Source organism: Buteo buteo, chromosome 2, assembly GCF_964188355.1.
Source record: "Buteo buteo chromosome 2, bButBut1.hap1.1, whole genome shotgun sequence".
Lineage (NCBI taxonomy): Eukaryota > Metazoa > Chordata > Aves > Accipitriformes > Accipitridae > Buteo > Buteo buteo.
In genome coordinates, this window is record NC_134172.1 from 63,760,265 (window position 1) to 63,867,505 (window position 107,241).

At 48.4% G+C, this 107,241-nt stretch overlaps 6 protein-coding genes and 1 long non-coding RNA gene across 8 annotated transcripts; 5 read left to right on the forward strand and 2 right to left on the reverse strand.

Annotated features, from left to right (window-relative positions):
* Nucleotides 1–7,273: 7,273 nt before the first annotated feature.
* Nucleotides 7,274–12,068, forward strand: LOC142045196 (uncharacterized). Of its 2 annotated transcripts, none has more exons than XM_075058432.1 (3): nt 7,274–7,797; nt 8,614–8,793; nt 9,537–12,068. In XM_075058432.1, the coding sequence occupies exons 1-3, from the start codon at nt 7,675–7,677 to the stop codon at nt 12,051–12,053; spliced, it is 2,820 nt and encodes a 939-aa protein (XP_074914533.1). In that variant the 5' UTR covers nt 7,274–7,674; the 3' UTR covers nt 12,054–12,068. The 2 variants fall into 2 exon arrangements, with proteins under 2 accessions (XP_074914533.1, XP_074914540.1); XM_075058439.1 differs by having other exon boundaries at nt 9,540–12,068.
* Nucleotides 12,069–24,841: 12,773 nt separating this feature from the next.
* LOC142037650 (uncharacterized) lies at nt 24,842–46,357 on the forward strand. The gene is made up of 20 exons (XM_075042126.1): nt 24,842–24,857; nt 25,464–25,575; nt 27,465–27,867; nt 28,539–28,595; nt 29,319–29,335; nt 29,974–30,139; nt 30,898–31,004; nt 32,055–32,282; nt 33,355–33,499; nt 33,784–33,930; nt 34,118–34,264; nt 35,943–36,136; nt 38,383–38,510; nt 38,716–38,885; nt 39,392–39,467; nt 39,658–39,881; nt 40,624–43,038; nt 43,805–43,960; nt 44,358–44,501; nt 46,166–46,357. Exons 1-20 carry the CDS (start codon nt 24,842–24,844, stop codon nt 46,355–46,357), a joined length of 5,244 nt encoding a protein of 1,747 aa, XP_074898227.1.
* A 917-nt stretch (nt 46,358–47,274) lies between these two features.
* LOC142045259 (endoplasmic reticulum-Golgi intermediate compartment protein 3-like) lies at nt 47,275–53,669 on the forward strand. The gene is given in 6 exon segments (XM_075058563.1): nt 47,275–47,479; nt 47,482–47,527; nt 47,896–47,966; nt 48,586–48,673; nt 49,987–50,106; nt 53,207–53,669. Coding segments are annotated over 6 exon segments (495 nt in total). The 5' UTR covers nt 47,275–47,434; the 3' UTR covers nt 53,332–53,669.
* A 9,399-nt stretch (nt 53,670–63,068) lies between these two features.
* LOC142045268 (uncharacterized) lies at nt 63,069–68,203 on the forward strand. Its single transcript, XR_012654551.1, has 3 exons — nt 63,069–63,196; nt 65,823–65,959; nt 67,531–68,203. It is a non-coding gene; the product is annotated as an uncharacterized LOC142045268 (long non-coding RNA).
* A 316-nt stretch (nt 68,204–68,519) lies between these two features.
* On the reverse strand, nt 68,520–70,502 carry LOC142045254 (uncharacterized). The gene is made up of 3 exons (XM_075058550.1): nt 70,253–70,502; nt 69,233–69,436; nt 68,520–69,065 (listed from the first exon to the last, which is right to left on the reverse strand). The coding sequence occupies exons 1-3, from the start codon at nt 70,373–70,375 to the stop codon at nt 68,703–68,705; spliced, it is 690 nt and encodes a 229-aa protein (XP_074914651.1). The 5' UTR covers nt 70,376–70,502; the 3' UTR covers nt 68,520–68,702.
* Nucleotides 70,503–70,557: 55 nt separating this feature from the next.
* On the reverse strand, nt 70,558–79,323 carry LOC142037656 (uncharacterized). Its single transcript, XM_075042137.1, has 9 exons — nt 79,313–79,323; nt 79,000–79,165; nt 78,135–78,241; nt 76,857–77,084; nt 75,640–75,784; nt 75,209–75,355; nt 74,791–75,021; nt 73,006–73,199; nt 70,558–70,755 (listed from the first exon to the last, which is right to left on the reverse strand). The coding sequence occupies exons 1-9, from the start codon at nt 79,321–79,323 to the stop codon at nt 70,584–70,586; spliced, it is 1,401 nt and encodes a 466-aa protein (XP_074898238.1). The 3' UTR covers nt 70,558–70,583.
* A 2,344-nt stretch (nt 79,324–81,667) lies between these two features.
* Nucleotides 81,668–91,199, forward strand: GDF5 (growth differentiation factor 5). The gene is made up of 2 exons (XM_075058537.1): nt 81,668–87,970; nt 89,545–91,199. The coding sequence occupies exons 1-2, from the start codon at nt 87,337–87,339 to the stop codon at nt 90,411–90,413; spliced, it is 1,503 nt and encodes a 500-aa protein (XP_074914638.1). The 5' UTR covers nt 81,668–87,336; the 3' UTR covers nt 90,414–91,199.
* The last annotated feature ends 16,042 nt before the right edge of the window (nt 91,200–107,241 follow it).

A 107,241-nucleotide genomic window follows, 5' to 3' on the forward strand; every position in this document is an offset into this window, starting at 1 on the left:
CATGTTTCTAAGTTTCACACCATCAACTCTAACAAAGCAATCCCTGTTATGTTACAATGGGCCTTACACAACCAATTCTAACAGCACATTATTTAATTAGTTTAAAGAATTATTGCTTAGTCAACATATTAGTACCTTAACCATTACAATCCCCCTCCCTTTTTCTATACCACTAATTTACTTATCAATACCCTATTACCACCCTTCTGGCCGCTTCCAGGATGAAGTTTATATAATGAACAAACCCCAGGTTTTATTACAGTCCCCTTTTAGAGAGTGGTCAAAATTTGCCTTAAATCTCACTGGCTTTCCTTTCCCACTGCTCGTGATGGAAAGATCATTCATGAATATGTATATATTTATTTTTTCCTTCTCATTTCCAGCTTACGTTTATCGTGGTCAGTTTGCATCCGCTTATTCCTGTACCAACACTGTTGAGAGAAAGAATAGCTTCCCTACCCTGCTATTACATTTCTCCAGTTGATTTTGCTTAGTTTGATCCCTCCCTGTTATGATTGTTTTCTTGTTCTTGGGCTCTCTGAGGTTGCTTTCTCACAGGTGCCTTCTGTGCAGAGAAGAAGAGCGTAGCCTAACAGTAAATTCTTCTGGTGTCAGCATGCAGTTTCAAACTCTGGGTTACCGTCAGCCATTTACCTGATTTGGTGATAAGCTTTCCTTAATGCGTAGAGTATGCCTAACCCGCTAGTTAATTCTCGAAGCCTTCTGGCTGTTCCATACATTTCCTCTTCTCTCTGGGGAGAAAATAGATTCATTCCTCAACCGTCAAATAGACCCATTGCCCAAGGGTCAAGATGTGTCCTGATCCCAAAGTGTCAGATGAATGATTCGTCCCCAGCGAAGATGTCGTCTTTCCTGCCGGCTTTTACTGTTGCGCAATTACGTGCTTCGGAAGCGAGTCGGCTGAGAAAGGTGGTGGTGTGAACATTACCTCTTTCTTGATTCTTTTTCAGAGATTTGTCAGAGCTGAAGGCAGAGCAATTGAGGCTTTCTGGATCTCTACTTGTAAACTGCTCCCGCCTAAACTGTGGCGTACGGCCCTGGGAACCCGTTACACTGGGTAGACCTGTCCTCAAGGATCAGGCACAGCAGCAAGCGGAAGAGGAAATAAGCCAGAAGACTTGGGAAGCGATGCACTTACAAGTCGAAGGGGACCCAGAGAAGAAGGAGCTTCAGGACAGGTGAATGTGTTTTCAACTTTGCTGTTAGCAGCGTTATCTTCTGTGGGTGCTTGTTGGATTCATAGGATGGGCTGTGTTCACGTTTAAAACGCACCTATTCTGCACAGCCTTGTTCCTGTCCCTAGTCAAACTATTGCCTTCAACAGAACAGATAGAAAAAACCATCTGACAGACAGAAGCTCTTGTGAGTAAGGCAGGACTGGAAAAGAGATGGCGTATTACAATGTTTTTGCTGTTAACTGATTCTTGGTGAGAAATGGAGACCAGCGTAAAGAGAGCCGTGTCTCTTGTACAGCCCTTTTGCTACCCAGGGCTGTGCTAAAGGAGTTGGGAGGAATTTGCCCAGGACCATCATATGCAATGTAGCCCCTCCGTACTGCCGTTTGCACGCTAGACTGAGCGCAGAAGGCCTTTGGGGCAAGGAGTGCCATTTTGCAACATCACACATACTAACCTGAATCATCCTGTGATCCTGTGACTATTAGTTTGGGAAATTCGTACACATCTCCCCAGATAGATTGCCAGCTCTTTGATCGGTTCACTGCTGAAGGCAAAAGTAATTGTGGGACTCTTAAGGTGGACTTTAAAAGTCTGTCTTACCCAAAGAAGAACTTTGGAAAGTCTCGTGTCCAACGTATGAAAGAGGAGAGGGAGAACTCCCAGGCGGGAAGCTGTTAGCTACCTGAAAGGCGGTTGTAGCGAGGTGGGTGTGGGTCTCTTTTCCCTAGTAACAAGTGATAGGACGAGAGGAAACGGCCTCAAGTTGTGCCAGGGGAGGCTTAGATTGGATCTTAGGAAAAATTTCTTCACCGAAAGGGTTGTCAAGCATTGGGACAGGCTGCCCAGGGAAGTGGTTGAGCCACCATCCCTGGAGGTATTTTGAAGACCTGTAGAGTGTGGTGCTTAGGGAACGCGGTTTAGTGGTGGACTTGGCAGCGTTAGGTTTACAGTTGGACTCGATGATCTCAAAGGTCTTTTCCAGCCTAAACGATTCTATGATTCTATCCTCGTGGTTTTGGAAATGAGAATGTTTTTTACGTTAAAAACTTGTTTGTCTTTCCCCTTCTCCTAGACTGAAGGACTTAGCTGCGCTTGAAGGAGAACACTCATTATTACAGAGCGAGTTGGTAGTCGCAAGAGAGATGCTGGAGGAATCGCACCTTCAGAGGGATCTGCTGAAGCAAGAGAAACACGAGCTTACCGTGGCACTGGAAAAGGTATGGTCACCTTATTCCGAGGCAGCACTTGTGGGAGAGGCAGTTGTGCTAGCAAGACCACCGCAGATGCTGTTTCTGGCAGTAGAAGACAGGGACAATGTTGTTGTCCTTCTTGGAAAATGGTGATCAGACCACAGAGGCTCTCCGGTGTAGTTAGTGCCCACGTGCTTGTTGGGAACGCTGAACTGGGAGTGTGCCAGAGACACAAGAGGGGATCTGGAGTTGCTGCTTGAGGTCGGGGATTTTCCTGTCTTTGTTGTCATGTTGTTCTTTTGTCTCTTCAGGCAGAGCAGTCAGTAGCAGAGTTGACAGGGGCTCAGAATAAGCTGACTGCTGAAATAGCCGATCTACATGTTGCAGCAGCGAACATGAGCAGCATCAATGAAGCTCTTGCGTTGGATAAGGTGCAGCTGAACAAACTTGTGTTGCAGGTGAGCAGAGTTGTCAAAGATCTTGCCAGGCGTTTGTCTCCAGCTGCTGCTGCTTCTCAGACTTCTCGCCTTCGGACAGTGTGACTGTCTGAATATGGAAACGTTGCTCTTTTCTCTGTCCAAGCCAAAGCTCCTCCAGAGTAAATCTTACAGTTATTTTATTTCCTCCGTGCTTCTGTGATTGTAGCTGGAGCAAGAGCATGACGTTCTGTCAGGCAAAGTGGATGAGCTGGAGAGAGCAAAGATCTCTGGCCAGGAGAAGCTGAGCTTGTGTGAAAGAACAAATGAGGCGCTGAGCGCAGAGAAAGCCCACCTGGAGCAGCTGCTGAAGAAAGCAGAGGAGCAACAGGAGGGGCTACAGGCAGAGCTGAGGATGCTGGCAGAGGAGAAGGCAGAAACCCAAGAGAAACTCAATGAGGTGAGACCACAAACCTGGTGCTTTCTGGGTGGGCTTTTGGCTGCTTGGCTCAGTGAAGCTGTATCTGTTGGATTCTGCAGTGTTTTTTGTCAAGGAGACACTTGGTAGCGCTGGGGGTCAGGCGGCGTTGTTTACTTCCTTCTGGAAATGTGTTGATGGCTTGCAGAGCTGTTGTGCAATTCTCTGGGTCGTCCTCTGCTTCTACAGATTCCTTTAATCCACCTGTCTGTGTTGGCCTCTTTTTTGGCTTTTGATAAGCTGCAGAGAGGTGATTTGCCTTGCCCACGAATCTGCGTGAGGCTACTACTCTCCACATGCGTCGAAAGAAGCAAACAGGGTAGCTCTTCACCCATTTTCTGAGGCCAAAACCCCCCGGGGCTGCATGTTTCTATTTATGCTTTTTGTTGTGAAGTCTGCAACTTTCCAAGCTCGGCTTGTTGGGGCCTAGAGGGCGGGACAAAGCGGCAAGTCAGTGTCTGCTGTCTTGTACTGCTAAGAACGGGAATGACATCCTGAAATGGTTGAAACTGTATTTTACCACCTACAGGCTGCTTTGAATTGCTAGATCCTCGTTAGGCTTTGAGGGAGAAGCTGAGAAAGAGGTGATCCCAGAAGACTGTTTACTCTGGACTAACTGGTTTTGGTAGAGTGGAAAAAGAGCTTGGGAGAATTGCATCGCTGGAGGAGACTAGGGAGTTTGCCATCATTTCAGTGTCGGCTTCCTAATGTACAGTCTTAGGTCTTATGGGGTAACTTTGAGAGGAGACTTGGTTGTTTCTGATGGTCTGTTCTCTGTTAGGCAGTCTTAGTTTTGGAGTACGTGGTCTGTTTGGCAAATACCCATCAGAGGTGTATTGGCATCACTGCAGAAGAAAGCTGAAAAATCACGGTTAGTCTTCAGGCTTGAATGCCAGCAAGGTCTATTGGACAACTTGTTTGTGTAAGACAAGTAAACAGTATTGTTGACATGAACTACTGTCCAAGTAGAGTCTACCATCTCTTTGGCCACACCAGCCGGACTTCCGTAAATCACTAAATGACACTGCTCACCACAAGGGCTGTTTCCCTGCCAAGGATCACCTCATTGCATCCAGCTGCTGTACACACTGAAGTAGGTGCGTGGTGGTGTTTTGTGACAAGGTGACGCTTTGATGTTGGTTTTTCTTCTTCTAGAAGGAGAAACCATGTGTATTTCCGCTTTGTTCGGCGAGCAAAGTTGCTCTTGCTCAATGGTTCCTGAAAATTTCCAGCACTGGCATAGATTCTGATAGAATTTTAGTTTGCAAGGTGGCAGTTGTGGAAGATGTGGTATTTTTGCGTGAAAAGATGTAGTCTGGGGTGTGTATGTTTGTCCTGAGGGGGCCGTCTGGTCCCAGGCAACCCAGTAGGGCCTTACACATTGCTTTCAGGTTAACAGCCCTCGTGCCTTTTGGCAGCCCAGGGTGTTAGGGCAGCATGAAGCAGATGCTCTTAAACTTTCAGGCCAGAGTGCCGGAGCTCTTTCTCCTCTAGCTGATTCAGAAGTGGCACTGGCTGGCTCTGCACAGAACTCCAGAGAAAGGACTCTAACTGTATTTTGTCCCGCTTTCAGGTTCACCGCCAGCAAGAGTCAGCTAGCAGTGGTCTGGAGCAGTTGCGGCAGGAGTCCTCTCGCCAAGGGCAGGCACTGGCCAACGTCTCCAAAGAGAAGGAATTGCTGGTGCACGAGAAGGCTGCCCTAGAGGTGCAACTGGCAGCCACGGAGCAGGACAGACGAGGCCTTGCAGAGCAGCTGGCAGAGGCCAGGTAAAGGCAGGGGGGAGACCCTAGGCAGGAGATTATTTAATGTCTGTAATTATAGAGGTGATAATCATTACACGAGGATTCATTGCATCCTGTATGCTTTTCAGCTGTTTTCACCTTCCATGGACAGAAAATGGAAGAATCTCGAGAAAAAAAAAAAAAACCAAACAAAACCCCAAACCAGTACAGCATGGTTGGAATGTTATTTTTCTGACAGCTAAAGCTAACAAAGCTCTCCTGAGCCTGGGGCTCATGTTTATGCCCCCTCGCACGTTCCTGTGTGAAGTCCAAAGCAAGCCAGCGTTAATTCCTCAGTATCTGGTACCTTGGCTCTGCATTGAGTAGTAATTAAACCATGCAGATGTTTACTGAAACCCAAAGCTTCTCTCTGGTTTTGGTTTCTCGTTCTGCGCGTTTGAACTTGGATCTTTCCTTATCAAGTAGTTTGACAGGGGATCTTCAGAATTCAAGGCTATTACGTAGGGACATTGCGAGTAGGACACTGCCATTTAGGGTGAAGCTAGAGGCTCGTGCTGAAAATCTTGAGGGCCTACTGTTTCTAGTCTAACTCTTGTTACCTGTGGTGCAGGACCTAGAGTTGGTTACACCAGCAGCAGGGAAACCTCTTTTGAATGCTCGCCAGTCTGCGGGAATTGTTGCCCATCATTGCTGTGTGGGTCCGGTACTCCCTACCACGTGCTGTTTTGAGATAGACATCATGGAGGAGTTTATGCAGGGAAGGAACAAGATCTTGTCCTTCTGCTGGGTCAGGTTTCTAAGATCACGTGTGTCAAGTTCTGCTTTTAAAAAGAAACAACCCCAAACTACCCAACGTATCGAGATGTTTGTCCTCCTCTCAGGTCTTTTTTAGAAGACTCCTGGCCTTGCAGAGCTGTACAAATGCGAGATTGTTTGTCATGCTTCTTGACTTTTACGCCTTACCACTCCAGAGTATGTTGTCAGCAAGGCTGATAAACACCATTTTGACTCAGTCTGTTTCTTGAGAGCTGCTGCTGCTGCTTCTGAGCTCCAGCTCCTCTTACTTGATCCAGCTGAATTATGTTCTGTCAATTATTGGGCTGCAGCAACTATTCTTGCCAGATGTTGTTCTCAAGAGCCTGTTGTTGTCGTCACAACAGTTTGGACTCTTATCTTCTCTGTTCTGTTTTAGAGACTGACTTTGGTTTATCCTTAAAATGGAGCATACTTACTTTGGACTGCCAGAGATTGGCGTAGTCAGAAATATGTGCTTGTTCTCCTTCTTGAAGATACATCCTCCATCGTCCATCAAAGCAGTGAAATCCTACTGTTGCGGGTCTTATTGTTGTACCACTCGGGTGCCCCTTTACCCTGAAGGATGTTCTCCTGGTTGCACGCCTGTTCTAGTTAGGCAGTGCTGTGTATGGTAGGAACCTGGCCCACAGGACGCCGTGTTAGATCAGGGAGGCAACTTCAGCTCCTGGTTGCAGAGTCCTGTGTGTCGTACGCAGCAGTCGGTTGAAGTCTATGGATGCAACAGTTTGCCTCCGCAGTACTACAACTTCCATTTTAAAGAGCGGCAAGTCATTGGGGCTACTGCCTGCTTAGTTAGCAAGGCTTAGAGAAAAGTAGCAAGTTTTTCTGGTGAACTTCCAAGAGTTTAAACTGAAGGCTACCTGTCTCTCCTTTCAGGTAGTCCTTGTTCAGGTAAAATCTGGTTCAGATTTCTTACAAATGCTGCTTACAAGCATGAGATTTTACTCTATCATCTGATGTATTGCTTTAGTCCCTTTGAAATATAGGGAGTCTGGAAGATCACCTCCCTGTACGTACACTAGGAACAGCATCAAAAAGTCACGAGTCAGCCAGGGAGATACTCTTACTCTGTGCCCCTGCCGAGCAACCTGGAAGTGACGATGAGCAAAGGGCTGTGAGCAGAGGCTGGGCTTTGCTTGCTGGCACAGACTCTGTGAGCACAGCTACCCGTGCGTCATAGATCAGACAATAGCAATTTCAGATTTGGCTATGGAGATCAAATTCGGCTGGGCTTTCTGTGTTACGCTAGGTCATAAGTAAAGCCTGGGCATTCCCTCGGAGGGGCCTGCATTACTTTTTTAAATGGCAGAAATATGCCTTCTGTATACCAGTTTCCATGCAACCCATTTTCCGTACTGCAGGGTAGGGATCTTGAAGCAGTTCCTACTGGACTAACTCCCTGTGGGCGTCAGGAGCAAGAAACTCATTTCTCTCCGTATTGGCGTCTTGTAGGTCCGGGAGGGAGACCCTGGAATGCAGCCTGCTTGAGGCTCAGCAGCGCTTATGTCAGCTGGAGATCGCCAGGAGTCAGCTTGAACTCCAACTTCAGACAGTCAGGCAGGCCAAGGAGGTGATACAAGGTGAGAGCCTCATGTGCTTTGTTTCTGGTGATCCCCCTGCCTAGGGAGGATGGTATAAAAACAGCTCTCTGTCTGCAGTGCTTCTAAGGAGTGAAGGAGCTGGGGACAGATCCCTCCTACACTGAAATTCAGATGGCTTAAGGTTAGTGAAGCCAGAACCGCTGTTTGTGTAGGCCCTGAATCTTGCCATTTGTCACGTTTGCAGGGGAAGTGAAGTGCCTTCAATGTGAGCTGGAAGCAGAGAGATCTCTCATGAAGCAGGAACGGGAAAACATGGCGCAGCAGCTCTTGCGGACAGAAGAGCAGTATAACGATACCCTCAAGCTTCGGGAAACGGATCACGAAGTGGAAATAAACAAGCTCCTGCAAGAGCTGGTAGGAAACAATATGCTTCTGAAGTCTTGAGGCAAGCTTTGTGGGCTAGCTTTAGAAGAATAATAGCCCGAGCGTGTGAAATGGCAGCAAGCGTCTGTCATAGGCCACACGTTGCCAGGCCAGGCAGCAGAGCCAACGGCTCGCACTTGAAAGCACGTGAAGACCCACGGGACTATGCTGGGACAGTAAATGCAAGCCACGGATTCCGTGTGGGCCTAAGACGAGTTGAGCAGAAGGTTGGGTGGTCCCCACCCAAGGCATGGCAGTACAGGGGTAGGATCTTACCAGACTCCTGTCTACCGTGAAGTAGACTCCTAACTTTCCTGCCAACTGCAGTCGTGGGAACTTTGTTCCTTTCTTTCTGTCCTTTCCCGGTTGACAGAGGTGTTATCTTTGGGCTCAAAGCATACAGAACAGATGGAACAGCCCCTTGTTCCTGGTACTTGAGCTCGTGGCCCGTCTTGTGACTAGGGCATCGGGGTGCTGGCCCCTTTCTCACCCTGCAGTCCATCTGCATCTTTTCCTTGATGAGAATGGAGTTGAGCTTTGAAAATAGCGGCTCTGAGACTAGAGAGAAATCCCGTAGGCGAGAGGTGCTAGGAAACAGGCAGCCGCCAGAGAGGGGAAGGTAACATCTCCTCTTCTTCCACCAGCTGACCCTCCTTTTAAGTTCCTTGATAGGACATGATTTATGGAGGGCACAAAGCCACTACTGTGCACTGTGGAGGTGGGGGTTTGTGGGAGGGATGAAGCTTCCCATTTTTTTGAGAAGCTTGGCTGGGACTCCATCCTGAAGTCTTCTTCTCCCCTCATCAGGCAAGCGAGCGGGAAGGGCACCATTCAGAGCTACAGGAGATGCTGGAGCAGTGGGAAAAGGAGAAGGCAGAGGCAGAAAGGGAGCACGAGAAGAAGCTGTTTGATATGAAGCAGAAAGTTGCTGCCATGCAAGCTCAACAAGAGGAGGAACGGACGAGAGTGGAAAGTGCCAAGCAAGAGGTAGAGACTGTGAAAGGAGAATTAGTGTGTTTTTTTTTTACTCTTCTGGGCTCCTTATTGGCAGTGCTTCTCTGGACACTGTCCGTCTGGGTAGAAGCGTCTCTTAGACACCCCTTTGTAAAGAGGCGCGATGCCTTGGCAGCCATGAGACCTTTGTGCCGTGAGGGACAGGGCCTGTAATGCGAGAGGCTACCAGAGTGTAGGTTTAAGAAAGGCAGGAAGCGCGTTGCAGCCTGAAGAGAACATGAACACCGTAACTGTGTCTGTGATCTGACCACTACTCCTTCAAGAGGGCACAGTGGGGTTCTAGAGGATGGTACCATGAAAACTCTACACGGTAGAGGTCCAAAAAAAACCCCAACCCCAACAACGGGAAATCCCATGTTGGGGTTGTTCTGTCTTCCCTTCTTCCCTCCCTATCAGAGAGAACATTGTCATGCCACTGCCTAAATCATGGTTAGTCTGCACTTTAAATCCTGGCTGCAGTTCTGGCAGCTCCTCCCCAAAAGAACACGCTAGAGCTAGAAGAGGTTCGGAGAAGGGCAAAAAGGAAGACGGGACTGGCCGAGTAAGCTGGGAAAGACGCAACCGAAAGGGTGGCACAGGAAAGGTCTTACAACATCCCGAGAGGCAGGGAGGGAGGGGGCAGCCCCTGACTGCCACTGAAGCAGGAGTTCAAATCTAGTACGAAAAGCAAACATACATGGGTGGAATTATTGAACCTCTTTGTCACTGCTTTGCAGCAGGAACGGGACAGGCTGCGAGCAGTTAAAGAAGAACTGGTACGGGAGATGAAACTTCTTCAGGAATCGGTCACAGCCTCCGAAACCCGAGCAAATGCAGCAACAGATAGGAATCGCTGCCTTGAACAAGAACTTCAGACTACATTGTCTACCTTAAAAATCAAAACCGAGGAAGTGGAAACGCAGCGGGAGAAAATCCAGATGCTCCAAAAAGAGGCAGCACAGAGAAAAGCTTTGCAGGAGAGTCTCACTCATATGACTGCCATCCTGTCAGAGAGGGAGGGAGAAATGAAGTTGTACCAGGAACAGATGAGAATGCTGGAGAACCAGAAAGAAATGCATGAAGCTACTCTCAGTGAGGTTATCAAGGACATAACAGAGAAAACACAGAAGGTTGAATCCCAGCAAGAACAGATACAGGAGCTGGAGAAGCAGCAAGAAATGCTGAGGACTGCTGTCAGCAAGATGAGCAAAGAGCTGGAGGAGAGAGACCGGGAGATCCAATTCCAGGAGGAGAAAATAATGATTCTAGAACGAGATGGTGCATCACAAGTGAGAAATCTGCAGGTGGATCTTGATCATATGAAAGGAAACTTGAAGGAGAAGAATTTGGAGCTTCTGTCTCTGACCCAGCAGATCCAAGCGCTGGAAATGGAGAGAGAACAGGTGAAATCTCTGCACGCGAGCCTTGGACACCTGAGGGCAGTTCTTAAGGACAGAGAGAGCGAGTGTGATTCTCAAAGGGATCAGTTAAGACTCTTGCAGCAGTACAAGGACCAGCAAGAGGGCTACCTGCAAGAGCTTCGTGGTACACTAGAAAAGATGACCCTTTCTTTATCTGAAAAGGATCAAGAGCTTGAGTCGCAACAAAAGCAAATCCGGGAAGCTGAAGAAGTCATGGAAATGCAGTTAAGGACTGTCCGTGACCAACTGGAGCAGACCTTAGGAACCTTAAAAGAAAAGGACAGACTCCTAGACATCCAAAAGCAACAGGCAAGGAGCTATGCGGAAAAAACAGAAGAACAGATGAATGTCTTGCACAGAGACTTAGAATACGCTACAGCAGTACTGAAAGAAAAGGATTTAATGATTGAATCTCAGAAGGAACTGATTGAGACCTTCCAAAAACAAGAGCAAGACTCTGGACAGCAGAAGGAAATTCTGCAGCAGCTTCAAGTGGCACTGAAGGAAAAAGAACAAGAAATGTTATCCCTTAGAAAGCAATGTGAGGCGTGGAAGGAAAAGGAGGAAAAGCGTGAAGCTGAGCAAACAAATCTCCAAGCAACAAAGCTGACTCTGAAAGAAAGAGAGGAAAAGATAGAGGTTCTGGAGGAAGCTCTCTCTAAGCTTCAACAGCAAAAGGAGGAGGCAGCGATGCAGACCAAAGCCATACAGCAAAAACTAGAATACGCTGCATCTTCTCTGGAAGCGAGAGATCAAGAGATAGTGTCTTTGCAAGAGCACGTCCAGGAGCTTCGAGAGCAGAAGGAGTTAGAAGGCAAGCAGGCCAAGAGTCTAGAGCAGGATCTAGACAAAATGAGCCAAATCTTGAAGGAGAACCATTTGGAATTCCTCAGGCAGACAGAGCAAATGAACATGTTCCGGCTTCGTGAAGAAAGCACGAAAGCAGCACTAACGTCATGCCAGCAGCAAGTGGATCTGCTTGAGCAAGCGGTGAGGAAGAGAGATGAAGACAATGAAACTCTCATGCAAAAAGTCCAGCGCCAAGAAGAAGAACTGAAGACCTTGCAGAATCTCCAGCTGCAGCTAACCAAGAAGAATGAAGAGGTTAGGCATGGCAGAGAGCCAGAGAAGCTCCTGGAAGAAGCCTTGCATGAGAAGGAGCAAGAGACCAAGGCTGAAGGTGAACTCAAAGAGTTAGAAGAGGAAGTAAGAGCTCTTCGGGAAGATCTCCAGCCTGTTCAGCCAACTCTGACAAAGAAGGATGAAGAGATCAAGAACCACAGAGACAGAGTCGGGTACTTAGAGAAGACTCTGAGAGAGAGAGAACAAGAGCTTAGGAGGCAGAGTGAGCTCTTGAAACAATTAACATCAGCTTTGCGATGGAAGGCTGGCGGGGAGACCCTGCAGAAACAAATCCAGAAACTCCAGAAATGGGAGGAAGAGGAAGCAGAGAAGAGGCGAGTTCTCCAGGAGAGAGACCGTTCCTTGCAAAGACAGAAGGAGCTAACGCAACAACTGGAGGATGAGCGGAAAGCCAAGGGGGAAGAGTTGGAGCGCACGATTGCTATTTTGAAGCAGACCGAGAGCAGAGAAGTCAAATGGAAAGAGAAGGCACAAGCACTGACTCTTGCCCTCACCAAGAGTGAAATGGCCAATGGGACTCTGAGGGAAGACATAGCCATCCTGCAGAGCATGGTTTCGGAGAGGGACACGGACCGGTTTCATCATCAGGTAGGCAGTGTGACTGATCGTCAGTCAACTAAAATGTCTAGAAAGGATTCTAATGATGATGCCCATAAAGATACGGGAATATATAGTCCCATAAATACATGACCTGCTTGGCCACAGAAACTGCGGTTGTAGCCAGCAGGCTTGCCTGTCTGCGTAGCTCAAGGCGTTCACCTGCTGAAATGTTTTCTGTCAGCCCCCAAACTACTGAAAGAACTACAGAGCTTGCTGTTAGAATTACCCCAAGCCCAAACGTTGGGGATGGGTAACTGGTTCTGTCCTGTGTAGGCAAGCTTAGCCGACGTGTCGTGGTTGGGGTTTGGCATGGAAAGGAAGGGGCACAGTTGACCAAACTAAGGGACTGACCTTAGCAGAATTTTGTAACGATGGTTGCACAGCAGCTACGCTGATGGTGCTTAGAGGATGCTTTCAGAGATGTCGATTTCGGAGGTACAGCTTTTCCAGTGTCTTAAAAATAACGGCATTCGTACCGTTGCCCGATCAGTCGAAGGGCTTCATTGCGCATTCAGAATGTACTTGTGCTGCGGTCCAAAAGGCCGGAAGGCAAATCTGTGTGGATTTCCCCACGGCGATGGGGAGGAGGGCCCCTAGGAAGAGAGTGTGTTGTTTTGGCCCGTCAAGCAGGAGGAGCAGAAGGGACTTGTCACTGTCCGTTCCCGAGCCCGGTCACTCTCCCTGACTTGTCGATTCTGTCCCTCCTAACCTTTATGGGGCACCAGCTCACATAAACTCCTCTCTGTATACCCAGCAGGCTATTGCAGAAGGGGAGCAGCTATCATGGCTCTCGGAGAAGAGGCTCCTGTCACAGCAGCTGGAATGTCTGCAGCGAGCAGTTGCAAGGCTGGAACTGGAGAAGGCGGAGCTGAAGCAACTCAATGCTGAGCTCAGGAGGACTCTCGAGCAGGTAAAACAGGCTTTCGCTGCCTCTGCAAAGCCTCACGGTCCTCTGGATCACACCCCATTTCCACAGACAGCACTTTGGAGTCCTCTGCTTGTTTCCTTCCCTCTCCCACTTCCCCCTGTGGACGCACGCTTTTGTATTTTCTCTCTCTTCTGGCCCCCCGTTGCCTTCACAAATGCGCATTTGCTCCGGTCCCACCCTTCTTGCCCCAGTGTCCCCATACACGCACGTTTGACGCTCTTGTGTCAGGAGCTGTTTCCTCTTGCTCTTTCTGTTCCATAGCCTACTTGGAGTGCTTTTTGCCCGCAGCATTCTCTGGGGCAATTAGCAGCCTCTGAGCAGAGCAGAAATCTCCTTGCCATGATGTCCAGAGCTCCTTTTGCTCCTTGTTTGGTGGCAGGTTTCTGTGACCCTTTCTCCTATCACCAACGTGCAGGTGGAACGTGAGCGGAGGAGACTGAAGAGATACCACAGTGGTCGGATGCTGCCGGATGCCTGCGGATTTTCGCTTGCTGACCAGCACAAGATGGCTGCTTCTAGACAGGTGAGAACAGAATCTTCCTTGGTGGGAGGAGGGTCTGGCCATACAGAGGAACAGTGGCAAATCCCAGTGGCAGCATCCCCCCAGTATAGACCCAAGAGAAGTGGAACGTAGACCATGGCCCTGGCCAAACTGGAGACCAAAAGGAAATCCTTGCATTTTCTTCACAGGAGGAGTCTCACGCTGGCTGCAGTCGTCGATTAGCTGAGTTGCAGAACCAGGTGAGGAGTAGGAAAGCTCTCGTCAAAAGCTGCCGTGGCTGTACTGAGGGGCACAGCTTTGCACGATGCTACAGCCCGAGTTTTGTTTGGCTGTCGGGAAGTGAGTACACCAGGCAGTGGAAATACCCAGTCAGTCAGACACATCTGTTGGCCATGGCCAAACAACATCATGCACCTAGGTCTAAGTCTCTGGCTTGCCTAGAGGTCAGGCGTGGTGGGAGAGGGATTGGAGGAAGTGCAGAGAACTGGCACTCGCCTCAATATAGAGAAGATTCTAAGGATGTTCCCCTTGAGTCTTACTCATCTTGTTGACAGCTTCCATTTTCCCTTGACTCCGTTAACGGTAGAGCTTGCACTCTATCAGAGCTCCAGGGATCTGAGGCAGCGCCAGAGCTTACAGCCTTCGGGCAACCGTTAGTCTCCTATTGCTATGCTGTGCTAATCACGATCCCAGTATCGGACCGAGTCGGAGGCCTAAGCACAGCGTGGACGCTTGTTTTATCAGTGTAAGAACGTACATCCCAGCTCCTGAACCCTATCGCATCCCTTGACAGCGGTACTGGCAGTAGCAGCAGTCACCAGGCTCCTCTTCCACGTGCTTTTAAGGGTCTGGTACGCCCTGGTCTCCCTGAGGAGGTGAATCTCTGCAGGTGTTCAGGGCAAACTGCCTGTAAGATGTGTGCGAGTAAAGTACACGGTGCTCAGCTCTGGCAAGTGAGCCGAGCATACCGCTGAAACCATCAAGTTATACCTTAAAAGGGTGTTTTCACCAGGAAGCCTCAGCGCCTGAAGTTCTGTTGCTACAGATAACGGGTTGAACCCCCTTCCCCCTGTGACGGTTGTGTCTGCCTGCACTGTGGACCTACCCGCTGTTGCCAGGAAATAATAAGAGTTTGAGGATTTTGAAGGCCTCAGCAGTCCTTTAAGGCTCCTTTGCCCCCTGGGCTGTGTTCATCAGATTATGCTCTGCTCATTCGTGAAATGCTCTGAAGTTAGGAAGAGTGAGAGTTTTCTCCCGTTTCATGTGCTAGCTGTCAGGTCCCTAAAGTAGATCGTAACCGAACGGTTCTTCACTACCTTGTGTAAGCAGCAGTCCTCCTGCTGAGGAGAAAGCATGTGGAACTAAGGTGGCAGTAGCCCAAATCTCTCCTTTGAAAAAAAAGGGTTGGGTTACGAAATCCTGTAGAAACCTCTCTCTTTAATATGCATGTCATGTCTCGGTGTTGTGCCTTGTGAATGGTATGCCAGAAAGAAACTCGGAATTGTCGGTAATCTGAGCTCAGTTCAGGGTGGCTCTGGCAACCTGTTAGTTCCCATTCCCCAAGGACAACGTGTTTGTCAGGGCTGGAGTTGGAGGGTGCGTCTTTCCTGACGGCCGCATCTGTGGAGCTGCGGATGGTCCTAAGAGCGTGGGCTTGTCTGAGCTCGGCCTTTTGCCTCTTTCAGGTGTCCCTTCTGCAGACGCAGCTGGCAGAAGAACGAAAATACAAGCAGGACTATATCGAGTGCTGTGCCAAGACCAGCCAGGAGCTGTCAGACCTTCACCAAGAGCTGTCTCGCTCCTTAGCAGCTGTGGTCAGGGAGCCCAAAGCTGCTGTTCTGGAAGCAGAGGCTCGGAAGCTGGGTCAGCCTCTCTGAACCTTCTTTTCCTGTAGAAGAGCAGCTGCAGCATCCCGGCGTTCCAGCCTGGTGCCCTTCCCGGAAACGTGTTATGTTTTGCTGTGGGAAAGGGGGGTACATCTGTTCTGTTTGCGTTGGGAAGCATTTCCTAGCGACACGGATTTTAAAAATTATTTTTTTTAATAAAAGAGATTTTGCAGGACTGCCCTTTTCCAACGGGGGTGTATTGGTTCTGTTTACGTTCGCAAGCATTGCCTAGTGCCAGCGATGTTTAAAATTTTGTTTTAATCAAAGAGATTTTGCAGGACTGCACTTTTTTAGTGGGAAGAAGCAAGGGCTAGGCAAGCCTGGGGCTTAGGCAAAGCTTGTACTCTCTTTTTCACTTGCACAAGTAAGCTGTTCCGAGCTGCTGTACGATGTAACCTCTTGAGTTCGGAAGGGCTCTTCCCTGGGCCGAGAGAGGGAAACCCGGAGGTGGGAGCAAGAGGAAGGGGTGAAGGGCGCAGGCCAGGGATGGGAGGTGGGGCGAGAGCGCGGCGTTTTTTCCCTCCCTTTCCTCCCTTTTTCCGTCTTTTCCTTCCTTTTTCCTTCCGTGCTTCGGCAGAAGGAGCGCCGGTCCTCTCCCGAGGTGATTTGCTTTCAGCTTTGTTGCTGCGACAGCCAGCCTGAGGGACAGCTCGGTTGTTCTCCGAAGGGAGGGCGGGGGTCACAAACGCCAGCCCTTGCCAAGCTGGAGGCAGGGGATGGGATGGGATGGGATGGGACTGAGGCGGGACTGAGGCGGGACTGAGGCGGGACTGAGGCGGGACTGAGGCGGGCTGAGGCGGGACTGAGGCGGGGCTGAGGCGGGCTGAGGCGGGACTGAGGCGGGCCTGAGGCGAGGCGGGCCTGAGGCGGGCCTGAGGCGGGCCTGAGGCGGGCCTGAGGCGGGCCTGAGGCGGGCCTGAGGCGGGCCTGAGGCGGGCCTGAGGCGGGCCTGAGGCGGGCCTGAGGCGGGCCTGAGGCGGGCCTGAGGCGGGCCTGAGGCGGGCCTGAGGCGAGGCGGGCTGAGGCGGGACTGAGGCCGACTGAGGCGGGACTGAGGCGGGCTGAGGCGGGACTGAGGCGGGACTGAGGCGAGGCGAGGCGGGCTGAGGCGGGGCTGAGGCGAGGCGGGCTGAGGCGGGACCGGCGGGTCTGACGGCGGTTCGCGTCTCCCCGGCAGTGACGGTTGTCAGCGGGCTCATCATGGTGCTGCTTTTCTTCTCGGAGCTGCAGTACTACCTCACCAAGGAGGTGAGTGAGTGGCGGCGGCGGCGGCGGAGGCCCGGCCCGGCCCGGCCCCGCGGTGCTGCTTCTGGCCGGGGCGGCCCTGCGGCCCGGGGCGGCCTGCCGTGCCCCCGCACCCCCGCCGAGCCGCCGCCTCCTCCGCCGCCTCCTCCGCCGCCTCCTGCGGGCTGCCCACGCGGCAGCTTCACCCGCCGCAGATCTGCGTGGGGTTTTTTTCTTTCTCCGAGCTGGTGGCCTTGAGGCCGGGAGCGGGCTGCCCTCCCCCGAAAGCCGCTTGGCGCCAAGGGTGGCTTGTGGCTTCCTGTACCGCGGTGGCAGGAGAGCGTCTCAAAGGCTCTTCTCGCTGCCTCTGCCGCCTACGAGCAGGCCATGCAAAGGAAAGCAAGGAAGCGCGGGAGCCCCCGTCCCCACCCCAGGTTCTAAGATTCCCAAGTTACTACCTTTCTTAAAAGAAAGCGTTAGAAATGGCAAGCGCTTGGCTGCGGTGGGAGGCAGCAGCTCAGGTGTCTCTTGAATCCCACCTCTTAAAAATCAGCTGGTGAGCCAGAGCAGTCGCGGGAAAGAAAGAGGCCTTTTGATGGGCTTCCGAGTGAAACAGGACTCTCCGTTTTTCCCTTGTTCCTAGGTTCATCCGGAACTGCGCCTTGACAAATCAAGGGGAGCTAAACCGAAGACCAGTCTCGATGTTCTTCTTCCGCACGTGCCTTGTGCTTGTGAGTCAGCCGTCTGAACGTTGGGGATAATTTGCATACTTGCCGAGGGCCCGACAGGCTCGGTGTGCCCGGTGCTTCCGAGTGCTGCGCTGCTGCCTGGGCCACGGGCAGGGAGGAATTGGTGATCCCTGGTGGTTACGCAGCGGTTCCAGCCAGGCCCGCTGGGCGCTTAAACCGGCGCTTCCAGGCAGGCTGTATTACCTTTTGAGATGATACGTGAGGCTCAGGTATAAACCCGCTTACGTTTCTGTTCGGTGTGGTGCTTTGTCAGAGAGCTCGGTCGTACTGAAAACGCTGGCACAGCGTTCGGTGTTCGCTTGGGACTCGAGATTGGACTGTACTGTTGTTGAAACGCTTTAGAGTCTCCTTGGGAAGTTACTTGGCGAGGCGCAACTTTTCCGTGGTTTTTGTACTTCAGTTCTGACTGTTAACGCCAACGCCACGTGATAACCTTTGCCCCGAGTTTTTAAAACCGGAGTGAGCCTTGATAGTCGGGTTACCTTTTAACTAAATTCAAAACAAAGCTGCAGGGTGAGGCGACGGAAAATTTTGCAAGTCTTCCTGCGTACCGCTGCTGTGCACGTTATCCGACTGTGCGCTAATCTTCCCTGCCTCTTGTTCTGTTGCGGTAATTCCTTTGGGTAGTGCGTTGGGCTCTAATTGTAGTGAGTCTGACTTCCTCGTGACCCCCCGAGATATTGTTGGTCTTTGCCTTCCTCACGTTTAAAAGGGCGCGGGAAGGCCAGAGAGTTTGGAAGCCCCTGCTGTTTTGTGCAGAGAAGCTGTCAGTCTTCTAAGAGAGCGTGTAGCCGGCAAGCGCATCACGGTGCTTCGATACCAGGCCGAGACGCCAGACCTTCTCCGTCTTCTTTGTGAAAAGGGGTCACGAGGAAATGTGCTGATGGGGAAGGGGGAAGGGTGAGGGGGTAGAGGTAGGAGGCAGCTTTCAACCAATTTGAAGCTTAACTCCTGTGCTCCTGGGAATGGTTATGGGCTTTGAGGGGTTTGGTTTTGGTTTCTTTTGCCTTAAGCGTATTACCTCTCAGGGTAACGCTTTGTGGGCAGCTGGAAACCGTCCTTCTGGTGCACCAAACCCAACCCCGTATTTGGAAGGGTCGTTCAGGGTGCCGCAACGTGCGTTTTATTCCCTGTACGTCACTTGTCCCCAGCCATACGCCCTCTTCCGCTTTGGCGCGTTCTTACCGCCCTCGCTGAAAGAGTCTGTATTTTCACTGGCTGAATGCTTCCTCAGCCTGCCGCAGGCCGTAACAAACGTGTGTTTATAGACCGCTTTCCTTGCTCACTGATTTCAGATTTGAGCATCGATGCCAGGGACGTAGCAGGAGAGCAGCGGCTGGATGTAGAGCACAATCCGTTTAAACAACGTTTGGATAAAGCTGGCAATCGTGTGAGTCCGGAGGCCGAGAGCCACGGTAAGGTGCTATTCTGCCTTTCTTGGGTGGACGCTCTTGTCGTCTTTCCATCACCGTATGCCTGCTTTGAGATTCACGGGAACAAGTGACAGCTGAAGAGCATTTAAAGACCACAAACTTTTGAAGAGTTTATAGCACGCAGATCTATTAAACTGGCCGATCAGGCGAACTCCTGTTATACTGGCAGCTTTTGCGAGGCAGATCTCTGCCTAGTCCCTCTGAAATGGCGACGAGGACTCACGGATGCATTTCAGGAATAAAGCTGCTGCGTGAATGGTCTTTTACGACTAGGAATCAAGCAGCTGTTCTGGCAAAACTTGGCTTTGGTTGTACCTTTAAATCGCAGCGGGCTGGCAAACGGGACGACCTGGTTAGAGGAAAGAGCCTCTCTCCAGTCCAGGGAAGGCTCCAGTGACTCGACCCTTAAGCCCAAGCTTGCACCTTACTGCATTCACTTTGTGTGTGTTAATGCCTACCTAGATAAATATATTTTAGTTGGTTTATCGGTTACAGGTTGTAGTAAGTGGTCCTTGGCTACATAAACCTCTCCTTTCCATTCGTTTTGTGTTATGACTCATCGTTGGGCTTCGATACAAACCAGAAACGATTCTGGCAAAGTGTTGCAATCTAACAGTAATACTGTCCCGACTTTTCCTTTCCAAAGCACGAGCTCCTTACTACTTTTTCTGGGAGATGGTGTAGTTCTACGTGTCGGCAGGAGCTGAATTTGTTGATTTGTATCGCTCGGATTGAACTTTTCTGTTCTTGAAGTTGCAAGGCTAAACTAAGCCAAGAGCTGAGTGATTGGTAGGTACGGGAGTTTCTCCTGCTGCCACGGGAATGTGGTGATAGTGCTGTTACTGCCGTGTTCGCTTAGCAGCCTTTCTGTATTCAGAGGTTGTGGCGTGACAACTGTAACGCCCGGGGACAAAACCAGCTGTTCTGTATCTAATTCTCTGTTAACGCATGTAGGCCTCCTGCCTTACTTGTATTGCCAGTCTCCGTTGGCATTACTCCGTTGGAAGCGGTTGCTCTGGCTCCTTGTGTGATCGATGGAGAGGAGGAGAAACTCGTAAGGAGCAAACGGTCTCGCCTGGAAGAGGCATTTCAAAAGAGATCAGATGCATTGCAGGCAACAAGCAATTTCTTCTGCTGTCTGGAGAAAGCACGCGGCTAGTTTGGTTTCCATCACCCGTGTTGCAGGTTAGGTCAGAAGCATCCACCCGTCTTCATTCAACTCTACGATTATCAGTTTCCGTTAGTAACGCTGACCTTCAGTCAGTTACGTAAAGGGCAGCTGTAGCAGTATTGACCTTAAATTTAGTAAAGCATACCCAAATTTTACGGAGTAGCATCTGGAGGCTTTTCCTGATCGTAGTTACATTAAAATAGTTAATAGCTGAATGATTTCTGTGGTAGGTTGCATTCTGTGCTTGGGATGTCGTCTTACTCCTTTCCATTGAATGACAAGAAATGATTGAATTCTTTATTGGCGGCTCTTATCGTTTCCTTCCTTTTACCGTGGACAGAGTTTTCCAATTTCACGCATCGTATCTGCGTGCAAGTTGAGGACCGTGTTAACGGCAAGAAACCCTGCGTGTAGAGTTCTAGGCACTGCAGTTTCTTTGTAGTATCCAGACTACATGTGTGCATTCCCTCTGGATGCTGTCTCTGCGACAGCTCAACAGGCAGCTAGTGATTCCATTTAAAAAGCTGCTACTGGTTGCTGTGTCTTGAAAGAGTCCGGGTATCGTACAGGTGTTCTCGTTGAAGTGGTGGGAATCATGGCTTTGACAAAGCGTCGCGATTATTTAGCTGTATTCTTCCCGACGCTGTCTTTGAGTGTAATGACGAGATTAAAAGCCGTACCGCTTTTTGAACAATGAATTCTTAAGTGCGCTTTCAGCTGCTTTGAATGTTGGGAGCTTGAGAAGGAAAGTCTCGCACGGTTGTTTACTAATGGGGATATTTTCCTAAAAGCTCTTATTTGCTTGAGCGTCACTGCCGTAGAGTATGTGATTAAAGAAATAAGGGTCATGACTGATTTTGATGCCCATTTCATGGTTTCCAGTTAAAATCTCTTTTTTTTCTGTGGCTCGTACGAAATACAGACATGTTTAATACTCGCTTCCGTCCGCCTGTTAGACCCCCCGGTCTCCACAGACAGGGCCCTGATATCGTTTTATCCCCTCAGCAGTGTCTGACTATGTACCTTGTCCCCTTCCCCAGCGTTAGTGATCCAAGGAGCCACCTTTTCAAGGCTTATAGAGGGTAGTGCAGCCGTGCCTGGATAGTGAGCCTTAGAGGGCTTTTGTTAGGCAAGAGACTTGGTCCTGTCCTTCAGGGTTTGTGCGTTGAAACGGCCTGCTTTTAAGGGGGCCTCTTATAATAAGAGCCAATGTTTTTGTCCCTCTTCAGCCTTCTGCACGTAAGACCATGAATTTCCATGAGTTCGTGCCCCAGCCGTACTGCGGCTGCGCGTTCAGCACGCACATGGCACAGACATTGTCAGAATCGTTAAGTCACGAAGCAGGTCGAAATTCCTTGGAGACTTCTAGTGAGCAGGGGTTAACGTGTGTGCCTTGTCAGCATTGTCGTCCTGGAGGACTGGGTGCCAGTTTTCCATTCGGGAGACTCTCGCTCTGATCTCGTTTCACGACAAGGTATAACCGTGTTCCCTACCCGTCTTGGGACAGGATTCTGCGTTGTGCACTGTTGACTGCCGTTGACTGCTATTTAAAATTTTGTTTGTGTAACAGGTCCTGTTATGCGCGACATTGTCTGAAGTAGACAATGTTTTAACAAAGCCTTTAGGCAAGTAACGTCTGATCAGCGCTCCAGCGAGGCTTACAGGTAGCCGGTTCTTGCTCTGGAGGGTGCGTTTGAGATGACAAATGCCACTCTGCTTCTTGGTCTTACTTCGCACCTCAACAGGCTCTGCGCGTACCGTTTCAGGTGGGCTTTGGGTGCAGGACGCGCAGCTTCCGACACAGAATCGTTGCGTTCGTGTGTGGAACAGTTGTTGCGCGCAGAACGGAACAAGAGTCCGAGATAGCGTTTCTAGTCACGCCTCGTCGCTTTGCATCCTCTTTTGTCTTAGAGCTGGGGAAAGAAGAAGAAAAAGTGTTTGATCCCAGTTCTTTGGCTGCGGATCGCTGCGAGAGCTGTTACGGGGCAGAGTCGGAGGACGTGCGGGAACCTTTACACCTTTTTGTATCTTCTTAGCGCTTGAATGAATACAGTTGTGTTGCACGCGTGTTTTTTTCCAAAGCGTCTGTGAAGGTCTGTGCAATGAAATCCTCCTGGGCCCGTGTTCAGAGAATGATGAGGACCGTTGTGGTTTTGGTCTGCCTTTGGAAGCTGCGCTCACGATTGTTCAGACCGTGCAGAGTTAGGTTGTCTATAGTTTGTGCACGTGCCTGTTTAAGGGCAGCGCAAATTGCGCTACCTTTGCAGCAGCACCAAGGCTGTATCTCATCAAACGGAATCTTTTCTGGGGTTATTTGGTGTCCAGAGGGGAGCTGTGTAAATTATTTCACCGTTCCGTGAGCCGTCTTGGAATGAAACCTGGTTATGGCTTTGCCTTCTCACTTCTGCTGCAGGCTTTGCATCCTTACGGGAGCAAAGACCAGGCATTTATCGCTCACACAAACAACGGGTGTCATTTGGTGTTTCTCGTTCCTCCTACCTGCAAAGAATTCTTCTGTAAGAAGGGATCCGTGGTAGCCCATAGGTTCTGGACTATCCCTCGCTATTATTGTCTCTGTAGTGACTTGGTCTGTCCCATCTGTCAAGTTGCGTCCTTCCGCAGAGGTGTTTCCATCTTGAGAGATTCATGATTCCAGGCTTCGGCTTTTTCTTTGGTCCAGAAAAAACCCAGAGAAGCAAAGAAAGAAAACTCAGTCTCCATCAGTGGAGGACACCGTTTCAGTGTGGAGGAGATCCAAATCCTGTGGCGGATGGCCTGTACAGTATTCCTTCCACAAAGGGTGTTTTGTGTGAGCTCGTTCTTAACTTCTGTCCCAAAGTAGTCACTGGGCTGTAATCCGTCAGAGCTCAAGTCATACCAGTTGCTGGCAATGCCTAACGTTTGTCAAGCAGCCACCTGGAGGCTCTCCGTACCTTCCATAGCTTCTCCATACCACGAAACATGCTGTTGTAGAAGCCCCGCCAGGGCTGTAGCGTGTGGCAAAGTGGATCGAAACTGCTGCGTGAAGGATTCAGAGGCCCATCTGTGAGGAGGTGTAAGTATGTGACAGTTGTTGGTTAGTCATGCAGAGTGGTGAATATGCATGAACGGTCTTCCGAAACAAACAAAAAAGGAGGTTACTTAACCTCCTTTGAGGTATGTTGTCCAAATGTACGTTTCTCCTGCCCTCTCCCACCCCCCTATCCTTCCAGGTATTCGCCTTTGTTGGGATCTTGCAGCAGAAGGAACAAAACAGCCTCGTGGTACGCTGCCTTCTCTGTGCATCAGGTGTGAGAAAAGAAGCGCAGGACCGATTAAGAACAAAAACTTGTTACCCAGCTTTGAATGTCAACATGTTGTGAATGTAAACCTCGAGTGCACTTCTGGATAGCTTTGGTTGCTCCTAAAATGACCTTTCTGTTCCCTTAAGAAGTGGGAAAGAGTCTAACTCTAACCAGCATTGTTACCTGGCATGCTGCTTTAGAGCTCGCTTAACATATATGGGCATGCCACTGTGTTTTTCCTTTTAGTGGTTAGTTCCTGCCTTTTTGTTTCTCTGTTGCGCTTTAAATGATTGCTTGTCCATATCTTAGCCCTTTGGCTAGCTAGGGAGTCATTTTATATGGCCTAGAAAGCACACTGGCAAAGCTGTTGCTCTTCCCCTTTTTGGTACGAGTTTTAAGTGCTGCTCTGTCCGAATCTGTGTGTCTTTTCATTGTAAGGATCGGAGTATTTCTCTCTTCTCTCCTGCTCTGCTCGTTTTTGCAGTGCACGCTGTTGAGAGTCAGTGTTGCCGTCTCCTTCCCCCCCGGCCCGCCCCCAAGCCGTTTTAACTAGAGGGCTAACTAATTTCTGTTACTTGCTGTGCCCATCAACCTCCTTTGGGAGGAGCTGTTGATCTAGGCTGGGAGCTGAGAAGAGTTCCTGAAAGCTGAAAGGAGAGCCGTGCCAGGTGACTCTTCTGCGGTAAAGGAGGTCACCAGGTGGAAAAGGTTGAGAATCTTTGTCTTAAACGATTTTAACGTATCAGTGTTGGAGGTAATGCGTTGGGGGATTATTAGTTGCTCTGTGCAGAAAATGTAGTTGCGGAGGACGTGGTGACGTGTTGGAGCGACTTCTGCCTGTTGAAGTCGTCGGATGGGGTGATGATCTCACTTAATCTCATCAGCCTTACAGAAGTCCAGATAGACGACGTTTGTAGCTCTTCCCTCGTCCACTCGTCCCATGCTAGAAGGCCGCTGGGTTGGCCAGGCAGGACTTGCCCTTGGTGAAGCCCTGCTGGCTGCCTCGAATCACCTCCCTGTCCAACACGTGCCTTAGCATGGCTTCTAGGAGGATCTGTTCCATGACCTTCCCAGGCACAGAGGTGAGGCTGTCCAGTCGGTAGTTCTCAGGGTCCTCCTTTCTACCTTTTTAAAAAATGGGTGTCATGCTTCCCTTCTTCCAGTCAGCAGGGACTTCAGCCGACTGCCGTGACTTTCCAAATATCATGGAGAGCGGCTTGGCAACTCCATCGGCCAGTTCCCTCAGGACTCTGGGATGCATCTCGTCAGGTCCCATGGACGCATGTATGTTCAGGTTCCTCAGGTGGTCACGAACCTGATCTTTGCTGGAGGAGGGCCTTTGCTGCCCTAGTCTCCGTCTTGCGGTCCACCCACTGGAGAGGTGTGGGAAGAGAGGCTGCCGGTGAAGACTGAGGCAAAAAAGTTGTTGAGTACCTCAGCCTTCTCCTTGTCCCTTGTAACCAGTTTGCCAGTCTTGCTCATCGGGGGGGTGCGCTTTCTTTGACCTTCCTTTTCGGGCTGACATACCTGTAGAAGGCCTTCTTGTTATTCTTTGCGTCCCTTGCCAGGTTCAGTTCCAGCCACGCCTTGGCCTTCCTGGTCAGATAGCTTATTAGGGATACTAATGGCATTTTAGGGATACTAATGGCATTTTAGGGATACTAATGGCATTTTAGGGATACTAATGTCATTTTAGGGATAATGTCAATAGGGGAAGGTAATGTCATTTTACAGAAACGCAGTTGATTTGCTGTAAGAGTAGGACTGGTATGGGCAATGGTTAGAAGAATGGCAGGGTGCAGGAGCATGCTGCAGGGTGATCTTCGTTTATATAAAGATGGGCAATCTGTGTCCTTCTGCAGCCCTGGCACTCTCCTGCCTTTATGTATTACTTCCGTTTTTCTCGCTCTTGCATATAGATGTGGCTTTCTCCTACCGGTGCTGTCTCCTGAAGCATGCTTGGGTGGACTACATTTTGGTGGAAGATGAGGTGGACTTGGGGTTGAGGTCGAGAGGAACAGCTTGTGCCGTTACTTGCCAGCAGAGACCAAAACAGCCCGGCCCGGGGACTGATGCATCACTCATTCTTGGGGCTAGCTGGGGCTTTAACTGATAGCCTGCAGGAAAAAGAGACTCGATCCTGATGGTGCTTTTTTTAGGACCCTTTGTAAGCACTGTCAGGCCCCCCACAAGTGAGTGGGCAGGGCTACACTGATACGGTTCACTGAACTCCTGGTTTAGTAGCCTTTCCTGTTCCTCGCTAATGAAAGGACGTTTGCTGTGTTTGTTTCCTGCTAGGTGGTAAGGACTAACCCGTTTTCAGTTAGACGACATGAGAAGATAGCCACCGAGCTACTGGGAGACCAGGGTCTGCCTGGTGTATTTGCGCTATATGAACTTTTGCCCATGGTGGTGAAGCTGACAGAGGAACACAGGTAAGAGACATTTCAATCTATATCATCACCCTCCATTGATTTTTGCTGTTTTGCATAGCTTAAGACTCCAACCTCGCTTAGACGCGACAGTGCAAATGCCTGAAAGCCATCCAAGCCCCTTTCCAGTCGGTGGAGGGGAAGAGGCACTCCCAGATGCCCTCCTTCTCCATGTGAACATCTGAAAGGGACTGGGGTTTTTCTGGTACTACCTGAAGCGTTTTAATCCAACTAGCCATTTGAGGACGATTCTTTGAGCAGAGCACCTTCGTTTTCCTGCCGAACTGCTGGAGTAGGTCCACAGTGCAGGCAGACACAACCGTCACAGGGGGAAGGGGGTTCAATCCGTTATCTGTAGCAACAGAACTTCAGGCGCTGAGGCTTCCTGGTGAAAACACCCTTAAGGTATAACTTGGTGGCTTCAGCGGTATGCTCGGCTCACTTGCCAGAGCTGAGCACCGTGTACTTTACTCGTATAAATCTTACAGGCATTTTGCCCTGAACACCTGCAAAGATTCACCTCCTCAGGGAGACCAGGGCGTACCAGACCCTTAAAAGCACGTGGAAGAGGAGCCTGGCGACTGCTGCTACTGCCGGTACCGCTGTCAAGGGATGCGATAGGGTTCAGGAGCTGGGATGTACGTTCTTACACTGATAAAACAAGCGTCCAGGCTGTGCTTAGGTCTCCGACTCGGTCCGATACTGGGATCGTGATTAGCCCAGCATAGCAATAGGAGACTAACGGTTGCCCGAAGGCCGTAAGCTCTGGCGCTGCCTCAGATCCCTGGAGGCGAGGCAAGAGGAGTAACGGTACCTCCACTCGCCGAAGCAGCGGGTTCGCTAGATGTTTGACTACACCAAGGGGTGGAGTGTGACTGTTCACTCAACTCCTGCTGAGATTTTGGCTAGCCCAGCTCACGCTAAGGCCTGATGTATGCTGGGAGCAGTGCCTTTGGGTTGAAGGGGGAGCACCAGGTAGGCAGCACAGGTGGCCAGAAAGAGCTAAAGGGCCATGATGCAGCCATTAGCACCTGCAGCTGGCTGTCTCCTGCAGCCACCATCTTTGCCTGGCAGTATTGTCAGAATCTGCTGCCTTTTGGAAATGGTATAGACCAGACTTCCAAGCTGGAAGGTATAAACCAGCAGCTTAGCCAAAAAGCCTTTGAAGGAGATTGCACAGCAGCTGGACTGCTGGGGCTTTTGTGCTTCACAGCGTGATACAGGGGACGCCCGCGCGGTGACGGAGGAGGAAGGATGAGCACTCTCACTAGGGAAAAACAAAGTCTTTTTCTGGTGGGTTTTTTATTTTTGTTCTCCCCCCCCCGCCCCCCCCACCATAAGCCCACGACTTTAAGTGTTGCGGGTTGTAAGTTACGAAACCTCGTGGCTTGAGTAGTGCCTCAGTGAATTCACGTAAGAGAGGAGCCCGGGCAAAGGGGCCCGAGCCCTGGTTGTCGTGTGCGTTTGTTGTATTTCTTCACGGGCTCGTGAAATAAAGCTTAATTCAGAGAGTTGGTTGTCCTGTAACTTTGCACTTTTCTCTGCCATGCCGGTGTTTCTCCCCCTGCTTGCAGTCTGTCCCGTTCCTGCCGCACAACAGGGAGCGAAAGCTTCAGTCATTCCACCTCTGTATGCTTGGGTCTCGTACTAGACGGGAACTCCGGCTCCAGGGGCTGAAGTTGGAGCTTTTCGTAGCGAGTTCCAGCTCTTCAGCTGGCTTCCCTGGGCGATGGACCTTTTCCACGGTCCCTGCGGTCCCACCCTTCTTGCCCCAGTGGCCCCAGACCCCGCCACCCGACCCTCGGGGCTTTCCTCGCGCTCCTTCTCTCCCAGCCTGCACCGGGGGCGCTTTTTGCCCCCAGCGTTCCGCGGGGCCCTTAACGGTCTCTGAGCGGAACGCGCTGGAGCGAGCGGCTGCCGGGGCGGCCTCTCCCCCGCGGCAGCACCGCAGCCCAAGGCCGCACCCTCAGCGAGGAGCGAGAAGCGAGGAGCGAGAAGCGAGAAGCGAAGCGCTGCCACAGAGCGGCCCCGAGCGAGCCCGGCTCTCCCGCCCGGCGCCCGGTCGCGCCCGGCCGGCAGGGTGAGCCGCTGCGCCCGCCGCGGCAGGCGCCTGAGCGCGGTCCGCCGGGGCAGGCCGCGGAGCAGCCCCCGCCGCGGGGCCCGTCAGGCGGCGGAGCCCGGCTGGAGAGCGGGGGCATGGCGGCGCGGAGCCAGGCCTCCCTGCGGCGCCGGCTGCAGAGCTCGGAGGAGGCGCAGCACCGGCAAGCGGTGCTGGTGCGGAAGCTGCAGGCGAAGGTGAGGAGCGGGGGCGCCGGCCCGGCGGGGAGCTGCCCGGGGCCGGGCCGCGGTGGCGGGGCCGGGGTGCCCGGGCCGCCCGCGCAGCGCTGAGAGGGGCCTCGGCGGCGGCGATGTCGGGGGGCGAAGGCGCGGCCCCAGCGGGGCCCTCCCCGGGGCGTTCCCCGGCGCTGCCGCGGGCGGGACGGCGCCGAGCCCGCAGCTCGGGGGAGGCCCCGGGAGCCGCCCTCCTCCGCCCGGCCCGGCCCGGCCCGGCCCGGCCCGGCCCGCTGGGCGCCCGGCCCTGCCGCTGTCACCCTGGCGAGCCTCTCGTGAGGGCTTGTCCGTACGGAAAGAAAGATGCCCGGCTCGCAGGCGCCTTTGTTAGCAGGGGGCTGTCCCAGAGGCAGGAGCCGAGCCGGCGGGGGGGGTTTGGGGCGGCCCCGGGCCGAGGCAGGCAGCTCTTAGGATGAGCAGGTAGCAGTACGTGTAAAAGAAGCCCCGTCTCCGTTTCTTCCGTACGAGATAAAGTGAAGCTTCCCTGTATCGTAACGACTTGTAGTTGGCGGCATCGGCAGCGCTGTGAAACGCACTGTGCTTGGGCTGGAAAGACTTGGAGAAGAGCTAACGCGGGAGGAGCCGAGCCTGTGACAAGCTGCATTCGCTCATCTTCATTCTATGTCTCCGTCCAGGTCCTGCAGTACCGGACTCGGTGTCGAGAGTTGGAGCAGCAGCTGGCAGCAGGAGGGGTGAGTGTGCAGGTTGCCAACTAAAGACCGTGTCGGTAGGTAGCGTTTGTTACCGCGGGCCGAGGCAAGCTCCCCAAAGCAATGGCGGAGGGAAGCAAGATTTTGCTGCCTGAGGGTTTAAAGAAGCGCTGTAAGTTTGCCTGCGAGTGCTTTGTCCAGTTGCCGTTCTTGGAGGAGCCAGCGGTCCCAGAAATGCGGGTGCAGGAAACCCTGTGAAGGGGGATTTTAGTTTTGAGAAAGAGTGCTTTATTGCTGGCGTAACGTTTTGTCCTAGGGCTCAGGAGAGGGCTACACTGCCTGTTAGGTTCTGTGGCCGCCTCTGAAAAAGAACGGGTTGAAACGTGGCATTTTGCAAGGCAAGAATGCTGGCGTTCAGCATACGGCTGTGTGCTTTTCTTTCTGCTTCACGGCTAAAGTAAACCTAGGAAGAACAAAGGGTGGGAGAGTAGGAGAGCATTCCCAGGCTTCAAGTCAAAGTGAGCACTCACGGTTGTGAGCTAAGGAGACCTAGCTGCGAGAGTGCCACAGTGGGGGACTGAGGAGAGCTCAGTGGCATTGAGCGCCACCCTTCCCCTCCCTTGCTCTCCATAGTCACGACACTGTTAGGCCTGGAAGAAGCCACGAGCTCCTGAGCCACCCAAGCGAATGGAGCGGAAAGCGGTGGATGCTAACAGCAGTGAAGGCAAGACAAGAATTTGACTAAACTTTTCCTTTCTTCTGAAGGGACCCCTTCCAGGCAGGTGGGAAGCCACGGAAGAGCAGAGCCTGGAGAAAGCACTGCTTCGGGTGGAAGAGGAGCAGCAAAGGTACAAGGAAGAAGCGTTCCCTCATACCTGGTATCTTGGATGCTCGTGGAAGTGAGGGAAAACCTGTCAGTGCTCCCTGGTCTCCCCAAGGGGAGCAGTTGGGCAAGCTGCTTTGAAAGGAGAAAGGTCCGCAGTCTGTTTTCTGTGGTGCAGTAATAGTGTTGTGTGCTGAATGGCTCTGTTTGGAGCGGGGGGTTATTCCGGGTGACTTCCAAAGGTCCCTTTCCAGCCTAAATTATCCTGTGGTTCAGTAGGTGAGCGGGTCAGGAGAGTGCTAGAGAAAGGCGATGCCTCCAGTGATCAGACAGCACGAAGGGGAGGCGAGACGTGAACTGTGGGCATCATCAAAGTAGAAGGGGAAAGGGAAATTGTAGGGGGAAGTAGAAGGCTTAAAGCAAGGAGAAGCGAATGAGTATGCCATCACAGCGAGATCTTAGTTAATCCTAGAAAGCACTTTTACTGCCTCTCAGTTTGACAACAAAGTCAGTGTTGAGGGAGTTGGGAAATCACGGAGACGCTGCTTGTGGATAGCAGTTGTTCAGTGACCTCATTGCTGTTTCTCCCTTTCCAAGGTGTGAGAATCTGGCAGAAGTGAACACTCTCCTGCAGGAGCGCCTCGATGAAGCGAATGAGGTTAATTCCGCCCTTAAAGAAGATGTTAGAAAACTGACGGTGGATTGGATGAGGGCCCGGGAGGAGCTGGAATTGAAGGAGAGCGAGTGGCGCGGTGAACGTGAGGTAAGGATGGGCGACGGGAATGTCAGACGCGATGCCGGGGTGGAATGAGAATGGGTTTTATTTCTGGCCTGGAGAACTTGCTGTGTGAAAGTCGTGGCACCGTTGAGGATGTATTGGTGTTGATGAGCAGAAGCCAGGGGTGTGAGATGGAGGAGTGTCAGCAGATTGTGGTGATGGAAGATGCCCGCGTGCTGTGACCGTACTGCTCGTTCTCAAAGGCAAATGCTTGCTGTTGCTGGGCACTGTAGGGCAGTGACCCGTGAACGCTCGTCTGTTTTTTAATAGTTCCTAAATCTCTGCCTGCAGCAGTGGAGACCCAAGAGAGGTCTGTGTGTTTTCGGATTCAGGGTAGCCAACAGAAGAACAGGACAGGCCTCCCTTACCAATAGGCTGCTGTAAGCAAATCTGACACTGGTCTCGGAGGGGCTTGTTTTTGTCTTCCTCCACCGAGCCTGTTAGACACCTCTGCAAGGCGAGATGATGAATCGCGATCCGTTTGCTTTGTTGATACCTGCGCCTGCAGGGGAGGTGTGGATGTTCCCTTCTTTGCAGTCAGGTGGCAGGTCTACTGAGGATGCCTCTGTGGTGGCTCTTCAGTCCTTGATGTGTCGTCATTCCCTGCCCCCCTCCGCCCCCCCCCGTTGGAATAGTTCTTAAAGGAGACCCGGTGATGACGGTTGTACCCTCTCCTCTCTGAAAGGCTTGTACAGTGGCAGCGAAGGCTGAATTGGCATTTCTTTTTGTCTTTGCCTGTTTAGCTTTATGACAGCTACCTAAGGGGTGAACGCAGCCGTCTACTCAGCCTGTGGCGTCAGGTGGTAACCTTCCGCTGTCATTTCCTGGAAATGAAGACTGCCACTGACCGGTGAGTCGAAGTGAAGGCTAGATCTCGTTGCAGAAGAAACACAGCTTCCCTTCACAGCTGCTTTTTGAGCCTTGATGTTACGCTAGCTGCGGCTAAAGATACAATTTCTCCTTTGGTAGTCTGAAGCGATGGCCTTAAGCATGCCTTAGGCTATATTCAGAATCATTTTGTTTGATGCTGGTTTTCAGATACAGCTGAGGGGCTCAGGTTATAAGCAATGCAGAGGCCCTGAACAGGTGAACTTGGCTGTGGTGATGTTTGGGCATGTTAACACAGACACAGGCATATGTGGACGAGTTGGGAGAGACTCACCAAAGCTATGCATGCAGCATGTGGAGCGGTCCCCTTTTAGAGAGTGGTCAAAATTTGCCTTAAATCTCACTGGCTTTCCTTTCCCACTGCTCGTGATGGAAAGATCATTCATGAATATGTATATATTTATTTTTTCCTTCTCATTTCCAGCTTACGTTTATCGTGGTCAGTTTGCATCCGCTTATTCCTGTACCAACACTGTTGAGAGAAAGAATAGCTTCCCTACCCTGCTATTACATTTCTCCAGTTGATTTTGCTTAGTTTGATCCCTCCCTGTTATGATTGTTTTCTTGTTCTTGGGCTCTCTGAGGTTGCTTTCTCACAGGTGCCTTCTGTGCAGAGAAGAAGAGCGTAGCCTAACAGTAAATTCTTCTGGTGTCAGCATGCAGTTTCAAACTCTGGGTTACCGTCAGCCATTTACCTGATTTGGTGATAAGCTTTCCTTAATGCGTAGAGTATGCCTAACCCGCTAGTTAATTCTCGAAGCCTTCTGGCTGTTCCATACATTTCCTCTTCTCTCTGGGGAGAAAATAGATTCATTCCTCAACCGTCAAATAGACCCATTGCCCAAGGGTCAAGATGTGTCCTGATCCCAAAGTGTCAGATGAATGATTCGTCCCCAGCGAAGATGTCGTCTTTCCTGCCGGCTTTTACTGTTGCGCAATTACGTGCTTCGGAAGCGAGTCGGCTGAGAAAGGTGGTGGTGTGAACATTACCTCTTTCTTGATTCTTTTTCAGAGATTTGTCAGAGCTGAAGGCAGAGCAATTGAGGCTTTCTGGATCTCTACTTGTAAACTGCTCCCGCCTAAACTGTGGCGTACGGCCCTGGGAACCCGTTACGCTGGGTAGACCTGTCCTCAAGGATCAGGCACAGCAGCAAGCGGAAGAGGAAATAAGCCAGAAGACTTGGGAAGCGATGCACTTACAAGTCGAAGGGGACCCGGAGAAGAAGGAGCTTCAGGACAGGTGAATGTGTTTTCAACTTTGCTGTTAGCAGCGTTATCTTCTGTGGGTGCTTGTTGGATTCATAGGATGGGCTGTGTTCACGTTTAAAACGCACCTATTCTGCACAGCCTTGTTCCTGTCCCTAGTCAAACGATTGCCTTCAACAGAACAGATAGAAAAAACCATCTGACAGACAGAAGCTCTTGTGAGTAAGGCAGGACTGGAAAAGAGATGGCGTATTACAATGTTTTTGCTGTTAACTGATTCTTGGTGAGAAATGGAGACCAGCGTAAAGAGAGCCGTGTCTCTTGTACAGCCCTTTTGCTACCCAGGGCTGTGCTAAAGGAGTTGGGAGGAATTTGCCCAGGACCATCATATGCAATGTAGCCCCTCCGTACTGCCGTTTGCACGCTAGACTGAGCGCAGAAGGCCTTTGGGGCAAGGAGTGCCATTTTGCAACATCACACATACTAACCTGAATCATCCTGTGATCCTGTGACTATTAGTTTGGGAAATTCGTACACATCTCCCCAGATAGATTGCCAGCTCTTTGATCGGTTCACTGCTGAAGGCAAAAGTAATTGTGGGACTCTTAAGGTGGACTTTAAAAGTCTGTCTTACCCAAAGAAGAACTTTGGAAAGTCTCGTGTCCAACGTATGAAAGAGGAGAGGGAGAACTCCCAGGCGGGAAGCTGTTAGCTACCTGAAAGGCGGTTGTAGCGAGGTGGGTGTGGGTCTCTTTTCCCGAGTAACAAGTGATAGGACGAGAGGAAACGGCCTCAAGTTGTGCCAGGGGAGGCTTAGATTGGATCTTAGGAAAAATTTCTTCACCGAAAGGGTTGTCAAGCATTGGGACAGGCTGCCCAGGGAAGTGGTTGAGCCACCATCCCTGGAGGTATTTTGAAGACCTGTAGAGTGTGGTGCTTAGGGAACGCGGTTTAGTGGTGGACTTGGCAGCGTTAGGTTTACAGTTGGACTCGATGATCTCAAAGGTCTTTTCCAGCCTAAACGATTCTATGATTCTATCCTCGTGGTTTTGGAAATGAGAATGTTTTTTACGTTAAAAACTTGTTTGTCTTTCCCCTTCTCCTAGACTGAAGGACTTAGCTGCGCTTGAAGGAGAACACTCATTATTACAGAGCGAGTTGGTAGTCGCAAGAGAGATGCTGGAGGAATCGCACCTTCAGAGGGATCTGCTGAAGCAAGAGAAACACGAGCTTACCGTGGCACTGGAAAAGGTATGGTCACCTTATTCCGAGGCAGCACTTGTGGGAGAGGCAGTTGTGCTAGCAAGACCACCGCAGATGCTGTTTCTGGCAGTAGAAGACAGGGACAATGTTGTTGTCCTTCTTGGAAAATGGTGATCAGACCACAGAGGCTCTCCGGTGTAGTTAGTGCCCACGTGCTTGTTGGGAACGCTGAACTGGGAGTGTGCCAGAGACACAAGAGGGGATCTGGAGTTGCTGCTTGAGGTCGGGGATTTTCCTGTCTTTGTTGTCATGTTGTTCTTTTGTCTCTTCAGGCAGAGCAGTCAGTAGCAGAGTTGACAGGGGCTCAGAATAAGCTGACTGCTGAAATAGCCGATCTACACGTTGCAGCAGCGAACATGAGCAGCATCAATGAAGCTCTTGTGTTGGATAAGGTGCAGCTGAACAAACTTGTGTTGCAGGTGAGCAGAGTTGTCAAAGATCTTGCCAGGCATTTGTCTCCAGCTGCTGCTGCTTCTCAGACTTCTCGCCTTCGGACAGTATGACTGTCTGAATGTGGAAACGTTGCTCTTTTCTCTGTCCAAGCCAAAGCTCCTCCAGAGTAAATCTTACAGTTATTTTATTTCCTCTGTGCTTCTGTGATTGTAGCTGGAGCAAGAGCATGACGTTCTGTCAGGCAAAGTGGATGAGCTGGAGAGAGCAAAGATCTCTGGCCAGGAGAAGCTGAGCTTGTGTGAAAGAACAAATGAGGCGCTGAGCGCAGAGAAAGCCCACCTGGAGCAGCTGCTGAAGAAAGCAGAGGAGCAACAGGAGGGGCTGCAGGCAGAGCTGAGGATGCTGGCAGAGGAGAAGGCAGAAACCCAAGAGAAACTCAATGAGGTGAGGCCACAAACCTGGTGCTTTCTGGGTGGGCTTTTGGCTGCTTGGCTCAGTGAAGCTGTATCTGTTGGATTCTGCAGTGTTTTTTGTCAAGGAGACACTTGGTAGCACTGGGGGTCAGGCGGCATTGTTTACTTCCTTCTGGAAATGTGTTGATGGCTTGCAGAGCTGTTGTGCAATTCTCTGGGTCGTCCTCTGCTTCTACAGTAGATTCCTTTAATCCACCTGTCTGTGTTGGCCTCTTTTTTGGCTTTTGATAAGCTGCAGAGAGGTGATTTGCCTTGCCCACGAATCTGCGTGAGGCTACTACTCTCCACATGCGTCGAAAGAAGCAAACAGGGTAGCTCTTCACCCATTTCCTGAGGCCAAAACCCCCCGGGGCTGCATGTTTCTATTTATGCTTTTTGTTGTGAAGTCTGCAACTTTCCAAGCTCGGCTTGTTGGGGCCTAGAGGGCGGGACGAAGCGGCAAGTCAGTGTCTGCTGTCTTGTACTGCTAAGAACGGGAATGACATCCTGAAATGGTTGAAACTGTATTTTACGACCTACAGGCCGCTTTGAATTGCTAGATCCTCGTTAGGCTTTGAGGGAGAAGCTGAGAAAGAGGTGATCCCAGAAGACTGTTTACTCTGGACTAACTGGTTTTGGTAGAGTGGAAAAAGAGCTTGGGAGAATTGCATCGCTGGAGGAGACTAGGGAGTTTGCCATCATTTCAGTGTCGGCTTCCTAATGTACAGTCTTAGGTCTTATGGGGTAACTTTGAGAGGAGACTTGGTTGTTTCTGATGGTCTGTTCTCTGTTAGGCAGTCTTAGTTTTGGAGTACGTGGTCTGTTTGGCAAATACCCATCAGAGGTGTATTGGCATCACTGCAGAAGAAAGCTGAAAAATCACGGTTAGTCTTCAGGCTTGAATGCCAGCAAGGTCTATTGGACAACTTGTTTGTGTAAGACAAGTAAACAGTATTGTTGACATGAACTACTGTCCAAGTAGAGTCTACCATCTCTTTGGCCACACCAGCCGGACTTCCGTAAATCACTAAATGACACTGCTCACCACAAGGGCTGTTTCCCTGCCAAGGATCACCTCATTGCATCCAGCTGCTGTACACACTGAAGTAGGTGCGTGGTGGTGTTTTGTGACAAGGTGACGCTTTGATGTTGGTTTTTCTTCTTCTAGAAGGAGAAACCATGTGTATTTCCGCTTTGTTTGGCGAGCAAAGTTGCTCTTGCTCAATGGTTCCTGAAAATTTCCAGCACTGGCATAGATTCTGATAGAATTTTAGTTTGCAAGGTGGCAGTTGTGGAAGATGTGGTATTTTTGCGTGAAAAGATGTAGTCTGGGGTGTGTATGTTTGTCCTGAGGGGGCCGTCTGGTCCCAGGCAACCCAGTAGGGCCTTACACATCGCTTTCAGGTTAACAGCCCTAGTGCCTTTTGGCAGCCCAGGGTGTTAGGGCGGCATGAAGCAGATGCTCTTAAACTTTCAGGCCAGAGTGCCGGAGCTCTTTCTCCTCTAGCTGATTCAGAAGTGGCACTGGCTGGCTCTGCACAGAACTCCAGAGAAAGGACTCTAACTGTATTTTGTCCCGCTTTCAGGTTCACCGCCAGCAAGAGTCAGCTAGCAGTGGTCTGGAGCAGTTGCGGCAGGAGTCCTCTCGCCAAGGGCAGGCACTGGCCAACGTCTCCAAAGAGAAGGAATTGCTGGTGCACGAGAAGGCTGCCCTAGAGGTGCAACTGGCAGCCACGGAGCAGGACAGACGAGGCCTTGCAGAGCAGCTGGCAGAGGCCAGGTAAAGGCAGGGGGGAGACCCTAGGCAGGAGATTATTTAATGTCTGTAATTATAGAGGTGATAATCATTACACGAGGATTCATTGCATCCTGTATGCTTTTCAGCTGTTTTCACCTTCCATGGACAGAAAATGGAAGAATCTCGAGAAAAAAAAAACCAAAACAAACAAAACCCCAAACCAGTACAGCATGGTTGGAATGTTATTTTTCTGACAGCTAAAGCTAACAAAGCTCTCCTGAGCCTGGGGCTCATGTTTATGCCCCCTCGCACGTTCCTGTGTGAAGTCCAAAGCAAGCCAGCGTTAATTCCTCAGTATCTGGTACCTTGGCTCTGCATTGAGTAGTAATTAAACCATGCAGATGTTTACTGAAACCCAAAGCTTCTCTCTGGTTTTGGTTTCTCGTTCTGCGCGTTTGAACTTGGATCTTTCCTTATCAAGTAGTTTGACAGGGGATCTTCAGAATTCAAGGCTATTACGTAGGGACATTGCGAGTAGGACACTGCCATTTAGGGTGAAGCTAGAGGCTCGTGCTGAAAATCTTGAGGGCCTACTGTTTCTAGTCTAACTCTTGTTACCTGTGGTGCAGGACCTAGAGTTGGTTACACCAGCAGCAGGGAAGCCTCTTTTGAATGCTCGCCAGTCTGCGGGAATTGTTGCCCATCATTGCTGTGTGGGTCCGGTACTCCCTACCACGTGCTGTTTTGAGATAGACATCATGGAGGAGTTTATGCAGGGAAGGAACAAGATCTTGTCCTTCTGCTGGGTCAGGTTTCTAAGATCACGTGTGACAAGTTCTGCTTTTAAAAAGAAACAACCCCAAACTACCCAACGTATCGAGATGTTTGTCCTCCTCTCAGGTCTTTTTTAGAAGACTCCTGGCCTTGCAGAGCTGTACCAATGCGAGATTGTTTGTCATGCTTCTTGACTTTTACGCCTTACCACTCCAGAGTATGTTGTCAGCAAGGCTGATAAACACCATTTTGACTCAGTCTGTTTCTTGAGAGCTGCTGCTGCTGCTTCTGAGCTCCAGCTCCTCTTACTTGATCCAGCTGAATTATGTTCTGTCAATTATTGGGCTGCAGCAACTATTCTTGCCAGATGTTGTTCTCAAGAGCCTGTTGTTGTCGTCACAACAGTTTGGACTCTTATCTTCTCTGTTCTGTTTTAGAGACTGACTTTGGTTTATCCTTAAAATGGAGCATACTTACTTTGGACTGCCAGAGATTGGCGTAGTCAGAAATATGTGCTTGTTCTCCTTCTTGAAGATGCATCCTCCATCGTCCATCAAAGCAGTGAAATCCTACTGTTGCGGGTCTTATTGTTGTACCACTCGGGTGCCCCTTTACCCTGAAGGATGTTCTCCTGGTTGCACGCCTGTTCTAGTGAGGCAGTGCTGTGTATGGTAGGAACCTGGCCCACAGGACGCCGTGTTAGATCAGGGAGGCAACTTCAGCTCCTGGTTGCAGAGTCCTGTGTGTCGTACGCAGCAGTCGGTTGAAGTCTATGGATGTAACAGTTTGCCTCCGCAGTACTACAACTTCCATTTTAAAGAGCGGCAAGTCATTGGGGCTACTGCCTGCTTAGTTAGCAAGGCTTAGAGAAAAGTAGCAAGTTTTTCTGGTGAACTTCCAAGAGTTTAAACTGAAGGCTACCTGTCTCTCCTTTCAGGTAGTCCTTGTTTAGGTAAAATCTGGTTCAGATTTCTTACAAATGCTGCTTACAAGCATGAGATTTTACTCTGTCATCTGATGTATTGCTTTAGTCCCTTTGAAATATAGGGAGTCTGGAAGATCACCTCCCTGTACGTACACTACGAACAGCATCAAAAAGTCACGAGTCAGCCAGGGAGATACTCTTACTCTGTGCCCCTGCCGAGCAACCTGGAAGTGACGATGAGCAAAGGGCTGTGAGCAGAGGCTGGGCTTTTGCTTGCTGGCACAGACTCTGTGAGCACAGCTACCCGTGCGTCATAGATCAGACAATAGCAATTTCAGATTTGGCTATGGAGATCAAATTCGGCTGGGCTTTCTGTGTTACGCTAGGTCATAAGTAAAGCCTGGGCATTCCCTCGGAGGGGCCTGCATTACTTTTTTAAATGGCAGAAATATGCCTTCTGTATACCAGTTTCCATGCAACCCATTTTCCGTACTGCAGGGTAGGGATCTTGAAGCAGTTCCTACTGGACTAACTCCCTGTGGGCGTCAGGAGCAAGAAACTCATTTCTCTCCGTATTGGCGTCTTGTAGGTCCGGGAGGGAGACCCTGGAATGCAGCCTGCTTGAGGCTCAGCAGCGCTTATGTCAGCTGGAGATCGCCAGGAGTCAGCTTGAACTCCAACTTCAGACAGTCAGGCAGGCCAAGGAGGTGATACAAGGTGAGAGCCTCATGTGCTTTGTTTCTGGTGATCCCCCTGCCTAGGGAGGATGGTATAAAAACAGCTCTCTGTCTGCAGTGCTTCTAAGGAGTGAAGGAGCTGGGGACAGATCCCTCCTACACTGAAATTCAGATGGCTTAAGGTTAGTGAAGCCAGAACCGCTGTTTGTGTAGGCCCTGAATCTTGCCATTTGTCACGTTTGCAGGGGAAGTGAAGTGCCTTCAATGTGAGCTGGAAGCAGAGAGATCTCTCATGAAGCAGGAACGGGAAAACATGGCGCAGCAGCTCTTGCGGACAGAAGAGCAGTATAACGATACCCTCAAGCTTCGGGAAACGGATCACGAAGTGGAAATAAACAAGCTCCTGCAAGAGCTGGTAGGAAACAATATGCTTCTGAAGTCTTGAGGCAAGCTTTGTGGGCTAGCTTTAGAAGAATAATAGCCCGAGCGTGTGAAATGGCAGCAAGCGTCTGTCATAGGCCACACGTTGCCAGGCCAGGCAGCAGAGCCAACGGCTCGCACTTGAAAGCACGTGAAGACCCACGGGACTATGCCGGGACAGTAAATGCAAGCCACGGATTCCGTGTGGGCCTAAGACGAGTTGAGCAGAAGGTTGGGTGGTCCCCACCCAAGGCATGGCAGTACAGCGGTAGGATCTTACCAGACTCCTGTCTACCGTGAAGTAGACTCCTAACTTTCCTGCCAACTGCAGTCGTGGGAACTTTGTTCCTTTCTTTCTGTCCTTTCCCGGTTGACAGAGGTGTTATCTTTGGGCTCAAAGCATACAGAACAGATGGAACAGCCCCTTGTTCCTGGTACTTGAGCTCGTGGCCCGTCTTGTGACTAGGGCATCGGGGTGCTGGCCCCTTTCTCACCCTGCAGTCCATCTGCATCTTTTCCTTGATGAGAATGGAGTTGAGCTTTGAAAATAGCGGCTCTGAGACTAGAGAGAAATCCCGTAGGCGAGAGGTGCTAGGAAACAGGCAGCCGCCAGAGAGGGGAAGGTAACATCTCCTCTTCTTCCACCAGCTGACCGTCCTTTTAAGTTCCTTGATAGGACATGATTTATGGAGGGCACAAAGCCACTACTGTGCGCTGTGGAGGTGGGGGTTTGTGGGAGGGATGAAGCTTCCCATTTTTTTGAGAAGCTTGGCTGGGACTCCATCCTGAAGTCTTCTTCTCCCCTCATCAGGCAAGCGAGCGGGAAGGGCACCATTCAGAGCTACAGGAGATGCTGGAGCAGTGGGAAAAGGAGAAGGCAGAGGCAGAAAGGGAGCACGAGAAGAAGCTGTTTGATATGAAGCAGAAAGTTGCTGCCATGCAAGCTCAACAAGAGGAGGAACGGACGAGAGTGGAAAGTGCCAAGCAAGAGGTAGAGACTGTGAAAGGAGAATTAGTGTGTTTTTTTTTACTCTTCTGGGCTCCTTATTGGCAGTGCTTCTCTGGACACTGTCCGTCTGGGTAGAAGCGTCTCTTAGACACCCCTTTGTAAAGAGGCGCGATGCCTTGGCAGCCATGAGACCTTTGTGCCGTGAGGGACAGGGCCTGTAATGCGAGAGGCTACCAGAGTGTAGGTTTAAGAAAGGCAGGAAGCGCGTTGCAGCCTGAAGAGAACATGAACACCGTAACTGTGTCTGTGATCTGACCACTACTCCTTCAAGAGGGCACAGTGGGGTTCTAGAGGATGGTACCATGAAAACTCTACACGGTAGAGGTCCAAAAAAAACCCCAACCCCAACAACGGGAAATCCCATGTTGGGGTTGTTCTGTCTTCCCTTCTTCCCTCCCTATCAGAGAGAACATTGTCATGCCACTGCCTAAATCATGGTTAGTCTGCACTTTAAATCCTGGCTGCAGTTCTGGCAGCTCCTCCCCAAAAGAACACGCTAGAGCTAGAAGAGGTTCGGAGAAGGGCAAAAAGGAAGACGGGACTGGCCGAGTAAGCTGGGAAAGACGCAACCGAAAGGGTGGCACAGGAAAGGTCTTACAACATCCCGAGAGGCAGGGAGGGAGGGGGCAGCCCCTGACTGCCACTGAAGCAGGAGTTCAAATCTAGTACGAAAAGCAAACATACATGGGTGGAATTATTGAACCTCTTTGTCACTGCTTTGCAGCAGGAACGGGACAGGCTGCGAGCAGTTAAAGAAGAACTGGTATGGGAGATGAAACTTCTTCAGGAATCGGTCACAGCCTCCGAAACCCGAGCAAATGCAGCAACAGATAGGAATCGCTGCCTTGAACAAGAACTTCAGACTACATTGTCTACCTTAAAAATCAAAACCGAGGAAGTGGAAACGCAGCGGGAGAAAATCCAGATGCTCCAAAAAGAGGCAGCACAGAGAAAAGCTTTGCAGGAGAGTCTCACTCATATGACTGCCATCCTGTCAGAGAGGGAGGGAGAAATGAAGTTGTACCAGGAACAGATGAGAATGCTGGAGAACCAGAAAGAAATGCATGAAGCTACTCTCAGTGAGGTTATCAAGGACATAACAGAGAAAACACAGAAGGTTGAATCCCAGCAAGAACAGATACAGGAGCTGGAGAAGCAGCAAGAAATGCTGAGGACTGCTGTCAGCAAGATGAGCAAAGAGCTGGAGGAGAGAGACCGGGAGATCCAATTCCAGGAGGAGAAAATAATGATTCTAGAACGAGATGGTGCATCACAAGTGAGAAATCTGCAGGTGGATCTTGATCATATGAAAGGAAACTTGAAGGAGAAGAATTTGGAGCTTCTGTCTCTGACCCAGCAGATCCAAGCGCTGGAAATGGAGAGAGAACAGGTGAAATCTCTGCACGCGAGCCTTGGACACCTGAGGGCAGTTCTTAAGGACAGAGAGAGCGAGTGTGATTCTCAAAGGGATCAGTTAAGACTCTTGCAGCAGTACAAGGACCAGCAAGAGGGCTACCTGCAAGAGCTTCGTGGTACACTAGAAAAGATGACCCTTTCTTTATCTGAAAAGGATCAAGAGCTTGAGTCGCAACAAAAGCAAATCCGGGAAGCTGAAGAAGTCATGGAAATGCAGTTAAGGACTGTCCGTGACCAACTGGAGCAGACCTTAGGAACCTTAAAAGAAAAGGACAGACTCCTAGACATCCAAAAGCAACAGGCAAGGAGCTATGCGGAAAAAACAGAAGAACAGATGAATGTCTTGCACAGAGACTTAGAATACGCTACAGCAGTACTGAAAGAAAAGGATTTAATGATTGAATCTCAGAAGGAACTGATTGAGACCTTCCAAAAACAAGAGCAAGACTCTGGACAGCAGAAGGAAATTCTGCAGCAGCTTCAAGTGGCACTGAAGGAAAAAGAACAAGAAATGTTATCCCTTAGAAAGCAATGTGAGGCGTGGAAGGAAAAGGAGGAAAAGCGTGAAGCTGAGCAAACAAATCTCCAAGCAACAAAGCTGACTCTGAAAGAAAGAGAGGAAAAGATAGAGGTTCTGGAGGAAGCTCTCTCTAAGCTTCAACAGCAAAAGGAGGAGGCAGCGATGCAGACCAAAGCCATACAGCAAAAACTAGAATACGCTGCATCTTCTCTGGAAGCGAGAGATCAAGAGATAGTGTCTTTGCAAGAGCACGTCCAGGAGCTTCGAGAGCAGAAGGAGTTAGAAGGCAAGCAGGCCAAGAGTCTAGAGCAGGATCTAGACAAAATGAGCCAAATCTTGAAGGAGAACCATTTGGAATTCCTCAGGCAGACAGAGCAAATGAACATGTTCCGGCTTCGTGAAGAAAGCACGAAAGCAGCACTAACGTCATGCCAGCAGCAAGTGGATCTGCTTGAGCAAGCGGTGAGGAAGAGAGATGAAGACAATGAAACTCTCATGCAAAAAGTCCAGCGCCAAGAAGAAGAACTGAAGACCTTGCAGAATCTCCAGCTGCAGCTAACCAAGAAGAATGAAGAGGTTAGGCATGGCAGAGAGCCAGAGAAGCTCCTGGAAGAAGCCTTGCATGAGAAGGAGCAAGAGACCAAGGCTGAAGGTGAACTCAAAGAGTTAGAAGAGGAAGTAAGAGCTCTTCGGGAAGATCTCCAGCCTGTTCAGCCGACTCTGACAAAGAAGGATGAAGAGATCAAGAACCACAGAGACAGAGTCGGGTACTTAGAGAAGACTCTGAGAGAGAGAGAACAAGAGCTTAGGAGGCAGAGTGAGCTCTTGAAACAATTAACATCAGCTTTGCGATGGAAGGCTGGCGGGGAGACCCTGCAGAAACAAATCCAGAAACTCCAGAAATGGGAGGAAGAGGAAGCAGAGAAGAGGCGAGTTCTCCAGGAGAGAGACCGTTCCTTGCAAAGACAGAAGGAGCTAACGCAACAACTGGAGGATGAGCGGAAAGCCAAGGGGGAAGAGTTGGAGCGCACGATTGCTATTTTGAAGCAGACCGAGAGCAGAGAAGTCAAATGGAAAGAGAAGGCACAAGCACTGACTCTTGCCCTCACCAAGAGTGAAATGGCCAATGGGACTCTGAGGGAAGACATAGCCATCCTGCAGAGCATGGTTTCGGAGAGGGACACGGACCAGTTTCATCATCAGGTAGGCAGTGTGACTGATCGTCAGTCAACTAAAATGTCTAGAAAGGATTCTAATGATGATGCCCATAAAGATACGGGAATATATAGTCCCATAAATACATGACCTGCTTGGCCACAGAAACTGCGGTTGTAGCCAGCAGGCTTGCCTGTCTGCGTAGCTCAAGGCGTTCACCTGCTGAAATGTTTTCTGTCAGCCCCCGAACTACTGAAAGAACTACGGAGCTTGCTGTTAGAATTACCCCAAGCCCAAACGTTGGGGATGGGTAACTGGTTCTGTCCTGTGTAGGCAAGCTTAGCCGACGTGTCGTGGTTGGGGTTTGGCATGGAAAGGAAGGGGCACAGTTGACCAAACTAAGGGACTGACCTTAGCAGAATTTTGTAACGATGGTTGCACAGCAGCTACGCTGACGGTGCTTAGAGGATGCTTTCAGAGATGTCGATTTCGGAGGTACAGCTTTTCCAGTGTCTTAAAAATAACGGCATTCGTACCGTTGCCCGATCAGTCGAAGGGCTTTATTGCGCATTCAGGATGTACTTGTGCTGCGGTCCAAAAGGCCGGAAGGCAAATCTGTGTGGATTTCCCCACGGCGATGGGGAGGAGGGCCCCTAGGAAGAGAGTGAGTTGTTTTGGCCCGTCAAGCAGGAGGAGCAGAAGGGACTTGGCACTGTCCGTTCCCGAGCCCGGTCACTCTCCCCGACTTGTCGATTCTGTCCCTCCTAACCTTTATGGGGCACCAGCTCACATAAACTCCTCTCTGTATACCCAGCAGGCTATTGCAGAAGGGGAGCAGCTATCATGGCTCTCGGAGAAGAGGCTCCTGTCACAGCAGCTGGAATGTCTGCAGCGAGCAGTTGCAAGGCTGGAACTGGAGAAGGCGGAGCTGAAGCAACTCAATGCTGAGCTCAGGAGGACTCTCGAGCAGGTAAAACAGGCTTTCGCTGCCTCTGCAAAGCCTCACGGTCCTCTGGATCACACCCCATTTCCACAGACAGCACTTTGGAGTCCTCTGCTTGTTTCCTTCCCTCTCCCACTTCCCCCTGTGGACGCACGCTTTTGTATTTTCTCTCTCTTCTGGCCCCCCGTTGCCTTCACAAATGCGCATGTGCTCCGGTCCCACCCTTCTTGCCCCAGTGTCCCCATACACGCACGTTTGACGCTCTTGTGTCAGGAGCTGTTTCCTCTTGCTCTTTCTGTTCCATAGCCTACTTGGAGTGCTTTTTGCCCGCAGCGTTCTCTGGGGCAATTAACAGCCTCTGAGCAGAGCAGAAATCTCCTTGCCATGATGTCCAGAGCTCCTTCTGCTCCTTGTTTGGTGGCAGGTTTCTGTGACCCTTTCTCCTATCACCAACGTGCAGGTGGAACGTGAGCGGAGGAGACTGAAGAGATACCACAGTGGTCGGATGCTGCCAGATGCCTGCGGATTTTCGCTTGCTGACCAGCACAAGATGGCTGCTTCTAGACAAGTGAGAACAGAATCTTCCTTGGTGGGAGGAGGGTCTGGCCATACAGAGGAACAGTGGCAAATCCCAGTGGCAGCATCCCCCCAGTATAGACCCAAGAGAAGTGGAACGTAGACCATGGCCCTGGCCAAACTGGAGACCAAAAGGAAATCCTTGCATTTTCTTCACAGGAGGAGTCTCACGCTCGCTGCAGTTGTCGATTAGCTGAGTTGCAGAACCAGGTGAGGAGTAGGAAAGCTCTCGTCAAAAGCTGCCGTGGCTGTACTGAGGGGCACAGCTTTGCACGATGCTACAGCCCGAGTTTTGTTTGGCTGTCGGGAAGTGAGTACACCAGGCAGTGGAAATACCCAGTCAGTCAGACACATCTGTTGGCCATGGCCAAACAACATCATGCACCTAGGTCTAAGTCTCTGGCTTGCCTAGAGGTCAGGCGTGGTGGGAGAGGGATTGGAGGAAGTGCAGAGAACTGGCACTCGCCTCAATATAGAGAAGATTCTAAGGATGTTCCCCTTGAGTCTTACTCATCTTGTTGACAGCTTCCATTTTCCCTTGACTCCGTTAACGGTAGAGCTTGCACTCTATCAGAGCTCCAGGGATCTGAGGCAGCGCCAGAGCTTACAGCCTTCGGGCAACCGTTAGTCTCCTATTGCTATGCTGTGCTAATCACGATCCCAGTATCGGACCGAGTCGGAGGCCTAAGCACAGCGTGGACGCTTGTTTTATCAGTGTAAGAACGTACATCCCAGCTCCTGAACCCTATCGCATCCCTTGACAGCGGTACTGGCAGTAGCAGCAGTCACCAGGCTCCTCTTCCACGTGCTTTTAAGGGTCTGGTACGCCCTGGTCTCCCTGAGGAGGTGAATCTCTGCAGGTGTTCAGGGCAAACTGCCTGTAAGATGTGTGCGAGTCAAGTACACGGTGCTCAGCTCTGGCAAGTGAGCCGAGCATACCGCTGAAACCATCAAGTTATACCTTAAAAGGGTGTTTTCACCAGGAAGCCTCAGCGCCTGAAGTTCTGTTGCTACAGATAACGGGTTGAACCCCCTTCCCCCTGTGACGGTTGTGTCTGCCTGCACTGTGGACCTACCCGCTGTTGCCAGGAAATAATAAGAGTTTGAGGATTTTGAAGGCCTCAGCAGTCCTTTAAGGCTCCTTTGCCCCCTGGGCTGTGTTCATCAGATTATGCTCTGCTCATTCGTGAAATGCTCTGAAGTTAGGAAGAGTGAGAGTTTTCTCCCGTTTCATGTGCTAGCTGTCAGGTCCCTAAAGTAGATCGTAACCGAACGGTTCTTCACTACCTTGTGTAAGCAGCAGTCCTCCTGCTGAGGAGAAAGCATGTGGAACTAAGGTGGCAGTAGCCCAAATCTCTCCTTTGAAAAAAAAGGGTTGGGTTACGAAATCCTGTAGAAACCTCTCTCTTTAATATGCATGTCATGTCTCGGTGTTGTGCCTTGTGAATGGTATGCCAGAAAGAAACTCGGAATTGTCAGTAATCTGAGCTCAGTTCAGGGTGGCTCTGGCAACCTGTTAGTTCCCATTCCCCAAGGACAACGTGTTTGTCAGGGCTGGAGTTGGAGGGTGCGTCTTTCCTGACGGCCGCATCTGTGGAGCTGCGGATGGTCCTAAGAGCGTGGGCTTGTCTGAGCTCGGCCTTTTGCCTCTTTCAGGTGTCCCTTCTGCAGACGCAGCTGGCAGAAGAACGAAAATACAAGCAGGACTATATCGAGTGCTGTGCCAAGACCAGCCAGGAGCTGTCAGACCTTCACCAAGAGCTGTCTCGCTCCTTAGCAGCTGTGGTCAGGGAGCCCAAAGCTGCTGTTCTGGAAGCAGAGGCTCGGAAGCTGGGTCAGCCTCTCTGAACCTTCTTTTCCTGTAGAAGAGCAGCTGCAGCATCCCGGCGTTCCAGCCTGGTGCCCTTCCCGGAAACGTGTTATGTTTTGCTGTGGGAAAGGGGGGTACATCTGTTCTGTTTGCGTTGGGAAGCATTTCCTAGCGACACGGATTTTAAAAATTATTTTTTTTAATAAAAGAGATTTTGCAGGACTGCCCTTTTCCAACGGGGGTGTATTGGTTCTGTTTACGTTCGCAAGCATTGCCTAGTGCCAGCGATGTTTAAAATTTTGTTTTAATCAAAGAGATTTTGCAGGACTGCACTTTTTTAGTGGGAAGAAGCAAGGGCTAGGCAAGCCTGGGGCTTAGGCAAAGCTTGTACTCTCTTTTTCACTTGCACAAGTAAGCTGTTCCGAGCTGCTGTACGATGTAACCTCTTGAGTTCGGAAGGGCTCTTCCCTGGGCCGAGAGAGGGAAACCCGGAGGTGGGAGCAAGAGGAAGGGGTGAAGGGCGCAGGCCAGGGATGGGAGGTGGGGCGAGAGCGTGGCGTTTTTTCCCTCCCTTTCCTCCCTTTTTCCGTCTTTTCCTTCCTTTTTCCTTCCGTGCCGGTCCTCTCCCGAGGTGATTTGCTTTCAGCTTTGTTGCTGCGACAGCCAGCCTGAGGGACAGCTCGGTTGTTCTCCGAAGGGAGGGCGGGGGTCACAAACGCCAGCCCTTGCCAAGCTGGAGGCAGGGGATGGGATGGGATGGGATGGGATGGGATGGGATGGGATGGGATGGGATGGGATGGGGAGGAGGTGCAACTGAGTGAAAACTGCTCTCTGCCAGCAGCTCCGCCTTGGTCTCAAGCCCTTCCCAGCTAACCCATCTCGGCACAGTCAGCGTCTCTCGGGTGGCCTCGAGAGGCCCGGGGGCCGTTGGCAGGGAGGGTCAGAAGAGGGCGAGGCGGCAGCGAGGACCTTCCCGCCCCGGAGGAGCCCGGGAGCCCCAGCCCCTCCTCGGCCGGCTTCGGGCCGCGCTGCCCGGCGGGGCGGTGGCGGGGCGGTGGCGGGGCGGTGCCGGCCCGGCGCCGGAAGGCGGGTTTGGTTCCGGGCCGCGCGGCGCCATGGACTCGCTGTGGCGGCTGAAGCGGTTCGATGCCTTCCCCAAGACCAGACCCTGGAGGGCTTTCGGGTCAAGACGTGCGGGGGCGCGCTGGGTGAGCGGGCGGGGTGAGGGCGGCCGGGGGCCGGCGGGCGGGCCCGGGCCTCGCCGTGGGGCGGCGGCCGGCGGGGGGGCCTTGCGGGCCGGCGCTCGGCGGCGGCGGGCTGAGGCGGGACTGAGGCGAGGCGAGGCGGGCTGAGGCGGGACTGAGGCGGGCTGAGGCGGGACTGAGGCGGGCTGAGGCGGGACTGAGGCGAGGCGAGGCGGGCCTGAGGCGGGCCTGAGGCGGGACTGAGGCGAGGCGAGGCGGGCCTGAGGCGGGCCTGAGGCGGGCCTGAGGCCGGCTGAGGCGGGACTGAGGCGAGGCGAGGCGGGCTGAGGCGGGACCGGCGGGTCTGACGGCGGTTCGCGTCTCCCCGGCAGTGACGGTTGTCAGCGGGCTCATCATGGTGCTGCTTTTCTTCTCGAAGCTGCAGTACTACCTCACCAAGGAGGTGAGTGAGTGGCGGCGGCGGCGGCGGAGGCCCGGCCCGGCCCGGCCCCGCGGTGCTGCTTCTGGCCGGGGCGGCCCTGCGGCCCGGGGCGGCCTGCCGTGCCCCCGCACCCCCGCCGAGCCGCCGCCTCCTCCGCCGCCTCCTCCGCCGCCTCCTGCGGGCTGCCCACGCGGCAGCTTCACCCGCCGCAGATCTGCGTGGGGTTTTTTTCTTTCTCCGAGCTGGTGGCCTTGAGGCCGGGAGCGGGCTGCCCTCCCCCGAAAGCCGCTTGGCGCCAAGGGTGGCTTGTGGCTTCCTGTACCGCGGTGGCAGGAGAGCGTCTCAAAGGCTCTTCTCGCTGCCTCTGCCGCCTACGAGCAGGCCATGCAAAGGAAAGCAAGGAAGCGCGGGAGCCCCCGTCCCCACCCCAGGTTCTAAGATTCCCAAGTTACTACCTTTCTTAAAAGAAAGCGTTAGAAATGGCAAGCGCTTGGCTGCGGTGGGAGGCAGCAGCTCAGGTGTCTCTTGAATCCCACCTCTTAAAAATCAGCTGGTGAGCCAGAGCAGTCGCGGGAAAGAAAGAGGCCTTTTGATGGGCTTCCGAGTGAAACAGGACTCTCCGTTTTTCCCTTGTTCCTAGGTTCATCCGGAACTGCGCCTTGACAAATCAAGGGGAGCTAAACCGAAGACCAGTCTCGATGTTCTTCTTCCGCACGTGCCTTGTGCTTGTGAGTCAGCCGTCTGAACGTTGGGGATAATTTGCATACTTGCCGAGGGCCCGACAGGCTCGGTGTGCCCGGTGCTTCCGAGTGCTGCGCTGCTGCCTGGGCCACGGGCAGGGAGGAATTGGTGATCCCTGGTGGTTACGCAGCAGTTCCAGCCAGGCCCGCTGGGCGCTTAAACCGGCGCTTCCAGGCAGGCTGTATTACCTTTTGAGATGATACGTGAGGCTCAGGTATAAACCCGCTTACGTTTCTGTTCGGTGTGGTGCTTTGTCAGAGAGCTCGGTCGTACTGAAAACGCTGGCACAGCGTTCGGTGTTCGCTTGGGACTCGAGATTGGACTGTACTGTTGTTGAAACGCTTTAGAGTCTCCTTGGGAAGTTACTTGGCGAGGCGCAACTTTTCCGTGGTTTTTGTACTTCAGTTCTGACTGTTAACGCCAACGCCACGTGATAACCTTTGCCCCGAGTTTTTAAAACCGGAGTGAGCCTTGATAGTCGGGTTACCTTTTAACTAAATTCAAAACAAAGCTGCAGGGTGAGGCGACGGAAAATTTTGCAAGTCTTCCTGCGTACCGCTGCTGTGCACGTTATCCGACTGTGCGCTAATCTTCCCTGCCTCTTGTTCTGTTGCGGTAATTCCTTTGGGTAGTGCGTTGGGCTCTAATTGTAGTGAGTCTGACTTCCTCGTGACCCCCCGAGATATTGTCGGTCTTTGCCTTCCTCACGTTTAAAAGGGCGCGGGAAGGCCAGAGAGTTTGGAAGCCCCTGCTGTTTTGTGCAGAGAAGCTGTCAGTCTTCTAAGAGAGCGTGTAGCCGGCAAGCGCATCACGGTGCTTCGATACCAGGCCGAGACGCCAGACCTTCTCCGTCTTCTTTGTGAAAAGGGGTCACGAGGAAATGTGCTGATGGGGAAGGGGGAAGGGTGAGGGGGTAGAGGTAGGAGGCAGCTTTCAACCAATTTGAAGCTTAACTCCTGTGCTCCTGGGAATGGTTATGGGCTTTGAGGGGTTTGGTTTTGGTTTCTTTTGCCTTAAGCGTATTACCTCTCAGGGTAACGCTTTGTGGGCAGCTGGAAACCGTCCTTCTGGTGCACCAAACCCAACCCCGTATTTGGAAGGGTCGTTCAGGGTGCCGCAACGTGCGTTTTATTCCCTGTACGTCACTTGTCCCCAGCCATACGCCCTCTTCCGCTTTGGCGCGTTCTTACCGCCCTCGCTGAAAGAGTCTGTATTTTCACTGGCTGAATGCTTCCTCAGCCTGCCGCAGGCCGTAACAAACGTGTGTTTATAGACCGCTTTCCTTGCTCACTGATTTCAGATTTGAGCATCGATGCCAGGGACGTAGCAGGAGAGCAGCGGCTGGATGTAGAGCACAATCCGTTTAAACAACGTTTGGATAAAGCTGGCAATCGTGTGAGTCCGGAGGCCGAGAGCCACGGTAAGGTGCTATTCTGCCTTTCTTGGGTGGACGCTCTTGTCGTCTTTCCATCACCGTATGCCTGCTTTGAGATTCACGGGAACAAGTGACAGCTGAAGAGCATTTAAAGACCACAAACTTTTGAAGAGTTTATAGCACGCAGATCTATTAAACTGGCCGATCAGGCGAACTCCTGTTATACTGGCAGCTTTTGCGAGGCAGATCTCTGCCTAGTCCCTCTGAAATGGCGACGAGGACTCACGGATGCATTTCAGGAATAAAGCTGCTGCGTGAATGGTCTTTTACGACTAGGAATCAAGCAGCTGTTCTGGCAAAACTTGGCTTTGGTTGTACCTTTAAATCGCAGCGGGCTGGCAAACGGGACGACCTGGTTAGAGGAAAGAGCCTCTCTCCAGTCCAGGGAAGGCTCCAGTGACTCGACCCTTAAGCCCAAGCTTGCACCTTACTGCATTCACTTTGTGTGTGTTAATGCCTACCTAGATAAATATATTTTAGTTGGTTTATCGGTTACAGGTTGTAGTAAGTGGTCCTTGGCTACATAAACCTCTCCTTTCCATTCGTTTTGTGTTATGACTCATCGTTGGGCTTCGATACAAACCAGAAACGATTCTGGCAAAGTGTTGCAATCTAACAGTAATACTGTCCCGACTTTTCCTTTCCAAAGCACGAGCTCCTTACTACTTTTTCTGGGAGATGGTGTAGTTCTACGTGTCGGCAGGAGCTGAATTTGTTGATTTGTATCGCTCGGATTGAACTTTTCTGTTCTTGAAGTTGCAAGGCTAAACTAAGCCAAGAGCTGAGCGATTGGTAGGTACGGGAGTTTCTCCTGCTGCCACGGGAATGTGGTGATAGTGCTGTTACTGCCGTGTTCGCTTAGCAGCCTTTCTGTATTCAGAGGTTGTGGCGTGACAAATGTAACGCCCGGGGACAAAACCAGCTGTTCTGTATCTAATTCTCTGTTAACGCATGTAGGCCTCCTGCCTTACTTGTATTGCCAGTCTCCGTTGGCATTACTCCGTTGGAAGCGGTTGCTCTGGCTCCTTGTGTGATCGATGGAGAGGAGGAGAAACTCGTAAGGAGCAAACGGTCTCGCCTGGAAGAGGCATTTCAAAAGAGATCAGATGCATTGCAGGCAACAAGCAATTTCTTCTGCTGTCTGGAGAAAGCACGCGGCTAGTTTGGTTTCCATCACCCGTGTTGCAGGTTAGGTCAGAAGCATCCACCCGTCTTCATTCAACTCTACGATTATCAGTTTCCGTTAGTAACGCTGACCTTCAGTCAGTTACGTAAAGGGCAGCTGTAGCAGTATTGACCTTAAATTTAGTAAAGCATACCCAAATTTTACGGAGTAGCATCTGGAGGCTTTTCCTGATCGTAGTTACATTAAAATAGTTAGTAGCTGAATGATTTCTGTGGTAGGTTGCATTCTGTGCTTGGGATGTCGTCTTACTCCTTTCCATTGAATGACAAGAAATGATTGAATTCTTTATTGGCGGCTCTTATCGTTTCCTTCCTTTTACCGTGGACAGAGTTTTCCAATTTCACGCATCGTATCTGCGTGCAAGTTGAGGACCGTGTTAACGGCAAGAAACCCTGCGTGTAGAGTTCTAGGCACTGCAGTTTCTTTGTAGTATCCAGACTACATGTGTGCATTCCCTCTGGATGCTGTCTCTGCGACAGCTCAACAGGCAGCTAGTGATTCCATTTAAAAAGCTGCTACTGGTTGCTGTGTCTTGAAAGAGTCCGGGTATCGTACAGGTGTTCTCGTTGAAGTGGTGGGAATCATGGCTTTGACAAAGCGTCGCGATTATTTAGCTGTATTCTTCCCGACGCTGTCTTTGAGTGTAATGACGAGATTAAAAGCCGTACCGCTTTTTGAACAATGAATTCTTAAGTGCGCTTTCAGCTGCTTTGAATGTTGGGAGCTTGAGAAGGAAAGTCTCGCACGGTTGTTTACTAATGGGGATATTTTCCTAAAAGCTCTTATTTGCTTGAGCGTCACTGCCGTAGAGTATGTGATTAAAGAAATAAGGGTCATGACTGATTTTGATGCCCATTTCATGGTTTCCAGTTAAAATCTCTTTTTTTTCTGTGGCTCGTACGAAATACAGACATGTTTAATACTCGCTTCCGTCCGCCTGTTAGACCCCCCGGTCTCCACAGACAGGGCCCTGATATCGTTTTATCCCCTCAGCAGTGTCTGACTATGTACCTTGTCCCCTTCCCCAGCGTTAGTGATCCAAGGAGCCACCTTTTCAAGGCTTATAGAGGGTAGTGCAGCCGTGCCTGGATAGTGAGCCTTAGAGGGCTTTTGTTAGGCAAGAGACTTGGTCCTGTCCTTCAGGGTTTGTGCGTTGAAACGGCCTGCTTTTAAGGGGGCCTCTTATAATAAGAGCCAATGTTTTTGTCCCTCTTCAGCCTTCTGCACGTAAGACCATGAATTTCCATGAGTTCGTGCCCCAGCCGTACTGCGGCTGCGCGTTCAGCACGCACATGGCACAGACATTGTCAGAATCGTTAAGTCACGAAGCAGGTCGAAATTCCTTGGAGACTTCTAGTGAGCAGGGGTTAACGTGTGTGCCTTGTCAGCATTGTCGTCCTGGAGGACTGGGTGCCAGTTTTCCATTCGGGAGACTCTCGCTCTGATCTCGTTTCACGACAAGGTATAACCGTGTTCCCTACCCGTCTTGGGACAGGATTCTGCGTTGTGCACTGTTGACTGCCGTTGACTGCTATTTAAAATTTTGTTTGTGTAACAGGTCCTGTTATGCGCGACATTGTCTGAAGTAGACAATGTTTTAACAAAGCCTTTAGGCAAGTAACGTCTGATCAGCGCTCCAGCGAGGCTTACAGGTAGCCGGTTCTTGCTCTGGAGGGTGCGTTTGAGATGACAAATGCCACTCTGCTTCTTGGTCTTACTTCGCACCTCAACAGGCTCTGCGCGTACCGTTTCAGGTGGGCTTTGGGTGCAGGACGCGCAGCTTCCGACACAGAATCGTTGCGTTCGTGTGTGGAACAGTTGTTGCGCGCAGAACGGAACAAGAGTCCGAGATAGCGTTTCTAGTCACGCCTCGTCGCTTTGCATCCTCTTTTGTCTTAGAGCTGGGGAAAGAAGAAGAAAAAGTGTTTGATCCCAGTTCTTTGGCTGCGGATCGCTGCGAGAGCTGTTACGGGGCAGAGTCGGAGGACGTGCGGGAACCTTTACACCTTTTTGTATCTTCTTAGCGCTTGAATGAATACAGTTGTGTTGCACGCGTGTTTTTTTCCAAAGCGTCTGTGAAGGTCTGTGCAATGAAATCCTCCTGGGCCCGTGTTCAGAGAATGATGAGGACCGTTGTGGTTTTGGTCTGCCTTTGGAAGCTGCGCTCACGATTGTTCAGACCGTGCAGAGTTAGGTTGTCTATAGTTTGTGCACGTGCCTGTTTAAGGGCAGCGCAAATTGCGCTACCTTTGCAGCAGCACCAAGGCTGTATCTCATCAAACGGAATCTTTTCTGGGGTTATTTGGTGTCCAGAGGGGAGCTGTGTAAATTATTTCACCGTTCCGTGAGCCGTCTTGGAATGAAACCTGGTTATGGCTTTGCCTTCTCACTTCTGCTGCAGGCTTTGCATCCTTATGGGAGCAAAGACCAGGCATTTATCGCTCACACAAACAACGGGTGTCATTTGGTGTTTCTCGTTCCTCCTACCTGCAAAGAATTCTTCTGTAAGAAGGGATCCGTGGTAGCCCATAGGTTCTGGACTATCCCTCGCTATTATTGTCTCTGTAGTGACTTGGTCTGTCCCATCTGTCAAGTTGCGTCCTTCCGCAGAGGTGTTTCCATCTTGAGAGATTCATGATTCCAGGCTTCGGCTTTTTCTTTGGTCCAGAAAAAACCCAGAGAAGCAAAGAAAGAAAACTCAGTCTCCATCAGTGGAGGACACCGTTTCAGTGTGGAGGAGATCCAAATCCTGTGGCGGATGGCCTGTACAGTATTCCTTCCACAAAGGGTGTTTTGTGTGAGCTCGTTCTTAACTTCTGTCCCAAAGTAGTCACTGGGCTGTAATCCGTCAGAGCTCAAGTCGTACCAGTTGCTGGCAATGCCTAACGTTTGTCAAGCAGCCACCTGGAGGCTCTCCGTACCTTCCATAGCTTCTCCATACCACGAAACATGCTGTTGTAGAAGCCCCGCCAGGGCTGTAGCGTGTGGCAAAGTGGATCGAAACTGCTGCGTGAAGGATTCAGAGGCCCATCTGTGAGGAGGTGTAAGTATGTGACAGTTGTTGGTTAGTCATGCAGAGTGGTGAATATGCGTGAACGGTCTTAACCTCCTTTGAGGTATGTTGTCCAAATGTACGTTTCTCCTGCCCTCTCCCACCCCCCTATCCTTCCAGGTATTCGCCTTTGTTGGGATCTTGCAGCAGAAGGAACAAAACAGCCTCGTGGTACGCTGCCTTCTCTGTGCATCAGGTGTGAGAAAAGAAGCGCAGGACCGATTAAGAACAAAAACTTGTTACCCAGCTTTGAATGTCAACATGTTGTGAATGTAAACCTCGAGTGCACTTCTGGATAGCTTTGGTTGCTCCTAAAATGACCTTTCTGTTCCCTTAAGAAGTGGGAAAGAGTCTAACTCTAACCAGCATTGTTATCTGGCATGCTGCTTTAGAGCTCGCTTAACATATATGGGCATGCCACTGTGTTTTTCCTTTTAGTGGTTAGTTCCTGCCTTTTTGTTTCTCTGTTGCGCTTTAAATGATTGCTTGTCCATATCTTAGCCCTTTGGCTAGCTAGGGAGTCATTTTATATGGCCTAGAAAGCACACTGGCAAAGCTGTTGCTCTTCCCCTTTTTGGTACGAGTTTTAAGTGCTGCTCTGTCCGAATCTGTGTGTCTTTTCATTGTAAGGATCGGAGTATTTCTCTCTTCTCTCCTGCTCTGCTCGTTTTTGCAGTGCACGCTGTTGAGAGTCAGTGTTGCCGTCTCCTTCCCCCCCGGCCCGCCCCCAAGCCGTTTTAACTAGAGGGCTAACTAATTTCTGTTACTTGCTGTGCCCATCAATCTCCTTTGGGAGGAGCTGTTGATCTAGGCTGGGAGCTGAGAAGAGTTCCTGAAAGCTGAAAGGAGAGCCGTGCCAGGTGACTCTTCTGCGGTAAAGGAGGTCACCAGGTGGAAAAGGTTGAGAATCTTTGTCTTAAACGATTTTAACGTATCAGTGTTGGAGGTAATGCGTTGGGGGATTATTAGTTGCTCTGTGCAGATAATGTAGTTGCGGAGGACGTGGTGACGTGTTGGAGCGACTTCTGCCTGTTGAAGTCGTCGGATGGGGTGATGATCTCACTTAATCTCATCAGCCTTACAGAAGTCCAGATAGACGACGTTTGTAGCTCTTCCCTCGTCCACTCGTCCCATCCTAGAAGGCCGCTGGGTTGGCCAGGCAGGACTTGCCCTTGGTGAAGCCCTGCTGGCTGCCTCGAATCACCTCCCTGTCCAACACGTGCCTTAGCATGGCTTCTAGGAGGATCTGTTCCATGACCTTCCCAGGCACAGAGGTGAGGCTGACCAGTCGGTAGTTCTCAGGGTCCTCCTTTCTACCTTTTTTAAAAATGGGTGTCCTGCTTCCCTTCTTCCAGTCAGCAGGGACTTCAGCCGACCGCCGTGACTTTCCAAATATCATGGAGAGCGGCTTGGCAACTCCATCGGCCAGTTCCCTCAGGACTCTGGGATGCATCTCGTCAGGTCCCATGGACGCATGTATGTTCAGGTTCCTCAGGTGGTCACGAACCTGATCTTCTCTTACAGTGGGAGGGCTTGTGCTGCCCTAGTGTCTGTCTTGCAGTTCACCCACTAGAGAGGTGTGGGAAGAGAGGCTGCCAGTGAAGACTGAGGCAAAAAAGTTGTTGAGTACCTCAGCCTTCTCCTTGTCCCTTGTAACCAGTTTGCCAGTCTTGCTTATCGGGGGGGTGCGCTTTCTTTGACCTTCGTTTTCGGGCTGACATACCTGTAGAAGCCCTTCTTGTTATTCTTTGCGTCCCTTGCCAGCTTCAGTTCCAGCCACGTCTAGGCCTTCCTGGCCCCATCCATCCCTACGCAACTGGGCAGCGTCCCTATACTTTCGCAGGATACCAGTCCCTGCTTCCACTGCCGGTGCATTTCCTTCTTGCCCTTCGGTTTGACCAGCAGGCCTCGACTCATCCATGCGGGTCTTCTGCCTTCCTTTCCTGATTTCTTCTGCCTGGGGATCGAGAGCTCTTGCGCTTTACGGAAAGCGTTCTTAAAGATCGGCTAGCTCTGTTCTGGTCCTTTGACCCTGAGGGCAGTTTCCCAGGGGGTCCTGTAGACTAACTCCTTGAAGAGCTGAAAGTTTACTTTCCTAAAATTCAGGGTCCTGACTTTACTCTTCACCTGACCCGTATCCCTCAGGACTGCGAACTCCACCAGTGCATGACCACTGCAGCCCAGGCTGGCTCCAGTCTTGATGTCACTGATTAGCTCACTTGCGTTGGTGACCAACAGCTCCAGTATCACATCTCCTCTGGTCGGGCTGTCTGTTACCTGGCTTAAGAAGTTACCCTCAGTGCGTTCTGGGAGTCTCCTGGATTGCCTACACCTCGCCGTGCTACTTTCCCTGCAGACGTCGAGGTGGTTGAAGTCCCCCAGCAGGACGAGAGCCTGTGAGCACGATGCCTCCTTTAGTGGGAGTAAGAAGAAGAAGGCTTTGTCAGTAGGCTCCCCTTGATTGGGTGGCCTGCAGTAGACACCAGCCACGAGGTTGCCTTTGTTGCCTCGGTCTCTAATTCTTACCCTAATCATGGTGATTACAGGTTGAGATGTGATGTTTTGACTCGGTAACATCTGGTAGAGGGCTCAGGCTCTCAGCTTTGCTCACTCCCTCTCCTCTCTGCAACATTTTCCGTGTTGCTCCCTGCCTCAGTTACCTTTTCACGATGCATCCTAATGCCACTCATCATCTTCCTGCCCCCGTGCTCCTGCTGTAAGATATTTTCCTCCAGAAAATTCATCCCCAGTTTGAGAATTGGTGTCCCAGCTCACCTTGGAGCAACGTGTTTGGGTAGCTGTGTCTTGGGTTTCTTACAGTCTTCGTGTGTTCATTGAGAGAGTCCTGAGTGGCAGTAAGTGCTGTTTTGCAGGTAAAGGACTGAATTTTGGAGTCCAGGGAGGCTTTGTGGTTGTTCAGGTGAGAAATGCAAGACAGGGTGGAGTCTTCAGATAGACAGCAGTTCTTAAAACGATGTTACTAAAACAGTGAAGAAAACTAGGTTATATAAAACCAGACAGACTTCTTGACAAACTTAAAATGTTTTACAGGTCTCTTGATTTTACCTAGCTAGGCACTTACCTGCAGTTACGGAAAGGAAGGAATGTGTTCATGTTTCTTCAGAAATAACAGTCTCTGGTCCTAGCTGACAGTCTCTTAAGCTCTTCTGTTCTGTTTCTTCTCTAAGCAGGCTAATAGCGTGTTGTTTTATGTTAAGCAAACTATGGCTAGCTACACGTTTATCTGCGACCTATAGTACATATGCACATGCTTAGCGTAACCTTCAGTGATCAGAGATAAACCAACCTGCGGTCTGGTGGAAAGCTGTTTTAGAAACTGAAACGTGTAAATCGTGCGTTTTGGCAGAGTTGCAAATCATTTATTGGAGAAGAGTTTTATAAAAACTAATTAATCGGCATTTTATCTGTGGAAGGGGTGGCAGAGCACTGTGGGGAATTTTTGTTTTGGATAGCCGTAACTGTTAAAGTGGGTCACGCGCGATGTAAACCTAGTATAACAGGTTAGGTAATGGCTGGTCTTTGTCAAGTGCTGCCCTTGAATTTCTCTGGTACTGCACTATTACTGTAAGATTTGTCAGCCTTACTAGTACTCAGCTCCCACTTCAGAGGCTAACGAATGTGACTACCCAAGTGTTAAGGCTGACGTGACTAACCTTACTCCAGAGCGGCTCTGGCTGGAAGAACAGGCTCACATAAAGCAATACTTACATTTTGGCCTGTTATGTTCTCTGAGGTGGCTCATGACCAAAAGGAGGGCGGAACAGGAAGGAGCCATCAACAGAAAGATGAGGGGACAAAGACTGTTTTATTCCTTTGGCAGTAGGTCCATTTAGATGCAGATCCACCAGAGCTGGGATCTCTGTAGCACTTTGTTATTAACTGAAGGTTAGCCTGCTGGTGTCTGCACAAAAGGCAGTGGGACTTGACACTTCACTGACAGCTAAGCCACTTAACTCTTGCCTTAAGTGCAAATAATACTGCAGCATGAAGCAGGGTGTTGCTGGTAACAGTTAAGAAAGATGGTGTCGCATAATCCCAAGGCCACTTCTCCCTTCTTTCCTTTCCCTGCCCACTGTTTCACATCTCTTTCCAAATTTTTAGTGGGAGTTTCTTTTTTAAAGCCAAATGAGTTCTTTGATCCAGTTGCTAGCCCAGGCACACAAACCACTGTGCTAGTGGCAGTGATAAGTCTGCATGCTTGTCAGAGACAGCCACAGGTATATCTGAAGCCAGTGCAGCTTTGAGCTCTTTGTAATGCAGAACCATTGCCTTAATGGCAGTGACTGCAGCCTTAGTTTCTGAGCATTGAACCTTTTAACTGTGAAACGCAAGGGCCTCTCCCTAGATCAGAGCGTTTGGAAGAGTACAGCTTAGGCTTAGCATTTCCTTTTCTGACTGTACATTCTCTGATTTGCATGTATATCTGTTTGGGTTTATAAGGGGTTTATAGGGATACAAGTAAAGCTTCTGGTGTTTTACTGAAAGCTGTTAATGGAAAAAAAAAAAGAGTTCACAGCACACTCATGTTAAATAAATGTTTTAAAGGAGAGGCTCATTCCAATCAGTTCTTCAGCTTTGCAGCTTGTCTTGTGCTAGGCCGTATATCAGAAACCCTTCAAGGGAGCAGCATTCCTAATCTTGGTTAATAGCAGCCCTTGGTGATCTGAGTCCATCAGCTCCTCAAATAATAGCCCACGATTTTTGAAGTGTGTTTTTCTTTGCTGAGATGAAAGAAGAGCGAGGTCTGGCTCCCCGAGCATGTGAATTTACCTGTTAAAATGCACCACAGCCTCTGGCTCCTTTAAGATGACTGTGTGCCTTTGGGTAAACCTGGTAGGAGCGATACTGAAATTGAGTTGCAAGCTCTATTTTTATCCTGAGACTGATGCTTCTGGCACTGCATAAAGTCCTTTAAGTAGCCAACCAAAAGATATCCCGTTGCCCGTATCTTTGCCAGACCCGTCCTGGGGGTGCGTGGTGCTGCCGGCGTTGTCGTATTGCTGCATGCAGGAAGGGCAGAGAGGGGGCAGGCCGAATTCCCCAAATCCTAGCACTGGTGAGAGTTCACCTTGGCCCCACCAGTGGTTTGCAAATACCCTGCTCAGGCCGGCCCCTCAAAGTCTTTTCCTGTCCCTGTGGGTACTCCGGGCAGCCAGTAACAGGGCTGATAGGCAGAGGGCTGAGAGTTGCAAAGATGATGATGGTTTCTTGAGGGCACTTGCACGTGATACTAAGGCACGTGCTCTGCTCAGTTGTTAGTTTAGATCTGCTGTGCCTCTGGGTTTTACAGTAGTTAGAGGAGTTATGCGTGTCAGGTGGTGACTGAGATAACAGTGAAGTTTTCCTTGCTTGCCCCTGGGATCTTGTTTTTGCTCTAGATTAAGAATACATTCAGGTGAGGACTGAAATACCTGATCAGAAGTAACCCCAAGTTAAAGTTACTTTCCTTCACTGTAGCAGTGGCTGGTCTAAGTCAGGAGAGAAGTTTTATCTATCACATGCCCTACTGGAAGCAAGAGAGAAACCCAGGTGATTTTCTTGCCATTTTAGAACGCAATGGAAATGAGAAGAGCTCCCTTAAAAGCTAGCATAAGGTAAATAGATAGGCTCATTATTGCAGTCTGAACTACATTGTTAAACTATGTTTCAATGAAAGTTGACGATCTGCAGAGCTTTGGACTCGGTCAATGTAAGTGTTCCCAAGACGGTGTTCTGGTTCTCTTAGTCTATTTTCCTTCTGGATTTCCCTCCCTTTGCCACGTTGAGATCCTAGTGTACTGATCCCAGCCGGATTTGGCATTATGGCTCTGGGTGGGCAGAACCTGGGACCTGCTTTCACACAAGGCTCTGAAGTATGTTCTGGGACACCTGCGTGTTGCTTGGCAAGCCTGTTCCCCTCTTCCGGAGACTGCCTTGCTCCTTAATCTGTGCTTCCCAGTTTTCTAGGGTTGGCATTTTCACAACCGCTTCTGGATCTGTTGGAGTTTGCCTTGTGCTGGGAGGAAAGCAGATGATACCTGTCCCTGTGCCAGCGAGGTGCTGACAGCATGGTTCTACGGCAGGGAGAGGAGCGGGCGGGAGAGCCTGCTCTGTAGATGAGAGGGAGAGGCAGCGGGATCTAGGGATTTCCAGCAGGAAGAGGAGAAATTCCACATCTTGGAATCTCCCATGAATAAAAAAGAAGAGCAAGTGCTTTGGAATTTACTGTTAGGACGCGCAGAGTAAGGGAGGACCTGTCTCTGTTCCAGAGCCACACTCAGAAACACATATAAGTAATTAACATTAGGCCCCTTACCTTGCCCCATGGATGCTGTGCAGTTGTTTGAGTTATTAGTGTTTCCGTTTCAGATCAATATGACGCACTATATCGAGCATCTCTCATTTGGGAGGGATTATCCAGGCATTGTGAACCCTCTGGACGGGACGGACGTCACTGCACAGCAAGGTAAAAGCCTGCTGAGAGGAGTTTCTTTTTAAAGTGTCCCTATTAGTAAGTGTTAGAAGAGAACAGGAGCAAAGTTCCCAGTCTTTCACGAGAACCCTGACAGCGTTGCGTAAAACGTGGACTCCTCCACGTTGTGCTCCTTCTGGAACGGCTGCCTCCATTCACGTGGAACAAATGTGCCAGTGTGTTTTGATTCTGTGACCTTTCTGAAAGATCTGTCTTTTCAGTGTTCGTGGAGGCACAACAGCAGGTACAGCACATCATTATTAAGCGCCTGCATCAGGTGTAGTTCAGGGGGAGCCCTGTCTAGCTACTGTGCACAGTAGGAGGTAACCAGAAGATGCAGGAGAGAGAAAAAAGGCCTAATTGGTAGTTGGTGGAGAGTCATGTCACAGTGTCTGCCTGACGTTGGTCTACCCAACAGTAGCAGCTGAACAGCTGCAGTGAAGTTGAAATAGCGCTGATCTTTCCTAGATAGCTCCAGTTTGCTGGCTTGAGAAGGAAAGGCAATTCTGTCCTCATGCTGCTGCTGCTCAAACTCTAATCTTGGTTTATTCACGCAAGCCTGCTTGTGTGCATTTTCCGTGAAAGATCCTGACCGTACCTCTTTACATGCCACTGCAGAGATGAGTCATTTTTTTAGATCCGCTGAAGTCTGCAAAGTGTTAAAGAATTCTCAGTCATGGGTTTCTCTAGGTTTGCTCTGTTAACAACTCAGAGTTGGGCCACCGCCACAGTGAATGGCAACCCTCCAACAGTTTCTCAGTCTTATATACCTTTTTACCACCCATTATCCCAGTCCAAACTCTGTGTAAGTTTCCAGTCGAATCTCGGTTCCTGGGTCTTATCGTTCATCAAAGCCCTTTAATTAGTTCTTGCCTCAGCTGTCTCGTCTTGTCTGGTCCCAGTTCTCATCTTTGAGATTTCAAGGTCTGCCTCGGGTCAGTCGTCTCCTGTTCAGTTTACCTTCAAGTCCCATCTCTGCACAACTCTAAGAAACCCTCAAGTTGCTCCATTAACTATTACACATCTATCTCTACAAGCTCTGCATGTTTTAGTCTTTTGCCAGCAAAGCACCTGCTTTGTTCATTCCTGCCTCTACGGATTAGCTTGACTAGGTTTTAAACCAATCCTGGGCTGGGGCTATACGGGGGGCAGGCTGGAAACACTGTCCGTGGCCTGTTGAGCAGCTCTGTTGCATCTCCTATTTTCCAGGTAACTCATTCTATTATTAAATTTATTGACTTATTCTACACAAAGTTTGTGCTGATAAAGCTTGGAGAGAGAAGTTGTTTGCTTTGAGGCGGTGGTAGGATTGTTAATCCTACCTGAATCCATTCTTTTAAATTTTTCCACCATCGATTTTAATTCTTGTACCCAAATCAAAGGATGGTGCTTAAAATAAAATACAGAAAAATGAAGAGGCGTGATAATGCTCGATACAATCGTGATGCCCTAGTTTTTCTGAGAGGGGGCCTGTAGCTGGCTGGTAAGATTCTCTCTGTAGGCTGCAGCTTTCCATCCTGGGCCTCGGAGAAGCAGTTGGCACATTCTTGAGGAATTGGGACTGAAGACGTGCCCTGGAAAAGAAGTGGGAGAAGCAGGTTGCAGGTCAGATTTATGTTTACTGCAGACCAGCTGACGATCTTATATATGAGAATGACTTCTTCTGTAGGAGTGGATGAATAATCTTCTCCTGTTAGGGAATTTCATAGAAAACAGGTTTTCAAAGCGAATCCTGCCTTTCGTTATCCTTAAGAGAACTGAAGGAACAGGCTGGTCTGAAGCAGCAGGAGGAGTTCTCCTCCTATTTTTTTTTTTCTTCACTGATCCAGGTCTTCCTTTTCATCTCCTGTTACGACAAAACCCATGCTTCTACAGGAATAAACTGCGGTGTTAATTGACGTTGATAGAGGATTCTCATTTAGAGTTGAGTATGTTTTCTTAGGGCTATGCTGTTAAACATAAAGGTTTTCATGTGTTAGAGTAAGAATTCTCAAGAAGTTGTACTGGTGAAACTATAGCAAGATAACTGGTTTGTTAGAAAGTTTTCTATTTAGTCAAGGCCAAAATGCCAGTAGTTTTGGTTTGGGTTTTGGTTGGAACAGGAATGAGATTCACTTTGGCAAAAGGAAAACTTGTGTCAGGCGTTAACTTTACTGTCCTTGAAAACCTCCAGTAGCTGTTGTGCAGAAAGATGTTCCCTGACAAGTTGAACAAAACCAGCTTGTGTTGACCACACGTGTCGGTGAAGCTTTGCAGCTCTTCACCGGTTATTAATTGTGTCTCTCTGTCTTTGCTTATAGCTTCCATGATGTTTCAGCATTTTGTCAAAGCGGTCCCCAGGGTGTATACGAAAGTAGATGGTGAAGTAAGTAGCTTTTTTCCCCTATTGCTTTGGCAAGTGAAAGCCTTCAGACTTTCTCCTCATATTCTGACGCTGACCATATCTGGCCTCTGGTGGAAGCGACACAATCTGTTTGACTTTCTTCAGATCACCACCCCAGCAAGAATAACAATTTCTGTGGTGTAATGTTATCTGTAATGTTACAGCAGCGATGAAGCAGATTTCAGTGTCTTCCATCCCACCTAGAACAAAGTGACCACGCCACTTTCATCGTGTTCCCTCATGAATCCCTCATAGTGCACGCTCAGGAGAAGTCAAAGCAGCAAGGAGATCCTAAAACTGTTCTTTGGAGAGTAACCCAAGATCAGCTTGTCTCCAATTTAAAAACTACTTTAGCCTCCAAAAGAGCGTGGCCCGATTTCCAGCCCTGCTTTCAGAATATGACCTTCTTTTGGGACAGGTAGGATAAATAAATTACCAAGGAGATACCAGGGTGAGACGAAGATCCTGAGAACACAGACAAACTTATGCTCTCCTCTGAAGTCAGCCTGAGCGAGCAGAAAGAACTGTGGTTTCTTTCATTCATTTGGAAGCGTTCACGTGGGTTGCCATCATCATTCTGTAGGGGATCTCCAGAGAACCTCTTTTTAAAAACCAAACCAAACCAAACCTGGCAGTTACCATTATTTGGGCCCCCATAGTCTTAGGGCAGCAGAATGATGTAAGCTGTTATGTTTCTTTTGCAAAGAAAACACCAGCAGAGGCAGCAGCTTGACTGTTGTGCAGACTTCACCGCCAGTGCTACCCAGGGTACTTACCTAAGCCTAAGTGAGGAAGAGACAGGTGCCACGTGCCCCAGCAGCTCTGTGAACATTCACGTACAAGATGGCTTAGCTCCCTAGCTGTCTCCCACGTTTTGGTGCTGTATCTTCTACGCTGCATGGGTGCTCCGTGCCCAGCTTCCCTATAACACCAAACCAGCTTCCTCTGAGGTGAAACCCAGGTGTAGTTCTGGGGCTCGTTCAGCGCAAGGAATGATCTACCTGTGAATGAAACTACACGAGATTTTGACTCCCTTATCCTACGCAGTTTTATAACGCTGTGCAAACCCCACAGCACTGGGAACCCTTACCACCTCAGGCTCTTCACCCAAACTCATCCTGCTCTCGGGCATGTACCACATATCCTTGCAATCAGAACAACATACTACTGCACATCCACGCAGCCTTCATGTTTGCTTTCGGCGCTCTGAAATGTGAATCACTGGCAGATTATTCGTTATGTCGGAGGCTGCGTAGGAACCACAAATCTGAGGAGCCACACGGCCACAGTAGGTACAATGCAGACCTGCAAGCAAAGCTATCCTAGAGCAGTGTGGGCAGAGCGGTCTGAGAGAATCCATTGAAAGGTAGACATAGTTTGTATTTCTTCATCTGCCCTGAAGATTGAAACTGTTTGCGAGACTTGGTTCTCATGTGATAAATACTTATGTGGACCACTCTTTCTTCAGTCCCCTGCCTAGAAAGGACAAAAAGACGCATCTGTTCTTTCCTCGAAGTTGAGTGGAAGTTACTTGCTATGAGGTGATATTGGGAGAACCTTCAGACCATGTTTGAAGCTCATTCTGCTTGGATTCAGGATGCCTCTGCGGTTTTTGTGGATGATTGAAATTTCTGAAGTACAAAGGATAGTTAATCGGAGCCCTGTTCTTAGGGCCACCTCCCAGTATGCCATGGCTTCTGTTTCTCTTAATGCGATCTCGCATGCTACTGTAGAGCTGTTGTTCAGTTTTCAAAGGACTTCTCCTGTCAAAAGAATTGCTTTTTATTAGTCACCAGGAGAGGAATCCATGCAGACCATGATGCTCACACTTACAGTAATTATGGATCCAAGTGTGCAGCCAGATGGATACCAGGGCCTGTGTTATGCATTCAGTACTTGGAACCCCGATATGTGGAATTTGGTGAAGAAACTGGATAGTATCTTTCTCAGCTTGGATTGTAATTTGTGTCAGATATAGCTTATTAGGGATACTAATGTCATTTTAGGGATAATGTCAATAGGGGAAGGTAATGTCATTTTACAGAAACGCAGTTGATTTGCTGTAAGAGTAGGACTGGTATGGGCAACGGTTAGAAGAATGGCAGGGTGCAGGAGCATGCTGCAGGGTGATCTTCGTTTATATAAAGATGGGCAATCTGTGTCCTTCTGCAGCCCTGGCACTCTCCTGCCTTTATGTATTACTTCCGTTTTTCTCACTCTTGCATATACCTATGGCTTTCTCCTACCGGTGCTGTCTCCTGAAGCATGCTTGGGTGGACTACATTTTGGTGGAAGATGAGGTGGACTTGGGGTTGAGGTCGAGAGGAACAGCTTGTGCCGTTACTTGCCAGCAGAGATCAAAACAGCCTGGCCTGGGGACTGATGCATCACTCATTCTTTGGGCTAGCTGGGGCTTTAACTGATAGCCTGTAGGAAAAAGAGACTCGATCCTGATGGTGCTTTTTTTACGACCCTTTGTAAGCACTGTCAGGCCCCCCACAAGTGAGTGGGCAGGGCTACACTGATACGGTTCACTGAACTCATGTTTTAGTAGCCTTTCCTGTTCCTCGCTAATGAAAGGACGTTTGCTGTGTTTGTTTCCTGCTAGGTGGTAAGGACTAACCCGTTTTCAGTGACACAACATGAGAAGATAGCCACCGGGCTACTGGGAGACCAGGGTCTGCCTGGTGTATTTGTGCTATATGAACTTTTGCCCATGGTGGTGAAGCTGACAGAGGAACACAGGTAAGAGACATTTCAATCTATATCATCACCCTCCATTGATTTTTGCTGTTTTGCATAGCTTAAGACTCCAACCTCGCTTAGACGCGACAGTGCAAATGCCTGAAAGCCATCCAAGCTCCTTTCCAGTCAGTGGAGGGGAAGAGGCACTCCCAGATGCCCTCCTTCTCCATGTGAACATCTGAAAGGGATTGGGGTTTTTCTGGTACTACCTGAAGCGTTTTAATCCAGTATCAAGATGGAGAAGGAAATTGGTGCAACAAACAGAAGTCTGACATAATGGTTCTCAGTCCAGACTAATTTCTTCAGAGTCTTTTTTAATGGGAAGACTAGATTTGCATAGTATATCCATCTTACCAGCACCTACAGCAGCACCCACGCTGATCCAATCTGGTTACTCGCTCTGCATTTGCTAGAGCGTTTCTGCATGTTGTTGTCAGCGTGAAATGTCTGTCTTCTTTCCGGGTCCTCTGTTAATCACATGCATGTAATTGCAGGGGAATGGAAGGGGTTGTAGCTGTCTGATCTTTTAGGATCAGTGCAGTGTAGAGTGGGACAATCGCCTCCCTCGACTGGCTAGCTATGCTGTGCTTGATGCACCTCGGGACACGGTTGGCCCTTTTGACTGCCAGGGTACACTGTTGACTCATGTTCAACTTGCCATCAACCCAAACTCCCAGATTTGTTTCCACAGGGCTGCTCTCCAGCCTCTCGTCCCCCAGTTTTTATGTATAACCAGGATTACGCCGTCCCAGGTGCAGAATCCGGCACTTGTTCTTGCTAAATGTCTGATGCTTGGTGATTGCCCAGCTCTCTAGTCTATCCATATCTCTCTGTAAAGCCTCTCTACCCTTGAGGGAGTCCACAGCTCCTCCTAATTTACTATCATTGGCAAACTGCCTTAAGGTACATTGGACACCTGCATCCAGTGTAGCATTCGCTACATATCAAGGTGCCACGCTTAGATCACTGGTCGGCCCGGACCAGGGAAAGAGACAGATAACACACACAGTGTGAGCGCCAACTTCCGCCTTTTATTGCGCAGTTAATTCCTTTTATACTAACAAGGGGAGGTGGGGTTACAGGTACATCACAAGGCTGCGACTAACCCTCTAACTTTCCGTGACAACGCGAGATCTTCCGAACGCCGACCCCTACAATCCAGATCACGTATAGAAATGTTAAAGAGGACTGGCCCTAAAACTGAGCCTGGGGAACTACAGTGGTAACTGGCCGCCAGCCTGATGTAGCCTTATTTACTGTAATTCTCTGAGCCTGACCCATCAGCCAATTGTTCCCCCATCGTACTGTGGACTTCCCTAACTGTGAGCAGGAGGTTTTGTCCAGAAGGATACTGTGAGAGATAATATGAAAAGCTTTGCTAAAATCCAAAAAAGCCCTATCTACTGCCTTCCCTTGGTCAAGTAGATGGGTGACCTTGTCATAAAAGGAAATTAAGTTACTTAAGCAGGACTTTCCCCTCGTGAACACATGCTGGCTGTGACCAATGACTGCATTGTCTCTCAAGTGTTTTTCCATAACTTACCGAACAACCTTCTCCATAATTTTACCAGGCACTGAAGATGTTGGGAAATTGACAGTGGATTGGATGAGAGCCCAGCAGGAGTTGGAACTGAAGGAGAGTGAATGGCACAATGAACGTTAAGCAATTCCTAAAGGAGTTTTATGACTTATGGAACCTGCTCTGTTTGAATTACAATACCAAGGTCTGCCAACGTAAAGCCAAACCAGACAAAAAGAGGGTCCTTAATCTGCTAAGCATCTAGAGCAGACCAGGTGGGAAACTCGGGCAGCCAGCTCCAGAAGGGGAACGCGAGGTGCTGAATTAGAAGCCGGTAGTGCGCACGGAAAGCAAGACGTCAGAGGGACTTCACAGCAAACGATACGCGTAGGCTAGGGAACACCACCCCTGAAGAGAGGGACAGCTCTGACCTTCTCTCTGAAATAATAAGGGCACCTTTGTGCAACTGGGCTTGGAAGCCTCCCACGCTTTGGTAGGTAACCCAGAGGTATGCGTGGGAGAAGTGGCCATCTGCTGCTAAGAGCATCTCCCGGGAAGGGGGAGATCAAGTTCCAGTTCCGCTGTTTCCCAGACCCAGAGGAGTGCCCCAACTAGCCAGCTGAGGACGATTCTTTGAGCAGAGCACCTTCATTTTCCTGCTGAACTGTTGGAGTAGGTCTGCAGTGCAGGCAGACACAACCGTCACAGGGGGAAAGGGGTTCAATCCGTTATCTGTAGCAACAGAACTTCAGGCGCTGAGGCTTCCTGGTGGAAACACCCTTAAGGTACAACTTGGTGGCTTCAGCGGTATGCTCGGCTCACTTGCCAGAGCTGAGCACCGTGTACTTTACTCGCATAAATATTACAGGCATTTTGCCCTGAACACCTGCAAAGATTCACCTCCTCAGGAAGACCAGGGCGTACCAGACCCTTAAAAGCACGTGGAAGAGGAGCCTGGCGACTGCTGCTACTGCCAGTACCGCTGTCAAGGGATGGGATAGGGTTCAGGAGCTGGGATGTACGTTCTTACACTGATAAAACAAGCGTCCACGCTGTGCTTAGGTCTCCAACTCGGTCCGATACTGGGATCGTGATTAGCACAGCATAGCAATAGGAGACTAACGGTTGACTGAAGGCTGTAAGCTCTGGCGCTGCCTCAGATCCCTGGAGCTCTGATAGAGTGCAAGCTCTACCGTTAATGGAGTCAAGGGAAAATGGAAGCTGTCAACAAGATGAGTAAGACTCAAGGGGAACATCCTTAGAATCTTCTCTATATTGAGGCGAGTGCCAGTTCTCTGCACTTCCTCCAATCCCTCTCCCACCACGCCTGACCTCTAGGCAAGCCAGAGACTTAGACCTAGGTGCATGATGTTGTTTGGCCATGGCCAACAGATGTGTCTGACTGACTGGGTATTTCCACTGCCTGGTGTACTCACTTCCCGACAGCCAAACAAAACTCGGGCTGTAGCATCGTGCAAAGCTGTGCCCCTCAGTACAGCCACGGCAGCTTTTGACGAGAGCTTTCCTACTCCTCACCTGGTTCTGCAACTCAGCTAATCGACGACTGCAGCGAGCGTGAGACTCCTCCTGTGAAGAAAATGCAAGGATTTCCTTTTGGTCTCCAGTTTGGCCAGGGCCATGGTCTACGTTCCACTTCTCTTGGGTCTATACTGGGGGGATGCTGCCACTGGGATTTGCCACTGTTCCTCTGTGTGGTCAGACCCTCCTCCCACCAAGGAAGATTCTGTTCTCACCTGTCTAGAAGCAGCTGTCTTGTGCTGGTCAGAGAGTGAAAATCCGCACATCCCTTCCTCCTCTTGTTGAGCTTGCATGGTAGCAACTTTCTGCTTCATATCAAAGAGTTTCTTCTCATGCTCCCTTTCTGCCTCTGCCTTCTCCTTTTCCCACTGCTCCAGCATCTCCTGTAGCTCTGAATGATGCCCTTCCCACTCACGTGCCTGATGAGGGGAGAAGAAGACTTCAGGATGGAGTCCCAGCCAAGCTTCTCAAAAAAATGGGAAGCTTCATCCCTCCCACAAACCCCCACCTCGACAGTGCACAGTAGTGGCTTTGTGCCCTCCATAAATCATGTCCTATCAAGGAACTTAAAAGGAGGGTCAGCTGGTGGAAGAAGAGGAGATGTTACCTTCCCCTTTCTGGCGGCTGCCTGTTTCCTAGCACCTCTCGCCTACGGGATTTTTCTCTAGTCTCAGAGCCTCTATTTTCAAAGCTCAACTCCATTCTCATCAAGGAAAAGATGCAGATGGACTGCAGGGTGAGAAAGAGGCCAGCACCCCGATGCCCTAGTCACAAGACGGGCCACGAGCTCAAGTACCAGGAACAAGGGGCTGTTCCATCTGTTCTGTATGCTTTAAGCCCAAAGATAACACCTCTGTCAACCGGGAAAGGACAGAAAGAAAGGAACAAAGTTCCCACGACTGCAGTTGGCAGGAAAGTTAGGAGTCTACTTCACGGTAGACAGGAGTCTGGTAAGATCCTACCCCTGTACTGCCATGCCTTGGGTGGGGACCACCCAACCTTCTGCTCAACTCGTCTTAGGCCCACACGGAATCCGTGGCTTGCATTTACTGTCCCGGCATAGTCCCGTGGGTCTTCACGTGCTTTCAAGTGCGAGCCGTTGGCTCTGCTGCCTGGCCTGGCAACGTGTGGCCTATGACAGATGCTTGCTGCCATTTCACACGCTCGGGCTATTATTCTTCTAAAGCCAGCCCACAAAGCTTGCCTCAAGACTTCAGAAGCATATTGTTTCCTACCAGCTCTTGCAGGAGCTTGTTTATTTCCACTTCGTGATCCGTTTCCCGAAGCTTGAGGGTATCGTTATACTGCTCTTCTGTCCGCAAGAGCTGCTGCGCCATGTTTTCCCGTTCCTGCTTCATGAGAGATCTCTCTGCTTCCAGCTCACATTGAAGGCACTTCACTTCCCCTGCAAACGTGACAAATGGCAAGATTCAGGGCCTACACAAACAGCGGTTCTGGCTTCACTAACCTTAAGCCATCTGAATTTCAGTGTAGGAGGGATCTGTCCCCAGCTCCTTCACTCCTTAGAAGCACTGCAGACAGAGCGCTATTTTTATACCATCCTCCCTAGGCAGGGGGATCACCAGAAACAAAGCACATGAGGCTCTCACCTTGTATCACCTCCTTGGCCTGCCTGACTGTCTGAAGTTGGAGTTCAAGCTGACTCCTGGCGATCTCCAGCTGACATAAGCGCTGCTGAGCCTCAAGCAGGCTGCATTCCAGGGTCTCCCTCCCGGACCTACAAGACGCCAATACGGAGAGAAATGAGTTTCTTGCTCCTGACGCCCACAGGGAGTTAGTCCAGTAGGAACTGCTTCAAGATCCCTACCCTGCAGTACGGAAAATGGGTTGCATGGAAACTGGTATACAGAAGGCATATTTCTGCCATTTAAAAAAGTAATGCAGGCCCCTCCGAGGGAATGCCCAGGCTTTACTTATGACCTGGCGTAACACAGAAAGCCCAGCCGAATTTGATCTCCATAGCCAAATCTGAAATTGCTATTGTCTGATCTATGACGCACGGGTAGCTGTGCTCACAGAGTCTGTGCCAGCAAGCAAAAGCCCAGCCTCTGCTCACAGCCCTTTGCTCATCGTCACTTCCAGGTTGCTCGGCAGGGGCACAGAGTAAGAGTATCTATCTCCCTGGCTGACTCGTGACTTTTTGATGCTGTTCATAGTGTACGTACAGGGAAGTGATCTTCCAGACTCCCTACATTTCAAAGGGACAAGCAATACATCAGATGATATAGTAAAATCTCATGCTTGTAAGCAGCATTTGTAAGAAATCTGAACTAGATTTTACCTGAACAAGGACTACCTGAAAGGAGAGACAGGTAGCCTTCAGTTTAAACTCTTGGAAGTTCACCAGAAAAACTTGCTACTTTTCTCTAAGCCTTGCTAACTAAGCAGGCAGTAGCCCCAATGACTTGCCGCTCTTTAAAATGGAAGTTGTAGTACTGCGGAGGCAAACTGTTACATCCATAGACTTCAACCGACTGCTGCGTATGACACACAGGACTCTGCAACCAGGAGCTGAAGTTGCCTCCCTGATCTAACACGGCGTCCTGTGGGCCAGGTTCCTACCATACACAGCACTGCCTCACTAGAACAGGTGTGCAACCAGGAGAACATCCTTCAGGGTAAAGGGGCACCCGAGTGGTACAACAATAAGACCCGCAACAGTAGGATTTCACTGCTTTGATGGACGATGGAGGATGTATCTTCAAGAAGGAGAACAAGCATGTATTTCTGACTACGCCAATCTCTGGCAGTCCAAAGTAAATATGCTCCATTTTAAGGATAAATCAAAGTCAGTCTCTAAAACAGAACAGAGAAGATAAGAGTCCAAACTGTTGTGACGACAACAACAGGCTCTTGAGAACAACATCTGGCAAGAATAGTTGCTGCAGCCCAATAATTGACAGAACATAATTCAGCTGGATCAAGTAAGAGGAGCTGGAGCTCAGAAGCAGCAGCAGCAGCTCTCAAGAAACAGACTGAGTCAAAATGGTGTTTATCAGCCTTGCTGACAACATACTCTGGAGTGGTAAGGCGTAAAAGTCAAGAAGCATGACAAACAATCTCGCATTTGTACAGCTCTGCAAGGTCAGGAGTCTTCTAAAAAAGACCTGAGAGGAGGACAAACATCTCGATACGTTGGGTAGTTTGGGGTTGTTTCTTTTTAAAAGCAGAACTTGTCACACGTGATCTTAGAAACCTGATCCAGCAGCAGGACAAAATCTTGTTCCTTCCCTGCATAAACTCCTCCATGATGTCTATCTCAAAACAGCACGTGGTAGGGAATACTGGACCCACACAGCAATGATGGGCAACAATTCCCGCAGACTGGCGAGCATTCAAAAGAGGTTTCCCTGCTGCTGGTGTAACCAACTCTAGGTCCTGCACCACAAGTAACAAGAGTTAGACTAGAAACAGTAGGCCCTCAAGATTTTCAGCACGAGCCTCTAGCTTCACCCTAAATGGCAGTGTCCTACTCGCAATGTCCCTACGTAATAGCCTTGAATTCTGAAGATCCCCTGTCAAACTACTTGATGAGGAAAGATCCAAGTTCAAACGCGCAGAACGAGAAACCAAAACCAGAGAGAAGCTTTGGGTTTCAGTAAACATCTGCATGGTTTAATTACTACTCAATGCAGAGCCAAGATACCAGATACTGAGGAATTAACGCTGGCTTGCTTTGGACTTCACACAGGAACGTGCGAGGGGGCATAAACATGAGCCTCAGGCTCAGGAGAGCTTTGTTAGCTTTAGCTGTCAGAAAAATAACATTCAAACCATGCTGTACTGGTTTGGGGGTTTTGGTTTTGTTTTGGTTTTTTTTTCTTGAGATTCTTCCATTTTCTATCCATGGAAGGTGAAAACAGCTGAAAAGCATACAGGATGCAATGAATCCTTGTGTAATGATTATCACCTCTATAATTACAGACATTAAATAATCTCCTGCCTAGGGTCTCCCCCCTGCCTTTACCTGGCCTCTGCCAGCTGCTCTGCAAGGCCTCGTCTGTCCTGCTCCGTGGCTGCCAGTTGCACCTCTAGGGCAGCCTTCTCGTGCACCAGCAATTCCTTCTCTTTGGAGACGTTGGCCAGTGCCTGCCCTTGGCGAGAGGACTCCTGCCGCAACTGCTCCAGACCACTGCTAGCTGACTCTTGCTGGCGGTGAACCTGAAAGCGGGACAAAATACAGTTAGAGTCCTTTCTCTGGAGTTCTGTGCAGAGCCAGCCAGTGCCACTTCTGAATCAGCTAGAGGAGAAAGAGCTCCGGCACTCTGGCCTGAAAGTTTAAGAGCATCTGCTTCATGCCGCCCTAACACCCTGGGCTGCCAAAAGGCACTAGGGCTGTTAACCTGAAAGCGATGTGTAAGGCCCTACTGGGTTGCCTGGGACCAGACGGCCCCTTCAGGACAAACATACACACCCCAGACTACATCTTTTCACGCAAAAATACCACATCTTCCACAACTGCCACCTTGCAAACTAAAATTCTATCAGAATCTATGCCAGTGCTGGAAATTTTCAGGAACTGTTGAGCAAGAGCAACTTTGCTCACCGAACAAAGCGGAAATACACATGGTTTCTCCTTCTAGAAGAAGAAAAACCAACATCAAAGCGTCACCTTGTCACAAAACACCACCACGCACCTACTTCAGTGTGTACAGCAGCTGGATGCAATGAGGTGATCCTTGGCAGGGAAACAGCCCTTGTGGTGAGCAGTGTCATTTAGTGATTTACGGAAGTCCGGCTGGTGTGGCCAAAGAGATGGTAGACTCTACTTGGACAGTAGTTCATGTCAACAATACTGTTTACTTGTCTTACACAAACAAGTTGTCCAATAGACCTTGCTGGCATTCAAGCCTGAAGACTAACCGTGATTTTTCAGCTTTCTTCTGCAGTGATGCCAATACACCTCTGATGGGTATTTGCCAAACAGACCACGTACTCCAAAACTAAGACTGCCTAACAGAGAACAGACCATCAGAAACAACCAAGTCTCCTCTCAAAGTTACCCCATAAGACCTAAGACTGTACATTAGGAAGCCGACACTGAAATGATGGCAAACTCCCTAGTCTCCTCCAGCGATGCAATTCTCCCAAGCTCTTTTTCCACTCTACCAAAACCAGTTAGTCCAGAGTAAACAGTCTTCTGGGATCACCTCTTTCTCAGCTTCTCCCTCAAAGCCTAACGAGGATCTAGCAATTCAAAGCGGCCTGTAGGTGGTAAAATACAGTTTCAACCATTTCAGGATGTCATTCCTGTTCTTAGCAGTACAAGACAGCAGACACTGACTTGCCGCTTTGTCCCGCCCTCTAGGCCCCAACAAGCCGAGCTTGGAAAGTTGCAGACTTCACAACAAAAAGCATAAATAGAAACATGCAGCCCCGGGGGGTTTTGGCCTCAGAAAATGGGTGAAGAGCTACCCTGTTTGCTTCTTTCGACGCATGTGGAGAGTAGTAGCCTCACGCAGATTCGTGGGCAAGGCAAATCACCTCTCTGCAGCTTATCAAAAGCCAAAAAAGAGGCCAACACAGACAGGTGGATTAAAGGAATCTATAGAAGCAGAGGACGACCCAGAGAATTGCACAACAGCTCTGCAAGCCATCAACACATTTCCAGAAGGAAGTAAACAACGCCGCCTGACCCCCAGCGCTACCAAGTGTCTCCTTGACAAAAAACACTGCAGAATCCAACAGATACAGCTTCACTGAGCCAAGCAGCCAAAAGCCCACCCAGAAAGCACCAGGTTTGTGGTCTCACCTCATTGAGTTTCTCTTGGGTTTCTGCCTTCTCCTCTGCCAGCATCCTCAGCTCTGCCTGTAGCCCCTCCTGTTGCTCCTCTGCTTTCTTCAGCAGCTGCTCCAGGTGGGCTTTCTCTGCGCTCAGCGCCTCATTTGTTCTTTCACACAAGCTCAGCTTCTCCTGGCCAGAGATCTTTGCTCTCTCCAGCTCGTCCACTTTGCCTGACAGAACGTCATGCTCTTGCTCCAGCTACAATCACAGAAGGACAGAGGAAATAAAATAACTGTAAGATTTACTCTGGAGGAGCTTTGGCTTGGACAGAGAAAAGAGCAACGTTTCCATATTCAGACAGTCATACTGTCCGAAGGCGAGAAGTCTGAGAACCAGCAGCAGCTGGAGACAAATGCCTGGCAAGATCTTTGACAACTCTGCTCACCTGCAACACAAGTTTGTTCAGCTGCACCTTATCCAACGCAAGAGCTTCATTGATGCTGCTCATGTTCGCTGCTGCAACGTGTAGATCGGCTATTTCAGCAGTCAGCTTATTCTGAGCCCCTGTCAACTCTGCTACTGACTGCTCTGCCTGAAGAGACAAAAGAACAACATGACAACAAAGACAGGAAAATCCCCGACCTCAAGCAGCAACTCCAGATCCCCTCTTGTGTCTCTGGCACACTCCCAGTTCAGCGTTCCCAACAAGCACGTGGGCACTAACTACACCGGAGAGCCTCTGTGGTCTGATCACCATTTTCCAAGAAGGACAACAACATTGTCCCTGTCTTCTACTGCCAGAAACAGCATCTGCGGTGGTCTTGCTATCACAACTGCCTCTCCCACAAGTGCTGCCTCGGAATAAGGTGACCATACCTTTTCCAGTGCCACGGTAAGCTCGTGTTTCTCTTGCTTCAGCAGATCCCTCTGAAGGTGCGATTCCTCCAGCATCTCTCTTGCGACTACCAACTCGCTCTGTAATAATGAGTGTTCTCCTTCAAGCGCAGCTAAGTCCTTCAGTCTAGGAGAAGGGGAAAGACAAACAAGTTTTTAACGTAAAAAACATTCTCATTTCCAAAACCACGAGGATAGAATCATAGAATCGTTTAGGCTGGAAAAGACCTTTGAGATCATCGAGTCCAACTGTAAACCTAACGCTGCCAAGTCCACCACTAAACCGCGTTCCCTAAGCACCACACTCTACAGGTCTTCAAAATACCTCCAGGGATGGTGGCTCAACCACTTCCCTGGGCAGCCTGTCCCAATGCTTGACAACCCTTTCGGTGAAGAAATTTTTCCTAAGATCCAATCTAAGCCTCCCCTGGCACAACTTGAGGCCGTTTCCTCTCGTCCTATCACTTGTTACTCGGGAAAAGAGACCCACACCCACCTCGCTACAACCGCCTTTCAGGTAGCTAACAGCTTCCCGCCTGGGAGTTCTCCCTCTCCTCTTTCATACGTTGGACACGAGACTTTCCAAAGTTCTTCTTTGGGTAAGACAGACTTTTAAAGTCCACCTTAAGAGTCCCACAATTACTTTTGCCTTCAGCAGTGAACCGATCAAAGAGCTGGCAATCTATCTGGGGAGATGTGTACGAATTTCCCAAACTAATAGTCACAGGATCACAGGATGATTCAGGTTAGTATGTGTGATGTTGCAAAATGGCACTCCTTGCCCCAAAGGCCTTCTGCGCTCAGTCTAGCGTGCAAACGGCAGTACGGAGGGGCTACATTGCATATGATGGTCCTGGGCAAATTCCTCCCAACTCCTTTAGCACAGCCCTGGGTAGCAAAAGGGCTGTACAAGAGACACGGCTCTCTTTACGCTGGTCTCCATTTCTCACCAAGAATCAGTTAACAGCAAAAACATTGTAATACGCCATCTCTTTTCCAGTCCTGCCTTACTCACAAGAGCTTCTGTCTGTCAGATGGTTTTTTCTATCTGTTCTGTTGAAGGCAATAGTTTGACTAGGGACAGGAACAAGGCTGTGCAGAATAGGTGCGTTTTAAACGTGAACACAGCCCATCCTATGAATCCAACAAGCACCCACAGAAGATAACGCTGCTAACAGCAAAGTTGAAAACACATTCACCTGTCCTGAAGCTCCTTCTTCTCTGGGTCCCCTTCGACTTGTAAGTGCATCGCTTCCCAAGTCTTCTGGCTTATTTCCTCTTCCGCTTGCTGCTGTGCCTGATCCTTGAGGACAGGTCTACCCAGTGTAACGGGTTCCCAGGGCCGTACGCCACAGTTTAGGCGGGAGCAGTTTACAAGTAGAGATCCAGAAAGCCTCAATTGCTCTGCCTTCAGCTCTGACAAATCTCTGAAAAAGAATCAAGAAAGAGGTAATGTTCACACCACCACCTTTCTCAGCCGACTCGCTTCCGAAGCACGTAATTGCGCAACAGTAAAAGCCGGCAGGAAAGATGACATCTTCGCTGGGGACGAATCATTCATCTGACACTTTGGGATCAGGACACATCTTGACCCTTGGGCAATGGGTCTATTTGACGGTTGAGGAATGAATCTATTTTCTCCCCAGAGAGAAGAGGAAATGTATGGAACAGCCAGAAGGCTTCGAGAATTAACTAGCGGGTTAGGCATACTCTACGCATTAAGGAAAGCTTATCACCAAATCAGGTAAATGGCTGACGGTAACCCAGAGTTTGAAACTGCATGCTGACACCAGAAGAATTTACTGTTAGGCTACGCTCTTCTTCTCTGCACAGAAGGCACCTGTGAGAAAGCAACCTCAGAGAGCCCAAGAACAAGAAAACAATCATAACAGGGAGGGATCAAACTAAGCAAAATCAACTGGAGAAATGTAATAGCAGGGTAGGGAAGCTATTCTTTCTCTCAACAGTGTTGGTACAGGAATAAGCGGATGCAAACTGACCACGATAAACGTAAGCTGGAAATGAGAAGGAAAAAATAAATATATACATATTCATGAATGATCTTTCCATCACGAGCAGTGGGAAAGGAAAGCCAGTGAGATTTAAGGCAAATTTTGACCACTCTCTAAAAGGGGACCGCTCCACATGCTGCATGCATAGCTTTGGTGAGTCTCTCCCAACTCGTCCACATATGCCTGTGTCTGTGTTAACATGCCCAAACATCACCACAGCCAAGTTCACCTGTTCAGGGCCTCTGCATTGCTTATAACCTGAGCCCCTCAGCTGTATCTGAAAACCAGCATCAAACAAAATGATTCTGAATATAGCCTAAGGCATGCTTAAGGCCATCGCTTCAGACTACCAAAGGAGAAATTGTATCTTTAGCCGCAGCTAGCGTAACATCAAGGCTCAAAAAGCAGCTGTGAAGGGAAGCTGTGTTTCTTCTGCAACGAGATCTAGCCTTCACTTCGACTCACCGGTCAGTGGCAGTCTTCATTTCCAGGAAATGACAGCGGAAGGTTACCACCTGACGCCACAGGCTGAGTAGACGGCTGCGTTCACCCCTTAGGTAGCTGTCATAAAGCTAAACAGGCAAAGACAAAAAGAAATGCCAATTCAGCCTTCGCTGCCACTGTACAAGCCTTTCAGAGAGGAGAGGGTACAACCGTCATCACCGGGTCTCCTTTAAGAACTATTCCAACGGGGGGGGGCGGAGGGGGGCAGGGAATGACGACACATCAAGGACTGAAGAGCCACCACAGAGGCATCCTCAGTAGACCTGCCACCTGACTGCAAAGAAGGGAACATCCACACCTCCCCTGCAGGCGCAGGTATCAACAAAGCAAACGGATCGCGATTCATCATCTCGCCTTGCAGAGGTGTCTAACAGGCTCGGTGGAGGAAGACAAAAACAAGCCCCTCCGAGACCAGTGTCAGATTTGCTTACAGCAGCCTATTGGTAAGGGAGGCCTGTCCTGTTCTTCTGTTGGCTACCCTGAATCCGAAAACACACAGGCCTCTCTTGGGTCTCCACTGCTGCAGGCAGAGATTTAGGAACTATTAAAAAACAGACGAGCGTTCACGGGTCACTGCCCTACAGTGCCCAGCAACAGCAAGCATTTGCCTTTGAGAACGAGCAGTACGGTCACAGCACGCGGGCATCTTCCATCACCACAATCTGCTGACACTCCTCCATCTCACACCCCTGGCTTCTGCTCATCAACACCAATACATCCTCAACGGTGCCACGACTTTCACACAGCAAGTTCTCCAGGCCAGAAATAAAACCCATTCTCATTCCACCCCGGCATCGCGTCTGACATTCCCGTCGCCCATCCTTACCTCACGTTCACCGCGCCACTCGCTCTCCTTCAATTCCAGCTCCTCCCGGGCCCTCATCCAATCCACCGTCAGTTTTCTAACATCTTCTTTAAGGGCGGAATTAACCTCATTCGCTTCATCGAGGCGCTCCTGCAGGAGAGTGTTCACTTCTGCCAGATTCTCACACCTTGGAAAGGGAGAAACAGCAATGAGGTCACTGAACAACTGCTATCCACAAGCAGCGTCTCCGTGATTTCCCAACTCCCTCAACACTGACTTTGTTGTCAAACTGAGAGGCAGTAAAAGTGCTTTCTAGGATTAACTAAGATCTCGCTGTGATGGCATACTCATTCGCTTCTCCTTGCTTTAAGCCTTCTACTTCCCCCTACAATTTCCCTTTCCCCTTCTACTTTGATGATGCCCACAGTTCACGTCTCGCCTCCCCTTCGTGCTGTCTGATCACTGGAGGCATCGCCTTTCTCTAGCACTCTCCTGACCCGCTCACCTACTGAACCACAGGATAATTTAGGCTGGAAAGGGACCTTTGGAAGTCACCCGGAATAACCCCCCGCTCCAAACAGAGCCATTCAGCACACAACACTATTACTGCACCACAGAAAACAGACTGCGGACCTTTCTCCTTTCAAAGCAGCTTGCCCAAATGCTCCCCTTGGGGAGACCAGGGAGCACTGACAGGTTTTCCCTCACTTCCACGAGCATCCAAGATACCAGGTATGAGGGAACGCTTCTTCCTTGTACCTTTGCTGCTCCTCTTCCACCCGAAGCAGTGCTTTCTCCAGGCTCTGCTCTTCCGTGGCTTCCCACCTGCCTGGAAGGGGTCCCTTCAGAAGAAAGGAAAAGTTTAGTCAAATTCTTGTCTTGCCTTCACTGCTGTTAGCATCCACCGCTTTCCGCTCCATTCGCTTGGGTGGCTCAGGAGCTCGTGGCTTCTTCCAGGCCTAACAGTGTCGTGACTATGGAGAGCAAGGGAGGGGAAGGGTGGCGCTCAATGCCACTGAGCTCTCCTCAGTCCCCCACTGTGGCACTCTCGCAGCTAGGTCTCCTTAGCTCACAACCGTGAGTGCTCACTTTGACTTGAAGCCTGGGAATGCTCTCCTACTCTCCCACCCTTTGTTCTTCCTAGGTTTACTTTAGCCGTGAAGCAGAAAGAAAAGCACACAGCCGTATGCTGAACGCCAGCATTCTTGCCTTGCAAAATGCCACGTTTCAACCCGTTCTTTTTCAGAGGCGGCCACAGAACCTAACAGGCAGTGTAGCCCTCTCCTGAGCCCTAGGACAAAACGTTACGCCAGCAATAAAGCACTCTTTCTCAAAACTAAAATCCCCCTTCACAGGGTTTCCTGCACCCGCATTTCTGGGACCGCTGGCTCCTCCAAGAACGGCAACTGGACAAAGCACTCGCAGGCAAACTTACAGCGCTTCTTTAAACCCTCAGGCAGCAAAATCTTGCTTCCCTCCGCCATTGCTTTGGGGAGCTTGCCTCGGCCCGCGGTAACAAACGCTACCTACCTACACGGTCTTTAGTTGGCAACCTGCACACTCACCCCTCCTGCTGCCAGCTGCTGCTCCAACTCTCGACACCGAGTCCGGTACTGCAGGACCTGGACGGAGACATAGAATGAAGATGAGCGAATGCAGCTTGTCACAGGCTCGGCTCCTCCCGCGTTAGCTCTTCTCCAAGTCTTTCCAGCCCAAGCACAGTGCGTTTCACAGCGCTGCCGATGCCGCCAACTACAAGTCGTTACGATACAGGGAAGCTTCACTTTATCTCGTACGGAAGAAACGGAGACGGGGCTTCTTTTACACGTACTGCTACCTGCTCATCCTAAGAGCTGCCTGCCTCGGCCCGGGGCCGCCCCAAACCCCCCCCGCCGGCTCGGCTCCTGCCTCTGGGACAGCCCCCTGCTAACAAAGGCGCCTGCGAGCCGGGCATCTTTCTTTCCGTACGGACAAGCCCTCACGAGAGGCTCGCCAGGGTGACAGCGGCAGGGCCGGGCGCCCAGCGGGCCGGGCCGGGCCGGGCCGGGCCGGGCCGGGCGGAGGAGGGCGGCTCCCGGGGCCTCCCCCGAGCTGCGGGCTCGGCGCCGTCCCGCCCGCGGCAGCGCCGGGGAACGCCCCGGGGAGGGCCCCGCTGGGGCCGCGCCTTCGCCCCCCGACATCGCCGCCGCCGAGGCCCCTCTCAGCGCTGCGCGGGCGGCCCGGGCACCCCGGCCCCGCCACCGCGGCCCGGCCCCGGGCAGCTCCCCGCCGGGCCGGCGCCCCCGCTCCTCACCTTCGCCTGCAGCTTCCGCACCAGCACCGCTTGCCGGTGCTGCGCCTCCTCCGAGCTCTGCAGCCGGCGCCGCAGGGAGGCCTGGCTCCGCGCCGCCATGCCCCCACTCTCCAGCCGGGCTCCGCCGCCTGACGGGCCCCGCGGCGGGGGCTGCTCCGCGGCCTGCCCCGGCGGACCGCGCTCAGGCGCCTGCCGCGGCGGGCGCAGCGGCTCACCCTGCCGGCCGGGCGCGACCGGGCGCCGGGCGGGAGAGCCGGGCTCGCTCGGGGCCGCTCTGTGGCAGCGCTTCGCTTCTCGCTTCTCGCTCCTCGCTTCTCGCTTCTCGCTCCTCGCTGAGGGTGCGGCCTTGGGCTGCGGTGCTGCCGCGGGGGAGAGGCCGCCCCGGCAGCCGCTCGCTCCACAGCGGGTGTCTGGGCCAGCCTGCCCGCCACGGGCCGTGCCAGTCACAGAGGGTTAATCGGGACGGGTGGTCACCCATTGCTGCGGGGGTTTCTGCTGGGTGTGAGGAGAAACTCCCGAATCGCCTGTGATTCTCTAAGGTCCTCTTAATGCAAAGAGACCTTCACACCACCCTCGTCTCGCCCAGTGAGCAGGACGAGTGCCAACAGTGATTCCTGCAAGAAGGACAAAAGTACTTGAACTGCAGGGATGCGTTGCTAAGCCAAGAGCTCTTGGAGGTTTTCCAGCAAAAGCCAGTCCCATAAATAGCAGCAAAGGTATCCACAAGTGCCACAGCCCTTGCAGTGGTTGATGTGGAAGACATTTTCACTTGCACATAGCAGGCAGTTGGAAGTGTGGCAGTGTGCAAATGGTGCAAGGTGGTGAAGCAGTAACCAGGTCATTACTAAGTGTGACTTTCTGCAGTTGAGTTTGTATTTTACCTTTCTCTCTTGACTATAAAGGCTGTCTAGATAATCATCTCCAATACAGTGGAAGCCTCAATATAATTGAGATGGATTCAGCTCCATGTATTTTTGTCGCGGTAGCGACAGACACGACAAGTAATAGATCATGCAAAATGGCTACTTTATTGTTCTAACACCTTTTTATACCCTTCTTCAGAGTATGTGTTAGTATATGATTGGTTTGGTTAGTAACTAACAATTCATGATTGGTGAGTTCGTTAGGATGGTTCTTCTTATCACTGTCTTGTTTTTGTACTGGTCTTCTCGGATCTTTCCAGACTCTCAAGCATATACTACAAGCTGCTCAAGGTCGCACTGTTCTTGAGCTGTCAGGAATTCCGTAGACTCGTTGCATCCCCTGACATATTTTAACATAGCTGAAGCATCATTAGAAATCTATGCAAAACCAAAAATATTCAGAACTGGGGTTAGTGTCTTGTAAAGCAGTGATTGCAAAAAAGGGTTTAGGGAATGAGGTCTGAACACCTGCTTTATACAAAGCAGCTGAAGGAGCTCTAGCTTATTGATCAGAAGATGAAGAGAGAGGTTAATTTAAAGCTATAAATTCCTGTCAAATGAGACAAAGATAGAAAAGAAATCAAATTTCTGAAACTACAGCTAGACAACACCAATCTATAAGTATGATGCCCTTCTGTATACAGCACTGCTGCTGGGTGAGTGGATCATTTTACACTGTCTTAACTTTTCATATCTTCCTGAACTAAAATGCTGCTTGGTAGGAGCTCAGAGCCTCTGCTTGGGTCTAAGTCGGCTTGGTCTCCAAAGGTACTGTCAGAGTCACAGCAAGCAGCTGGATGGCTCCAACCATGCGCTCTCTGCTGTGCCTTGGGTGTGGGATGTGGTGGAGGCAGCTCTGAGCACTCTAAGGCTTCTGTGTCCTTGGATCTATGGTGGAAACAAGAGTTCTCCAGCCTTGCTAGCAAAGTGCTGTGGTCTCAGCTAGGCTGTCATCGTGGGGCTTGATTCCCAGTGGCCCGGCTTCATTCTTGCCTGTAGTGTTTCACGTGAAGTTCTTGCATATCGTCTCCTGAGATTCTTTCTTATTGTGGATCTTCACTCCTTTGAGACTACTCAGATCCCAAGACATCAGGCTTTCCATTGATTCCAAGTGACATCCAAAAATGCTGTTTCCTTCTTCATGCTGTGCCTGGCTTTCTGGACCTACCACATATGCATCATTGCAGCAGACAGGTACTTTTTAGTACTAGTGTTCTTGAGACAGGACATGTAGTGGATTATACCCCTATGCTTTTCTCTAAGCTTTTCCCATCCATAGCTCACTACTGTTCAGAGATGTAGCCAAGTCTCTTGATAACCAATGACACAGTTCTTTCTTTGGACTTCCAATTTTTTATTTATCATCATGACATTGTAGCACAGTCTTTCAAAATTATGCCATGTTTTCCCATGTTAGTAGGAAATTTATTGTCTTTGTTTTGCTCTTGCTCAAGACGAGCAATTTTTAATTACAGCATCTCTGAGTTTTCTGTAATTCTTTCCTTTCAAAAAGCACAGAGCTGTTAAGTTCCTTCCTAAAATTATCTTTTTATACTTTTAAAAATCAGTCCCCAAAAAGCTATGGTGCAGAGGTTTAAATTCTTATGGAAATAGCATGTTAATTAGTTTCAATAAGTAAAAGAAATGTGACAGCAAATGGCTTAATATATGGAGTTTACTCAACTCAATCCTGTAAGTAATTTCTGGAAATTAGTTCACCTTGGAAGGTACAATTAAATTCCTGGTAGATCACTAGAATAAAGATTTCCGTGTGCAGCTCAAACTGCAAGTTTGCAGCAGTGAACAGATTCTGACTTGTGGCATCGTGTATCCAACGGAGCCTACTTGGAGCCATGCTGGGGCAACCAACTATATACAGTATATTTTAGAGTGCACCCAGGGATTTCTGGGTTCTGAGGGCAAGCCCAGCATTTTCTGCTTGGCTCAGCCCCTGCCTTTATTCTGCAGCATCCTCTAACAGATAAAGCAGGTGATCTGAGCTTTCCCTGAGAAGGACCCTGCTGCCACCTGCTGCAACACTGGGTAGGATGTCAGTTGGCTGGAGTTCAGTGGCAGTGCTGTATCCAAATGACAAACTTCTACAGGTGGCACAAAGTGTGTGCTTTGGGGAGCACATCAGGTGTTAGTGTGTGCCTGTGCCCAAGCATTAAGGAAGAGTACAGACAGAAGCCCGTATCCTGGAAGGGGCCCATGCACTGTGGCTCCAGGGTTCTACCTCATTGTCACGTGGAACACACAAATACATTGAGTTGGGTAGGGCTTTTTATCCTCAGGGAATGGCAACTTTTTCAACACTGAAACATTCCTTCGGCTCCCCAGAGTGAGCCCTTTCTCTAGCCCACTCTGGATGAGTCCAGAGTGACTCAGTGAAATTGTCTGTTTGAGAAGGTGGCAGAGCTCATGTAGACAACCTTATGATCTGGAGAACAGGAGGCAATGCACTTCCAAGGAGCAGGGACCTGGGTAGTCCTCCTTCTTCAAATCCGTACACACACTGTGTGAGGATCTGCCTTCACAGAAGGACAAGTGGGCTGTATGAACCAAGCTACTTGAGTCGTACATGTAAACTTGGCCAGTGGCAACAAGTAATAGGCCTTGAACATCTCTTCCACTGTGTCCTATATCTGATGTAAAGCCGGCACTGGAGAGAGGGTTTCTGTCTACATATTGAAGATACCAGTTGAGTTTGAGCTTAGACAGCTGGAATAACACCACATTAGTGTAGGGCCATAATAGGACACCCTAGTCTGTGGGTCTTATTCAAGGCCAACATTCCACTCTGGGGACCATGGGGCTCAGTGGACTCTGTACAGTGACTGTGCTGCCATGGTTCCAAGCACCTAGATGGAGAGTGCCTCAAGAGAGCCTCTTTTAAGAAAGAGAATAGTTTGCACAGCTTTCTTTTGGGTTTTTTTTTTTCTGTCTAGACCTGTCTAGCCCACTAAGTTGTATTAATCTCAGACACATAAATATTGTTTGAACATAGAATTGATTGTGCTTTTAATCTGATTTACTTAGAGACAGGCCCATGTAATCGCATTGTCTTACCTCCTGCTCTTTCGTGTCCATTTCTTAAATCATTTGCAAATCTCAGCCAAGTTTGATAAAGCAATAGAGCTCTTAAAGATATTAAATTCTTACAAGTGTGAAAACTGGAAGCTGGATAAATTAAAAGTGGGAGCTCAACATTTAGCTGTTTTTGTGGCTTACTGGCAAGTTAATCAATACCCCCGTAGCGCAGAACCAGACATGGCATGCCACTTCCTGCCCAGCAGGAAAGTGGGTAATATGGGAAGGATGAACGGATGGCATGATTGGGATGGCCATGGGGATAGCATGGAGTGACTGCTGAGAACTGGTTTCGTCAGAAGTAACTCAGCAAAAAGCTGCTTTATTTTGATAGGGAATATCAAAACTAAAACTGACATCAGAAGAAGGGCCATTAGGTCAAAATCAGGAGGGTGGGTTTTTGGGTCTACCTTATTTGTGACATCTGTGAAATCACTGACTCTTCTATCCTTCAGTTCTTCCATCAAAACAACATAAAGCATTCAGAGCTCCTCATGTAGAAAGGGCTGCAGATTGTTATTTATGAATGTATTTTGGTGTTTCTAATGCTAGTCAGGGTGGGAAATGCTACAGCACGTGCAAATCAAGCTAAAAAGTGTTGTATCTTTTCCGTTGCCTTAGGAAAAAAAAAACAACTGAGGGAGGAGGATGGGGCTTAGCATCAGTGCAAGATGAGAGAAGGGTCCCATTAATCCCTGTTCAATCTAGCCCAGTGCCTCATTTCCCAAAGGCTCATTTAGAACAACAACAGTTCAATTTTTTGCAGCTTATGAAAGACATGCTTGCTCCACACGCTCTTTTGTATGACTGAAAGCAGCAGGATAGCCTTGACACGTAAGTAACGCTGGTTTCTAACTACCAGTCTTCTTGCGGCTGTGGGCTAGGCAGCTCTTGAAAATTTTGCATCTAATTTTAAAACAAAGGCTGGCGTTCAGCAGCCTCTGGAGGAAAGATTGGAGTTTCGGGGTGTCTCCAGCGAGTGTCTCCGGCCGGAGGAGGAGGCTGGCTGCCTGCAGGGTGCACTGCTGTCCCGCACTGTGCAGCCGCCCACCCCACAGGCATCCCACCGGCAGAAGCTTCATCTCCAAGTGGGCTTACATGGATTTTTTTAAAGCATAGCAATAAATACGCCAAAATACACTGACTACGGGAATGGCCATGTTGTGTTTGTGAAAAATTAAACTTTACCCTTGTTAAGCGCCTGCGCTGCTGGCTCTGCCCTTCAGTCACCAGAGGACAAAGTGAAGCCACTGTTTCTCTGGAAAAAGAGCTAAACACATTATACTTAAATATTTTAATGTATGTGTCCAGTGGACTGTATGACAGGTCTCAGTTGTTGATCTTGCAGTTTGTCCTGTTTAAACGTGAAGTTCATGGAAGGCTGAGGTAGAGGTCGTATTGCCACTTGAAAAGGCATCCTCTAGAGTTTTGAGCCTGTGGAGCTGTTTCACATGAGGCAGAGTATGACTCATGCTAATGAAAAGGGTAAAGAAGATTTTTTTAAAGAAATATATCACAGTTAAATTAGTTTAGACAGCATGACATCAGAGAGTAATTAAATAGGTTTGTTGGAATTCCGTTTCCAATTCCTGAGTTCAGGTTTGTAAAAGATTTCTGAGCACCTGCAGGTCTCTGTGTGTGAAATATTTTCACTGGAAAGGATTCAAAACTTTAAAAAAACCTTTTAACACAGAGGCAGCATTACGCCATTCTTCCTTCTTGGAAAAAAAAAAAACCCTTGGATTTAAACAGGACTCCTTCAAGTTTTCAGTCAGTTTTACAGAAGAAAACGAGGTGGTAAACTTTCTCTTTTCAAGAACAAGTTCTTTATAGCTGCTAACTGAAGTCAGGGGAGCTTATATCTGAGTACATGAGCATTTCCACTATGGGACTGGATACAAGTATTGAACAACGAGATTTGAAATGTTTTAATCTCAAACGAAAACCATTTTTGCTGACTTTGGTTTTTAATTTCTTTCATGTTTTCTTCTGCCAAACTGGAGGAACCTTTTCTGATTTTTTCTTTAGTGGCATTCAGAGGAAGACCAGAGGATGAAAATCCTGCATTTTCTCACTTTACTGCTTTGGCATTTGACTTGGCTGTCTCTGGATCTAGTTCCTGGAGCACTGAGTAATTCTGAGGCAGGCCAGAGTAATCCAGGATCTAAACTAGGTTTTTTAAAAGCAGAAGGAAAAGAGAGGAATCCCTCAGCACGGGCAGGTACACTGAGGACTGCAAGCCATGGATATAGTACTGGGACCTCAAAGGCTAGGACTAAAAGCAGTGCTGTTCAGGCTGGAGCTCTGCTGGCCAAGAACGATGAATCAAAGAAGGTTCTCTCAAGAACAGCAGCCATGGAGGGCAAGGTAGGACATCTCCCCAGCAGACCTTCTGGAGTAAGGACAGTGACTCCAAAGGTTCAAAATCTTAGCAGCAAGGTGGCTTTGAAAAAAACTGGCACAAGCAGTACTGACACTGATTCTTTCAAAACCAAAAAGACTAAAGAGCCTGTAACCCAGAGGGATACTAAGGAAACTTTCAGACATCCCCCTATAACGCCACATGAATACATGCTGTCTTTGTACAGGACTCTCTCAGATGCAGAAAGAAAAGGTGTTAATGGAAGTGTAAAACTGGAGGCTGGACTTGCCAATACAATAACCAGCTTTATAGACAAAGGACAAGGTAAGAAAGGAGGTTGTGTGTGTGTGGACGGAGAGAGATGTCTGAGTGTGTTTATACATGTAGAGAGTATTAGAAAATAATCATACTTTGTTAAAGTCAAATAACTCTTATTAATGTAAATTAAATCGTACAGCTTTACTGCAGATTTTGTCCTGCCTTATCTTGGAAAATGCAGTTAGAGGCAGAACTAGACGGTCGTGTGGCAGCCAAACAAAACATTTAGAAAATATTTTAGATTCATATTGTTGAAAATCAATCAGTCTTTGCATGGTTAGGTGTTTAAAAACCTTTTAAATGTTTGTCTTATTTTCTTTCCATAACTAGCTCCTGGAAAGTGCTAACGTCAGATTTTATTGTAAAGTATGTCTAAAAACACATGATATGCTAAGAACAGGGCTATTCCATGAAAAAAACCACAAGTTTCAGTATCAAAGGGCCAGCCTAATTTGTTCAAGGTAGAATTGTGAGGAACTACACTGTAGACCCAGGAGTCATTATAGCATAGGGTGGGTGTATCTATACTAGCTTGAAGCTCGTGCTTTCAAATACCACCAACCTTCTATCTACAGAAGCCCACAGCTAAGCACAGACTAACGAGAGTAATAACTTATGGAACTCTAGAACTTGTGGTTCAACATTCTGGTTCCAAATTTTTTTTGAAATTTGGACTAGTGTCTGCTTTCACACAAGAAATAACCAGGCTCCCAAAGAATGATGTTCACCTTACCACTCTGGTTGGAGAGCCCCATGTTGCTTCCAGTGACATTAGTAAGAGTTTTGTCATGTACAGCTGATAAGGTAATGGATTGATAAGGTAATAAGGACTGGATTTGTTTGCCATTTAATTATGAATAGCTTGGCTTCTGGGAAGGGATGATACGCTACTCACAAGTGCTGCATTCAGGTTCTCAGCTCGCCACTGGAAGGCATTGTTAATGTAACATCACTAAAATGTTGGCTCAGCCATATTCCTTGTTAGTACTGCTCATGAGTTTAACCAAGCAAATGTAATGTCAGGTTAAAGGGAGGTATGTTTTTCTGCCCAATTTGAAAAAGTTGTGAATCATGTGGAGTTAAGTTAATATGGCAATTATCCTTGTGTCTGGCAGTTCCTGGGGGATGTTGGTTTTAAAAGACTAATTCACTATTGTATTGTCTAAGGGTAAATTTGTTCATGTTTGGAGCCAGCATGAGGTCTGGGCACCACTGAAGCTCTGTTTCGGTAACTTAAGTAGGATGTAAGTGGTGAATAGGCCCTGTGAGTGCTCAGCCCTGAAAAAGGACTACTTTTCAATTGGCTAATTGCTACTTTGAAGCTAGAAAATGCCCGCCGGTGAAAGAAATGAGATTTCTACAAGGCAAACTCAGAAACTCATTTCCCTGTTGAGTCACTGAGTTCTTCTGGGTCCATGCACAGAACTGATCCCTTAGATAAAAATTGCTCTTTCTGTTTGGTGGGCTAATTAAGGAAACTTCTAGGCTTATGAGCAAACTTCAGGAAAACCATTAAGAATTGAATAACTGATATTGATCTGTGCTTGATATACATTTAAAAATGTGTGTGCTTTTTTTAGATGACCGAGCGCCAACTATAAGAAAACAGAAATATATTTTTGACATCAGTGCATTAGAAAAAGATGGTTTGCTGGGAGCAGAGCTTCGAATATTGAGGAAGAAGCCTTCTGATACGTGGAAGTCTCATTCTTCTGGAAAAAATTCCCAAGTGAAATTATTTAGTTGCTCTACAAACAGACAAGCAGCAACACTCCTGGACTCTCGTACTGTCAGTATCACAGATACACCAAAGTGGGAAGTGTTTGACATCTGGAAACTTTTCAGGAACTTTAAAAACTTGGTTAACTTGTGTTTTGAACTGGAAACTTTTGACAGGGGGAGAGCTGTTGATCTCAGGAGTGTGGGATTTAATAGAACAGGAAGACAGGTCAATGAAAAGGCTCTCTTCTTGGTATTTGGGAGGACGAAAAAAAGAGACTTATTTTTCAATGAAATCAAAGCTAGATCCGGACAAGACGACAAAACTGTTTACGAGTACTTATTCAATCAGAGGCGGAAGAGGAGAGCTCCTTTAGCAACACGGCAAGGGAAGAGGCCCACTAAGAATCTGAAGGCAAGGTGTAGCAGAAAAGCCCTCCACGTGAATTTTAAGGATATGGGCTGGGATGACTGGATAATAGCCCCTCTAGAGTATGAAGCATATCACTGTGAAGGGCTTTGTGAATTCCCCCTTCGATCCCATCTGGAGCCCACCAATCACGCAGTTATCCAAACATTAATGAACTCAATGGACCCAGAATCAACACCCCCAACTTGCTGTGTCCCAACCAGGCTGAGTCCTATTAGCATTCTTTTCATTGACTCTGCAAACAATGTGGTCTACAAGCAGTATGAGGACATGGTGGTGGAGTCGTGTGGTTGTAGGTAGCAGAACAGTTGCTCACATGAATACGTTATGAAAGGTAATATGATACATTGAACATAACCTCTCCTCAAACAAGGTTAACTAGATTTCTTACCTCTAGGGTAAGTATGTTTACAAGGATGTAGCAATAAATCTAGTGCTTCTATATGTCTCTCCACCGTGGGCACATGTCAGTAGCATTTGGATGCTGTCATGCAACCTGATGTAAGGCCTTGTGCTGGCAACATGAGACTGGCTCTAACTGAAGTCCATGGCAGAGAAGATTATACCTCCACACCTCTAGATTGCCTGCTTTTAGCCTCCAGGCAGTGGGTAAAGATGGCATCAGTGAGCTGTGGATATGACCTGTTTGATCCTTTGAACAATGTTCTTGAGACTGAATTTGTGTCTGACTCCCATGTGCTTTGTCCATTAAGAAATGTAAGAAAAGAGTCCTGATGTCTGGAAGAGAAGGTTTTGTTCTGGTTTGCTCCCATTTTGGTGTAAATAGTTACACTGTAATATGATTTCTTTCTGATTAGCTCTTGAAACTATTCATATATAAAAAAGGAGTCATTAAATATAATATGTTGATTTAGTTTTAAGTTTTACATGGAGATAGGTGATGCAGGAGGTATTTGCTTCTGTGTATGTTTTCCTCCAAGCTACATATCTTTCTTAAGTATCCACCTTTCCATTATTATGTAGCAAGATATATTACTCTGTATAAGGTCCAAGTTGTTCTCAAATGCTCATAGTAAAAGTGTTCAATTATGGCATAAGATGTAATAAATTATTGACACAGTGCTACATTGTGTCTAGCTGTCCAATGCTGCATAATTATAATGCTATTAAGAAATTGTTTTTAATGTTTTTGTACAATAAATACAAGTGAAAGGGACTTTTCAGCACAGCAGAATGCCAGTGGTATGCAAAACACGTCCGTGGATTTTGCTTGCCTCTAACTCTGCTGCCACAGAGACTAACTGTGGAAAAATTGGAAGAAAGATCTGAAAGAATGGCATGGTTTGATCTGGTGGGGAATGATGCTATCACCTGGTGTATCTGGGGCAAAAATGAGTTAAGCAGATGATTGCAAAAGAGCTCTGGTATCCTTTTATTCCACCCTCCAAAGGCTGTGTGTTTGTGTATCCCCTTTATCTATTCTCAACATGGATTATAGATTTATTGTGGGATTACTCTGTCTATGTTTCCACCTACAAAACTAAGTACCAGATGTTCAACTGTAGATGGATCAGAGAGGTCATAAGAACCATCAGAAATGATTGAAGTAGCTTATCAATAGTATAAAATATAAATGGTAAGGTTTGGTGGTGTTTCATCACAGTTTAAACCATCAAGTGACATAATTTCCTGGATCTGAACTCTCCTCTGCACAGCACCACTGGTGTGGGGAGTGGCAGGGAGCTGAATATGGCCCCTGAGGTCCTCCTGGTCAGTACCCCAGACTGGATGTGCTGTAGCTCACACTAATGGCAAACTGTCCTAAATTCCTAGTCAATAGCCATAGAGAAACAGTGGCAAAAAGCTCTGCCCTTCCTCCTTCACTCTATAGGTGGCTGAGCCTTTAACCAGCTTAAAATATCTGGTTAAGCAGCCTTGCTGCCAGACATATGGGGTTCCCCTCTGTGCAGGCAGACCTGTCATGTACCATAACCTACAACATGGTGATACCAAAAAAACACTGCAGGGAGCTTTCATGTGTATGATCTCTTTGTAATAACTTAGCACCAGGATTTCTACCTGCAGGAACTGATACTGCTTGGTGCAGGCCATGCAATAACACAAACCGAGGTGGGTCAGAAGTGTGTCCTTGACAGGAGGGCGAATCACTAACTAGCAGGTTAACAGGCATGCAGAATGACAAGCACTTGAAGCTACTTTGTAACATGTGCATGAGAAATTCTGGCACCTTAGGCCAGGACCAACAGTTACTGTCCCCTGCACTAACTGCTTATCACCAGCCAGTCTTATATGACTTTCAAAACAATAAGGTGTTTTTAATTCTGAGCTTTACTACAGGCTCATTTAGATATGATTTACTATTGCTACAGTAAGAGAGAAAACATTCTCCTGCCAAGCCCACAGCCAAGAGGGCATCTCAGACTATTTTTGCCTTTTCTGCTCAGGCAGTTCTTTTCTTGCTCCTGGCTGTTTTCTAGGTGAATGGCTTGCAGCTTTTAAGGATCCTTTCTCTAGCACTGACCACAGCTACCTTCTGGAGAGGTTGGCTAGATGACAATGAGAAAGGATTTCCCTTTCTTCCATGCATGATAGAGTGCTGCTCCCCATGCACATTCCCAGTGCTCTGTTCTCATGTATGACGGACAAAGCTGTGCCCTGCCATTTATTAACCAACAGGCACATTCCTCAATGGCTTAGGGTGATCAGTTTAAAATAGCAAATACAGGCTATTTATATTCACTTGAAGCAAATCTAAGTTCTTTTTAACAGACGAGTTAACTCCTGGGATTATTACTGCCTGCAAAGGGCAGTTTGTTTCAGTTCCAGCTGGATTCGTGAGATGCTGCAACAGCTTTGGAGGAAGGTGGCATTGGTGTTACACGCAATGCGTGATAGTTTGGAAATCTAAGGAGGAAAATTGCTATACACTTTATGCGGCAGAGCTGTTGGTCAGCCTGAGGATCCTGGTGATGCTGGTCACCATAAAAAGTTTTAAAAACCTAGTAGGTTTCTCTCTGAGGGTCTTGTTTCCTGTCGTTGTACAAATTCCTCAATACATGAATAAAGCAAGATAAAGATTTAGGTAAATGGTAATTAAATTGAGTAGGTATCAGCATCTAAATGGAAAAAATTTCTAAGATTTTGCAATTATCCCAAAGCAAACAGTATGAACTGAAGAACTGAAAGAAATACTGACATACTAATGTCTTAAAAAACACACTTTGGTAATGGTTCAAAAACCAAAATTCTGCTAGGGAGTAGTTATACCTTGAAGGAAAAAAACCCACCAACCAAAACCAACTATTAGGTCTTTAATATCAGTTTAAACAAACTTGAAACTACAGACACTAAAATGCTGGAATTGTAATGGATTATTACCACGTCAGAATTGCCAGATATTTGGTTTGGCCTAAAGAGAAGCAATTTCAGCCCAAGTGTTCAGGTTAGGAAGTAACACGACATTCACTTTGCTTAGTTGGTAGCTCAAATGTGTCAACATTCAGAAGGGATGGTCCTGGCACTACTCAAGTTTGGTCCAGCTCAAAGTGAGGAGTTTACAATGGTGGCAATAGTAGATGGCAGGATTAGGGCAGTTTTTTCACTTTTACACTTTTTACACAGTTTTTTCACACTCAGATTGAATATCCTTGGTTTGCAACACTGGTTGTAAACTAGTGCTGCAATGTCAAGAGTATCCTTTTGCATTTACATTACTGAAATTATTTGATAACTCTGGGAATTCCGGTTCCACGCTATTCTACTCTGGAGTGGTCTACTGACTTTCACCATGGTGTAAATGTATACTAGCCTATAGGTGCTTTATTGATGTATTGTTTGAGCCATTGGGATCATCTGGCACAGACTTCTGTCTCTGCAATTAATTATAAGATACTTACTGAATGGTTATGATCACTTAAATCTACAGTGTTGAAGGGAGTGACCTCTTTCACTGCTCTTTTCAAAGCAGTTTCTGTTATTCTTAATTCACCTAAAATTTCAATAGCAACAAAAAGATGCTGCCAGAGTGACCTGTCATTTTTTTTCTGAATTCCACATATCCATTCAATTTCTACTCACAAACCACTGCAAATCTTGTCAAGACTCTACATGGAAATCTGCAGTTTCAGTTGTCTGGCGTGAGAACAGAAACACATATCGAAACTTTCCAGGATATGTGAATGGTGGCCATTACAAACATTCATTATCACCGATAAGCACAAAAGCACAACCCAGGTGGACTTCACTGAACCCTCATTCCTCTCTGAAAATAGAGGTTTAGGGATAGGGCACAGTCTGGGGCTGATACCCAGGAAAGTAACTGGAAGGAAACAGAGAACCTTGAAATTGCAGAAGTTTGGCACTATTTTCTTTAGCCTGGTCATTATATAATGTGCAAAGATAGACACCCAAAATTATTGTTACAACTTTCTTCCCATGGGTGACTTGGTGGTAGAAACACACAGAAACCTGAGCTGTAAAGCAATACAGGTTAAAAGTTCAGCTTTCCACCTTTATGATGGCAGGTTTCACTCTCTCACTGAGAATGCCTCATTTGTATTTACTTTTTAGGGTCATTATCTGTCCCATGAGAGTCTTTGTGAAGGTCCAAATTTCAAATAAACAGTACACTATAAGACAGGTATGTGTGGATAATTTTTGTTGTATTTGGCTAAAATATGGGTACTAAGCTCAATAGGTAAACATAAAAGTATGCCATTTAAAACAATGCATTCCCATTAGTGTTTGAATATGTGCCTAAAGTCCATGTACACTTTTACATGGTTATGTCATTTCCTGTGTAAAATGTGCTTGTTTATACAGCAGCCATATGAAAGATGCAGTAACCCGCTATGTGGGCTATTTGAAGCTTTCTTTAAGAAACATAAAAACCCCTTGACCCTTGTATAATAAAAGGTGTTAAAAGATACTGCTTTTATAACATCTTAGCCAAGACTAATAAGAATGTACAAAGCAAACAAATTTTTTTTTACTCCATAGTCCTGGTCAATCACGTGTTATTTTATGAATTTACTGTTGCTGTTGGGTAGTAAAATGATATTTGAAAATAAAATTGCATGGGATTTCATTGCTTCTCAACAGATTTAATAAACAAGGAAATCTTAACATTTTTTGAAAAACAGTAAATACAGTGCAGTAAATACACTTTGCTGAGTGCTCAGAATAGCCCATTTATTCTGTCATTCTGAGTTCACTGATGTCCCTATTTTGCTGTTGGGTTTTTTTTTTTCCCAGAACTATTTTCAACTTTCTGCAATGATTTGGCTAGCTTAAGTAATGCAAATGGATTCAGTTTTCCTTGATGTCATTTTGAAGGGCACAGCTGTCAAGAAAAAATAACTTCGTTAATAATAATAGTGATTAATTGGCTGACCCTCTGCTAGGGGACAGAAAACACTCTTTTCACTGGTTTTTCTCTAAGAGTCTTTTTGCTATAATACCTTGCACCAGTCTTTGCCATCCAGGAATCCAGGCTGAGCAGACTCTGCCCATTGTACTGCCAGAGAAATGCCATTAAAATGAGGGTTTTGCTTCTGCACATTCAGTTACTGCCTGCCTGTTTTTTAGAAGATGCCATTTATCATGGCATACAGTCAGAAATAAGCCTTTTATTGATAAAACCAGACACATTTAATTTTGTTCATGCAAATGGCTTCAAAACAATAATCTTTCTCCAGAAACGTTGAAAGAGAAACACAACTTGGGTCCTCCCCGGGCTTAGAGAAGGGGCTGTATATCTTCATGGGAGCTCTCTTTTCTGCAAAGGTGCAATAAAACTCATAAACTTTAGATGGCAAAGAAGTCATTAACTCGTATGGTTAGTGATCAGATTACAGGACCCCAGCTAGAGAGGATAAAAGGCTAATGGTAGCGCCGGGAGAAGTGTGTGCCACAGGAGGAGGTGCTCTAAAGAAACACTCAAGCGAATGTGGCTTGGGAGAAGTGGCTTTTGGGGGGAGGCAGACAGTCCCACCACAGTGGAGGACAGCAAGGGCCAAGGACTGGGTGAAAGATTGAATAATAAGATGGTCTGAATGCAGGAGCAATTGTAGAGTGAAGGTACGCCCAAATGGAAAAAGAGATGGGTTGGGTGGCAGCGCTGCTGGTGGGAATAGACATGTCTACATACCTACCAGGAAAAAAAACTTTTCCTGAGGGCTAGGTGAGAGTAATTCTTTCTTTCCACTTGCCTGTCCATCTCATACTAGTGGCTTTCAGGGCTTTACTCAGACCTCTGGCCCAGAAGCTGCTGAAGGCTTAGAGCACGAGCAGGCTGCTGAAGCCCAGAAAAGGCAAATAGCTTCTGAGAGTGGCATTGAACAGCCAGAAAGAGCAGTAGGTTTAGCATGATAGTGACTGTGGCCATGTGTGCTGCTGCAGGAGGTCCAAAGCAACAGAGCTGAGAAACCTGAGTATGGATGATGAGGCACTTTAATTTACGAGATTTTCAGATGGATCATGAATTTCACTGCTGGGCCACAGGCAGACAAGTAGCCTGTCTTCTCCAAGCCATGTGCAGACCTGAGGTTAAAAAGACTGACCATGCAGCTCTGGACAGTTACTTTGAGTGCCTAACTTTGGCATTTTGGTGCTTTTTGCAACAGCCCTTGGCTCCAGCAGGCTGATGCAGAGTACTGAAGTAAGTAGCTTCCCAGACAGTCAGAGGGAAGAGCCAGGCCCTGGGAGAGCGAACTGAAACATCTTTGTGCTGAGCAGGGAGCTGATGGGTGACACCAGGCACAGTGCCCCAAATGAATCTCCTCTCTGGGGACAGGTACCTGCTGATTGGGTCCCTCTGTCCTTTTTGGATTCAGCTGCAGGCATGAGAGGATCTTAGCATCCAGGGAAAAGAAAAAAGGGGGAGAGGATCCTGTTAAACATAATAGTCCCTGGTGTGGGTTGGTGATAGAAGATGAATCTCAGATGTATGCAGAAATAGTACAGAAATGGGACAAGTTTATTGATGACTTAATTTTTTTTTCCTGTGGAATAATGTTGCATGAATAATATTTGATCAATCAGTTCCAGAAAATGTATGCTGGAATCTTTCTGAGGCATAGAAACTTTAAAAACAGATTGATTCTTTGCAGTTCTAAGAAAAATTACCTGCTATTTATCTCAAAATATAAACACAGTGGAGCTATCTGTCTCCCGAAACATTATAATGGTTTTGGTAAGAGAAAAAGCTGTAAGAAATAATTCACTTCTTGCAACAGTACTGAAATATTCCCCATGCCAGTAAGATAAGAAAGTGATGAGAAGCATGTGCTGGCATTGTCAGAGTTTTAAAACATTTAACCTGCATCAATAAGCCTACTGATTTTTAATAAATCTTGGAATTCTGGGGAAATTCCAGAGGTTTGAGAGACTCAGGAGAAAAGGAATTTAATTCAGTACTATAAAGGGTGACTGTGCTGACCTGGCAATTATAAGCAAATTATGGGACTGTTGATACTGACTGAATCTTATAATGTGATTGAAGGATGGTAGTTTAATTCGTAGGCGATAAGGGCAGGAAGAACAATTAAGATCATTTAGCCTGATGAGCCCTACTTAACCTAGGTAAAAAAATTTACCTCTGAGTCTCTGAAACGTCAGCTCAGTTTTTACAGCAATCAAGGCAGCAAATGCAACTTTAGGAATGACTGGAAGAGAAGTAGAGAACAAATGAGAAAACAATATGCAGGCACTCCAGGGATTTACATGACTCTTGAACGCATTGTGATACAGTAGAGCTGGAGAAGGGCAATAAGAATGACTGGAAATATGAAACAGCTTCTGTGAGAGGAGTAATTACATAGACTGGAGCCCTTCAGTGAGAGGTGACTGGGGCAAGAAGGAAAAGTGATGAGGGCTAAGAATGTGAACTTCGAGCAAGTTTTCTCCCAAACAAGAACCATAGTGCACCAAATGAAACCAGTTCAGGACAGGTTTGCAACAAGCAGAAAGATACCAATTCCTACAGTGTAGCCAAGCTGCAGAACTTCCTGACCACACCCTGTTTTGGATGCTAAAAGTCTACATATATTTTAAAAAAATGAATAAGTTCATGGAAGAAAAATCCATGAAAAGCTGCTGAACATGAGTGCATAGGACTTTCTGAGCCTCTGGTAGCTGGAAGCTGAGAAGCCATGCCAGGAAAACCTTGACACACATTTGTCTTGTTCTTACTTTCTTTTTAGGGATCTGCTGTTGCCTATAGGAGATGGGCTAGATGGATCCATGGTCTGACTTGGCAAAACCATTCTTATGTTCTGTACAAAGCCCAAAACTTGCAGTGAACTAGTACAGTGGGACCTCCTGGCTTAATCCGTTGAGTAGGACTTAACAGGGCTTTGGGCACTGTCCTGTTAGAGAAGCATGGCTTTCTGATGTGGTCTCTCTTTTCCCACCATTTCTTTTTTTTTTAAAGGAAGCCTATTTTTAAAGTTCCTTGGAATTAAATGACGCTATGTAATAGCTGGGTATTATGTATTTGGAAAAAGAGATCCAGGATTGATTTAAAGACCGAAAGTTTTAAAAAGCTCACCACATTCAGCTTTAAGCTAATTCTGTGAATATTAGCACTTCATTTTTTAATAAGCAGCTATTTCTACCTACTGTCCAGTTTCCACTTTGAATCAGTGAATTGGCTTCTTTGTCTGCTACATGAAAAAACTTATTCCCATGGGCATTGTTCTACCTGTGCAGACTGTGATGATTTTTTAAATTTTCTATGATGGAAGAGGTAGATCAACTTGGTTATGCTTTTGCTGTTCACCTTCATTACCAGATTTTTTTTTCTTCTTCTTGTGTTTTTTTCTTTAGACTCTCACTTCTCCAAATATTTTTTCTAGTGTGAACACCAGAACTCATTTAATATTGCAGTAACAGTGTCATCGATGCCACAGAGACACTACTAACTCTGTACTTTTACTGGATTTTGACTTTCATTAGAGTCCAGGTTTCAGCTTTCCTTCTCAGCTACAGCATCACATTAGGAGTTCAAACTCAGCCTTCTATTATGACCAACACTGCTTTTCCACAATCACTGCTTTCTAATGAAAAACTTTCCATTTTATAAGTTCTTGCCTCCTAGTAGAAAATACTTGTTTACAGCTGAGTTAAAAAGCAGCTTAGTCCCACTAAAAAGTTCCTGCTTGACACGATTTATATAAGTCCTGTTACTCATTATGAAGTAAAAGTTACCTTGCTTTTTAGAGGAAGGCACTGCGACAAGTAAAGGCACAACCTCACGAGCCCTGTCAGTGTGAGACTCAGGAGCAAAGACCTGGTTCCCAGGACGGAGGGCTCCCCACCTTCCTGTGCCTCCAGGAGCAGTGAGCTCTTCAAGAAGGAATACAAGAAAGATGTTGACGGCAATCTGTGCTTCTTGAATGTTGAAGTGCTGGGCTTCAAGAACTGGGCAGAGGACTGACAGACCCTCTGCTGCTCACATTATTCACTAAAACCCTTTCTCTCAGGATATTCTCCAGACATCCTGAGGATGTGAAGATCAAGATGTGCTCTCTTTGGCATGGATTTAAAGGTTACTTGAAAGCTGCTCTGGAGCAGATGCCTGATTTGTACAGATTTTGTTCTGCTGTCAGCCTTGAGAAGCACATGCTTTCTGTTCACTGAAGGAGGTTTGCACCTCTTGTTGCAAGTCCATAGGGCACCTCTGTAACCACTTATTCCTGGCCAGAGGGTATGTGGCATGCAAAAGTTCTCCCCAGTGCCTTGCTCTTCCTGCACAGTGCCGGCTGTCTTGAGGAAGTTTTAATTCTGGACATTGGGCTGTTTTTTTCCAGTGGTCTCCAGTGCAGACAACACGAAAGCTCAACAGCAGTGCTTGCTTCCCCGGCCAGGCAGGAGTGGTGCCAGGCGCACCAAGGACTCCTCTGCTGCTCTTGCTCACCAACCTCTGAGAAGCTGTGGGAGGGCACTGCTGGACACAGCCCCTCCAAATGAGGCTAGGCCTTTTGCTTGGGTTTTTTCAGGATATGGGCAACACATTGACACTGCATGAGCCCTCCGTTTGCTCAGTCCCTCAAGGATTCATCAGAGCAGCAGGAGTCTCATGCTGCCACAGGAGAGGGCCACTGTTCTGTCCTCTTCACTGTACATGGCCAACTTCTGTGGCTCCTGTTGGGAGCCACGTGAAAGGAGGGAAGAGGGAATGACTGCTGGAAGGTGGTGAGGTGAGGGATGATGGGGATATTTCTTAGTGAAAATTGCTCAGTCTTTGCTAGGAGGGACTGACAGCATGCCTCTGATAGATTATCCCGGATAGCCAAACCTTGCCCCATATTATATGGTTTTCATCACAAACATAAATGTACTTGGTATAAAACAGAAGGTCAGGAAGGTTTAAGACATGGTATATGAGAAAACATTTTCCAGATTTCAGCTTCCTCCAAGGTAATATGCAAGTGTAATTAAAACAGAACCTGGAAATATAGAGTACAGTACCCTATTGAAAGTGTGTTGTATGAGCTGAACTCCCTTCATTGATAGTTTTCCAAAACACACAGCTGCAATAATCTTTATCCAGGAGAAGGGAATAAATTAAGTCTGAACACCTCTGCATATAGTACAGTACAGTGTATAGCACTGCACCCCATATAACCTCTTAGCGGTAATGGAAAGCTGAAGGAGGCGCAAGTGGAAAACCTCTCTGACCAGCAAACACTTTCTTCTTCAGAAAGCGTACAGATGGGAAGAAAAGCTTATGAAGCAGAGGTGGCTTAAGTACTGGGATGTCTTGTTTCTGAAGCGGTCTGCTCAAGTCGTTGAGACTCTGCAATGGCAGGGTGCCAAAGCACACTCCAAGTTTGACAGGTGGGGAGGGAAACGTCCTGGGCTTGCCCCAGCAAACAGTGAGTACTGATGGCAAGCTAAAGTGAACAAATAGGAGCTTATCATATTTAACAGTAGCAGCAGCCACTATGATATAGAAGCTCGGAAAAAGTAATCAGGTCCTATTTCTACCTCCCCTGAACAGTTCAGTCATGGAGTTCAGGTTTTGCTTGCTAGGCTTCACCAAACTCGGTGAGGTGCAGCACTGAGGAGCCTGTTCTGCTTCATGTCTGCTTTTCCTCCTGCAGCACTGGTGCAGGAGAGGAGTAACTCCCTCTTGGATACCAGAGCAAGGACAACTTTGCACCCCTAGCCAAAATTCCAGATCAGCGAATTGATCTCCATACTTGCCAAACCTTTCAAGGTCCATAATGCATTGTAAGGATTGTACTTTTATTGAAAAATTACCTTATTTCCATACTTTTAAATAGCATTTATCCTGGGAAAGAGCAGTAGCAAATGTATGCACACCGACACCCCAAACAAACTATTCAGTCTTATGGAGAGGACTAAGCATCTTTAAGTTGCTAAAAATATAATTAACTTACATTAAAAGTCCTTTTTCAGCTTGTAATATCATCCTAAGGGTGGACGTGGTCTCAAAGTGTCCAGATTTCCTCTGTAGGCAAAGGAGAAAAATTTTGCAAAAGCAAAGTATGACGAATTCATTATAAACTACCAGTTCAACCTTAGAAATGCCATTTTCCTTCAGCACACAGCCAGAGCTAGAAATCCAGTCGAACCTGGGTTTCCCCGTATGGTCAGATGGCCCCTCACTGCATTTCTGGAACTCGGAGTTCTGGTAAGAGCAGTGCAGCGCCATCCAAGTAAGCTCTGGAAGAAGTCAATCCACATATACCAGGGCTCCAAGGGCCTGTTATCACTGATCTACGCTTCAAGTCCTAAAAGGGTGCATTAGACAGGAGGTAGTGCCAGACCTGCACTGGCTCTGTTGGTACATACAAGGCCCTTTCAGAACCTGGAGCACCAGGAAGGTCTGCTGCAAAGACACTCAAATAGCTGCAGGGGCCAGCTGGCAGTCTTGCAGTATTGGCACTGAACCAGAGTTAATAAGACCTGCTGGACCTGAACTGAGTTTTTGCAATTGGGTTTCTCTTTATCATGATCTCCAGAGTGTCCTGGAATACCCATATGGACTGTTTTTCCTCGTGTTATCTGGAGTGCCCCAGCCCTGCTTGTCCCATGTAACATGGAGAGACCCTGTTTCCCCATATGATCATAAGATTTCCTTTGACTTTTCTTCTGCAGAAGCAGGAGCAGGTGATTAAGAAGGAAAATTAATATAATTTTAAATTTGCATTTAGACAGGAATTCTAGGCTGAGCAGAGGAAAGATTGAAGTTGAAAGATCTGTACTTTTGCCCTTGTCTAAAGTATGTTTGTTTTTCAGAAGGAGGGAGATCTCCCCAGCAAATGTTGGGCTAACAATTGCTTTATCAAGTTGATTTTGATTCTTCATGTGCCTGAGAAGAGAAAAATACAATTAGTTGTTTTGGGACTTTATATATTTAGAATATTTCAAAGTAGTTTATTAACCTGCATAGTTACCTTTTAAAATATAAAAACACAGGCCTACATAAAAATGATCAGTCTGCTTTTCTGTGTGAAAATGGAAAAAGCATGCTCTATGATAACATTTGAAATAAAATTATGTGCTGATAGGAAATTAGGAGGACAGGAACATCAAATATTTTAAAATGCCTTTGTTTAAGTTATTTATCATCCCTTGTTAATTAAGTCAAAAAAGAAATAGAATTCTAGTAATGACCACTGAACCAGCTTGGGAGAGGTTAAATGTGGATGTAATCTCAGGCCCACAATAGCCCAAGGACCTCTGTGCAGAGTAGGGGGAGTCTTTTGAAAGTGGACAGAAATACACACATTAAAAAAAACACAGAAAATCTGTTGCTTGGTGAGTTACACACAGAAAGTCTGTGCAGAGTTGTCTGCATAGAATATTATCACTGCTGGAGAGAAGGAAATGTGGCAAGTAAAAAATACCAGAAGAGGTCATAGAGAGGCCTGTCTCTGAAGTCTGAAAAGTGGAAAATTCAGGAAAGATTTAACCTGGAGATTCCAGCTTGGTACATCAGGCAGTTCTCACTGTCTGAAATTCTTGGGTGCAGCCCCTTTGCCTTTTCAGTATGGTACTGCTCACCCTGAAAGACATAAGCATTCCTCAAGGCAGAGATAAGCAGAGGCCACACAGGACCTGGATTGCTGGCTCACCATGCTATGTCTCGTATTTTTGACAATATAGTCTTCACATGCCCATTTGTGCTTATTTATTTCTGATGGCACGACAACAAGCTACTTAAACTCCGCCCCCACATTAAAACTGTTTAATTCTCTTTTATTAGGAGGAAACATGTTTCTATCCAGCAATAGGGTGAAAAAACAAGTAATATGATAAAGGTTATATAAAAAAAACTTGCAGAGCTGTGATATGAAGCCTCATCTCCAAAAAAGCCAACCAAGAGTTTTTCCACATCTCTGCAATGCTTCTTGCAGCAAACAGCCCGAGGCTGATTTCTTAAAGTATTAGCCAAACTCTGCTCTTACCTAATACCTTTAGGAACTTGACATCAAAGGGAGATGAATGGGGCTCACATTGAGCATCTTTATGTTAAGTATGAGAAAACTTTCACAGTGAAAGATTGGAATGAGCTTCATATGGAAATTGGGAATCCCCTTACTGAAATTTTTAGGTGCAGGCCAGAGAAACATGCACCAGAGATGTCTAAGTACATTTAGTACTGGAAGTAGAGGATAGTCTAGATGATCTTTTTAGCTACATACCAAGAGGATTTGCAAATGTCTGTAATTAATTATGCCAACCAAGGAATAATATAACAACCCAGAATCAAAATCTCAGTCTCTAGCATAGCCTAGAACACCCAAGTGAGGGCAAACATTTTAAAACTAGCAAATCATCTAAGCATCATAGCCAGCCTGGACCACTTTGACAACACTTCTTCATGTAAAAATGACAGTTTCTCAAAACTGAAGTTTTGGGGGTAGATAAATACACAGTTTTGACAAGGTGGCATTCTGAGACCAGCATGCAATTATTGGGCAAAATACAGAGCCTTTGTCCCACTCTCCCCATGGAGAAGAGCCGGTGACCTAGGCTGGGGTACTTCTGTGCAATACTATCCATCTTAAAGCTTTGCCCTTAATAAGATTAAGGGATTTTAATCTGAATTTTTCATACTGATGGTGGTCATCACAATTATGCTAGAGAGGCATCTGCCTCTCTTCCAGTCCTTCTTGTGGCACTTCATATCACTAATTAGCAGTTCACTGAATCAGAAAGTCAGTTTCTGTTCTGATAAATATTTCATTATCAGGTGTCCCAGTCTCCCAGTTGATCATAACTCTTCGTTGCAACTCTTCTTTCCTTACATAACTCTGCAAATAGGCTGCCTGCAATTAAATGGGGCTATGGTCCTGAAAAAACAGTTGTCAGTAGAAGGCCACCTGAGACTGGATCAAAATAGCAGTAAGAATAAGATAAAAATTCCTGTTCTGGCTTACACATGCTAAACTCAATCAAAATTGTTAAAAAGAAATGTTAGGTACAGCTTGGATCTGTCAGTTGTTTTGAAGGGCTCCGTTTTGTCAATCCACTTGATTTTGGTGTAGTATTTTAACACTGACGAAATGCCTATGTGATTTTAACCCCAGCCCTTCACTACCAGCTCCCTCCTGCTTTTGCACTAAAAAAAATCACAGTCCCTTGTTGTCTCCATTGTTGGTAATGAGAGGATTTGGACTCTTATCCTATCTTCACATAACTGGATAACAGCTGGATGTGGAATTTTTCCTCCATGAGTTTTTTCAAGTCTGGATAAGCTTCACACACACCCATTGTGTTTGGCCACTTGCTGGACTGAGGCTTTACCTAACAGGCTAGAATTATATCCCCCTTTCTGTTCTGCGCAGTAGCTGACTTGTCAAAAGGAAGCCTTGCCAACCACCACAACAGCCTTAACCTAGACCCAGCATGCTCTAGAAAACCTTATGCTCTGCAGAGCCAAAGTTAAACTCAAACTGAACCCAAAGCAGGCCCCAACACAGTGTCTGTTCTTGCACAGCTTCAGGAAAGTGTTAGTCATTCTCCACATCTGGGCTAGAATGATCCCAAAAGGGCCTGGGAAGGTATCCTGGGCCTGCCTGGATTCTGCTGTGAAATGCCAGCACTGGATCTCACCAAGAGCGGTTCAAGTATCCTGATGTTTCAAAATGGCTACCTGGGGAAAAAAGATTTTCCCTGTCCTTGCCTGTTTGGGGACAGGGCTTCAGGGTGATTGTTACTACTTCTCCCCTTATCCCCTTCTATTACCTGCAGGAAAGGAATCACTACCATCACAAGGACTACTGCTGACAGCAGCTGCAGTCAGGATGGCAGTTTGACGCAGTTTGACAATACACCTAAGCTGACTGAATAGCTGGCTGCTCCAAAACAGCCCATCTGCTCTGCCTCCCCACTCTGTCCCCAGATACACATTACTGGCATTCCTCTGATCCTGAGGAGAGCTGGTTCAGATAGCTAAGCTCACAGAAAATAATCCAACTAAACACACCAAAAAGACAATTTCCTGCTGGTCTGGCTCCTTCAACCAGCTCATTGGCTCAGTAGTCATTAGATGAATGCTAGTGCTACCACAGCCAGGGGCAGGACCTCTCAGCAATTAGTAATTTTATCTGCTTAGTTGTATTGTCAAAGTGTATCCTTACTTCATCCACCAACCCCATCTAACCAGACGTGCAGGAGCAAAGGGAGGCCTCTCCCACCATCCTGAGATCTGTGGATTATCACTGCACCCATTTGTACAGACGCAGCATGTAAGACTGCACAGCAAGGCCCCAGTCACCAGAAGCAACCACTCCTGCTGTCATCAGGCTTCTCCTCCACCACCAGTGTCCTAATGAGAGGACTTTGTGGGTAGATCGTAGTCATCTCTCCACCTGGCTTTCGCTTGTTTTTTGCACCTTGCTTCTCTGTCTTTAGCACACAGCTGTCCCATATCCCTTCTTGGTTACTCTTAAAAAATGGCAAACCACCTATTTGGAGGATTCTGCAATTCCTCACGCTCTCTCTTCTATGCCTCTGCCTTCCCCCAAACTCTGAGTCTGTGCTCATTGCTGTCTCCATGCACTGGTGCCCGATTACTAAATCTCTCTCATTTTCCATGCACACATACATCCAGCCCCACCACTGCTGTTCTCCAGCATGTTTTACCACATTCAGGGAAGGAAGTTTCTCTGTCCCCCTTTGTTTTCCATTTCTCCTTCACTTAAACACCTCTAAACTACTTTCAGCCCACGATTTGTGGTCCCTTATCTCCTTCCTCTAAACAGCTGCTCCCTCCAGCCACTTGGAATGGCAAACTTGAAGCCAGCTGCTGGGCCTGCAAGTAAGAGAGAAAACAGGATTGAGGCCAAAGCAGGAGGCCCATTACATATAATCTTATTAATAAATTAATTATTATAATAAATAATGTGAAACTTATTTTATAATTCATTATATAAATTAATTATCATCATATCCTTTCTGATTCTTCTTTCCTGTTCAGTCACCTGGTTGCCAACACATCTAAGGCCATTGTTAATGTTCCCCAGCATGCTTTAGCACATTCATGAAAGCAAGTTTCTCTGCCATTGGTAATGGCCTCAGATGAAAGAACACCAGCAGTTAGATAGGAACTTTTCTGCCCTGTCTCTGGGACTTCTTGTTGTTGCTGGTTAAAATGCTCTCCCAGGAGCAGTTCCACATGGAAAATTCATTATGACTGAGGTAAGACTCACGCAGTCATGGAGCTGCCCACTGAGCAAAGCTGAACAGTAGGAACTTGAGGACAGCAAGGATTGTGTGCATAAAGGGGAGTAATTTGCCAGTGCTCTGACTGAGGAAATCCCTTTGGAGTTGAAATTGAAATTCAGATCCACCTCCAACTCTTCTGTCTCTATGTTCCCTTCAGAGGCAATATGATGTGCTGCTCTGTGCATATGAGGTAGCTGTGTTCAGCTAGACTGACAAGAAAAGGGCTTAGTGCTACACGGAGAATGACACAACAGTGACAGGCAGAGGAATCTTAGGTAAGAGTTTTTCAACTCCAATTTTTCAACTGAAATGTGTCAAAATCCTTCTGTGCATCATTATGTAAGACTAACACAAACCCAGGTGAGTGTCAGGAACTGGCATATTCAGCGTATTTATCAGACACACAGCTCCAAGTTAGAAAGTGTCCGCTATAGCGGACAGA

Excerpts from the sequence above, each read along its gene's own strand:
- LOC142045196 (XM_075058432.1), top strand. The coding sequence starts at position 7,675 with ATGAAGCAGGAACGGGAAAACATGGCGCAGCAGCTCTTGCGGACAGAA. Across the intron at positions 7,798-8,613 it reads ACAAGCTCCTGCAAGAGCTG|GCAAGCGAGCGGGAAGGGCA; the intron begins GTAGGAAACAAT and ends TCCCCTCATCAG. Across the intron at positions 8,794-9,536 it reads TGGAAAGTGCCAAGCAAGAG|CAGGAACGGGACAGGCTGCG; the intron begins GTAGAGACTGTG and ends ACTGCTTTGCAG.
- LOC142037650 (XM_075042126.1), top strand. Across the intron at positions 38,886-39,391 it reads ACAAGCTCCTGCAAGAGCTG|TCCATCTGCATCTTTTCCTT; the intron begins GTAGGAAACAAT and ends CTCACCCTGCAG. Across the intron at positions 44,502-46,165 it reads AGATGGCTGCTTCTAGACAA|GTGTCCCTTCTGCAGACGCA; the intron begins GTGAGAACAGAA and ends TGCCTCTTTCAG.
- LOC142045254 (XM_075058550.1), bottom strand. The coding sequence starts at position 70,375 with ATGAAGCAGGAACGGGAAAACATGGCGCAGCAGCTCTTGCGGACAGAA. Across the intron at positions 69,437-70,252 it reads ACAAGCTCCTGCAAGAGCTG|GCACGTGAGTGGGAAGGGCA; the intron begins GTAGGAAACAAT and ends TCCCCTCATCAG. Across the intron at positions 69,066-69,232 it reads AGACAGCTGCTTCTAGACAG|GAGGAGTCTCACGCTCGCTG; the intron begins GTGAGAACAGAA and ends TTTTCTTCACAG.
- LOC142037656 (XM_075042137.1), bottom strand. Across the intron at positions 75,022-75,208 it reads TGAACAAACTTGTGTTGCAG|CTGGAGCAAGAGCATGACGT; the intron begins GTGAGCAGAGTT and ends CTGTGATTGTAG. Across the intron at positions 73,200-74,790 it reads CCCAAGAGAAACTCAATGAG|GTTCACCGCCAGCAAGAGTC; the intron begins GTGAGACCACAA and ends TCCCGCTTTCAG.
- GDF5 (XM_075058537.1), top strand. The coding sequence starts at position 87,337 with ATGAAAATCCTGCATTTTCTCACTTTACTGCTTTGGCATTTGACTTGG. Across the intron at positions 87,971-89,544 it reads CTTTATAGACAAAGGACAAG|ATGACCGAGCGCCAACTATA; the intron begins GTAAGAAAGGAG and ends TGCTTTTTTTAG.